Source organism: Paramisgurnus dabryanus, chromosome 15 (assembly GCF_030506205.2).
Source record: "Paramisgurnus dabryanus chromosome 15, PD_genome_1.1, whole genome shotgun sequence".
Lineage (NCBI taxonomy): Eukaryota > Metazoa > Chordata > Actinopteri > Cypriniformes > Cobitidae > Paramisgurnus > Paramisgurnus dabryanus.
In genome coordinates, this window is record NC_133351.1 from 20,320,442 (window position 1) to 20,444,011 (window position 123,570).

Genomic DNA, 123,570 nt, shown 5'->3' on the forward strand with positions numbered 1-123,570 from the left:
CTTTACTAAAAACATTACTTGTGTGCATTTTACGGCAAAAGAAAGGGTACTGGTGTATTTTAAGTAGGGCTGGGCCAATACCACTTTTTCATGTCTGATACCAATGTCGATACAACAACATTTAGTATCTGTCGTTACCGATCCAAAACAATCTCTATCTCCCCTTTAATCAATTAAGCTGAAAATAACACAGTAAATATGTGAAGTAAACCATAACTTAAGTATGATAAACATAAAAAAGTACCTCCGGAAAGGTCTCATTTATTGCTTATGCTTAGCTACGGTTTCTTGCCGCGTTTTACAGCACGTTGCTTATGTCACGTTTTTACGGGGTGTTGCTCAGTAAGTCGCCTTTACGCCAAGTTGCCATGACAGTTAAGGTCCGTGTTGGTATTGGATCGGATTGTACTCCCCGACTTTAACAATATTCGATCCAGCCATTTTCGCCAATATCAGACTAATATCGATACAGAATATCGAATCGGCCCACCCCTAATTTTAAGATGTCAGTGCAAGTTGTTTTGGACAGCTCTTACATTAATATTAGTCTAGCACTAGTCTAATCCCTGTCCGGGAAACCGCCTCATAATTCAAGGAAAAAACAAGAACAAAGTTCTCCCCTCTAAGAATTTTTAGATATTTGTACTAATAAGAAAGTCTTTTTTCTTTGCAGTCTTTATAACATTAGACTCATTTTGAATACTTTTTATACCAGGTCTGAACAGAGCAATTCAATTGGGTTCTATTTTTCGCCTCTTATAATTCCCAACAAATCTGTCGTTGAGGTGTGGTGCACGCTGCAAACCCGTCTGTTCACTTGTTAAATCAGCTCTTCAGTAATGGACTAAATGTCTCGGATATGCAATTAAAAACAAAAGCTGTGAATTGGAAAAGGTGTGACTTTGATGAATGTAGAATATACAGGTTTACAGCCCAGAGATAAATAGGCATTCTTTAAGGGAACCTGTTCTACCCATTCAGCACTTAACAGTGCCTGTATGAATGGTTTCATATTTTGTGAATAAAGACAAGCATGATATTTTATGTAACTTAAATGGAATATAATTCACCACAACCATATGACCATTCACTCAGAGCTAAATGTGTGTGTAAGTGGAAAATAAAGTTGAGTCTTATTTTAGTGTGTAGATTTCTCTGGCAGTGTATGTGTTGGGAGGGGGTAAAGCCCGGCACAAAAATGCCACTTACTAAGGGGTTGAAGGGCAAGCAGCACTATTTGCTTGATTGAGCCTTTTTGCAAAATCTGTCAGAGGTCAAAGGTTAAAGTTCTACGAGTCTGTGCATGGTTTAGTAAACAAATGAGCTTTGGGTGCAGCAGTTAAACTAATAGATCACTCAAAAACAGAACCACAACATCCTGAGGAAACCTCATCCTTCATTATATTCAACAATCCTTCAAAGAAACACAACAAAAGACATCTCATATATACAACAAACATTCAATTAGGATTTTCATCATACAACAAGCTTGTATAATGAGTGATTAAACAGGGTAAATAAGGCCAGTGAAGTGGAATTTTATTTAAGGTACAATTATATACATTATAATTGCATACTGAACTCCAAATAAGTCTGTTGTATGTTTAGGAATAGGAACTTTTTAAACTGAAATCCAATCCTAAATGGGAGAGAGATTTTTATTATTGATTTATTATGATCGTTTTGAATCCCAAATTGTGAGTGTCACGTCTCTACAAATGCATGATTAATGTGCAGGATCGCATTGTCTCATTACGACCCAAAATATCCCTTGAGTGAAAAGCAGTGCATAAATCCTTTAAAAAAAAACAGAATCCTTTGATTTTCCAGAGGGGAGGAGAGCTGGTTAGTAATAAACATGATCCAGGATTTCTTAATCCCGGCATCAAATATTTTAAAGCTTCTATTCTTCAACATGCCACCTAAAAAGAAATAATCATCTTATTTCTGCCGCAATAAGATTCTCAACATGAAGGTGTGAAATCAGGTCTTATTAAGCAGGGTAAGCTGCTCACAAATCACTTTTCCTTCTTTCTAAAAAACTGTCAAAAAGAAGTACCAAATATACATAAATACCTAAATGGTAAATATGGTAACAGCTTGGGACCATTTTTTTCTAACAGTGTACACATCAACAGCACAAAACATTGTTTGCAAGTTCCTAATAAATTATTTCTGTATACTAATGACTTCTAATAAATCTTTGCTGCCTTAATTATTCAATCAACTCAGATTTACAAGTCATCTTAACTTACTACTATTTATCTTTAAGAGATGAGCTGCTACAACTTAATGATGTTGATATATTTCAATTATTTTATAAATTATAACAACTCATCTCTAGTGGAATTGACTCTCCAAGTTGATTAAACCCAAAAAAGTAAGGCAGCAAACAATATTTAAATGTACAGAACAAAAAAATACATAAGAACCCTTAGCGGCTCATTTATAGCATTATTTTATATTGACACCAACCGTCCAAACATCACACCTAACCATTCTCATCAGCCGAAATGTGAGAGTGAGACAGAAGGATCTATTAATGACATACAGCTTTGTTTATGATCACCCCACTTTCACAAGAGTGAGAGGGAATCAAGAGGTTGACATGGCAACCAGTCCATCTGGTCACACTCCAGCTGTCTTGAGAGAATCGTAGGATTTCAGAAGGGGAAACTATTCACAAGAACGTCTTGAATGTGAAACTCTGTACTTCCAACCTCAGATAACTCGGTGTTCATGTTTAACAGAAAAAAACAAGTGTCTGCACCAATTATAATTATCTTCCAAAAAAAAAAGATATTATAATGTCTATTCGTCAGGTTTAAAACAGCCTAGAATATCAAAAGTACATTTTGAGAGACGATAAAGAAGTTCTCACTTTGTAAGACATACTAAAACTGTTCACTGTCAAAAAATTTCCCAAGCCAACATTTGGTACTAATATGCACCCTGGTACCAATATAGGTACTAGTATGAACTTTGTAGGTGCAAAGGTGTACTTTTTTAAAGCTATACCCCAGTGACAGCAATTTCTTTACTATTTTTTGTTGGTGGCTTTGCTCTTTGTGGGCAGAGAATCCAGCATTACCTCCTCTTTGTATTCTCTATGTATAATCTTTTGTTCTTGAAAGAGCCTGTCATTGTTATAACTTACCTGTTTTTGCACAATATGTTTATTTCCTTCCGCTCTCTCTTTTTATTTACGAGAGAGCTCTTTATATAGTGACAATAAAGAATTGTATGTGATTTAAACTGGATTGATGGTAAATCTTTTGCCACGGTCTTCTGTGGTCATCATCTGTTATACCATTTTGCCTCCACAAGTGGTGATTATATCTTTAGTGGAATCTTGTGGTTTCCCTGCTTTGGTGTGTCATGGTCTGCAGTCGTTTCTTTTTTGCTCGTAGATGGAAAGATTTAAAGGAAAATCTACAATGTCATCATTCTGTATCAAATATTATGGGTTAGCCACTGTTTATGTTGCATCACATCCATATGGCAGAAGGAGGGCTTACAGTGTCCTAATACATGATAATTAAACCTTTTTATGCGTAGGTAGAAATGTAATCAATTTTTTTATACTCTAATCCCATAATAAACCCCAAAACATTTTTTATCCAAATTATTATCACTTGAAAGGATGTATTAAATTCTTCCTTTGTCAGAACAAGAACAATAATCTATTTGTCTATGGTTTTAAAATAAATGAGTTTATAAGGCATGCTTTTGTACAGATTGATTTATTTATCTTAGCTATTCAAACGTGATTCATTTTCCATGATAACATAATCGTACATAAGGGTCATGTGACCCTTAATCCAGAGCCTTTGCTGACTCTGAATTTATTTAGCAAAGTTTGTGGAAAAAAATAAGAGTGGCTGCTATAGCATTGCCAAATCAATAGCATGACTCACTGACCCATTAACAATGTACTAACGTATTGTGACTAATTTGACCTTTTGATTTGGCAACTGATTCAAAAAAGTATTAAAGGGGACATTTCACAAGACTTTTTTAAGATGTCAGTTAAATCCCCAGTTAAATTTGGTGTCCCCAGGGTACGTATGTGAAGTTTTAGCTCAAAATACCACATAGATAATTGCTGCTACCCAGTCTCACAAAGTTTCGTGATATAGTCACGTATTTTTTTGATTCTTTTTTCGTGCTATTATCACGAAATTTCGTGTTTTTTCGTGATCGTATAACGAATTCCTGTTTTCGTGTGATTATCACGTATTGGTTACTCAACTGCTTTTTCCTATTTTTAAACCATTGTCGCTTCGGTTTAGGGTTAGATTTGGTACTTGCATTAGAAAGTCACTTTATATATTGGTTTATACTATTTTTCCTGATTTATTTTTTTATGTGTCGCCTGGCGTTGGGGTTAGAGTTGGGTTTGGTTAAGGATGTCATTTTATGTAAATCTAACCCTAAACCGAAGCGACAATGGTAAGAAAATAGGACAAAACAGTTGAGTAACCAATACGTGATAATCACACGAAAACAGGAATTCGTTATACGATCACGAAAAAAACACGAAATTTCGTGATAATAGCACGAAAAAAGAATCAAAAAAATACATAACGAAATTTCGTATAGCATGTTAAAATTGCCACTTTGTAGGTTTGAGCAAAAATGTGGCGTTTTGGGTGTGTCCTCATGCAAATAAACTGATCTCTGAACTAAATGGCAGTGCCGTGGTTGGATAGTGCCGAATAAGGGGCAGTATTATCTCCTTCTGACATCACAAGGGGAGCCAAATTTCAATTACCTATTTTTTCACATGCTTGCAGAGAAGGGTTTACCAAAATTAAGTTACTGGTTTGATCTTTTTCACATTTTCTAGGTTAATAAAAGCACTGGGGACCCAATTATAGCACTTAAACATGGAAAAAGTCAGATTGATATGTCCCCTTTAAGAACAATATACAGTACCATACACAACTTCAAATCCATTCCACTATGGACATGTAACCAGATTAATTTTTCATCATTGTCAAATAAAAAAATATTAACATTATAAAATTGTTGTATTCATGTTGGGTTATTTTCAGCCCAGCATTGATTTAAAAAGGGATGAGCACAGAAGTTGGGTTAAATTAACCCAGAAAATTTTTATATTTGACCCAACAATGGGTTAAAATAACCCAGCATTTTTTTAATAGAAAGTAATAAGAATGTTTAGGAATATTCAAATTTCACCCAGTATATTGTTGTATATACATTGAATATATTGTAATATAGGCAAGCCAACTGATCTTAAAGCTAGATCTAAATTAAGTGCATGAAAACATGATCTTAAAGTTAAAAAAGAGGAAAAAATCAGCATACAGATCTAAAAGTACTGACTAATATAAAGCTTTAAATGGATTAAATATTAAATCCCTAAATTCAGTCTACCTTTGCAACCCCTCCTGGGAAAACATTTCACATGGAGAAAGGGATTGAGTCACTCATTGTTCTTTATAAATCAGGTAAATGACCTTAGAGAGAGAGAGAGCGAGCAAGACAGAAATGAATGCTTGTACAAAGACTGATTCATGACTGAGACACCATTAGTCAGTAACAGAAGAACAACTCAACCCTGATGGAGGCTGGTAGGGGCGGAGTTATCAGCACTAAAGAACAAGGTAGGAGATTTTACAGGTAAGGCCATAGGAACCCAAGTCTCTTTTAATGTTTCTCAAGCTATAGTTAAATGTGGTACAAGCACCTGCGGCATAACATGTTTGTCTTTATTACAGTAATAAAGAGTTATTGCATAAAATCTACACTATCATCCCTGAAGAAAAACAGTCAGACATTGCTGAAACTGTATCTTGGTACTTCAGATTAGATAATAGGTGGTTTTGGGAATTACAACAAAGAGTTCTTTGTTCTTTTCTTTGTTCGTCTCTTTTATAACCATTCCCTCTCAGGAAGCAATTCCCACACATGAGCGGCCCTCACTGAGCTAAGACTACAGCCTTGCTCTTTGTGGTACTGAAGGTCAGAGGTTGTTGTGCGGGGTCTCCAGCTGGAGAACGTAAATTCAGACAAGCTTTGACTGACTGCCCTGGCTTTTGGATAACTTTGTTAATTAGATTTTCAATGCGTGGTTATAAGGTTACATTTTCTTGCATAAATGCCACTAAATCTGCCTTATGGACATATTTCATCCAAAAATGTATTTCTCACCTCAATGTTATTTCAAATTGTGACTTTCTCATGGAACAAAAATATTGTTTAAGCATACGCACTTTATAGTCATCTTTAAACGTTTTTTCTCAAGTTTTTTTATTTTATTTTATTTGATAAATTATTTGTAACATTATTTATAAAATATCTTCCCCTTAGGTAACATTTTAAGTCACCCTTTTGACCACAGAGGATGTGAGACCCTAATAAAGGAAGTCAACCGAGTTATTAAATTTCAGCATTCAGCTGACACGAGTATTTATTTGTGTGTACAGAGATTGTAAGACGTGCCTTAACTTGTTCATGCATTTCTAGCAGTGTTTGTATTCTGAGTCAAACATTATCCAGCTTGAATAAGGACTCTGGGTGTTTCTCAATAACAGGGTGTAACAATCTAAGAGCTCAACTTTCATAATCACATGTGTCCTATTTACATCAAACAAACACATCTGAAGGGCAAACACAGGCAACATAACAGACATACAGTACATTCTTATGAAAATCATGTCTTCCGGTAAAAAATTATGTGTTTGAGAAAATGTGAATGGTGATTATTTTTAGAAAAGTTAGTTATGATAATATTGCAGCAGGTTCAGAATCACATCCACCAGCACCCGCTTTACAGTCCTATACAAAAGACTGAAATAACACTGTGTGATTGACCACAACCTGCTGATTGTCCAAAAATAGCAGCTCTATTTACAGTAAAGCCCAAAATGACATGTTTAAACCAAAACACTGTTTAAAGCAGATGGAAAGATTATATACCACTAGTATGCAAGTTAGCACTTGCTAGCTCTTGTTATGCTTTACTAATATTGTAAAGCATAACTTATTATATAAGCTAGTGAACTATCAAGTTTAATATCTCCCAATAAATAGCTTCAGTTAGATGTTTTGGTCATGACTCTTAAAGGATTACGCAATATGAATCAGTTCAGTCAAGTATTTCCTCTATTTGTTCACAGTTGCGTTACTGCAGTTATTTTAACAGCATGTTGAAACCTTTAGAGGCGTGTCTGAGAGCAAATTACGTACAATCTGCGCAGAGATCCAGGTAACCACACCTGCTCTCAGTGTTCCTACTTGTTCATTATTCCAGAGGAAAATTTGTCGGTTATGGAGTGCCGCAGGGATGTCATATTTTTGTATGCAAAACAAGCAAGTTAGCATTTTAGCACTTTTGGTTGCCCATGGGTTTAAGTTAAACATCTTAAATAAAATCTCAGTTTAACATAAGCCGCTCAAACTGATTTTGCCAAGTGGTTGATGTCCTCAGGGCAACATATTGTGTTGACCCAAGGACAACATTTTTCTAAATAAAACCTAAACCCACCCTAAACCCCAACCCTGACCATAACCAAACCCTAAAATCACAGGGACATTATAAGTAAAAAAACAATGGTCTAGAAACAGCTAATCCTGGTTGTAAGCTTAAACTTAAAACAAACTGTAAACTTATTTCTGAAATCTGATTGGTTAATTAAAAAGTTTTCCCAGGGTCAACATAATGTTTCCCGGAGGACATAAACAGCTTGGCAAAATCAGGAAAGCCAACATGGGCACAAGATATTTTTTAATTGTTTTTGATATTATTTTACGACCTCAAACACAGCAGTAATACCTCCACCTTGAACGTCATTACGCATGAAAATCTCAAAAACAATGCAACCTGGGCACAATTTTCAACAAACATTGAGTATTTTCTATGGAACATGTTTTGAAATGTATTCCAAAAAATTTGAAAGAGCTGTTGGATGCTTGGTGATGACATTGATATCGAGAGACCATGGTGTAGTTCCCTTGTAGCTTAAGGTTAGCTTTATATTACTATAGTATTTTGACTTTAAAATTCATAAAAGTTATGTTCATGTAAAGATCCTGTTATCTTGGCATACAAAAATACATCATCCCTGCGTCACTCTGTTGACTTGAATCTTTAGGGGGCTATCATAAACTTAATTGCTTGAATGCCATTGCCCTCCCCCATTTGCTTTTGTTTGTAAACACTGCATTGGAAACCAGATGCTACATACTAACTTTGGCTTTGAAGGACATTGGTGGAACATTTACTCATAAGATATGCCCGGTCGCACAAACAAAGGTTGCACATTAACATTCCCAGGGGTGAGTAACTTAGGTTACAATCCTATTCACTTACAACAGCTGTTTTACTGGCAGCATCCATCATATGTTTATTCCCGAGGCGGATGCATCACGAGAAGCTCTGGATCGTTTGCTAACTCAGTAAATTTAATAAGCCGCAAGTTGTTGATGCTGGAATTTCGACTCATGCCTGATGATGGAAGATGGAAATTTTTGCTGCAATATGAGATCTATTTTTGTCCTTTAATAAGAAATACATTTATATTGCTGATATTCAACACATGAACTGAGATCCCCAAAGGAATGATTTTGCAGAGAACCCCTATTGCAAGTCTGTCTATTTGCACGGTTGTGCCCTTGAGTCCATCTGCCAACACGTTGCAGACGTCTCCATCCACCACTGATTGGCATTTATTAGATGCCTGTTTTCACCCTCCCCCTCCATATGGTAGCTTATGGCTGTTGTCATAGCAACAGCTGCACCCCTTTGGTCCCCATCATACATTCCACGAGCAGCAATGATGTCTCAATCAGTGTTGTTGTTAATAGGATCCTATCCCACTGTAAACTTAAGCATCTAGATATTTTGCCTTTACAACCTTAAACTAGTTTCCAGCAGCGTGGTCGTCTGTGCTTTTAAATCAATACAATTCTAAAATCCAGTCTTTTGTCTGGTGTCTCATGAACACGGTGAAGAGGATTTGAGGCTTCAAAACAAGAAGACCAAAACTAATCTTGTGATTATGTGATGGATGGACAACATGGCCTACATTTAATACAGAACACTTCAAAAGCAGACTGATCAAAGCATGAGCTGATCTCAGTTAATATGTGCTTAATAGAAAAAAAGAGTTTGGAAAAAAGCGTTAGATCTGTAAATTAACTTATTGAGCCATTAAAAAAAAATCTGATCTGATAAAAGGAGGTTCAGAACTACATCTGTCAGAAAAAGTTACCAAACATCTGCACCCATGTGCTTTTTCTGTCAATAAAACATCTGCAATAATCATGTCATCAAAATGCATAAACCACATCAATAAAACATTGATTAAGAAGTCGATACACAGTAGCTTCCTGGATCGGAGCGTGGAGGATAAGCCATGCCAAAGGAGATAAAGTGTCAGATCTGCAGCTGTGAGCCGTAGCTCATGATCTTGGGTTGTGGTATGCTTCACATCATCGCTGGAATGCTGCTCCATTCACCGAACAAAGCTTTAACTCTGCATTTAGTTCATCTGTCTTAGTAGGGTGGAGAAAATTGAACAGGTTCTGAGTTACTGTATAGCCTGACCGGCCGGGGAACAAAGTGGAATGAGAAATGTGAACCATGGGAACATTTAACCATCAGCTCCTCGCAGGCATGTACAGTATAGCATGTGAAGAGATGCACCACACCTCAACTGTGTTATTAACAACACAGACCTCTTTGATTTCAAGTTTGTTTTTGAGTCTCAAATGTCACTCATTTAGAGCTTTTAAATAGATTTAAGATTTTAAATGACACATTTAGTTCAAAGAATGTCCTATTCTGGGAAAACAGCAAGATTGTATCTAAACTAAGCCTCTTTGACATGTGAGAGTTGTGGAATCTGAATAAGTCAAAGTCCAGTTTGCATTTATAGACCCAGAGTCCAAAAACAACACTGAACAGCTGTAACAGTCATTTCAAATACGTCAGTCAGGGATTTACACTTGAGACAGGGGAGGAATGGCTCGAGAGATTCCTGTCATTCCCTATAACTTTGGGGGAGCGTTTAAAAGCTAGACTCCCATCTGAACCTCACTTTCATTCGCCCAAGAGATTTTGGCTTCTGTGGTCTGTCTGTCACCATGGCTCCAAGCTTTAGTTTGACTGTACGCCTGTTTCCAGTGTGAAATCTGTTCATTCAGCAGTCTGACACCAAAAGCTCACGCTGAGCTTCTTGCAGAAGTCCTCTGAAATCCAAGTGTCGGAAACCGGAAAGGCAGATGGTAGTTTCAACAAGTGGTGTTTATTAGATTAAACTGAATTGAAGCTTACTGTATGTATGTTACTGAATTACAATACAGATTTAACTGAGGGACAGTGCTAAAATATGAAATTGCAAGCATGTTACATTTTTCCTATACTACCTATATATAACACAATGCACAGATCTCTTGGACACTGGTTCTGATTGGTCAGTCCCAGTCCCTTTTCTAATAACAACCATTAAAACTGATAACACACCGCTCTTTCAGGTACTGCGAGTTATCTTGATTGGTACTACTTACATTTAAAATCTTTTTTACAAACAAGCTTATAAAATATTTAAAATCAATATTTTATGTTCATTTATTTAATCATGTTGTAAGTAGCAATACAATAAATCCGATAATGTACATCATGCTTGTTAAACCCCTGAGTCTTTTATCACTATGCTTGAAGGGGAAAATTTTGCAATAATATCCAGCTGCATGTATATTCTCTTTTATTTATCGTAGGTTTCCCCGCAAGGTGTAGGTGAACATCACTTTATTTCCTTTTTTTTGGCACTGCAGATCTTAATAAACTTTGTTTTGGACATTTATTATGACATCCTTAATTTTAACTGCCATTGTCCCACAGGTGGGACGTTTGGTGTTACACATTTAACACAATATTTCTTAGTCTTAACCAGAACTAAGCTTGACAAACTTTGTTGGCAAGCTCTCAGATTAAGTTTTTCATATCTCAAGGCCATTTGATGATACACTGAAAAAAAATAATACGCTGGATTTACTAAAAAAAAATTGTATATAGTGCATTACTTTGTTTGCACCCACTTTTTTAAGTAAGTTTAACATGGAATCTTAAGCAGTTTAAGCTTAAAAATAATTTAAGCAATTGCTTAAAATTCCATGTGAAACTTGCTTAAAAAGAGTGACACAAATATCATGCACTATATTTTTAGTAAATTCAGCGTATTCTTTTTTTACAGTGTAGAAATTAAGTAGTAAAATGTATTTTGTTAAATGTCGCTTACCCCGTAAGAAAACATATTAATTATTATAATAATAATAATTAATCATTATAATATACTATTATAAATCCTTCAAAAATCTTGAGAAAGTATATATCATTGGAAAGCTCTAAAAATGTAGTTTTCATATTTTAAAACCTTTATTTTTCATTAATAATGATGCAGTGACAGTAGTTTATTAATTTCTGATTTGTTACTATGCAGCAAACCATTGACACCTAGTGGCCTTAAACCAATAAAAGTGTAACAAAAACCTCATTGTTGATAATATTTAAATGAGACTCATTGCCTTATTTTTATGGCATTTTGGGAGTAAAATATTTTCATTTTTATGGGTTTTTAATATGAAATATATACTTAATTGCTTTATTTTAAATTTAAACTGCTATATCTATTTTTTTATTTAATATTCACAACTTCAAACTTTAAAAAGAGACCAAGATTTTGCTTCAAGACAAAAGTATGTCAAAGTTAAATTAATTCGAAGGTGCACATCACGTTTTCAGTAAAAGGGTTAAGGGTCAAAGTACTTTGGTATCCAATAATACTGTCAACAAGTTTTACCCTTACTCTGTGCAGAGATTCCACACAATAGTGCAGTGCATACTTTGTAATTTGTGAATTTATCTGTGTGAGTGAAACAATCATTTGTGTTGTCTGCAAAGATCACGGGTGACACACAGATCTGTCATCTTTCTTTCGGTGCCTCCTGCTGGCTGTATGAAGTATGACACATGCATTACACAAATAAATCATTTAATTTTTATATAAACTGTGTTTTCTTTAGCAAAAATCAAAGTGAAACAAAGTTCTTAATGACAAACCTGAAATAGTATAGTGACTTTATTTAATACAATAAAAATTATAATAAATGAGTGCGATTTGTTTAAGTATGCAAGCCACGCAAAGTTTTTTTCCAACTATTTGATGTTTTTAACACGTGTGTTTATCTAGTTTCTGATTCAGACATCTCTATATTTGAGGGTGGTTGTGGAGTTCATTTCATTGTCAGTAATGAACTACGGTCAGTGTAACTGCTTGTTAATATTCCGCCATCTAGTGTTCAGAAATGATAAGTGCACAACACCTGTTTAAACAGATGAACAGCAGTCACACAGATATCAAATTTTGATTCATTATTGATATCCAACAGATGTAATTATGGTCATTAAAGGATACATACAAAATATTTAACACTGACAGAAAGAAACAACTTTAAAATGGGTCTTGTGTTATTTTAGCTCAGTTGCCAAATGCAAATTTTAAGGTTTTACTTTTGCCTTCAGAGCGAATTTAACCCTATGATATTTCTATAAAACTCTGACATAATATGTGTTTACTTGTTAGGGTTACTGTTAAAGTGTGCTTATTTGTCATGAAACATGTATTCGTAAAATACACAATATAACAGGTAAGAAAAAAACAAAAATGATTAGAAATGTTTTTTTTTTAAAGATTTTATTATTTTGTACAACTTTTACAGTTAAGCTATTCATCTTTCACATGTTCTACATAAATATAGATATCAGTAGTATTACTAATGAAGTAAATGTACATTCAAAACCTTTCGTCTATGTGCCAGACATGATTTTACATTGGAAATGTTGTGTCTGCATTTGCTTGTGTATGCATGTGCTCATGTGTCAGTACATGTTTGTGCAGCATTTAGTGGGTAAATGGTTTGTCTACATGCAAAGCACAGCAGTGAATATTGCTTACGTAAATGCTAAGACTACACTACAGCATTACAACAGACATGTCTTAATGTCTAGGCTAACTAAAACAGGGCCTAACTAGTAGTTTTATCTTTGGAATCGAGACAGATTTTTGATTTGTACAATCTTTATAAGTTTACCCGCAGGCCAATATAGGAGTCATACTCATTGTGTGATCCCGCTATTCTTAATAGTAATCCACAAGCAACAATAGCCACTAAAATCTATGACCATACAACACCATTCTCCAACACTGGTTGATGATACATTAGGATCTACTGTACACATGTGTAGAGATTTACAAACCAGCACAATACGACTAATGAGTTTTCCTGTAGCTCAGTGGTAGATCATTGCATTAACAGTGCAAAAGGTTGTGGATTTGAAGCCAGAGAACATACATAATGTGTAATGCACTGTAAGGTGCTTCGGATAAAAATGCATAAATGTAAATATAGTGACAAATGAGAACAGAACAATGCAAATAAACAATAAAAAGTGACCTGACATTTGAATATTTTTAGTGTAAACAAAATATAGCATTCGGCACACTAAAATAATAGTTACCATTGGCAGTCTATACAGTTTTAATATGAAACACTGAATTTGAAAAACATTCAAGTTAACAAAAGATGTCAATTGATCCAGAAATGAAATGAACATAACACCATTGTAATACATCATGTGCCAATAGCTTCACCTGTATGACAAAATCAATAATAAATAAATTAAAACTAACCATTTTGTCCTGATGATTTAAACAGCACAAATATGTAAAGGTTCCCTCTTGAGATGAAATCACATTCAGCAGTACACAAAAGATTATTTCTAGGTTTGTGATTGTCTGATAATATTGTTGTACTTCATACATCAGTGTGCAATACAGTCAATAAAAATCCTTGGTTGTTTCAACATAGTTGGGTCAAATATGGACAACTGTTGGGTTATAATTAACATTATTCTGGGTTGTTGGTACTCAACTAAGGGTTAAAACAATCTAGCACATGGGTTGAAATTGGGTTTGTCAATATTTGACCATGAAACAACCCAGTGTAGGTCAGCTGCGAATTCATCACAGTCATATACATTCAGATACATTTCTGTCCCAAATGTAAAGAGACAGACAACAAAAGACATTTAAAACGATCAAGTGCTGCGTGTACACTATATTCTTTATAATAATACATACTATATATATATGTAATGAATAAATATGTGTGTATGATAATCTGTAAAGAAATGGTTCCCACAACTGCTAAATTGCTTTCATCACTAGTAAAAAAGAACAGAAATGAATTTACTGTGCTTGTCAGGGGGTTTATCCTGCAGATATATGGGATTATTATGGATAAACAAATCAAAGATAACAACTCATATTTCACATTAGTATTGTTAAACAGTGTGCTACTTAAATGTGCTTCATATTCACAATGAATTGTTTACCAATCATGTCCGCTAAAGCCAGAATCAATTATTTGTGCATCAGACAATATTTCAACCTGTTCTAGCCATCATCTAACCTGGCACTAAAGAATAGCTTAAAAAAAAAAAATTATATTAATTGCTGCTTGTAAGATTGCTACATATATAATAAGACTAACCGGTTTTACAGACAAAGCTTAAGGCTAGTAGTTTAAAACATATGTTTGAGCTGTCTCAACTAAAAATAACTTGCACTGACAGATCTTAAAATATGCCATTAATTTGTCTCAATAAACATACCAGTAATGTCTTTTTCTAAGGTATGTTTATAAAATATTCTTAAATTTAACTTAGGCCTAGCCCTGGCTTTACAGCAGCTACACCTTATCTGTGAAACCAGGCTTAAATGTGTCAATAAGACACTGTATAAGTGTAAATGGATGCCAGATATGTTTCCAAATTAAGCCATTTTTGCTGTATTGGAGATGTTTGGATAGGAGTCAAGCTATTTATAACTACAACTCATATTGAGGGGTTTGTGCTGGTTGAACATTTCCATTATCAACACATACAGGCTCAGTGTAATCGTAATCTGTATTGTTTTTCCCCATCACAGATACCTGTGGACCCTGAACTGTGGATGAGAGAAACCTTTAATATGCACTTGTCGCCCCAGTGCATGTTTAATGTGCTTTCATTATTGAAATGAGTGCTATACTGGAAGTGCTCTGAAAGATTATATACAATATTTTACAGTCAAATATAAACATACCATACATCGTGTATAATATAATCATTTTGGGAGGGAAGAAACGATGAATGCTGGCTATCTATAGAGATATCACTAATGCTTAGTGCATTAAAAGCTGCAAATGGTTTTAAATACACATTGATATGAAATGTAATTACACCGAGATCAAAATTTACTCCAAAATATGAAAGCGAAACAGTATTTAAAAATGTGGCAAGAAGACTATATGGACACTATAAATGCACATCTCTCTTTAAAATCAGAATCTCCTGTCAAAGAAAGTGCCTGGACTTATTGTTTCCCCCTTTAGCTCTGCATTTATGTTAATTCCCCCTCATTCACCCACAAGATTTTATGCTGCGTATAAGAGGATATCATGAGATGAAAAGTGTGATGAGAACTGAGCATGATGCTGAATTGGCTGCCAGCAGACTTTATTCTTGGATGTATTTGGGTGTGATGAGAGAGAGGCAGGGGAGGAGCAGAGGGTGGTGGCGGGGTATCTCAGCATGGATGGATCCATACCGTTGCCTTTCTTCTCTGATCCAGCATTACTCAAAGCGCTCATAGTTTCGAGTTTGTCTTACTCGTGGTACCATGTCAATCAGCAGCCTGCAGGAGAGAAGTAATATGAGAACCTCCATGAGAACCGCATTGCGGGGACCAATGCTTTAAAAACCACATTTTCTCTCTAAAAGTTTTAGGGGACATTAAAGGGGACATATCATGGGGACTTTTTCCAAGTTTAAGTGCTGTAATTGAGTCCCCAGTGCTACTATCAACCTAGAAAATGTGAACCATCTAGTAACTTAGTTTTGGTAAACCATTCTCTGCAAGCATGTGAAATAATAGGCCATTGGGCCCTATCTTGCACCCAGCGCAATTGACTTTGTCAGTGACGCATGTATCATTCGTATTTTGCACCGGCGCGCAGCGAGTTTTTCCCTCCACAGACGCACGTCAGCAAACTAGGGAATGAACTTGCGCTCCCTGGGCGGTTCAGCGCAAAAAAAGAGGCGTGTTCCGGCGCAAACCATCCCTGATGCTATTTTGCAGTTTCAAAAAACAATTGCGCCACTGACCAGAAAAAAACTAGTCTAAAGTCAGTGGCGTGTTGCGCGTTGTTCATTATGCTATTTTAAGGGCGCATGCTTGACCATAATGTATAGCGTGCACAACGCGCACACACTTTGCTTATCTAATCTACACAGATGCAACAGTTATTTTTGCAAATCATACATTGTTACAATAACAAATATTAACACATGAGATAAGGGAAATCATTGTGGTGAGCATTGTGGTGATAGTTTTTATTTATTGTGTGGCTGCGTTAAAAAATTCTCATGCAAATAACGATTAAAATATTTTCATAAGTTTGTTGTGTGGCTGTATTACGTTTATTTTATGTAAATAATAATTCAAATGTTTTCATAAGAAACATTAATGTATGTGAACTTGATTTGTTAGAGTACTTTGGGGTTGGACCTTGCTTGCGTTTCTTGGGTCCGATTTCAAAGCCCCCAAACCCTTTCAGCGGTGAGGGTGGACGCAGCGATGTCCTCTGCAAGCGTCAGGTCCTGTGTAGAGGCAGATCCACCTCCCGTTACACGGCGTGCCCGATTTATGCTGGCAAGCTTGGGATTCCCCCGTCTCCTGACATCATTGTAGCGCTTTTTTGGACGCAACGATGGGGATGCCAGCTGATGAGACTGTGGCTATTTCCTCTCACGCCTGTTTAACCTACGCTGATTTGGGCGGGTTTCTCCTATCCCCATACAAAACAACTTCTCTGTCTTTGACTGCTCTTACAAGAACGTCGGTCTCCTCGGCTGTGAACCCCTCCTGGCGTGCGCCTGGTAAATCCGTCATAATAATAGCAACCTGCCATGGAACTTGCGCCCTTGCGTTTAAAGGGAATGTTGGATGACGTTCTGATTGGTTTATTTGACGTTACGCCCAAACCACACCTATGAATAATGAACCTACTTCAGACCAACCCCTTATTGATTTGCGCCCGGCGCAAGAGTTATTTCTCCCGCCGGGAAAATAGCAACAGCGCCCAAGATCCGCCCACAAACTCACTTGCGCGTTGCGCTTCGCACTTGCGTTTCAGATCATTAAAATAGGGCCCATTGAAATTTGACTCCCCTTGTGATGTCAGAAAGGGATAATATCACCCCTTAATCTGCACTGTCCAACCATGCCACTTTTACATTGCATAGTACCTGATACTTTTTTAGTACCACCTCAGTTGGAGTTCCAAGCAACCCGAGCTGATACCAAATGATATCATAATTACTCCCGCTCGCGTTTGAATGACAGCAGAGAGACTCGCCCACCGTCTCACAGATCGTCCCCTCACAGTATTTCAAGAAAGAAGTGGTCGAAAGTGGACAAAAGAGACGGATTTAAATACCAGGTGTAAACGTAATGTAGAGCCCTGCACGGGCCAAAAATCTAGGCCCTGACCCGGCCCTGGCCCGAGAAGCTTAGGCCCCAGCCCGGCCCTTGTCCGACAGCTTATCAGAATTCTCAGCCCGAGTCCGACCCGAGTCCGAACTTTTTAATTCTCCCCATTAGGAATCTGTGTCCGCAGATATAGTCACTGCATCGTGTGTGTTTGTGAGTAGAAGTCTGTGCTGTCTGCTGTGAGGTTTTTATGAGAGAAGCACAAACTTTTTAATAGTCTATTTAATATGTAAAACTTGAATTTGAAATAAAACTTTCTGCGGAGAAGTTAATGAGATCTCTATCGTCTCTCTTGCTACATGATGCGACAATTATTTATTATTTCAAATCTGTTTACAAGATAAATATATATATATACATTGTGTTGTTAAACTGATGAAATTATCTTGCTATATACGCTACATTCATTATGAGAATCCTTTTCTTTTTACTCTTACACTGTAGACAGTAATATGTATATTATTATAAAACTATGGTTGTGACAGCACATTATCCATTATCTGTTGGTTCATGTTGGTCCAGTTTAATTCATGGTAATCCTTTAATAAAATGTATAATATAGTTATAAAATATTTTATTGTTTTGTAATATTCACAGCGCACATTCTCTCGGATCATTTTAAAACATTTTAAATCATTCTGCAAAATTCCGCATAGATTTTGCAAAAGAAATCCAAAGAAATAGCAAAAAATAACTCCTTACACAGCTTGTACAGCTGTACTCTTGCAGCAATTAAAGCAGTTCAGTTTTGTTTTAATTGGCAAAATAGTTATATTTCTTTTTTATTAACATTTTAGAGCAGTTTTTGTTTGTTAAAGTTTTTTATGATAACCAAGTGGTTAGCGGCCGACAGCAAGTTGACGACATGTTTGATGAATTGATCCTCTCAAATCAACACTTCACTTGCCTTTAATATCAACTACATAAAATAAATATTTTCAGCATATCACAATGTTAGTTTAAACGTTTATTATCAACACACACTATTTTTAAAAAGCGATGGCAGGTTGCTCTGCTGCTCGCAGTTGCAACGGGTGCAGAAATAAAAAAATAAAAAGGGCTATACAAAACGAAACGAAATAAACATGAAACAGAATAAACATGCATGCTACCTTATCTTACAACTTCGCTTTTGCATATACATTTTTTTTTAAATGTAAGGATTTACCACAGAACATGGCTATTCATGTATCCATCCAACAGTTAAGTCGATCCATACACAAACAAGAAATAAAGACACAGCCTTCTTACACGAAATTAATACAGGGAGAAGTCTTTAATAGATTATGTCTTGGATGCTGTCTGCATAGATTATTTACAGTATCCAAGGTTTTAATCTAGTACTCCATTTATAATTTTTCCTGGTGCGCTGAAGATCCTGCTGTTTAAATACGCTGTTAAAACAGCTGCATTGTAAATGTGTGGCTGTGCGTAGCGGACTCATGCGATAGGTTAAACCTCTTCCAATGTTTGTTTTGCAATCATAAATGTCTGTTAAAAGATTCTTTTAATTAAATTGAAAACTATAAAAAGATGGAGAAGCCTAAATAAGCCCGAGGTCCGGCCCGCGTATCTGCTGTGACGTTAAAATTGGCCCGAAACCCGACCCGAAGGGCGTAAACAGGTCGGGCCCCGTCGGGCTCGGGCTGAAATGCAGGGCTCTAACGTAATGTGTCTCTCTCGTCCACTTGTGATCCGATCGATGAAAACACATCTTAATACCAAGTGTAAACAGCCCCTTAAATGAGGCTCGGCGAAGCACGTCGACCGTCGCCACGGGTGTTTGTACAGAAAATGTCATGTGAGATAGAGGTAGTGATAAATGCGATATATAAACATCTATGTGTTGTGGCCAATTTTAATTTTGTGGCGGACTGAGAAATAACGTTAAAAGAATGTATGGGGGTGTATTCCAACAATGCTCTCACTTGTATGATGTCACAGCAGTAGGCAGCGCAAATATAATGACACGCCTATAATCCCTCCCACTTTGAAGTCTTACTAAACTCGATGGAAAAGCTAAAACCAAACCGTGGGGTACTATGGAATGGAAAAGCACCATTAGTGCAGAGATCAGCTCATTTGCACACCCCAAAACGGCACATTTTTGCTCATACCTACATAGTGGCAATTTTAACATGCTATAATAAATGATCTATGTGGTTCACATATACGTACTCTGGGGACACCGAAGATTTATTTGACATCTTAATAAAGTCTTGTAAAACGTCCCCTTTAAAACATTATTATGCTCTGCAGGTAATAGATTGAATATTCTTACTTGATCCCATAAGCTAGAATGATGAGTCCAATCAGGACCCCGGCGGTTCCATCCAGATACCAAACATTTTGGTGATGTTTAAACACCTCAGCGCTAATAAGGATTGAAAAGCCCATGATGCCTCCAACCAAAGAATTAAAACCTAATAAAAAATCAAATGCGACATAATTAGATTTTCTGTTAGCTCATCAATCTTCCAAATTATAAAGCTGAGAGTATAAGCAGCAATCTGCTGAATTAAAGAGGAGAATGATGTTGGGAACATTTTATTGCACTCAAAAAAAGCCATTTTTAACCAACAATATAGGAAAAACACGATAATGTCTTTTTACAACAATTTCACAGTTGGTCTTTCTCCTAGATTAAATCCGATCACAAGTGGTCACAGGAGACACTTTTGAAATGCACATGAATAGCAGGTGTAAACAGAAATCTCACTCCTCTCACCACTTGTGATTGAACCCACCAGAGACAAATGTGAGAATAATAGCAAGTGTTAACGTGCCGAACAGACACGTGCAGACGTTTTTTCAGAGGTGTCCTATAGGAAATATTCATGTTTCCTTAGATTCCAGCTAACAGAAACAGTTTGTTTGAAGGAATAAATACAGATATATGATTCAACAGTTCAAAGTGGTTGGTAATAGACCTACACAGTCTCATTGGAATTACGTACCTCTGCATAACTTGAAACATGTTTCTCCTGGTGCATATCTTGCTGCATCTTTCAGATGAAGTGTCCACTAGAGACACTTTAGCTTTTTCTCAGTTTTGATGTGAGTTCATTCAAGGTTACGAAGAAGACAATACTTCACATTATTCCCGTTTATTCTTTAGTTCATGCTTGTCATATTGATTGTGTTTGGATAAGGCATGGATAAGGAAGCATATTAATTGGCTGAGTTTTATTCAAATTAAACCACAAGGACACCGTAAGTCACTAGGCATGCCGTGCATTTCTTGCCTACCAAATGACACAAATCTACTTAAACATGAGCAGGTTTTAATTTGTGTGTGTCTGCTTCATAACCAAACACCTCTAATGGACATTCCATTAAAAGATGCAGAAATATGTATACGTGGAGGAACGTATTTAGGCTATACAGAAATATAGGCAGAGGTACGTATGGCGAATGAGCCTGGGTTGTTATAGACACATTGCCTCTAAAAGTTTATAAAGAGTTGCAGTGTAAAAAGTAAAAGTTGGAAAAAATACTTCAATTGGTAGTGCTTAAATGCAGGGTCCATGATCTCTCTCAATGTTGACATTTAAAATAATCTAAACAAACACGCCCCTACCCCAATAGAATCTGGACCTTCATTTGATAGACCCACCCCACATACTGTATACGCAACCCAGGCAATGGCCCTGTCCCAAATGGCACACTCCCGACTTGTGGTCCTCATCAGAGTCCACACTTTGATGACATCATGTAGTGCAGACTTTAGGGACCCTTAATGCGAGTCCACGTGGGTGACCGAAAGTCGTATTTTGGGACAGACTCGAGCGTCACGCCGGAAATACGAAGAAAGAAAGTGTGTCAGTGTGAACTCCTGCCATCCATCGTCTGATTGGTCTGATAACTTTTTCGCAAGGACTTCTGGGTTGGTAAACTGTGCGAAGCCTGCTGCAGTGCGGGCTTCACCAAAGACCGCATCAAGGGGCAAAGGGGGCGCTGATGAGCACATTTCGAAGCGCAAAAATGACAGATGGGACACCCAACGGACACGTAGACTATAAGCGAGCACGCGCAATTTAAGGCCACAAGACCGAAAGTCCACATGACGTGCGCCATTTGGTACAGGGCCATAGATGTCGGTAGTAGACACCCCCCTTATTGCTGATTGGCTAAAAGTGTGTTTTGGTAGTCAGCCCAACTCCCTTTTCCAAATTGTTTTTCAGAAATCATGCACTCTGCCATTAAAGTGAAAATAACTGAAACTTTTAATTTGAAAATGTTCACTTAAAATAAAAAGTTTACAAACATATTTTTTAAGGTGTTACCAATTGAAGATTTTTTTTTTTAATAGAGCAGCTTTTATTCTTTACAGTGTAGTACAGGATGCTAATAGGTGTGTTAATGAGTGTGTGTGCCATACCATCAGTTATGAGGGCTCTGCTGGTCAAAATCCTGCCCAGCATAAACTTGGCAACAGCAAGAATGATACATATGATGCCACTGACAATGGAAACACTAAACAGAAAGTCATCCTGATGAGAGAAGACAAATAAAGCCATTTTCACAGCAGAAATGTAGAGATTAACATACTGTGTATATATACACATATGTTGAAAGATATAAGGTGTATATATACGAAAGGTGTATATATAAGGTATATATACACACACATATATATATACAACGTTACTAAACATCTTTAAAACCAAGAATGTGGATGAAAAACCAATTACTCAATTGGTGCATAATTTTTTGTAATGTATAAATCTAGAAAACGTGTAATAAGGATAACACTTAAATGTTAAAGGTTAGTTTAAGTACAAAAAGAAAATATATAGTCAAGCATTATATTTCAGTGGTGGTGCATTATGAAATAAACATTAATGAATATCCTGTTTATACTACTCAGAACAAATACATCAAAGATGGACTAAAGCTGGCTTGTCTCTCCTGCTTCTCTTTATTTCTTTTCTGCCTTGCTCACCCACACATATCCAGAACAACTTCTCCTACATTTCTATTCAGCCGGTCTGTTCAGAGACCTTTGTCTGTAAGTAACAGCTGAGAGACAAGGGACGTGTTGAAGTTCAGACTTTCATCTCTTAAGCTGCAGACCAGCCAGCTGAGACTGCCAATTTAGATGAATTGGATCACACAGCTAAAGACACCAGAGGCTCAGTGAGTTTGTCAGTGAAGTGTACTGACATGAAGGGCCAGGTGATTCAATTAAGAGAGTAATGAATGTGAGAGGAAAAAATTCCAAACGAATGCCAAAAAGAGAGTTTAAAAAATGATGGAAGCTCATTTGCAAATGGAAATTTATCAAAGTCTAAAAGAACAAAACGGTTGAAATAGAGGGCTTACAGCCAGCACACATTCATCAGTAAATCAGCTCCAGTGGAGTTTCATTATGGTGCTTGAACCAAAACATGACAAGAATCCATTCAAAACAAGACAATGTCGGAGTCATCTTTTCATTCATCAAACAGGCCACATATTTAACAGGAAGTCATTTATCCAGAAGAGCAGTTAATGTTTAACTCGCCTTAGCTTTTCTACAAAGAGCTGAAATTCATGAATGAGTGGAATTACAGCATGAAGTACAAGGACATGCAGAGGAATGTATATTTTGCCACAGACATAAAAGTAACTAAATGGAGGAATTTAAATTGCACTAGTTTGTTTACATGCGCTGTCAGTGTTGTTTTGTGAGAAGCAACAATGCAACAATATGATTGGAAACATACAATATGTTCTTGACAAAAGTGTAGTGTAACTATCAGTGGCGGCCAGTGACAGCATGAATTTAGCCCGTCATGTGTGTGGTTCGTCATTTCAAAATTATGCGTTCGAGGCATCATGTGAACCATGTGCATCATGCAGATTGTCAAAATAAGTGCCTGCTGCAGATGCGTCTAAAGTGTTTATGATAAAAGTAACACAGTCTCACCCCATTTCGTCAATATTTGACGACACTTGACCATTCGTCATATGTTGACGTGAAGGGTATACCTTTCGCGTCATTTTTTGACGAACTGGGGACTTCAATACTATTACGTCCGTTGCATTCTCTTTCCTATTTTATTACCATTTGCGCGTCGGTTTAGGGTTAGATTACGCAAAATTAAACAGTGTACGCGAAATTAAACAGTGTACGCGAAATTAAACAGTTGTCACCTGGCGTTGGGGTTAGAAACAGTTGTCACCTGGCGTTGGGGTTAGAGTTAGGTTTGGGTAGGGATGTCATTATGTAAATCTAACCCTAAACCGACGCGCAAATGGTAATAAAATAGGAAAGAGAATGCAACGGACGTAATAGTATTGAAGTCCCCAGTTCGTCAAAAAATGACGCAAAAGGTATACCCTTCACTTCAACATATGAGGAATGGTCAAGTGTCGTCAAATATTGACGAAATGGGGTGAGACTGGGTTGATAAAAGTGACGCTCGAGTTTGCCAGATACTCGCTTAATCTCTTGTGTAATCTGAGTTTAGTGTTAAATTAGAGTATTTTGTGAACGCGAGCGTCTCTTTTATCATAAACCCTTCCAACGCCTATTTTGACTAGACGCATGATGCACATGGTTCACATGATTCAAGGAACACATATTTTAAATTTGCGCCCCTTGGAAGAGCAGTCACCAGCCGCCAATGGTAACTATTTTGTTAATGTACATCTATTAAATCATCTTCTTGGACACGGTTGCCTTCTTTTTCATGTCTCTCAGCACGAGTTCTACACTTTCAGAAAAATTGTCAAAAATTGGTCCCTATAGCTGTCACAAGGGGTGGCACTCTTTCAAAAAGTACACATTTGCACCTTAAGTGTGCATACATATTGGTACCAAATGCATACCTTATTTGGACTTTTTTAAAGGTAATGTTCACTAGCTTGGACCTATTTTTCTGAAAGTGTAATGTATTTCAACAGAAAGTATCTTTTGTGTCTGCACCAAGTTACAGCACAGACCTGGCATTGTTTTTTCTTCTCTATTTTTTTCTTCTCATTGTTTATTCTTTTTTATTCATAAACCAGTGTCACTTTTACATATAGATATATAGGTTTGAGTTAGGGTCTCTCAAATTTAAGAGTAAACAGTACCGATGAACCTTGTCAACCTTATGGTGAATGCGCCAGCTCAAACTATTGTGCTGAGTCACATGAAAAATACGAGAAATTTGTATATTTACTGATACGAACGTCTGTGAGAGTTGCACTGATGGTTATGTAGCTTAGAGCAATACATCCATGTACTCCAGTACGTGTAGAGAGCAGTGGTTCCCAACCTTTTTACTTAAAGTTTTCATTAAAATTAATAGTGGAACGTTTTATGCATCTTTATTTGAGCTCAAAGTATATCAGATCTCTGATTGGGAACCAGTGGTCCAGAGTATGTATGTGTGAACTCAATATAAGCACATAAACATAGATGATATATTGTGATGCAGAGATAACTGCTCTGGATCTGAACATCAATAAACCTTTGGTTGATTGGGGATTGTAAGAATACATGTTCTGTAATTTTGTAGGGTTTTAATAAGAGATTTATCAGAAGTGTAAAACAGATTAAATCAAAGGAGATTAAATTGCAAAACCATCACAACCTCTGAAATAATTATCCAGCAGCTCACTGGAATGAAGCCAGTCCCAGAATCATTAATGGATGATGACTGAACAGACTGCTGTTAGCTATATAGTGAAAAATCCACATCTGACTAGTGGGTTTAAAATACTATATAAACTACATCTGTTTCTGTTACTGGCTAAATTACATTCACTGTAAAAAAAAAAATGAAAGGATTAGTTTAGCAAGATTCACCTTAATAGTTCAACCAAAATTAAAATTTATTTTTGCTTTATTTTTGTCATTATTGAATCACTCTAATGATGTTCCTAAAAGGAAAAGTCACATTTGACTTTAAAAAAACATATTAATATGATTTTGGACTGACCTGTGTATGAGTAAATGATGCCAGAATTTTATTTTTTGGGTGAACTATTAATTTATTATTACATATTACCATTATATTGACCCACTCACCACTTCAGGAAGAAGCTTGACAGCCAGATCATGGATGGCCTTCCCCAAAATACACAAAGAGGATAAGATGAAAATAACTCCAAGTATCACACAGGCTCTGTAAATAGAGAACAGAGGAAGCTCATGTTGATAAGGCCCTTGACTTAAAATTTCTGTTAAGATTTATCCAGATTCAGAGAGGACGACTAAACATTTAAATATACATATAACTTCCAGCCGAAAGGGAACATATTATGCAAAATCCACTATTACAAGGTGTTTGGACATACATGTGTGTGTATGAACTAGGATGCAACAATACAGTTAGTTCACGGTTAAATACGTACCTCAGTTTTTAAACCATGGGTTACGGTTCAGTTCTAGCTCATTACATTGTTTTAACATATTATATATACGCGACAGGAACAGTGAAATGTTAAGAAGAAAAAATAGTTTTAATTGCAATTCTCTTTATCTGACGTAAATCCAAAAATCTACTTTTGATAAATAAACATACAAGGAAACATAAAGTGGCCATTTTTAATAAACTTACCAGTACTGCAGTACAGTAGCTTTCATTTAGAATGTAAAGTGCAACATCATGTATGCTGTGTTACACAGTACCATATATTAATTTATCGTTCCTCGCTTTGCATCATGCAAATTTTACGTTTGAGTTGAAATGTTTCAACTTGCGGGAATAATGTGTTATTTGCATCTTTGTATTGACTTTGTATGTAATCTACTTGAGCAAATAGTTAACCCACACTACAGATTTGAAAGATGGCTAAGCAGCCTCGCATTGCTTTCTCTCTTCTCTGCTCACCATGTTAGAGTGTGTGTGAAATCTGACACCAGCATTGCAAGCTGCCTGTAGCCCATAGCGACTTGATATTTACTAACGCAATTCATATGCGTGTATTGAACCCTACAATGAAATAATCCACCTTCTCCTTTTTTTCCCCATTAAACCAAAGCAGTATCATTAGACATGGTTTTTTAATTCTCTTGTTAATGTGACATCACACAAACAAAGCCCACTGACTGACTGGTTAATTTTACCCAAAAGCCTTTGCTGAATGTGTTTGTTAGCACATTGTTTGTAACACTATTGTCTCAGACTGCCTCTATCTATTTTTAACCACTGGTAATGCTATAATAAATGATCTGTGGGGTATTTTGAGCTAAACTTACTGCCTGCTTTGTAGGGAATAGTGAACTAAATCAATTTACAAATACGTTGTTTATATTTTCCGTCCAAGATGAGCGGCCCCTGGTAGACCTACAGAGACCTTCGCTTCTTATTCATCATTGCTCTATAAATCTTCCTTTCTGACACACTGACCGAAGAAATGAGATTCACAAACTGAGAATGAAACCAGCAGCAGAGGCCTTTCTGTATGCCTTTTGAATTGAGACAGTCAAGGTGAAAGCCAGAATCAAGGCAGATATTTGATCTCTCAATAAACTTGATAAATGACACAACCATCTTCAGACTGATAAATGCTTTACAGAATTTCTGGCTAAATTTAGTCGAACTTTATATCCTAAGATGTTCTAGGTTTAGTAGTAATCAGACTAAAATAAAACATTTATAGACGTTTTATAAATGAATATCTTTAACCTCAGAGCTGCGGTGGAGTCATTTCTTAATGATTAAATATTGAATAATTCATATTACATTATTCCTATTAACTACAGTCATTTACAATGTTACCAAAAAGAGCATTGACAATTCTAAGAATAGGTGATTTTTAAAATAGTGTGCAAGAACGATTATTTTATATTCTTTGTATGTAATTAACTATAGGTTTTCTGTTATATTCAATGCGCTACATATAACGGTTTGTCAGTTTGTTTACTTACATGTATTCTCTATGGGCAGAGTGCACTGCTGCAGCATTGCTATAACGCCACAGCACTATAACAGATGAGAGAACATCTAACATGGCATCAAACTGAAAAACAACAGTGATTCATTAGTACCGTAGAAATGATCAGATCATCTCACCATTTCATATGCAGTCCAGTGAAATATTAGTCTGTTGTCTTATAAAATCAATCCAACATACTGTAGGTTAGAAGATTGGTGTCCAAAAAATGGTTTTAAGTCATAACGTTAAAAAAATGTAAGCAATACTCCAGCCAAATATCAGTGTACTCACCTTTAAGCAATCTGGAATACATATGTCCATCATCTTTCAGACATACACATTTGGAGTTATTTTAGTAAATGTCTTTGCTTTTCCAAGCTTATAATGGGAGAAAACAGGGATCAGGGATGAATGCACATTTTTTGTTGTTTCAAGTGAGAAGTTGTTACCTAATTCCTGTGTTCTACCATCTTGGAAGAGCAAGGCCATACTAAGTTAGGCTACTTAATTAACTCCAAATGTGCTTGTCTGAAAGATGATGGACGTGTATCTCAGATTGCTTGGGGGTAAGGAAATGGGGTGATTTTGATGTCTGGCTAGAGTATCTCTGTAATGCTCTCTTATGCAGCTTGTTTTATTTGTTTTACTTACAGCAAATCCAAAAGCTGATGCACTGTGCCTCATGAACGATACAGCTGTGGGAAACAAAACAACAGAGAAGAAGTGTAAGAAAAAAATGCAGCTATATTTATACAATAAACCAGTAGGCTCTGAGACTGCATGGTGCAGCACTTTATAGAGTTGACTAATGTACGACACCACCTTTCACTGTGCAGAGACCCTTTATACGGTGAAAAATATAGTAACAAGCGATTGTTACTGTATTCACAGATTTCTACAAAACACAGTTTACAGAACACTGAAAAGTATACTTATGGTACAACAACAGTTGGGTACCAATGTGTCCCTGAGACAACATTAAACAGGAAATGTTTAAAAACACATTTTGCTCAGGAGCTGAACTAAAGCTGGAAAACATATCATTTGAATATAACAATAATAATAATACTCTCTTAAAAATTACTTCACAGCAATGCCATAGAAAAACCATTTTTGGTTCCTCAAAGAACCATTCAGTCAAATATCCTTGGAGGAACCATATCTTTCATATCTTTGTATAATCTAAAGCAGTGGTGCTCAAACTGGGGTCCGCAAGGTGGTGCCAGGGGGCCCCAGTTTTATGACGTTTTATCAAATATATTTATTTATCAAATGAAAAAAGCCCAAATCTCAAATGAAAACAATATTTAAATGTCCTGTTTACTGTTCTTTTTGCATCTCATAAAAAGTGAATTGTAAAAGACTGCCCACTGAGTTCTGACAGAACGCTTTCTTTGACTGAATAGATGTGAAGCTCTCCACTTTACAAACCGTGATCCTGCATTTGATGGGCTTTATTTGCTGCCCCCCTTCTTGGGTCGAGAACACTCACTGTTCTATTGATCTCTAACTTTAAAGACAGACTCAACCAGCATGTGTCATAGCAACAGAAGAGCTAAACACTGCTTGATGTCTTACACTGACCATAAAGCCAAACAACAAGTCTGTTCTGGATGTGTTCTTGTTTTCTTTAATTTTTAGGAAGCAATACGTTGGAAAAGTAATTGGGATTTGTTACATAACAGCATGGTGAATTTATTTAAAGCTTGACGCAAATGCAGCTGTATGTATTGCAGTCACATGTGTAAAGTAGCAAAGCAGTCCAGACAAACAGTGCCCACACAGAGTTGCGCCATTGGTTAAGCCAGTGTTGCTGAGCTGATGTGGACGTTCAAACAGAGCAATGTGTTAATAGCACCACTGTGTTTAATAAAGCTTCTTGACTTGAATTACGGTCGTCTCAGGACCTTGGATCAGAAAAAAATAATAATAATACAATACTACATTATATAAAAATAAATAAATAAACACTGCTGTCAATAATTAACGTTCTGCATAACATTGTGTGTTTCATGTTTTTGAACAATGAAAAAAGAGAATAAAAGTACTGCAACCTAATTCTTAACCTTCTATTCCTGTTTTGTCATTGTGTGTTGATGCATTGGTTGTGCATCGGCATGGTTGGCACATCTTTCTGATTCACACTTTGCATATATACCACATTAATTTTATAATAGTCTCAGGTGAACGGTTTGTCTGCTTTAGTCCATGTGCGTGACTGAGTTTTAAAAGGTAACATCTGTCGTTTTAAGCATTTCTACATTTCATTAGGAAGCTGTTAAAGTAGCTTGTAATAACACTGTAGACTCCTGTTTGCAACTGAATGTAACTCACCATTTTAAAACATCTTCACGCATAGAAAGCCTCTTTGTAATGAATGAGAAATGATGTGAATATCCTTTCTCTCTTTGCTGTGGGCTGATAATGGCCAATGGCTTTTCATCTTTCTAATCCTCATCTCAGAGGAGCTGAACTAACCGAGGCTGTCATTTTCTAGTAAGACTGTGTGTGCTATGAATTTCAATGGTGGCCAGAGACGACAGTAAAACCACCTGTTTACTATTAATTAGATTTCAAGGAGAGGTCAGAATTGTTTTCTTGCTTTAAATATTCATATCAAATCCTCACTTCTGTTTCCTTGGATTTAGCTCCGTTAATGCTTTGTTTTGAATGATAATAATCCACCATCCAATTAACAATAGCTGCACAGAAAGTGATTCTTGAGAAAGGTTTATGGCAATATCTAAAGCACTCGTAGAATGAGAACAGTAACAGAGCCACCAAAATGTAATACACCACACGGTCACACATTGTAAGAGGAAATCAATTCAAGTGTTTGTGTGTGTGTGCAAAGCAACTGAATGCAAATGTATCAATCCGCCATACCAGCAATGATCGTTCTCAGCCCTGCTGTAATCCATTGTCTTTAATAATTCACAATCATAGCACTGGGCCATTTGCCACATGCAGAGTAGAGTTTGCTGCACTCATACCAGTGCGGATAACAAATGCTGACATCAAATTTGAAAGAATTGAGAAATTGCAGAGTCTCAGGTTTCATAAGAAATATGAGCATCATATGCAGCCCCTTACAATAGAACTGATGTCATTTGTTATGTGGCTGAGATGTCACATTTATAACCATGCGTGACTTGATTTGGGTTTGATATAATTTGATTTTCAGAAACTGCTTCCAACTAAATCAAAATCATTCTGTTATTGAACAACTACAAAGACCTTCACTTGCAATAAAAAGAACTATGAATTACATTACTAATTGAATCCCAATGGAAACTAGCATTTCCAATCAGCATCCAAATAGTATCCGCTAGTTTATCCAGAAGCACTGAGGTGCTGCTCACAACATCCATACAAAAGGAAGTAAAATCCAATTATGGGTTTCAGTATTTGTCCTGGTAAGATCTTTTGTCAGCACAGACAATAAAGGCTGTTTGACCTGGCTCCTGTCCACTAAAGAGAAACAAAGGAGGTATTTAATTGTCAAAAAGCATAAATAAACAGACAGAATGTAGTGAAGCAGAGATGTATTGACTGTGTGTGTAATCAAATTAGAGTTCAGTTGTGTGCTGGAGAAAGAGAGTATTTATGTTCTGATCCACACAAGAATTTACACATTGGAGGCTTAACCGCTTTACACATGTACACACAAAAGTTTTCCCTATGTGTATTTAATGCTGTTAACCAAGATTTATTTGTTTATGGCAATTAAAAAGTGTAATTTAGACAAACATAATGCCAGTAATAAACGTAATAGTAGTACAAGTAATGTGTGTTATCTCTGTGGCACAAGGGGTAAATTATGTTGACTAATGTGGGGAAGTTATCGAATAGACATACAGTATGAAACACAAAACAGAGTGTTTGTATAATGATGTATAATTATATGTTCATACAGTCCCACCTTATATAAGGTTTCTTAAACTACCGTGTACTAATACATTGCACTTATTGTGTACATGTGTTGCTCTGGAAGGGTTTAGGGTTGGGTATGGAGCAAAAGTGTAATTACATGTATATACACTATGTATATTGTACATTATCATTACATAAAACTGCTGGGTTATTTTCAACCAAGCGTTTGGTCAAAAAAGAGACAAACCCAGCTGTTGGGTTTAATTGATCCAGAAAACGTTTACAGTATATTTGACTGAACAATAGACTAAAACAGCACAAGATTTTGAGTTGAAACAACCCAGCATAAGTGAAATTATTTTTTGACCCAGCATTTTAAGAGTATATATATTTTTTTTTCGTATGTAACAGCATAGTTGTTACGCTCTAACAATAATGAGTTATTTTCATGGTTGGGTAAAAAAACCAGAAACTGGTTTAAATTAACCAACACAAAATTCTGGATTGTTTTCAACCCAGCACTGGGTCAAAAAGGGACAAGCCCAGCCGTTGGGTTAAATTAACACAGAAAACGTTTATTTTTGAGACTTAAATTACTGTACAACCAGCCTGATTTCACGAATTTCCGTGAGATAGTCACAGAATTTTTTGCTAATTTTTTAGTAGCATTCTCACGGATCTCCGCATTTTTCCGTGGCCCGGCTACGGACTGTCATTTTCCGTGGCATTCTCACGGATTGGTTACTCAACTGTATTGTCCTATTTTCTTACAATTTTCGCTTAGGTTTAGATTTACATAAAATGACATCCCTACCCAAACCGAACTCTAACCCCAACGCCAGGCGACAATTGTTTGAAGTTTAGAATATATAATAGAATACATCAGAAAAAATAGTATAAACCAATAGTTAAAGTGACATACTAACGCAAACACCAAATCTAACCCTAAACCGAAGCGAAAATGGTTTGAAAATAGGAAAAAGCAGTTAACCAATCCGTGAGAATGCCACGGAAAAAGACAGTCCGTAGCAGGGGCACGGAAAAATGCGGAGATCCGTGAGACTGCCACGGAAAAATGAGCAAAAAATTCTGGGACACTCTTACGGAACTTTGTGAGATCAGGTTGGTACAACCCCATCCCTTTTTGACCCAACCCTGGGTGGGAAATAACGTCCAAATATATATAATGTCCAAATTTGGCCCAATCACGGTTTCAAACAACCCATCATGGGTTAACTTAAAGTTGGGTTTATTCGTGAATTTTTTGAGTGTAAAGACACTGTTTAAATTTTCACAAGGAAAAAAACTCTGGATGTCAGAAACAAGATTTTTTACCTATCCTTATAAAAACATGAATTTAAATGGACATACATTGTTAAATGTGTTTTATCTTTTTTTACAGTATACATTAGCAGCCCATAAATAGCACATAAATCTAAATTTGGCCCAACCATGGTTTCAAACACCCATTCATGGGTTATCATCCTTATAACCCAAAAGGTTAACAACACAACATTTTTGAACAGAGTGTTTAGGGGCAGTTTCCTGGACAGGGTTTATCCTAGTCCCAGACCAAAAAGCATGTTTGCTTTCGTTTTAAAACACCTTGTCCTGGCTTATTTACATATATTGTTGACATTGTTTTGTCTCAAGATGCACACGAGTAATGTTTCTTTTTTTGTATAAGGTTTGTTTGTAAAAACTACTTAAATTTCCTAATATAGCTAAGGCTTAGTCCTGGATTAATCTAAACCAGTCTGGGAAACCACCCCAAAGACACCTAATATTAAGTGTGACTGTTTATACTTAAATTTTCACAAGGAAAAAGTCATAAGTAAAGTTAATTATTTTGCCATTACTGACTGCAGGCATATCAGGTCAGAGCTAAATATTTCGAAAAAACGAATAAAAAGAAAGTGCAGCACCATTATTCACATAATCCATATATTCCTTCAAGGGGACATGCTCAAACCACACGACCCACCCACCTCTACACCTTCAGCATCCCTGTGGGATCCAGATTTCAAAGCCCTAATCTAGGTTGATTTATTGAGGTCACAATCACAGAGCATGCAGCTCACGTCTGAGCTCAGCTTCCAGGAGCCACTTGAGATTAGAGACTCCCAGCCAACACGGCCAGTCGAGCACATTTGGTTGCTGTTGTTCGTTTAACACAATGTGCATTGCACCTGCTTTCTGCTGCAGAATATTACCACATTTACAGTGATATGGCTTTCAGTATGTGACAGAATGAAAGTGTTTTTTTATTCCAGTCAAATGGCTTGTGTGTGCGCGTTTTTGGGGCATTTAAATTTGATGCTGTGAGTGTGCAGCGTGTGACAAGTACCTAGGAAACGTGATCAGTGCTCCCTCACAAGTAAACACCCCAATGGTTCTTTTCCTCGAAATGTATAACTCGATGAATTCTGCAGAATTGAAAATAGTAATCAAGGCCATGCTGTATGCACAGTAAATACACTTATTAAGGAATAAATGAAGATGTCAAATCTTTTTATATTTCCATCAGCAGAACTGGAGCTTATTAACTTGAATGCAAAATTAACAAATAACTAATTTCTATTACAGCTAATCACTTAGCTGTTTTTCAGTGGCGGCTTGTGACTGCTCTTCCAAGGGGCGTGAATTCAAAATATGTGTGTGGAGTGTCGTGTGTTTCTCGTGTTTTCAAAATATGTGTTTGTTGCGTCATGTGAACCATGTGCATCACGTGTTTTGTCAAAATAAATGCCTTTTGCACATGCATCAAAACCGTTTATGTTAAAAAGAGACGCCGTTCACAAAATACACGCAAGACACTCCCTTAGCAGTAAACTGTGATTACGCATGAGATTATGCGAGTATCTGGCAAACGCGAGTGTCTCTTTTATCATAAACCCTTTAGACGCGTCTGCAGCAGGCACTTATTTTGACAAGACACGTGATGCACATAGGTTCAGTCGACACACAGAACACATATTTTGAAATGACAAACCACACACACGACGGGCTACATACATATTGTGACAAACTTTGCATCGTGTGCCCTCGAAAAAAGAAGTCACCGGCGGTCACTGCTGTTTTCTTCATTTTTGTAAGTCACTTTGGAGAAAAGTGTCTGCTAAAAATAATTGTAAATGACATGTAACTCAATAAAACCAATAATGGTTAAAACATTTAACTTTATCTTTCCTACTGTGAAATTCCCCTGACTTGTTTTCTCGTCCTCTGAATTTTGAAAGGGGAAACAGACATGAATGATTGGCAGGCAATTCTTTGTGATTTACTCCTTGATATCAAAGGTTTCTGTTTATAGCTTCAGCTCTTAAAAGGACAGCCTTTGTTATTTTTTTTATATTTTACAGTATATATTAGGCAGCAGTCTATTTGTAACAACTACTTTATTAAAACATTGACCCTCACACACAAATATGCTTATGTCTGTGGTAATATTTAGATGCAATTTCCTCTGAAATACTGTTAGATACAGAGAGCTGACCTTATCATCTGACATGTTTAAGGAACACCTACCTGCTTAGCGTGTGTCTGTGTGCAGGTCATATATAAATGCCTGATGTCATGGCAATAGGCTATCAGAGGAGCAGCTGTTCATGATCTACATTAGCAGTCTGGGAGTTAAAGTCAGGTTATCTGATTGATCCAGAAACATTGTTAGTCATGCTGGTTAAAAGTCTCCTCACATCCTGATAGCAATCACTATGTTAAGTTGTCTAAATGTCTTTTTATAAATATATGTATATGTATATATCTCTTAAAGACGTAAGACCAAAAAATGTTCAAGAAATCATTGAACTCGGACCAAATGCCATAATTGGACACATGAAAATTTTTGCTCCTCTTCTGTGAACGCATTTTGCATCCCCTGTTCACGCAGACATCATACGTCACCAGTGCGTTCACGTGCACTCACTTCCTGTCTTTAAACAGAGGCAAACAAACTTTCCTGCTGAATTGACAACCTGCACAGGGGCCACAAATGAAAGACATCTTTTAAAACAACAACAATGGCAAAAGCCGTATGGATCAGCAAAGAGAAAAAAATGAATTGGTAACTTTGCTGCTGTTCCACGAGATTTGGATGGCGACTTGAACGGAGGGTGGGATCATGATTTCAGTGCTAGTAGGCTAAAGCTTTTAGCATTTTTCATAATCAGATACCCTGCCTTTAAGGTGAAATAGACTGTAATGTCCTGCTCTTATTCTTGAAAAAACTAAACATAATTCAACATCAATCCATGCGTTCTAAACGAAGTCAGCTGATGGGAATTTAGAACCATGGACAGCAGCGTTGTGGATTTGTTTGATAGATTTTTGTAACAAAACTCTACTTTGAGAGTTAAACTAACCCAGTCTTTACTATGCTATTTTACAAATTTTATAATAGGGAAAGTCTCCCCACTCAGAATGTAAAACATTCTGTGAAAATATAACCTTAATATTAAGTGAGAAAGGTCATGTCAAATATTGAAATTAAAATCAATGATTGAAATCCAACTTTGATGGTCCAAATTTGATGCTCCAAATTTTTCTAAACAAGGCAAATTAGCATCAGAGCGCAAATCTAAAAATGCGCAGATGGGAGGGGTAGTATCTGCGGGTTATTTACTAAAAAAAGCGCAAATTAAATACCACAGGCGCAACAGCTGATTTCCATAAAGGCCAACACAATCTACTAAGAGCAGCGCAAATTATCTTAGGGTCGCAGATAAGCAGAGCTGATCTTGAGTTTAGCAACACAGACATCGAATCAGAAAATTCAGGGTGTGTAATCGTATAGCTAACAAAGCCAAAGTACACTGAAAAGAATATTTTTGAATAATGTTCCTCTGGCATTCCAATAAATGTTAAAAATATATGTTAAAACAATCCTCTGCATTGTATCACGCGTTCTCTGCTCTCTGTGATGCATCTTTTTTAGCAATAATTGCAGCCATTTCAAGCACAAAATGATTTAAGACATGCTTTTTTCGGCGTTAAATAATGGTGCAAATAACAATCATAACACACGCGCAAACATTAGTAAATCGCATTGCGTAATACATTTAAATAATCACCTCCCGAAAATGTTGCGTCTGAAAGGGAAACTCCTAAAAATGCGTATGCAAGAAGTTCAGTCGCAAAAATAACTAGATCACACCTTTTCATCGCTAATGATCCATTGCACGTCTTTAGTAAATCCTGACATTTGTTATTTACGCCAAAATTATGGTTTGTGCTGGCGCAAGCTGTTAGTAAATCTGGCCCTAACAGTCTTAAGGGTCACATATTTACAATGCCAGGCTGTTTTTTCAACCCATTCTCATGAAATGAGTATTTAGCACGCAGTGTAAAAAGAACCAAGTTCAAACACCAAACCCAAGCGACAAAAAATCACTTGCTAAGTAGCAATGAAACAACAAATAACCAACATATAATCAATTGCACCATACATTTGGTGTCCCAAGCTGTAATTTTGATAAAAACATACCACTGCAGCATCCTGTTAATATATATGGTCTTTGAAATTACTACAAATATACTCTTAATAGTATATCTTTGAAAGTTGGCGATACCACTGAATCCCAACAATGCCATGCAGATGAAGGATTTCAGAACAAAATAGTATAGAACGAAATAGAACTGCACGCACACACACAGATGCGCTGTTTTTAAACACTCTCAGTGTGTCTCAATAGTTCACTAGCTCGTAAATCAGTGTGTGAATCCCAATCAGAACTGATTATTCCGTCAAAGATCAGCGCTCTTGGATGTTAAGTTAAACTTAATGGGATTAATGTTTTGTCACATCGTGTGGACGATTAACACTTGGAAAGAGGAATGTAAACAATCACTTTTTCTGGAGCAATCTCTCTCCTCAGAAAGCGAAAACACCGTGGAACTGCAGGTAAGCACCACAGCTGTTAAATATGGACATTGATCATTTATTTTATCGTGACGTGACTATTAAAACATGTTATGAGATATCGCCATTGATATATTTATAAGCAGCATGCAAAAACATCTCTCTGACACTTATAAAAAACAGTTTTATATAGTACTGACAAGAACAAAGTCTAATAGTAACCGAGTGCTCGTATCGCGTTAAGATTAAATGGGTAAGTATAGTTTTATTAACTTTTACCTCACGCCAAAAAAATAACAACAAAAAAGACACTAAATATGAATAAGAAACCAAGTAATAGTTTCATCATGACACCAAATACTGCGGTTTGATCTAATTTTTGACCATCAAACACAGACAGGGCCAACATGAGAGCCAGGGAATCCCTGTCAGAGATGTAGCCCAGAGAGGGCGGTGGTCAGCGGGGCGAGTGAACACTGACGTCCGCTCATGCTCTGGTTCTCATACATACCGAATCTTACTAAGCAAACATTCAAACAGGCGCTATCTTTACTAATCGACTGCAGATTTAAATATAATACATATATATTCTCGACTGAACTAATCTTAAAACTACACTTTGTGACCAAGAAATGGTAATATAAAGAAATGGCTACTCCATCCATTGAGTTATTATGAGATTCAAAGCAGCCGAAAGTGTTACCTGTCATTCTGGCCGCCCTCAAATCCGTGGCGGAAGAAAGTAGTTCCCAAACAAAGAGGGTTTTAAAATAACTCTGTTGTTGTTTTCTAGTTTTCTTTTTTCAAACGTGTGCCGTCGAACTGTTGTATAAAAGCAATATCGCTCTCGGAGTCGTGTGATATAGCTCTATATCATCACGGATGTGATGGCCTCGTGCCTCTGGCTTAATCACAGCCGTGATGATATAGAGCTATATCACACTCCTACTCGAGCGATATTGCTTAAGTATCTCATGAACACCAGGAACATGGCTACTGCTGAACACTGTTTTGTTTTACAGTACAGTATTTTTGTGGTGCCAGTCTTGCTAGGTCCTACCTAAATGGTCTAGAAGGATCACTCAACACAAAGACATAATGTGTTTAGACAGTTTACTAATGGAGCAAAACGGCAGACGTCTCAAGTGCTCTACTCAGGTTACAGGCCTGACAAATATACATGCAACTCATTTAGCAAACCCTGCGTTGATGCTTCAAAGAAACAGTAAGGTGTAATGCCCAGTGCGAACTGTGATAACAAAACTAGGACAAAACAACAAATGATATTCATTATTTTGACAGCATGGTGAAAAAGGCTTTAGGAAGTTAAACAATGTGTGCATGAGAAAAGAACATTCTGTGTGTGCAGAACATAAAGCGAGGATACTGTACAAACGACACCCATGTGCATAGACCTAAATCTATAATAACTTCCCTGAAAAAGCCTACATTGTAAAAAATTATATGCTGCTAAAAATGTTTTGTTGAACCAACTCAGATTTACAAGTCATTTCAACGTATATTTTTTATCTTGACAAGAGATTAGCTGTTATAACTACAGATGAGTTGTTATAACTTTTAAAATGAAGTTGACTTTATAACTATATTTTATAAGCGACTCATCTCTTGTCAAGATAAATAAGAGTTAAGTTGACATAACTTGTAAATCTGAGTTGATTCAACAACAAAACATTTAAGGTAGCAAAGATTTTTTTACAGTGCACAAAATTTAAGGAGAAAAACTAAAAAGTTACCAATTGAGTTTACTTTTTACAGTGAATCATGCTGATCTGTATGTTTCTATGAATGAAGAATACAACTCATATATATCTGGGATGAGATGAGGGTGAAATTTTCATTTTTGGTTCCTTAAACTTTTAACAAACCTTAGCACCTTATTTGGCAAATATATGCTTGGCAATAATACTGAGAAGCACCATGTATGATGACAATAAGTCATCCAGTATGATGGGTTTATATCATAAGAAACTTTATAAATCAATGCATTTTAACTCTTTAATTTGCAAACCCACGTCAGTATCAAAATGAATGCCATGAATTGGGCAGCTAATATCCTGGCTATCAAACGGGATGGAAAAACACATCAGAACTTAACATCAGAATGCTTTGTATTTTTTGTATTGCTTTGCACTTCTATTTCATGACATAATACTTTAAAACAAGGAGTAAAAAGCAGTACTGTATCGGTATTGGTAGATTTCATTTTAAGCAATTGAATATCAGTATCGCACAAAAATGTTGTATCTGTTACAAGATGAAAATGTTTTCTTGACACCAGAATGCTTGGTTGAACTTGATTTATATTTCTATCAGCAAAAAAAAGAAAGGGTAAAAAGCAGTGAATTTATCTTCTCTGTCTTATGAAACCATGTGAGTATATATAATCCATTTTATTATGAAACTAATAGCTTGTAGTACGGGTCAGGATGACATTGATAAAGACAGTGCTCAGCACTCAAGCAAGACCCAACAGGCTCTTAGTGAAGCCACCCTAATAGGCAATATAAGATTTCATGTGTACTATTTTCATAACCCTTAATTAACAGTGAGCAGCACTGCAACTATCTGGAGAACGTCCACGCCTCAGTCGGCTAAATGTCAGTTTAATTCATCAGCACTACATTAGGATCTGTTGTTGTCTAGAATCCCATTCGTAATGTAGAGATTAGTATCATAAGACATTATCACATCTACATAACTGACATGACATTCAATAGAGATATTCATAAGAATTGTGAATGCACAACAGCACAATAACAAAAAAGAACAACTTGAATCATTTGAAATTTTTGTGATTTACCGTTTTCGAAATAACTTATTTTTACATAAACAATGTAAAAAACATTTTAAGTAAGGCCATATCAACGATTGAAATAAAAGAGAAATTAATGATAGAAATCAAAATTACATCATGAGAAGTTAGCCTGGATCGTAACAAAATCAAAGCAAAGAATTCTCAAACCCGACGGTATAGAGGCATTAGCTGTTGCATTAGTTTTCACTATAAATTATTGCACAATAAACACTATTGCTCAAACAGGAAAGCATACCTTCAAGTGACTGGTAAAAAATAAAAAACTATGAACATGCCACTTTTTATTTTCATGTATCCTGCATCTGTCTTTATACATATAGATGTATTTATTGCTGTTTCATCCTTATTCTGTGTCCTAAAAATTAGCGGATGAAGCTAGGGTAAAATGTGCAAAGGTGACATTGAAGAAACAAAACAGAAAATTATCATTTTTATTCCCAATGCACAAACTCTAAAAGATTCAAATGTCTAGTAATTGCAAAGTGATGAAGATTCAAATTATTTTCAAAATAAAAAAATGCTTGGAAAATATAAAATATAGTATTTTAAGCTGGTCTTAAAAATCTTGTTTATTAGCTAAAACAATCTGTGTCTAATTCTCACATAACTGAAAAGTTGTATATTCATAATCACATACAACAAATGACTTTAAAAACTAATACATTCAGTATAAGGCAGAAGAGTTACAGCCAGTACAGGAAAACCACATCTGCCAGCAGCTATATTTAATCAAAGGCCTTTATTGTGAAATAACTGCTTGGTAGGGGCACCAAACCATCTCTCATGACAATGACTAATGAATCCAGAGATAAAATCTGCTTATATGTATATAACTGATGCTAAAAAGATAATGCTTGTAAAATTGAATTGGGTGGAACTAATAGGACACAGGATTATGGGAAAATCTTATTTAACGCTCACAAACATTTATCTTATGGAGGTAAAGTGAGCTAGCCCATTTTAAAGGGATAGTTCGGCCAAAAATGATATTAAACCCATGATTTACTCACCCCCAAGCTGTCCGAGTTGCAAATGTCCATCGTTTTTCCGACAAACACATTTTCGGATATTTTAAAGTCTATAGCGTTTCCTTGACAACCTAAACTTTTTACATGACATTTAATTGGTCATTATCTCACCAAAGCAACTGGGCGAATAATAAACCTGCAGCCTGCACAATTCTTCTGAACATCATAACACTGTACAGCTCCAATAGTCAAGTCACATAAAATGCAGCAATATTACAATCTAAAGCCCTATCCTAAAAAATAACACTTGATGTGGGTGTGCAGTTATCACTCATACACATTGGTAAAGGAAAGTCCAAGAGCCCATTTTTCCCCATTTGTTGTTTAGGGATGGTGCTCATTATTTTAACCCAATGACTGAGCTTGGCCCTTTTTGGCCTAACAGTGGGATTAAAATAACCCAGCATTTTGGAGTCGATGTAGTTCTTAAAGTGCATTTAAATGGTATATTTGGTAACATGTACCATAGGAAATGAACCTGTGACCTTGGTCTTGTTAGTGTCATGCTCTGGTTGAGCTACTATGAACACTATGGGGAAAAGCAAAGTGCAAGAGCAGACAGTTGTCAGAGAAATAAAAAAGTGTACTGAAATATATCATAGGACAATATTCACAATGGTGTTATGTAAATGTATAAACAAGCTGTTGACTGTTCATACTCTCAATAAATATCTAAGCACCTCAATAAGTCTTACTGACAAAACACAGATTTAATATTTTCTCTAATTAACGTGTTGTCAGTATATCATATGATTTATTTCGTAGCTTTGCTTGCATAAACTAAAAAATAAATGGATTCAGTCCTACCAACAGGAAAAACAAAGCTGGGTTTTATTCTAAGAATCCAAAGACAGTCACAAGGCATCATATCTTGCATTATGTTACGTGCTGGAATTGTGATACTGCAGCACTCAGTCACACTCATCATTAAGTGTGACACAACATAGTGCAGAAATGCCAAACATGCTGGTTTAGCATGAGACAGTCAGGCTTCCTGTGGACGGAGCCACAGGCTTTGGGTTAAAGAAGGATACAGAGATGAGAAAATCAAATAGTACAAATTCAGGTCACAGTCATTAGTAAATTTTGGTTTTGTTGCTTCTGGTTAGTTTACAGCCTCTGACAAAACAGGAATAATTGTTTTTTATTTTAGTTTATAAACATTATCAATAAAGACAACTCACGGTGGCTCACTGTCTGTTTTTCATGGGCAGACTGCTAGCTTTCTCTTCTTTATAAGCATCACATTGTAAAAAATAGACTGAACAAATAGACAGAAGACATAATGAAACCATATGGGCCTGTAAGACATACTGTGTGCGCTATAGTTTGTGGCATATACTAGGTTATAGCGTGTAATGTGCATGTTTAGGATGTAGTGGTGGAGTTTACCTTATAATCTTATAGGGTGTAATGGATGTGTTTCGGGTGTAAATTATTTTGACCCATGACATTTCCCAGTTAGCTAAATCTCTCTAGGATGGTCTGGTCTGGTTTATGGTATAATCGGTGTGTTTAGTGAGTAGTAGTAGGATGTCTATTATGTGTCTTAGCATGTGGACAAGTAGGGTTTATGGTGGAATGCATGGGTATTTAGGGTTCAGTAGTAGGGTGTAGCGTATGGTATATTAGGGTTTGGGTGTAATGTGTGTGTGTTTAGGTTGTAGTAGTGGGGTGTAGATTGTGGTCCATTAGGTATAATGGTGTAATGTGTGTGATTAGTGTGGTGTGAGGTCATGGCAAATGGGGCTGTAATAAAATGTTTATATTACAAAAGCATAACAGTCCTCGCGAAAGAAGAACGGCTCTTCTGTTTTATTCAAGGGCTACAGCATAAATCATAATTTCCCCAACCACATACACACGTGCGCGCGCACACACACACACATGTGTGTATATAATTCATTCTTCTTCGTTTTATTGAATTCACTTTTATCTGAACTTAGTTCACATACCCAGTACATATAAATGCGGCTTTACAAAGAATTCTGCCATAAAACCCTCACTGTGCAAGCTACAGACAAAATGACAAGAAAAAGCTCTTGAGATGGTTAGGCAGAAACAGGAAGAAACCTGCTGTAGTCCATATTTCTCTCCATGGCAACCTTTTCACATTCTCTATCCCATTCTCTTTAACGAGTACGGTATATCTCAATTCATGCATTCTGAAAGCATGAGGTAAATGAGATCTGCAGCAAGCACATTCATTCTAAAAGAGAAATGCATCAGCATATTTCTGTCCTAGATACCTTTAAATTATCAGCGCGAAGGCTGCAAAAAACATGAAAGAATCAGGTGGCTTTAAAATTCTCAGATCAGTTGTACAGCTGTCAGAAAACTTTGACATTTTAAACATACGTATTTCACCAATGTTACACACCGGATGAAGACAAAAACATGCCTGTAGCTAAACTGGAAGAGAATGCTGGCGGCAACACCAAAATCATAGATTTTGTTTGATTGATTGTGTTTGGGTTCACTTGTGTAATTTCACTTTAATGGCAATTAAAATGTTATTAGTCCGTAATTGAAATGCCTTATTTTCACAAATGTCACTTTAGTTATTTCATTGGACTTTGTCTGCAAAGCATGCAAGCTTTTTGGCAAAAACTTCCATTCTAAACAGTCGGAAAATCACTAAAGATGCAACCACAAACACTGCAAATGATTAAAGTCAGAATTCAAAAGATAAATATGAATAAACTGAACCACACATTAGGGGGGCACTGTGATGCATTTGGGTGCCACATTTGTGTTGTATTCAGGCCCAAGTACTCACAAAGGACCCAAGATTGAATGCAATCCACGGTCGTTTCACAATCATCTGCCAGACCTGCCAAACCTCAACACTAGCAGGCAAAACAAGGATTATTTTTGTTTTCTTTTTTTCAAAAAAAAAAACTACAACTAACTTATAGTAATCATTTTATGCAAATAAGGAGTTTCAGGTCATTACCAGAATGCATCCCAAATGCATGTAGTGCCAGATGAGTGCCCACTGGCCACACTGGCAAATCCTAGCTTCAACTTGCTTTATTTCCAATCATTTTCTAAAGGCCAGCACTGGCAGTGACAGTTCTAGCTTTAAATGTATGTGCCAAGAACTTCCTGATGACAGTTACTGCCAATAAACTAGCTAGTCATAGCCAGACCTGTCTTTAAATGGCAAGGTCTGGTCCATAGCTTATTAATGGCCAAATCCCCCACTCACAGGAGTAGACCAATGCAAGAAGTCAGATAATTAAATTGTAGCTTGCCATATCTAAAAATTTGGTAAGCAAACAGATTGTCTGCAAGACTATTTCAACTCCAAATATCTATTTGGCTTTCAAAGCCAGCATAAGGATCATGAACTTACTGAAAGCTGCCACAGCCAGGATGAGCGTCACTACTATGGAGATCCAGGACACCCACAGAGCTTTCTTCCTGTAACTCTGAGCTTCATGAGGCTTCAGGCGCATACTGCTCTCCAAGAGACCTGTCAAATAAGTAAATAAAACACTGTTTAAAGGCAATTACACAATTAAATCAACTGAACTAAAGGAGAACAAACAACGTGGGCTCATTATTTACTCACTGGGCCATGACAAGTGTTGAGCCAGAGGCATTAATAAGCGTTATGTCAAAAGCAAAGAGGAACAGAAATGAATCTGCACTGTTAAAAGAATAACTCTGTGTTTAACTAGCTGAGCAAAAAGCTTTAGATGTCAATAATTAAGTCAGGTTATGAGCCAGGTGTACATTTCATTGTAGTGCAGTACATTTCGGCTTCATCTTTCAGTGTCGGGTTGGAGAACAATCAATCTTAATGTCAGCCATAGTTAGGCTTGCAATTTTATAAATGTGCACAGTATTTAGATTCAGCACCATGCAGTTTTCAATTAAGATGGTGTCATTGCAAAACAATATATCTGTATCCCTCAACATACCGTCTTATAGTGTCTTACAGATAAATGCTATACCACGGGTCAAAAATTGTATTAGTGAAACTAATAGTAAACTATTTGCTCATAGAAGCAACATAACCTGTTGATTGTCTGTATTAAGTTGTATACAAGCAATGCTCTGTTGTGTTGTGTTACCCATAGAGGTAAAAACTCAATCTGTTCATAAAGAATTCAAGATAGGTCATAGTGACAGTGGGTGATTTTGAATCATACCCCCCCCCCTCCACACACATTCCCTATAGTCCAGACTGATCTGTCAGCCTGTGGCAGTCACATGCTAAGGGTTATAAGCACAAAGTCAATGCTTGGTCAGTGTGATTACACAATTTAAAAAACTGTGCTAGGGAATGTGCCTCCTTTCCACTCACATGATCTATTTCCTCAGTCAGAATAGAGAGCATGCATTGCATTCAAATGTAACCCTACCGTTCTAACTCAAGATCCATTGCCACATAAACCTGTGAGATTGCTTAATTTCCACCTTCACATACAAATGTATGCCTTCACACTGTCTGCCTGCTAATCATGTGATAGGCAGCATCCACATGACCCAGCATTTCTTCAATTCAAACAATTCAAATTGTTTCTTAATAAATATTAGCATTATCTCTTATATTTATCATTTGTATTTCGGTTACTCATTTATATTTCTGCAAAGTAGAAAGTGGAAGGCAAAAAAATCTAATCTTTAACTGTAGATTGTAAAAAAAAAATATCACTAGGACAACTATTACACCTGTTTCTGCAATATTCTCCGTTTTGTGTTATTCTAATTTTTTTTTTCATAAGATCAGTGGTGAATTGAAGGGTCCTATGAATTATTCATTGCTTCGCAGTGATTGCACAGAAGGTGCTGAAGCACACAGCAACACTCATATCCTGCAGGTGTGGTATGATGCTGATCTGAGATCAGTTACACGTTTGAACAGTGCTACTTATTTACATAGTTCAGGTGCAAAATATTTTCGTTAAAACTTACAGTTGATGGGTGGTAATGATATTTTTTCCTTATTCATATTTGCAGTGACTTAGAAAATCACACTGTGATGTAACACACAAATGCTGGGTCACAGCAGACAGCAATTTTTGTTTAAAAATTCGTATAGGGCCTACCATATTTTGATATGTGATTTGTTTACTGATTATATGACAGGTAATAAAAAGTCACAGCAAACACCAAGCTGTCAAAAGTTGTCAAAAGTGTCAAAAGGAATCAGTGCCACATACAGGGGACCTGATGAAACTGAATGAAACAGAGTGCTCCAAGCAGACATACATTTGTCAGCATGCAGGAAAAAATATTTTACAAAACATAGCCTACAGAATTCCTTAATTTGGCTTCAATCTCTACATTTGAACGAAACTCTTAAACGATTTGTAAACCCAGAATGGATATTGTCTCAGATTTCTTCTTAAACTTAAGATGTGTTTTGTGCTCACCTGAATTATTTATAGCTCTCAGGGCGCCTGCGTGCTCCGTTGGACCGCAACCTTCGCAAGCACTGTATCATTCACATCCCATCCCAAATAAATGACTTCTTAATAAATGTAATTACTTTAATATTATTTCTTAAACAACTCCACAAAAGTAAAGAATTAATATGATAGTCTTACCTTCGCCCTCAACGGTCTCTGTGATTTTCATCTCCTGGTCCCGGTCCATGTCCATATTAAAGGGATCGCCCTGGCTCCCTCTCTTGGGTTGGTTCGTATCCTGGGCAGCGGCGCATTGTCCGTTCCGCACAGCCGTCGGGTCCACGATAGTCGCATTGGGAACCGGGCATGAATCTGAAGTCGTTATGTCTGTCATGTTTGTTTGTTTGTTTTCTTGTTTGTTTTAGAAATCGGATGAAGCCCTCAATAAATGATCTCACGTCGACGCGCAGCCATCCAGTGGCAGCATTAAGAGGAGCGAAGCAGAGATGCGGAGATAAACGCAATCTGCCCAGCATCAGCAACGGACCCCAACCCCACCCTCCCACCAAAAACAACTCCAATCCGAGCGCAAGAATTTCAGTAGCAACACATCTTGAATAAGCATGAGGGATATATAGCCTAGTTAATTCAGACGTGTTGTGTCGACACATCTTGACTTTTGCCTGCAATCTCTGCCAAATGCTACACATTTTACCTCCTTCAGATCGAATTTGAGAAACAATGTCGTGATGGCATGTAACGACAAATTCTCACTATTTTATTGAAGACAATTACAAACTCTTTTGTTATATTTTGCTATAAAAATATTTCGGTTTTTTTAAATGATTAAAATGTAATTTACAAGATATGTAGTCAACTTGCACATGCTCGTAGGCTATTGTGCATCCGCGCTAACAGTCAAAATTGGTCACCCTCAGCCTATTAGGCTGATTAATGTTAACGAAACCTGCTAGAATGTGAAAATTATGATATCCTGTGCTATATTGATTTTATATTTTGGTAAATAAATACATTGTTCTTTAGTATCGACGTTGATAAACATATATACATAAATAAGATTTCAAGAAAGTTGAATGAATTAACTGTAAACACCGAGAAAGGCGTCACAGTAGCGAGTATTGATATAAATGAGCGGGTGACGTAGTACCTGCGTTAACCGCTGGAGGACAGTGTTTAACAGATGTGATAAAATTGTGATTGTAACATTTATTCATGTGTCAAACACTTTAATCCAAAGCTACTTTTAACAATCTTATTTTATCAGTATGACTCTTTGGCTTGCTAACGCAATCCTCTACCAAGTTATGAATAGGAACCCACAGCCTAGTTCCTAGGGAATTACATTAGCAACCCATTTGTTATTGCATTGATGCATTTTATTGAATGGATTGAATGCTTTAAGTTACTTTAAAAAAATTTTTTTTCAGTTTTAGTGTATGTTATTGAGAATATGTTGCAACTGACCAATCAGAATCAGGTATTCTATAGAATAAGAAATTATTTTAATATTCTGCTTAAATATTATTGCTTTTTAAATACACTTGTGCAATTTATAGTCCAAGACAAACATGCTAAGGAGATTAATTTAAATAATTCATAAACTGTGTAAAGGAATGAAGCCATTTAAATTATTTAAACCAGTCATCGAAATCTAATGTTTGTTGGCGTTTATTTTCTCAGTGGTTTTCATTGGACCATTTGAACAGATTCAGGGGTGGGAATGTTTGGAGTGCTTCACACACTGATTAACATTCCCAACTAAACGTTGCGACCATTCAGTCTGTCATACAATCGGGTCTGTATGATTTAAAACCTTAATGCAACAGAATGAAGATTGATATTCATAATCATATTTTACCAAAGGAATGGCCCGACCTCAAAGAGGTAGGTTGCTTTACGGGAGAACAAAAGTGATCTTCAATTGTGTTGTAATGGGTTAACCATGATTTACTGTAGTCATATTTCTAAATTGTATCACTTGTCAGGTTTATATGAAAAATTGTCTTCATAATCTTTGGCTATGAAGTTATTTATTTTTGCTCCAAACCATCCCAAAGCTTTACTCTTAACATGCACGGATCTGTTAAACATTAAACGAATGGTTTGTTCACTAACCCTGACCTTTATTGCTTGTTTATCTGAAGTCGATGAAGATTCTACTAAGCATTACTTATGTCTAAATACAATGACTTCAAATCCACTTTTTTTCTTTTAAACTACATTCTTTTTGTCTAAGATGTCTGGTTTATTTACTTTTACATCTTTTAAATCACAAATATTGTATACTTTGGTTTTTAAAGTGTATTTTAAATTACTGCAGAAACTGAACAGAATCAAGAATTTGGCATGGCATACATAACTTTCTCACTTTTGTGTTATACAGAGATATGGATATGATGGGTTTGTTCAACTCCAACATCACTGCCAAGTAAGTTTTCTGCCAAGTAAAAATCAGCTAAGATTAATAAATGCTTTGTCATACGTATTTACTCATGAAGAAAATCAGCTTGATCTGCAGTTTGGTCTAATGATGGTAGAAGAACACCAGCTGGTAGGAAAAGATTTTGCTTGGCCATAGATCCTGCTGGCATGATCCTTCCTGTGTGTGTGTGTGTGTGTGTGTGTGTGTGTGTGTGTGTGTGTGTGTGTGTGTGTGTGTGTGTGTGTGTGTGTGTGTGTGTGTGTGTGTGTGTGTGTGTGTGCGTGTGCGTTTCTGGTAATTATCACACACACCATGCAGAAATTGACAGTAAAAAGTATTGGTCAGGTTGCTACTCTGCTATTTTAAATAAGCCATTCCTAAACAAGACTTATTCTAAATAAGTATGGATAAACAGGACAGCAGGCCTTCCCTGGGCTCCCTGTCTGAGCAGCTGCAAAGCTCTGCATGGGGCTTTACCTTTAATATCAGACAAAAAGTAAACAACCTTAAGCTCATAACAGCACTGCTGCACGCATCGATCAACCCTTAGATTTAATCATATTCTGTATAACATACTGCATAAGAAACAGCAAAATAGAGTAAAAGTATGCGAAAAATAAACTTTACTTTGAAATGTTTCTATAAACTTTACTTGCTATATGTCAAATTCCCTATTTCTGCTGGAATCATATTCTTATCCAAATATCACATTTTACCATTCTGAAGGTAAATTCATATTCTCTGTCATGTAGATGAACCTTGACTGCTCATTTAAATGAGCTCATGTCGAAAAAATGTTGTGCACCTCCTCTCATTCTAAAGTTCACTGCACTAAAATGTATTTTACTTTGCTCTTGACTGCCATCAAGTGGCTAAAAATACTACAGGTGTCAGAATGTTGGTATCTTTGCATGATTATAGAAGTGATTCCCATCATTCAAGTTCATGGTTTACCTGTGACCTGTTTAGATTTATCATTGGGTTTGTGTGCACCAGGGAGAAGCAAAAATGCTGAAGGATGGAAAAGTGTTCCGTGTGATCCAGGAGAATTGCTGGGATGCTGATGCCCGACTCCGGGATATGGATAGGCATGGTAAAGATAGTGAAGCAGTGTTTATATTCTGCACAATCATGTTGCATTTGTGAATTTTGTTATGGTTATTTGTCAATAAATGTTTAAATGTTTTTTGGGGAATATATGTTATTTTCTCCATCTCAAATGGTTAGTTCATTTAAAAATAAATTTTTACTCACTGTCGTGTTGGTCCAAATGTAAATGACTTTATTAATGTCAAAATCCTTAAACTTCACCTGCTTGTGTTTGTGCCACGGTGCTTTCTCCTATAATAAAATATATAATAACTCTTTCTGTAATCTTTGTACCATGTTTAGATGGTCTACAGATTAGTTCAAATTTAGTTAAACGTTATAGATTTATTGCAGCGATTTATGTTCATTTTCTTCAGGAGTGACCATACAGGCCCTCTCCACTGTGCCTGTAATGTTCAGCTATTGGGTAAGAAGCAATAAAAATATAAACACTTTCAATTATGAAATCTTTTCTAATTATTAAGTATACAAATAAATTCCATTTGATGCTTGTCAATTATTCTCTTCTAATAACTTCCCATGTCTAAAGGCAAAACCCCATGACACACTAGATCTGTGTAACATTCTGAATGATGATCTGGCTGCTACAGTGAAGCGATATCCGAAGCGTTTTGTTGGGCTAGGTACTTTGCCTATGCAGGCCCCTGATCTGGCAGTACAAGAGATGAGACGATGTGTCAAAGATCTGGGCTTCCCCGGTGTGCAAATTGGCTCTCATATAAACACATGGGACCTTAATGCCCCAGAGCTGTTTCCTGTCTATGCTGTAAGTCTATTTGCTATTTGTGAAACATGCCTGTCTTTCTAACTAATCATATAAACTAATCAAATAAAATGTCATACATGACTAATAGCCCAGCTGGCACTTGTTTGGCAGCTAATGGCATACTTGAATTAAAAAGGTATAATTGTTCAACATAATAACAATATAAAAACTAAAAGATTACATTTCTGTTTGTAAAGTATTAAAATTAAACAGACAGTGATTTATGCACTTACCTCAGGCAGCTGAAGAACTCAACTGCTCGATATTTGTACATCCATGGGACATGCAGACAGATGGGAGAATGGCTAAATACTGGCTGCCTTGGTTAGTTGGTGAGTTCATTTGAATGCCTTCACCTAAAAACACAGGACAGAATATAATGTAATAAAATCTGCAGGATTTAATTATGTACAATGGATTTAATCATTAAAAACCTTTACACTGTTCCTGAATAATCCCCCTCTTGATAAAGGTCTTGCCTATTCCATTGTTAACACAGATTTGTCATTAAATTTGATTTCAAATAATGTCTTAATAATAAAAAAGTCCTAATCAGTCCTGTGAAGTCTACTACCACTTACTTTTCATTCTAACAGGTATGCCATCAGAAACTACAATGGCAATGTGTTCTATGATTTTTGGGGGCGTTTTTGAAAGATTTCCCAAACTTAAGGTCTGCTTTGCTCATGGAGGTAAGATATAGGCCCACTTATATTACTGGAGGACAAAAAATCGTTAATCTGCTAACCTTGAATTATTAAAACAGGCAAACATTTTGCATGCTTTGCTTTTAGGCGGTGCTTTTCCATACACCATTGGTCGAATCGAGCATGGGTTTAAAGTGCGGCCTGATCTTTGTGCAGTAGATAACAAGATCAACCCACGCAAATACTTAGGATCTTTCTATACTGATTCCCTTGTGCATGACCAACTCTCTCTGAAGTTACTTATAGACGTTATTGGAAAGGTATTTATATTTCTCATACAAACTTAACTAATACTTTTAGTAAAGATGCACCAATATATCGGTATCAGTGGAAAAATGTATATTGTGGCATCTGTAGTTTTTAGCAATAGTCTCGCCAACTCTTATTTGCATGATGGGTAAAATAATTGCAAGACATTTCTATTTTGTAAATATGTATAGTTTAATGTCTATTTTAGTTTTAATAAAGGGCTCTTTCTTTTAGAATAAAGTGATGTTAGGCACGGATTATCCATTTCCACTTGGGGAACTGGAGTCAGGAGCCTTGATTGAATCTATGGATGAGTTTGATTGTTCTCTTAAGGTAAACATCTCCATAAATACACAATAAACACTCTGGGATTTGGGGGGTTTGGGCTGGCTTTTGCAAAAACATTGAACTTATAGATGTGTTGTCATTAGTTGTTGTTAAATTTTTAATGAAAAATAACTATTTTCATCAGTGTTTTTCTTTTAACAACTTGTTTGCGTTTTATAATTTTCTATAGGATAAACTGCTAGCTGGGAATGCATTGGAATTTTTAGGACTATCAAGAAAACAGTTTGAGTGAATCTGAGTGTATTGATGTTTATGAGAAATTATTATGTTACAAGAGAGATGGATTATTATGTGTTTTCTTTTGTTTATTGATTTATCTTTATTTTTGCAACATTCTGTAAATTGTTTCAAATTTGTTTACAGATTTTAGCCTTGAAAATACTTTTGATTGATTATTCTTTTGTGATACTGTTAAATATTTTCCTGTTAAATGTTTAAGTGGTTTTCAATAGACACACTTTATGTGCTGAACAAGTTTCCAACTTTAAAAAAGTAGCCTACTTTTTCGACTTTTAATTTACTTACAAGAAAGACATTTAGTAATTCTCCAAAATTGCTTGGATTTATGCTGACATGTTAGATCAGCTTTGTCAAATTTTATGCTCATTAGCTACACAGTTACAGTCACAGAAATATAGGCATAATTTATTGCATATTTGCATAGTTTGTGTTGGTGTCAAAATAAAATTGTAAATGATAACAATAGCATTTTAATAAAGTTATATTCTCACAGTTGTGTGTGCTTTTGTTGTTTTATATAGTAAAAGTCCGCTTAGGGCACCACTTTGGCCAGCAGCGGCCCTTTCAATAGGTTTTTTGTGGTCTTTTTTCAGTTTATCCTCCATAGCAAAAATGTTTGGAACAGACCACTTCTATTCAGTTTATATTGTGATATACTGTATAGATGTTGTATGATGGAAATGAATGTGCAAAAGAACTGCTAATACCTAAAAAATGTAAATAAATATTTTACCAAGTTCTTTTCTTTTTAATTTTGCTGTATTTCGATTCCAAGTTCCCACCAAAGCCGTTCTCGATCATGGCAGCATTTTCGTGTAAACGAGTAGCACACAAACTACATTTCCCAGCAGCGCTACCAATGTCAGGGATTTGCGCCTGCGCGTGTGTGACGTAAGTGCGTGACTGGTCGTACGTGACGTTTGCTTTCTGTTCGTTTGCTGGACGGTAATGGCGGCGTGCCGGGGATCATCTTCCAAATGGTTCTTCACCCGGGAGCAGCTCGAAAGCACCCCGTCCCGCCGCTGCGGAGTGGAACCGGACAGAGAGCTGTCGTATCGACAGCAGGCCGCAAATCTTATTCAGGATATGGGTCAGAGACTAAATGTGTATCCTTCAAACGCGCGGATCAATAGCAGGCCCGTTTTTGTCTCTTACTCGTGACTGTTTGGCCTTCTGTAACATCAGTAATCTCTAGTAATTTCGGTTATATGTTTTGCTAACTATGAATATTTGTAAGATTGACGAAATTCCTCGAGATTCTCAAATAAAGCCGTTAAATCTAGAAAGGGCGCGCTCGTCTCGTGCGCAGGCGCCCTTTTAGTTAATGATTTATAGACATAAGAAACACTTCGTGTAACTCCTGCTGTGTTATTTTGTCTGTGTGATCGTAATGTAATAAAATAGTTAGGATCCATTTTTGTGTATGTTTACGCTTAGGTTCACGCGCAGTTCAAGCATGCATTATGTGCGATGTGAACGGCAGGCGAACAGACCGGTTACTAATATTAAGCACTTCCGGTTCCACGCTAAACTCGTTTGGGTGTCTGTTATGTAATTTGTTTTTTCTCAGAATGTGTTTAGCATTGCGGAAAACGGGCATTATGTTGAAATATGTGTTTAGGTCAGTAGATGGTTGAAATTCTCGAGTTTTCCTTGACTGTAAACATCAGTTCTCAACTCACAATAAATACTGCCATTGTTTACATGCACAGATTTTATATGTACCACTCTTTCACCAAATTCCACAGAAATGTAAGTGATTCCATCTATCCTTTGCATGTGTTTTTCTTTTAATAATTTAAAAATGCCATATACATTTGATCAAATAGGCTTGCTCTAGGTTACATTTTAAATGTAAGTTTTGTTGCAAAGTGTTTCTAGTGGAACTGTTAATGCAGTTACCAAAGTGCACTATTAATCCAAGAGTGAGTAAACTAAATCATCTAGGCTAAATTCTGACATAGTACTTTCCTACATAATGTCAGGGAACTACACTAAAACCTATTCCACTGGTGGCACTTGCTCTACTAACTTTTTCAATTACTGGCGCAATATTAGTCATGTTAAGCCGCTCTGGATAATAATGAACAATAATGAAACTGTATAGCATACAGATACAGACTTTTAATTTTACTTTCCATCTTGTAAACCACATACCGCCTTGTTTTCTTTAACATTGGAGTGTTTCCCACAGATCTGAAATTTACTTGTGTTAGTCGGTGAAAAGCGCAATCATTACCCACCAACAAAAAATAGTCTACTATACATGTGACAAAGAACTAATAATGTGTGACACAACACAATACTTTGATGTATTGAACTTTAATATTAATTTTACAATATAGTTCATTAATCCAACCACCCCAAACTTTCTTTGCCATGAAAAAAGCTGACACTGTTTGTCAAAGCACTGATATATGAAGCAATTAGATGACCCCTTTTATCAAACTCAATATAATACAATACTATGTATAGTATATTAATAGACAGTGCAGGTCTATAGATTATAAATGTGAATGATGTTATAGTGGTTATAATCTCTTTTAGATAGAGCAGAAGCAGGAAAAGCATCTTTCCATTTCTCTCTTGCCGATTAAAAAAAAGCTTAACCCTTATGGGTTGTTGAGGCCATTTTAGATTTTGTATGTCTTAATTTGGCCTCAACTTTCTCTGTGTTTCAGCAAATGGAATGATTTTTGATGGCAAATCTTATTTACACATACGTTGAGAAAATGCTTTGGAATTTTTCAAATACTCAACAATATACCGTGGGCAAATGTACTACCCTTTTGGGTTGTTTGTGTACAAAAAAGTCACTAAATTAAACTGCTGTAAAAATGTATCAGATAAATATTTTTCCAAAATGTTTTCATAAATCTGTTAATCACTCTCAGCACTGATCAAAACTACCAAATGCTTACAAAATTTCCATGATTTTAACTTGTTTGACTCTGTGGACCCTGTACCGGGTCCAGAATTATCTTATTTTGACTTAATATAAAATATTCCCTTAATTTTTAATGGTCTGTCATGACTCATGGACCCAGTACCACATATGAGATACTGTTTGAAAGCTTAGACTCTCTACTTTCTGCAGATATGCATCACTTTGAGATATGTTTTACTGTAAGAAAGTTATTAACACTTAATGTACACTATCACCCCCCCCCCCCCCCCCCCCCCGACAATTTATTATATGATTTAATATTCACATATTTCATATTTTTCAATTATGACAAACATGGGCAAGTCTTATATCAAATGAAAGCTCTCATTCTCAGGAATAAGGCTACAGCGTTATTTTTGCTCTATTATTAACACATATCCAACAATCGTTGAATGAATAATAAGGTAAAAAATGGTCTTTTGTAAACATACTGGAAACTTGAGTGTGTACTGCCTCAGATAGCACAGATAGCCACAAATGATACACCATCTTTTATTTTAGGTCCTACTCTAAACAATGAGTCCATTCACAGCATTTTATTTGGTTGTATGCATAATGAATCCCTTGCTATTTATTATATGTGCAAAACAAAAAATTAATATTTATATGAAAAATGTATTTTCGCACCCTTCAGTAAAATAAGAATAACTTTTGAATGCGACATGTTAAAGATACAATTTGTATTTATGTGCCGAAAGATGGCGCCAGATCAAACAAAAACAATGATGTTGTTTACGGACGCTCTGAAGCAGCACGGAATTATGGGATTTGTAGTCTTTAACTTTAGCCATCAATCAGACGAGAACGAGAAATCACGTTGATGGATAAGGTAATCAAGTCTTATAAATGTTGCGTTTGATGACATCGTTTATTTCATTATGTAAGTTTATATGTGATGTTCAAAACGAAATTGTAAGTCATATTGATATTACAGTATTAGTCCAAATTCGATGGTAAACACAGCTCAGAATTAAGTTTTCAACTTACAATGATTTTTCACATAATGTATTGACAGTACAAATCTTATTGTGAAGTGTCTTAAAATGACCATTTATATTGCTGTACAATACCTTTTGATGTGCATATCGTCCGCGGGAAGACGCGCTGATTACAGTCTACACACTAATGTTGTGATCAATATAATAGCATACGTTTTTTGAAGGGTTACGAATCAAAACAACTCACCCATCGCGTAAAACACAAGCAGGATCAGAATCTCACAATACCTTTGATGTGCATATCGTCCGCGGGAAGACGCGCTGATTACAGTAATGTTGTCATCAATATAATAGCATACCTTTTTTGAAGGGTTACGAATCAAAACAACTCACCCATCGCGTAAAACACAAGCAGGATCAGAATCTCGGTCTAGTTAAATGTTGTCGTGAAGCTCTCTCTATCCAGATAATGCAACACCAAATTCATCCTCCCTCGTTTTGTTCCAAACTCTTCTTGGGTCGTTTGGTTGGCCCGTACGCTTGCAGGAGCTGACACAACCAGCGGCAGACGGTACAGAGATATCCATAAGTCCATAAGCAAGCGCATAGTTCCGCATTTGTCCACAACACTGGCTGCGTCCGAAAACTCAAGGCAGTGAGGACTGTGAGGACTTGTAGCCTCGCTGCCTGATGAGGACATGACTTCGGACTCGGAGGCCTGAAGGCCGCTCAGAGAAAGGCTTTCCGACGCACTTCAAAGGCAGCGTGTTTGAAATAAAAACAGAGAGCGCCTTTGTGATAACTAATCACATATTTGAAAACTACAATACTAATTTCTCTCTAGAAATGAAATTAAAATGCTTAAAAAGTGAAAATATACGTTTATTTTCACTAAATTTGTGCTCCAGCCGCTTCCTTGGCCGCCATTTTATTTTTTCGAGCTCGACCAGTGTTCTCATGTGGGTTACGTCAGTAAAGGCGGTGACAAAGGGTCCCATGGATATTAACGTCATTGACAGGAGACTGCACTGCCCCGTGTCAATGTTTTGAATGGAAATTTTCTCACGATTTACAAGTAGTAGAAAACATTACAGATATTGATAGTAATCAGCTGGACAAAATATATAACACTGGCCTAGTGGTTTTTGGAGATTTTACTGCAAATATCTTACAAATTGCACCTTTAAAGAGTTCATTCTTTTTTTTGGGTGTTTACTGTCTGCTGCTGGTAACAACCAGAACTGTCTGCAGTCTGCTAGAGCACCCAGAACCAGAGTTATACACTATCAAAGTCAGTATTTACAACATAAAAAAAGGAACATTTTATGTTTTATCATATGAAAAACAACATAAATAACAATATTTGTCACAAACAGCAGCTTTTTATGTAACTTCAAAGGGTTTTCTGCAAAATGATATAAAGATATTGCATTTATTCCACTGTATGTGGTTATGGGAGCACTTCAAATGTTTTTAGGCAGAAATTTTATACAAAAAGGGTATTATTCCTCCCTTCAGTTGGAGTAAAATTACTTTTGCATTTATTATGATAGAGAAAAAATTCATTTTTCCTCTGTAAGCTGGCATGAATCAAACAAAACTGTCTGCAGGTTTCGTTACCACTCAGGGCCAGAGTTATACACTTTTAAATACAGACTTCAGAAAAAAAAACATCAAAAAGCGCCTATTTATTTTTGTGTTTATTAGAGGACTGACAACACATACAACCATGTTGAGCACTTTTAACAGTGTTTTATGTAATTTCCAAGGGTTTCCTGTAAAATGATACCAAACTTTTGTATGTGCACCTCTGCATGTGGGTATGAGAAGCTTTTGAAATTGGGTAGGCCAAATCCAGGTGGAAATCCCCAAAATAGCCTCAGAGTGTAAGAGGTTAAAATATAAACCTGTAACCGTAAGGGTCTCGGATCTTCCGTGAAGACCTCTAATTGTAAAACTCTGCTCAAGTTCAGAAACACGGAAGGATACAATGTGACACTTACTTCGCATCACACCGACCTAATTCATTGAGAAACAGAGAGCATGTGATGGCATGCCAGGAGAGTTACGACGTGCTTGCACGCAAAATAAAGTCTATTTGATGTGTTTAAGGCTCAGAGCAAGTTATAAAATATATTCTTAATATACACATTTCTGTTTTAATAAATGCTCATTGTAAATCATAGCATATTGCCTAAAACATAAGGTAGGTACAAAAATAATCAGTGATACATTTGCGACCCATTAAAAATTAGGGTCGCAGTGGCATTTCAAAAGGTCGCATATGTGACCATTTTGGTCGCCGTGTAGTTCCCTGACATGTTGAGCTAGTTCAAAGTGAAAACATTGCAGGACCCAATGTAGGTCACAGTGAACCTTTCTTGTTACACTGTAAGAAATGTGTAAAACTGCATAAAACTTGATAACAGCATATATTTGAAATATCATGGCCACTTTTTCCATCCACAGACCATTTCCCCGACAACATTATTTCTGGCTGCAAAAGTTGAAGAGCAACCACGAAAACTTGAGCATGTCATTAAAGTAGCACATGCATGTTTAAATCCCCAGGAACCTCCTCTGGATACAAAGAGTAATGTAAGTCTGAGGAGTTCTGTGACTTGTTGTTTTGTATTTTCACTTTCCTCTTACTTTTCACCAAACTGGAAAATTATTGCTCCACAGCTGTTGTGTCTCTACAGAATCAGTTTTTGACATCTAGTGTGTCAATGCTGGGATATCAATCCTGAACAGTGTGGTCGGATTGGTATCTCATTTGAATAAAGAAAAACAAAATTCTTGAAGGCACCAACTTTTAAAGAAAGCATTATTTATGCTGCAAAGTGTTGCCTGTAGTTAGTATTGAGAGACTACATAATTTCAGCCATAATGGCTGATTAGATTTCTGTCTATTGGTAACAGAAAGACACATTACAAGCATCATGTAATGATTGTCTATTGAACTTCAGGCATACCTCCAGCAAGCTCAAGAGCTGGTGATACTTGAAACCATAGTGCTGCAGACTTTAGGTAAGTGTACTGTATGGAAGAAGGTTCCTTTTACCTGAATGTAAGAGTGAACAAGGAAGGCTTGCTGACTGTGGTTCACCTTTAAAACCAATGAGGATTTGAATGGTAAAGTTTGGCTTTGAAAAGTGGAACATTTCCACTTAAATGTGAGTTTTCACCTGGAAAACTGGATCATTTAATTTACTAGACTGTTGGGTTTAACGTTTGATGCAAAAAGTTGATCTTGAATGTTTGTTTTTACAACTAGATGTATTTGTATTAATGTTTTACTAAGGTTAATTTGTATTAAGACATTGTTTTGAAGGCTTTTTGCCAATTAAAGCATGGTAATCTTGTGCGACAGGTGTTGGAGTGTATTGTGAAGCAGTTATGAATAAAAGTCATGTCCTTTATATTGCAGGCTTTGAAATAACAATTGAACATCCACACACTGATGTGGTGAAATGTTCCCAGCTAGTGCGAGGTATAGACTTCATACACCCCCTCTATGACACCCTAATCACTGTGAGATATATAACAATGCTGACTTAGTCTTTTAGTCATACTATTGGCTTTTGAGCTAAAGCTAAGCAAGTACTTCATTGTGAGGTAACCTCACTGTGTCAAGCATAGTAGATCAGTTAAACTCACACTTATCCATCTTTTTGTCTCTTTTGTTTCACAGCAAGCAAGGATCTGGCACAGACTTCCTATTTCATGGCTACCAACAGGTTGTTATCCAGAACCTCATTTGTTGCACTGTAACTGCACACTATAGCTTCCTTTACTGCAGGTTACCCTACCAGTGTCCAACACCCTCCTTGCACCGGTGGTTATCGGGAGGCCCCCCTCCCAAACATGTCCTCAAAGTGGGGCGGGGAGGGGGTTTGGCGAAACCGGCCCCGGTTGCAGTGCGGTGTATTGTACGGGGGATTATTGTTGGCACAGAGGGGTTGAATGCACAATGTGAAGTGTAGTGGTGCTCTTGAACCTCACGTTTGCTCGGTTACAGAAGTGCATTTGTCTAAAAAAAGACACTTTGGTAGCCTGAATAGCCGCTAAAGATTACACAGATGTAAACATTACATAGAAGTCCTCACGGTAAGTACCCCGACCCCTTTGTTTTTTCCTACTTTGTTATTCTCAAAGTGAAAAATAAACCTTTGTTTCGGTCACATTTTTTGTATTCTGACTATTTAGACATACTTTTTGTTTGTCATTCAATGCTTGGCTTGATTTTAGGATTAAGACATCTGTTGTGCTTGGGTTGTGATGTAGCCGTTTTATTGTAGATAAACCCATTAAGGACCTGTTCAAAATTAACCGTGTAAATAATTGTTTCATTGGCAGTGCATTTTTGTAAAGTACATATTATGATCTTAAAAATATTTGTTGTGTCAGGGCAGCTGCAACACAGTATTTCGAGTGAAAGGGTCCTTAAGGGGTGTAGTTTCCATTGTAGTGTACTTGGAGATATTTTCTTTGGTGTGCATTTTCCCCTCATTTTTATGTGACTTTATTTTAAAACCAGTTTAGCTGTCATTAGTATTTGTACCCTTGTTTACATAGGAATGCCGCAGCAATGTCTAAACATGGGACTGGAGCTGCATTTGTTCACATTACTTGCATGTAATGCAGTCTGTTGAATTTCTAACTCTTTCAAAATATATCATTTTTGGAGCCATAAACTGCGACTGTTGTAAAAATTCCATTCTTATTTTGTAAAGCTGATGTTTAAATGTAATATTTGAATATTAGTAACTGCTGGGTCTGCACAATATATTGAAATACAGCAGATGTGCATATGGCAATATGTTCAAGCCCATGTTCAAACATTGGTTCTGTTCAATGGCACACGGTTACCATCCAGCTTTTGACAAAGGCAAAGGTTTTTATTGTTTATTTGAAATTTAAGTAAAACTACCTAAAAGTTAGGATAAGGAAAGCTATATTTCTGCTATGTTGTGGTAAGGAAAGCTATATTTCTGGTAGCTTTTTCCAAGTATTCTTGTTGCAGTGTAGATGGGTGTTGTCTGGTAATATATTGCCTTTGTAGAGCAGAGCAAGTGCATTTTTATGTCAAACCTTAAAGTAGTGTATAGGGCTGTCACTTTTTATGCGATATTCGAATATGCATTCGAACATGACGGGAAATATCCGTATTCGAACTATAAATAAACCATCCGGTTTTTTTAAATGCCATGTGTGGCGCATTTTTTACAGTAACACCTCGTAATAGGAAGGAGGCTGAGAGTGAGACCGACGACAGCAACTGTGCGCACGAGAGGGAATCAAATGGGACCAAAATGAACCTCATGTGCATGTCAAGATAGAATTATAGTTTGTATATAAAATGGCATATTGTTTATAGTGTTAAATATTATAGCAGAATAAAAATACGTGTTAATACGTTCGCATTATGAAATTAGCATGTATGAAGATAATTTCATCATTTTTACAATGCAATGTAAACTTTATATTAAACAACAACAGCATTCGTCTTGTAAACGGATTTGAAATGATGATGTGTTGACTGTCCCGCGTCACATAGACGACAGAGTCAAGTGAGATCTGCTTAACTCGTCTATAAGTTTAATTTAATCTCAAGTATCAAAGGGTTTGTGCATGCTCTCTATCATTAAAAACGGTCAAGCAAACAGCACGCGCGGAGATAATGCACTTGTCAATGACGGCTTACAAACGCGCGGGTTATAGGCTGTATGTGTGCTTGTTGTCAATGAGATTACTTCTCACAAACACGCTCAAGCGCGGGATATGTGTGCTTGTCAATGACAGGCATTAAATCCGTCGAATTCCGCTGAGTTTTCTGCCAAAATCTGCGGGCGCGAATTCCGTTTGGGTCTGCCTATATACTCCTGCTGCTATTTAAGTTGTCACGTTATTGTTTGTAACTGTTCTGAATCATTTTATATATATATATATATATATATATATATATATAAGTTTGTTATTCATAAGTTGATAACCTGCTGTTTCAAACATTAAGTAAAAAGTAATCCAGACAACCCAATAATTTTGTGATTGAATCTCCATTACGGTGGGGTTTATGCGCAGGGGGGGGGGGGGGTGCTAGATATTCGAATATATTCGGATACATTGCATGATATTCGAAATCCGTTCGAATTTAATTTTTCTCAAAAGTGACAGCCCTAGTAGTGTAACATTGTTTTTTTTAGATGTTGGCAGAAGTTCACCGAAATATCATAGAATGCATATGAGACGAAAAGAATCCTCTTTATGTTTTCCATAACCTGTGCTTGTAGACATGGATGGTAACCATATGCTTTTATCAAGTTTGCACTTGATTATGAGTAACAAATCTATTATATTTTGTGTGCACAGATTTGAACTGTTTACACTCTCTATTCAAATATGTGTGCTACTCCAAATCTCAAATCACTAATTATTGGAAAAGTTATATGTCATTCAATTCATACCCCTGTAACCAACATTATATCTTCTAATCTTCTAATGCTAGTTGTTTTTCAACCCTGTACAACCTATGTGACATAGGGATGCATTAAAGTTTCAGTCATTCAAAAAATTGTCTGAAAAGAATTTTCTGTGCATCATAATAGACAACAATTATTTCTTTAAATTTTCATTTATTCTCATTCTTACATTAAAACATTTGCAGATGCATCATTGATTTGGTTTTGAATTTATGCACTTATATATCTTTGTTTTCTGTTTTGGTCTGGTTCAGTACATCACTAGTGAACTAAAAGTAAAATTGAACTGCATGGTACTGTAAATTGTGCCAGCAAATTTTGGAAGCATGTTACTCATAATTGAGGAGATTAGTTTACCTTTTTAATGTTATTCTTTATGATATAATACCTTAAAATTCAGTAGGTGTTCAAGATTGCCTTGCATCTCCTCTGCGACTAATAGTTTTTATTCTTTTTGTTGTCTTTTTTTCTCCTATTATATGATGCTCTTGCAGTCTGCATCTCACCACCTTCTGCCTACAGCACAAGCCCACAGTCATCGCCTGTGTCTGCATTCACCTAGCATGCAAGTGGTCCAATTGGGAGATCCCAGTTTCTACTGATGGAAAGCACTGGTGGGAGTATGTTGACAGCTCGGTTACACTTGAGCTTCTTGATGGTATGTAAAGCATTTTCTCTAAAATCAGGTTGCACTTGCTGTGTATTGAACTTTGGGAATTGTGTTACCCAGTTACCCCAAAAAGCTCAATGTGCATCTATGTTTTAGAACTGACCGACGAGTTTCTGCAGATTCTGGAGAAGACACCCCACAGGTTGAAGAGGATTCGTAACTGGAGGGTACGCACTGTATGATACAATCTCATGCATTTGATTACTTTTAAATAAATTTAAATACAATTCTGTTTTCCTTTCAAATTATTACTGTATTTATTTCTAGGCTACACAAGCTGCTAAGAAACCTAAAACTGATGGTCAGTCCTCAGACAGCAGCTCTTTAGCGGGACCCTCACTATCCCAGGACCTGCCCTTGATGGATGCCTTACCTGGAGTCTCCACAAATACAGCCTTCTCCAAAGCATCCACATCTTTTCCAGTGTCCCTGCCTGGCAACCCAAGCACCACTCTTTCCCTGGATTCCATTGCCAACATGCAGGGAACTTCGTACACATACACCGCCCCAAGTGACTGGCCTCAGGACCAAACGTTTTCTGTCAAGCAACTTCCCTCACACACTATGCATCCTCACAAAAGCGCAGAGTTCAACCCTGTGAAACACGAACATAAGGCCAGCGGTGGGGTAAAGCATCAGGCAGTGACCTTTCCCCCACCTCCTGCACCTACTCAGAAAATGTCTTTGGACAAGTACAGGGAGAAACATGCTGCTGATCTGGCAGGGCAAAAGCGCAAACAAGAGCCGCAGAATGTGGAGACTGAGGTTAGGGATGTCTGCGGTGCTCCAGCACAGACAGAACACCGTAAGCACCTGCCCCAGCATTTGCACGGGCAGCAAGGATTTAGCAGCAGTGCTGGAGTCACCACCTCCTCGCCCATAAAGATGAAGCTTCCCATCCCTGGGCAAGACAAGGTGGACAAACGTGAAAAAGGAAGCTCCCTAAAACTCCGTCTTCCTGTCCCCTCCCAGAGTGAGAAGGGGGGGTCGAGTAAGGAGGAGCTTAAAATGAAAATTAAAGTGTCCTCTGAGCGGCACAGCTCATCAGATGAAGGCGCTGCAAAGAGCAAACATTCCAGTCCACACGTGAGCAAGGAGAAACACAGAGACCACTCAGCCCATCGTCATCACCCCAAACACATCCACTCCCATACACATAGCGGCAATGGCAGGGGTGGCCTCGAGGTGCCAGCGACAAGTTCGTCCCTTCGGAGCCCGGTAGGTCCCGGCGGTGAGGGGGCAAGCTCAGCTTCCGGCTCCTCACGGAAGAGGGGGAACCTCGACGCCAGCCACAATCACCACTCCAAAAAGAGCAAAAGCTCTAAGGGTGGCGCAGGTAGTTCCTCTCATTGTTCCTCTGTTCAGCAGTGTGTGTCATCTCACAACTCTGTTCTTAACCTTCCCTTCCCCCCTCCCCCTGTCACATACCAGGTGGGCTACGGACATCTCAGCACCCTAGTGAAACTGGACAGGAAGCCAGTGGAGATCCACGGCCCTGAGGGCGACGGCCTAGCTAATGGCCAACACACAGACTACAAAAATACTTTTGATGTGCTTGATTCGCTGTTAAGTGCCCAAGAAATGAACTCTTGAACCTATAGGAAAGGAAGATAAAAAATTTAAAAGAAAAAATCAAGCATAGTTATCATTATGAAGAAAAAAAATCAGGAATGTGAATGAAATGGAGTAAGAGAAAAAATAAAAATGCTTCCCGGTCTTCTGGCAGTTCGGTTTAGTCTGGGCATCTCTCTGTGTAACTGCTTTGTCCTCACTGTTTCTTCATAAGCAGTTTGCGTGTACGCGTGAGCCAGAGAATGAGTGTTAATACAACAACATTTATCTTTACATGAGATATAATGGTGTAATGAGTGATAGTGTTTTTTCCCGCAATAATTATTTATAAAAAATTTAAAAGACTGAAAGCAGCCTCTTAAATGACTGACACTCGCATTTGTTTAAAATTAAGTTTGAAGAGGAAATGCAAAATTAAGCAATTTAAGTTGTATAGTTCTTTGAATGTTTCTTCATTTCATTTTCTTCCTGTCTGGTAAGTTTATTATGAAAGGGATGATGCAGAGTTGTTTACAGAGCGTTGACAAAAACATACATTCTTGTATGTTTAAAGCTGTACCTTAACTTCTCAGGGTGGAGCTGCTTGTAAAATTATATACATGCACGCACACATGTATATTTGGGGGGCGCGTTATGACTCAGTGTTAGAATCTATCGTTGGCATTTCTAGCAGCAGCTTTCTAGCAATGTTTGGTTGAACAGTTGTTACATATTGCTGCCAAGATCGTGTGAAATAACAGGCAGTCAACACTTTGTCAGTTCATGGTATGTTGTCAGAGGCCATGCAATTTGTACCTTTTGTGATCTTTAAGCTGGATGCCAAAGGCTGTGCCTCAAAAAGTGCAAGCAGAGTTCTTCGAAGTTTACATAATCTTCGCTGTGAAGTGCATTTGATATATTTCTTAGCCTGAAGCAGTAGTCCATTTGTGCAACCAATAGCAAATAACAGGAAACATTGTTCGGTAAGAGAAAAACTACTTTATTATTAAAGTGTTGACCTTAAGAAATGGGCACTTGTAGACCCTCAGTTTAACATTATTTCTGAACACAGAAAATTTTGATCTTGTTTGATTTTGATTATAAGTGAAGTTTTGGGTAAATGAGGCCTGCATTGTAAAAATCATTTATTTAAGACAGGTAAAAATCCTGGCACTTTATTTTTGTCTTTTGCCCCATTTTATTTGGATTTAATAAAAAATCCCATGGTTTCCAATACCTTAACCTCAGACTTTGTGTTTGTGATCATTTATTAAAAAAATTTAATGGCACATTTATCAGTTGAACCTTCGCTATCTGTGTGCAATTTCATAGACCACATTCATTATCCATGTCAAATTGTCCATGTTAGAGTAGCTTTACAATTCATCAGTTTGTCATTTTTCTAGTAACTTTTTGCTTTGGTGAATGGAGAAGTTTGTAGTTTGGTGGCTTTTGCAGATTTGGCTGTCATGCGAGACAAATTGATGCCTTAACAATTCCTCAGCAGATGGCCGTTGACTTGGATCTCTGTTAAAAAAAAGAACATTTTAGAAAGTCATCTTTTCAAGCACAAAATAAAAATTTCAAACGTTGTCCTCAGCTTTGAAATGAATTGATGTAATTTTCATTGGAAAACGGAATTGTTCTTAAAGGCGTACCTCGTTAAGCAAGCCTGTACAAAGCCTTTTGCGTTTGTAGAGAAGTCTTCAGACAGACAAGGCATCAAGCCTTTTCGAGCCCCAATGTAGAAAAGTGCTGCCATCTTGGCCATGTGTGCAAGAGGTGGCTTTCCTGTGGCCATTTCAAAAACTGTACAGCCAATGCTCCAAATGTCTGATTTTCGTCCATGGCCTGTCTCATTGATCACTTCTGGTGCCATCCAATATGGGGTCCCATGCACAGACTTCAAAAGGTCAGTCTTACTCAAAGTTAAGCAATTGATCCGGCGAGCGCATCCAAAGTCAATTAGCTTGACTACTCCAGTGGGCATAAGCATGATGTTGTTCCCTTTCAGGTCCCTGTGAATGACTTTATTAGCGTGAAGATAGGCAACCCCCTCTAGAATCTGTCGGGTGTATAATGCAAATACTTTTTCTGGCAATGGTCCAAACTGGCTCAGTATACTAGAGATGGAACCGCCTGGAACATACTCCATGAAGATGCTTACAATGTTCTCACACAGATCTGTGCCCAGGAAACCAACAATGTTACTGTGCCGAAGGTTCTTAAGAAGGTCAACCTCTCTGTCCAGACGCTCATACTCTTTCTCTGCAATTTCTGAAGTTGAAGCGTCCAGTACTATCTGTTTGACTTCAATCAGCTGACCTTGACTGGTTAATCCACAATACACCTGCAGATACAGATGAAGACCACAATGAGAAACCTACGATCTTTCAATTTGATATGATTGAGCTTGTTTAGTCAAAAAGGACAAACCCAGCCATTGGGTTAAATTAACTTTCAAAATATTTATACGTGACCCAATGGGCTAGGTTTGGGACCAATCCCATTTGTTTTTAAAGTCTAAAGCAAGGGGTGGGCATTCCTGGTCCTGGAGGGCCACTGTCCTGCAAAGTTAAGCTCCAACCCTAGTCTCAAACACCTGAATGCCGGTTCCCCCATGCAGCCTTTGCTTGGATGTGTTTGATTAGGGTTGGAGCTAAAGTTTGCAGTACAGTGGCCCTCCAGGACTAGAAATGCTCATCCCTGGTCTACAGTGATGAAAATTTAATTCTAAGGTTCTTCAAAGATCGATTTCTTTCTTAGTTTGTAGAAACTTTAAATAAAAGGAATCTCTAGTGCAGGGGTGCCCAAGCTCGGTACTGGAGGGCCTGTGTCTTGCAGAGTTTAGCTCCAACCCTAGTCAAACATACCTGAAACAGCTATTTAAGGTGCAGGGCAAGACACTGGCCCTGCAGAATTTTGGGCAGTTTGGGCACCCCTGCTCCAGTGTAACAGAAAGGTCCTGAGAATTTTGAAGGTTCTTTGTTGGACCATATAGTCTGACAACCTTTTAGGAACCGTTATTTGAGAGAGTGTAGAACTACTGAAAGAATAGTGCTTTGGAGTTACACCTACTGTTCCATAGGCTCCTTTTCCCAGAACTTCTCCTTTCGTCCATGTGATAGCGGCATCATCCAAACAGGATCTCTTAGTATAATGCAGTTCACCAGAGGAAATGCCCTGATGGAGAACAGACACTTAATGCAAGTGGTTATTTGATATGTAGGCTGGTTGTATGTAAAAGTGAAATCACTGTTAGTAGCCTACCTCATTTAGCAGTTTCTTAAATTTTGATGGTAAGTTATTACTAAACTCCTTGCCGTCATCAAATTCAGTCTCGGGTGTTTCATCATCATCTCTTTTCTCCAGTGATATTAACCCCTCTGCCAAAGACCGCAGCAAGTCTTCTGTAAGTGGTTCATCACCCACCTCATCAAGGAAACTCTGGGATATAGGTGATACCGTCCTGTCACTTGTCCATGTATTGATCAGAAGGTGTGCTGGGAGTTTGGTCACGCTTGATAATTCAGGATTACCTGTCGAACATGAATCTGCCGGAGTCTGTGCCTCTTGATGTATTTTATGTTTAATGAGATGCGATTCAGATGTTGAGGCTGAGGTATGTTGTTGAAGAATATCTGTTTTTGACACCGTGTTTGAAAGTACTTCTTCAATTATGGACAGCATGGAACCGTTTTGTTTTTTAATAACTGAGCTAGAAATTTCTTTCCCATCATCCCCAGTAAAGGGCATTTTGGAATTCTGCGTTTCCTCTTCCTCACAATCAGAAGTTACAGCATGACATTTATTCTCGGAAGAAGGAATATGCTTTTTTGACAGTTTTGGAACATTGTCTCTTCGCTTGTGTTGCTTACATTTAGTCCTGATGTTTCTTTCTGATTGAGCTTGTTTCTTTCTGTTAACTTCCATTGTTTGTTGATCTCTTTGTTTTCTATTGATTTGTCTTTCAACTTGAAGTGCTGTATTGACCGGTTTGGTTTTCTCAGCAGAATTGTCTGCTCTAAGATTTTCATACATTGGAGTTGCGAACATTTCATAAATTACTGGACCTTCATCTCCTTGACTGATCTTCAGAAACATGTCATTGTAAGTGACCTGCTCCACAGCAGATTTTGCCCGCAGTGGCACTCCTAAAGCTGGCTTTTTGGGTGGTCCTGCGCTTCTCAGATCTCTGGAAAATTGGTTTGGAATATTTTTACTCCCTTTCTTGTCATCGCCACTCAACATCATGTGTTGATAGGGTTCAGAGACCCTCTTTGTGATTAAGATGTCATCTGAAGTTATTTTGCAAGATATTGTAGGTGTCATTGTTGGCAAATGTGATTGATAAGGGGTCTCTTCTACAATAACCCGGCTTGTGGACTTTCTTTCTCTGAGTTTCACCTTTGAGTGAATTTGTGAATTTTTTCCATTCTTGGTGGTAGTAGGAGTATTCTGATTTCTGCGTGCCAGAATATTGAATGAATGATTTGTGTGAAAAGACGTTTTGCCTTTTCTGTCATTTCTTTTGATAATCTTAATTGGTTTGCTCTTTTTATGAAGAATTTGATCTATACTGATATTCACAGTAGTGAGGTCATTCTCACATGCAATAAAACTGAACCCATCAGAGTTTGCACTTTTGGAGTCATGTCTCATTTCATTCTTGGAATCCCTAACAATGGGTGATCTGATAGGCGTATCTTCTTTCCTATCATCTGAAATTGTAATGATTGTGTGTTCTGTGTTATTAATAATTACAGATCTGTTTAACTGCTGAAAATCCAAATTGGATATTAGTTCCAAATTCAATGACTTTTCTAAGACACCAAATATTGTGTCTGTCTCTTGAGGAACATTCTCTTCCTCTTCTTGGCTACTACTGCTGTAGGAATTACTCTCCTCACTGCCTGCTCTTGTGCTTCTGGATCTTCTGAAAGACTGCATGGAAATCCTTTCCACTTTATGTCTGGACTCGGATGAGAAAGGCAATGTGCTTGATGGTTTTGAGGGCAGAGGGTGCTCAAGACTGGCAAGACAAGTGACATCCCTGTATCTTCTGTCCAGAGGAGCTAGATGTTTAGGTGTCCTTAATGAGGTTGGTAGTGACATCTGGTAAAGCATAACAATATAATATTACATTTAAAAAGACTTGAATGACTGCTTTATGCAGATTTTTGAAAAAAAAATACATAGAGAAAATAGTTCCTTACCTTTTGTGTAATAACATCATCATCTGTATCACCACCTCTAAGCCCTGCAGTTCATTGAAAAAGTGTTTATACTTCATCTGAAAATCTTAAATTATTCCAATATCGTTAAAATTGTACTCTCTCCAATACTTCTAGAGCTGGGAAACATCGTCTACCCCTCACCTGTACTTATTAACCTCGCTAACAACACAGTACTTAAAGGTTTCTTAACTTTTCCAGGACCTGGAAAGCTCTTTGGCATCTACCCGATAGTCTCAAAGGCATTCAGCATTGTTCCAATCCCAACGGACTACAGACCAGTTCCTCACACATCAATATTTTGAGGAGACTGAACCCAAGGCATTTCTGTCAGGTTTATGTTTAAGATTTTGACTTTATCTGTCTTATTCAATTGGAATCTATTTTGTCTCTTTGACCTTAGATGAAACTCTTCTTGATCTAGCTGGATGTACTCACAGACTACTCAGCTGACTGACAATAGGACTGTTGTTCAAACATGGCAATAACACAGACACCATAATAAACTGTCCTTTCCTTCTACTTTCACTGGATTATAAAATGTTCTGACATCACTAGTTTGTACCCTGTGTCATCAATGGCAAGAGCATTGTCTTGTGCTGCTGATGTTTATTAACAGGACAAAATAATGAATGGAAGGTTTTTATTGCCCCAGGAATCCACTTAGGCTAGTTTACATGCATTCATGCCATCAATTGACCTATGGCTAAGCCATGCCCCCAAACACGAAAAGCCAATCACAGTGTGTGCATAGATAACCCAATACACTAAGACATACTCTGCTTTCACGTCTATTGAAAAGCATAGCAGTTAGTCAGTTTTCATTAGTTTTTATGTTTTTTCTTGTCATTTTAAAGGGCGTGTTGCAGGTTAACCACCACTGTCGATTAATGGGTACATAAATCACTCAAGATATGTGTATAATTTTTAAAATGTCTCAAAAATGGTCTTAAAGAACACTTTTTTTACGTTTTTGGTATTAACGGTTTTTTTTATGCAATTCTGCGATGATGTCACGTTGGGGAGAAGTGGAGAAAGCCTCAGCCAGAGCCATAGAAATAGATGAGACATTTATTGCTGTTTAATACTTACGTATACAATTTGGAAATCATATATACATCGTAGGAAATATATAATGTGTTATACTGCAAAGTTACCATGCTAATTATTATTTATGATATCTGTGGAGATAAATAAAACTTCGCAAATCTGCTGATTTGATCCATTCATGTCCAGACCACCAGGCAAGAGATTTTTAAACATCCTTAATCCACACTTACTAGTCTATCAAATAATATCTCAAATATATTGTTTTGTGAAATAAAAGGATGCTTTGTTATATTGTTTATGCGATTATAACGAATCACACAATCATTTTATACGCAGCAGTCAGCAGCTGCAGCACACTCGGATCCGACCGCATACATACTGTAATAAACAGGCGTTCGGCGGCTTTTTACATCACGCCAGACTATGCCATTTGAGGAGGAACCGCTCATTGATCACCGTATTTTTATAAATCCTGTACATGTTTGGACCTGCCGAACAGGTTGAGCACTTTCATATACTTTGTTGAGCAGAGAGGCTGCACTTTGACCAGCGGGCTGCGGGAACCGGCGCAGATCACGCCGCCAGACGGTGTTGTTAACTCGAAACGTATAACTATTATCAGATCGACCCACCGGGAAAGTCCCGACTCTCTCGATTGCCATTCCGCTACTGGCTGTAAGAAAGTGAGTGCGTTTGGGTTGCTGGTCCCCGCGAACATATGTGACGTGCCTCACTCACCTTCCAGGATTAGAGACATGCTGCCAAAACCGTTTGTGCTGAAGATCGCATAAAGTTACACCCATTTCAGGCAGGATCATGGACCCCCTCAAGCCAGCATGCACGAGTATGTTAATTGTTTGTTTACTTTCTACACGAAGATATGCTAACGTTCTGCTATCTGGCTGTCTGCCTATCTCTCTATACTAGCCTATCCGTCTGTCTGTCTGTCTGTCTGTCTATCTATAATCTGCGCTATCAGAACTGTACTTTACTCGTCTTTCTATAGTCATTCTCAATGCTCTCAATGCGGCTTTGGTAAATTCTCTCCCCAGCGTGACGTCATACAGTGCGTTGTGGGGGAAAGGAGAGTCATTGCAAACCGCTGTACTTTTTCATACTTTTTCGGGTTTTGTGATACCCAACAACATAAAATACAATGGATAACACTTTAAATGGTTATTACACACAAGCAAGTTGCACAAATTCGTAAAAAAAAAACCTGCAACACGCACTTTAAGTTTAAAATGGTCAAACAGTGTGCAATGGGGTACATGCAACATCGACATTAGGTATCCTGAGAGGCTGGGCGACGTTGTGTATTTTTTTACCCTTTCCCAAGCCACATCTCAACCTGGGATAACCTTAAGTGTCTGCTCTGGATTAAGTTATGCGGTAGACCACAACACCAACTAAACGTGGATAAATTAAACAACGATGTCTACATATGTTTTAAGCTAAGTCAACAACGTATTTGAACGTTATCTTTAACATCTCTAACGCAACGTTAACTAGACTAATGCGCTTTTCCTTAGTACCCCACGGTTTAGTTTAGTTTGGGTCGGGTCAGCTTACTTTTGGGAGCTTTTCCATTGGGTGCAGTACGTAGTACCCGATACTTTTTTTTCGTACCACCTCGGTTGGGGTTCCAAGCGACCCGAGCTGATACCAAACGTGACGCGAAAACACTGTAGATCACTGATTGGTCTGAGAGAATCGTCACGTCATCGCTATAATGTAAATATTAGCTTTAGCTTACTGCTAGCTTGCGCTGTCTCAAGCAAACATGTTGTTATCTGTGTTCTGCTATAAAGTTCCAAACACCCTTTTAGCGATTAAAAACATCCGCAGGTTGAGAATCCGGGACACCATAACAGTTTTTTCCAGACTTGCAGTTTGTGGCGGCACATTCGCGACGTGCACGTCCGCATTATATATGCTTAAATGCAACTTGAATGAGGCTCAGCGGAGCGCCGTCGACTGACGCCACGGGTCGGGTGTTTGAACAGAAACTGTCATGTGAGACAGAGGTAGTTATAAACGCGATGTGCAAACATCTATTTGTGGTGGCCAATTTTAATTTTGTGGCAGACTGAGAAATAAATGAATGTATGGGAATGTACAACAACGCTCTCACGTGTATGATGTCACAGCAGTAGGCAGCGTAAATATAACGACACGCCTATAATCCCTCCCACTCCGAAGTGATACTAAACTCGATGGAAAAGCTAACCACGCCAAAAGTGAGGTGAGCTGACCCGACCCAAACTAAACTAAACAGTGGGGTACTATGCAATGGAAAAGCGCCATAACATTAAAAAACGTTAATGTTAGTTTCTAGCTGCGTTGTACATCATGTCACTTAGCTTCATTAACGTATCTGTAAATAACTGAGATAACAAATGTTATTTGTAATAGCAATGTTGCAACTTAGTACTTCGACTCGGCGCAGTAACACTATCCCTCTCCCATTATGAGAGGGAGAAGGGGAGTGGATTTTTCAGGCGAGTCGAAGTACTCCCAAAAGTACTATTCCGCCATAAAATATAGTTCCTCTTTAAATCCGCGTAGAAAAGCGCTACGTTTTATTTTGTACCACCATACTTGCTTGAATAACTACTCGTCTTAAATAGGAAAACCGTTGATGTGTTTGGTCACTTCTAACTTTCTCTCTGTTTGGTACCATTGAATGAATGGGGCTAAGCTAAATGCTATCGAAGTGTCGCAGCGCGCCCCAGCGCTTACATGCACGCACTAAGATGATAGAGGTATGTATCAACTCTTCTTAGTTAAGGTAATAACATATTCTATTCATTTTCTATATTAAACTATTCCTTTAGTGCCCTTTGATGACTTTGAGATGATATCTAGTCTTTCTGTCTCCAAAAATCATCAATTGTCTCCTGTGAAATGTCTCCTACTGTGACAGCTGCCATAGCGCCTGTCACCAGATGTCGATTGTCTGTCTGAGTGAGTGGAGGGGGTGTGGATTAGCCATAGGTCAACTGAAGAAAAGGTGTCCTCTCCATGATTGTGACTCTTTTTCTGCCCACTGGCCTCAGTGCCAACTTTTTCCTGTAATAGTATTGGATTTCACCCCGGTTTGTATAATGGCATTGTACAGTTTAAATGTCTCATGATGAATGCTTAAAGGAATATTCCATTTTCTTAAAAGAAAAATCCAGTTAATTTACTCACCACCTTGTCATCCAAAATGTTGATGTCTTTCTTTGTCCAGTCGAGAAGAAATTATGTTTTTTGAAGAAAACATTGCAGGATTTTTTAGCCCGACATTTAATACTTAACTCAACACTTAGTTTGTTTCAAAGGACTATAAACGATCCCAAACGAGGCATAAGGGTCTTATCTAGCAAAACGATTGCCATTTTTCACAAGAAAAAGAAAAAATATGGACTTTTAAACCACAACTTCTTGTCTAGGTCCTTTCCTGCGTGACCTCCCAGCTGAAAAAACCAGCATGGACCAGCATGGGAATTATGCTGGTCTATGCTGGTTTAGCTGGTGGTCACAGCATACCAGCACCAAAACACAACATATGCTGGTATGACCAGCATGGGATGCTGGTGCTAATGCTGGTTTAGCTGGTGCTAATGCTGGTACGTTGCTGGTTTAGCTGGTGCTAATGCTGGTGCTGATGCTGGTTTGATGCTGGTTTAGCTGGTGTTCACCAACAAACCAGCACCAAAACACAACATATGCTGGTCTTGCTGGTATGCTGTTTTTTTCAGCAGGGCTAACGTAAATGCGTAGTGACGTAGAGAGGTCACGTGTTACATATATGAAACGCACATTTGCGGACCATTGTAAACAATAAACTGACACAAATACATTAATTAGCAGTGCTGGGCAAGCTACTTGGAAAATGTAGTGAGCTAAGCTACCAGTTACTTCACATTAAATGAAGCTTCACTACACTGAAGCTACCCCCCTGGGAAATGTAGCAAGCTAAGCTACATCAATAGTAGCTTTTTATTTTTAACCAGTTTTATTATGTAATTATTTATTCAGTTTCAATTTATCATTTTGGTAATTATAGGCAATACAAGCATAATGTAGGCCTACGTACTTCACATTTTGGGGCTGTTTGCTGGACTTATCCTACTCCCAGAATTAAATGCATGTTTGAGCTGCCTTTATTCAAAAACACCTGGCCCTGACATATCTTAACACAAGGGTCTCCAACGTGGTGCCCGCGGGCAGCAGGTAGCCTGCACAGAGTCTGTGAGGTGCCCGCCAAAGCACATTCTATTAATAGTTTCAATTGTAATATTTATTAAATGTTTTTATATTAGCTTGGCTTGGTGACATAACCCAGTCAGAGGTAGAGCACGAATCTTCACAGAATGCGAGTGGTAATGTTTTGTATGAATGAAGGGTGGCTGCAACTTGAAAATACAGAACAAACGACGTCCTGTGTCGATTCAAATGACGCGCTTATTCTCAAATTCAGGACGACTTCAGAAATGTTTGGAAAATTGTAGCTTGTGTGGAAGCTACCTCACTACTTGATCAAAAAAAGAGCTTAGCTACTGAAAAGTTATTTGATTTAGAAAGCAGCTAAGCTACCGCCAAGCTACTGAAAAATGTAGTTAAACTACTAGCTTCGCAACTTGTAGTGAAGCTACTGCCCAGCACTGTTAATTAGTATTATTCGACATACAACAACGTCGGAACGGTCCTCTTTCAACACACTTGTAAACTCTGGGGTGTAGTTTCGGGTTCGTCCTCTGTGACCTCTTGACGTCATGACGTATTGCGTGGGGTCACGCTGGCGCATCACGACCTGATCTAGACGAGAAGTTGTGGTTTAAAAGTGCATATTTTTAATTTTTCTTGTCAAAAATGACAATCGTTTCACTAGATAAGACCCTTATGCCTCGTTTGGGATCGTTTATAGCACTTTAAAAGCTCCATTGAAAAAAACTGTTAAGTGTTGAGTTAAGTATAAAATGTTGGGCTCTATTAAAGTCCATTAAAATGAGAAAAATCCTGCAATGTTTTCCTCAAAAAAGAACAAATTTCTTCTCGATTGAACAAAGACAGACATCAACATTTTGGATGACATGGTGGTGAGTAAATTATCTGGATTTTTCTTTTAAGAAAATGGAATATTCCTTTAAGTGTGATTTCGGTCTAATCCATTTCTGTAATTTTAAAACAAGAGCCATTTCACAGTAAACAACTATCTATACTTACTGTTATATATGTTAGCCCGTGCTTGCAGCAACATACTGGCATGAAGAAGAGGTTCCATCAGCGCTGGTGTCGACTTACTAAGCTGAGTGAATTGAGGAGCAGGACAAACGGGTATTGAGAAAGTTTCTTTGAGGGATGGATGCAAGGGCCTTGTTTTGTCCCAGGTTTTTCTGCTGTACCATAGGCTGGGCAAGGATGAAGTCAGACTGGGTGAAAAATGATTTGCATAATTAGATGAATTTTTTGTTTGTTTGTTTACAAAATTCAATAAGTAGTAGGGCTGGGTATCGATTCAGATGTTCCAGATTGATTCGATTTCGATTCACAAACTAACAAATCAATTAAATTCTCGATTCAATTTTCGATTTTGGTTCTCGGGTCTGTTTTTATACTCGATTTTTTGATTTAACTCAATTAATATAGATTTAATACAAATACTATATTAATAAAAAAGAACAGTGAACAGCAGTTTACAAGTGGGTAATTAATAAAAAGAAATTAAAAGCCACAACACTATCGTCGTCGTCCTGCTTGCGAAATCTAAAATGCTTCCATACCTCTGACCTTTTATGTGAAGGTGATATCAACTTCGATGAAGCACCTTAAACTGAAAGAATGAATAAATGACAGGCTCGCTCCTTGGTAACATCGCACAAGGCAAAAAAGAGGGTGACATCTAGTGAAGAAGACTAGTAATTAGATTAACGTTAATCTTATGTTCAATGTTTGCGGAAATAAATATGAAAGAAAAAATTGAATCTGCTCTTTGAGAATCGATTTTGAATTGACCACGTAAAAAAACCTGATTAATCGAAAAATATTTTTTTTGCCCAGCCCTAATAAGTAGTACACTCTAAAAAGGATGTTCATTTTTTTACAAATTTATTGTGTTATCCTATTTAACAGATTAGGTGTCATTTTGTGTTTATATTGTGTAAAAATAAATAGAAGTTGTCTGAGCTATTATCTTTGGTTGGATAATTGCGCATACTGAAACTGCACTGTTATGCTGACGAATGCTTGATCCTGTAACCAAACTCCTGTGTACAGTCTTTGTGTAAAAATGAATGAATGTGGGTTTTACAGATCTGGTTGGTTTGTAATTTATATTTGTATGGGTGCTGTTGTTGGTGTTTTTGTGTGATTTTATCATTAGCAATGGGCTCTCTTTGTTTATTTTAATGCTAATGTGGCTTGATGAGAAAGTAATGAATGAATGGATGTGTGTAGATTCAGCTGGCTAACCTGCTTCGTTTCCCCTCATCTTTGCTGTCTTGTCCGATGTTTATCTTTGGCTCCATGGAACCATCAATGCCAATCCTGTTATCTGCAGACACACACACACAAATTCACTTTTAGGTGAAAGGGGCAATGTGAAACCACCCCCACGGTCAATACAGTACTACAGAGCTAAATAAATTCAACAACTGTATTATTAATTATAATAAAGATTCATTATACACGGAAAATATATATATACATTTCCATAATATATCAAGACTTATATATAATATAATATATAAATATGTTGGTCAGTCCTGGTCTTAGATTTATATTTTGAGTTTGGATTTCCCCCTTTCCCTAACACATCTGCCTGTAATGTTCAGGTAATGCTGAGCATCTTGCAGGTGCGTACAAGTAGGAAATTTGGTTTATTTGATCTAGCAGATACACACACAAACTAAATGGATAAACATACACAAATATATATAAAAACAATTGCTCTACCTTTTTCAAATTTAGGCCTTTAAGAAACCTAAGCTTCACTGAAAGCAAATGCTTTGCGATTCTGCTTCGTCCCGGTTTAATCCTTATCTGCGTGTGTCAGTACGTGACCGTTCTCTGTTGCCAACTGTGTAGTCTGATTAAGTCACTTGGGACGAAGAGCCCAAAAAGTCAGACACACCCCTTACATTGTCATGGGTCGCTTGAGGGATGGGCTAAGAGTGTAAGATGTTTTCCAGTATGGTGAACGCAGCAACCAATAGGGGTGTTTGAAAGCCCAAAGGACACAAAGAGCCACTATACTTCAGAAAGAAACCTGCAGGTGTTTCTCTGGCCTTCTGTAATCTCTCCCTTTGGATGAACATAACGATGATTTGTCATGATAGTTGTTGACTCACCTTGGTAGATGTCTGTCAGGTTATTTTGGGCAATGACAGCCTTTGTTGATTCTCCCTGCAAAACATACATTTAAAAATAAATTTTATACAGATATACATTTAAAGAAAGAAAGCAATTAAGATAAGGATTAAATAACAAGTATCTGAAAAGAATGCAAAGGAAATAAATTAGCTCCGCAAAAGCAAAATGCTTGACTGTACCTTAAATATAATAACCTCTCACAGCATCACACCTGGCTTATTCACCTTTTGACTACTGACCATCTGGAGATCCATTCAGTCAGCTAATATCATCATTAACCAGCTGTAATGCCTGACAGCAGTGACCAAGGCTCAACCAAATGGAACGCAATGAAATACTTAATCATTCAGACAAATAAACTACATGTACTTGCCTTAAATTTATAGTCTCACATTTCTGTTTTTGCTCAATTAGGCAAAATTAACTTCACTAAATACTGAGTTAGACATGTAAGAAGACCTGACCTTTATCCCAGGTGTGCAACAGTCAAGTGTAGGAGAGGAGCTGGGGGATACGGCTGGACTCCCTGGCCAACAACACTCTAGACACGTGAACGTTGTTTCTCAAGAATACCAAACAAATACTAAAATGAGTCTGCATATTAGGAACTTGAGTACTTAATTATATTACAAATACTTCATCGATACAGTTTTTTTTACAGATTTAACATACTGATCAACATACCACCTGCAGTAACTCCTACTGTCCATAGTTTTCTCATCTAGTTCTCAAACCGTTTTATTGTTAACATTATATGCAATGAAACAATGATTTGAGAATTGGATGAGAACTGTGGATAGTTTAGGAGTTATACAGCAGGTGCTAGCAATATTACTTTGCTTTTATTTAAATTAAATGTTAACTGGACAATATTATATAATGATTAGATTTAACTTTGATTTAAAATAAATAAATAAATCAAATAAAAAAGTTGCGTTTTACCATCTTGCATTGCAGAATTCAATATTCTGAAAAGTTCCTCCTTTTTGGAGCTTGTGATCTGAGAGACATACCACAGTGCAGTGTGACTTCTTTTGTCTAGAATCTTTGTGTCACTACAAAGCAAAATAGGTAAACTGGTGAAGATTTTTTTTATTTCTCAGGTCTTATACACTGTTCTTAATATCCATTTCAATATGACCATTCGAAAACCTTTGATGTGACCAACCCTGCGTTTCATTTGTAAGGGCCTTTCTCTATGTCCTAAGCCCTTCGAAGGGTTTACCCACTGAAGTGAGAGCTTCTGAGGGATGATGTTAAAAACGTGTTGTTGATGAAAATTCGTTTTTTCTATAAGTCAATTAAGGAATATCTTTGTTGCACATTTGTACGTTGGTTCACAAAAAAAATACTTGATCTGATAAGTGAATGTTAGGTTCACTTATCACTTAAGTTTAGTGTTAGTTTGTTTTGGTTTGTGCTCACTTTGGTGGCACCACAACCAATGGATATGACTTTTGTTTTTTAACAACATAACTTTATAAGCAATTGATTTGTAATGGATACATTTTGATTATGGGTGATTCCTGCTCATGCAAAAGGATTTATTTGTTGTCATGCATGTTTAATAAACTTTGTTCATTTTATGGGGCTACTGTATTCATAAGAGTACAGTATATTTGTCCAAATAATTGTGGGGGAGCAAAGTGGCCAGTTTTGGGCACTTTAGTTTGAAATGACCCTTCAATATGGCGACCATGATTGTTTCCACTCTGACGTGCCCTTCGGAGGGGAAAATATCCCATTTTGAACACACCCCAAATCCAGTCAAACCGGTTTCCTTACACTGAAAGAGACAACAGTTCCTTCACCACCTCTACAGGCTGATATTTCCATGGCAACAGCAGTCTTTCAAACAAATCCACATCTCTTACAGCCAGCATCAGAGGGGTCAGTCCATCCCTGTTTTGTTTATTCAAGTCCACCATGTTTGCTTGGGCCTGTGGCATGGAACCAAAGTAAGTTTTTTAACACTGCAGAGACTTTTACTTTTAAAGTAAAATATCTTCATGACAGATGGCCAGCACATATCCACAGAACTCCCTATGGAGTCTGAACATTGTGTTGGTTTCAGATTTCAGATGGTCAAATGGCAAGTGGAAGTTGAAGTCTGAGCTGCTTACCATCAGGTCCTGTAGACTGCTGAGGTCTCCCCTCCAGACTGCATCCGAGAGCTGCATCTGTTGGGGTAAATCTCTGTTCAAAGCCAATAACAGCTCATCCTGAAGCTTTGGCTGACTAACATGAAGAGCTGTCTGGTTGCTATGGTTACAGAGTGTAGCATCTGCTCCACTTTCCAGAAGAAAATGCATCACCTGTGTTCACAGGTGAAGAAAGGAAATTAAATGAAATTGTTGAGAATTTAAAATAAATTATTTTCTGCTACATATAGCACTCATAAAAAAGTACATAATGATTAGTTAAATATGATATAATGTTGTATACATCAATTATTGCACTTGTGTTCTAGCTTTACTATTGAAGCCACCTACGATGACAGCTGTTTAGTTTTGATTATATTACTCCATTTTACCGTAGTAAGGCCCATCCTGCATGCGATAATAAGAGGAGTACAGCCGTTTGAATCAGGCAGGTCAATTTCTTCCCAGCAGTAGATGCCCTGCTCCAAACCTTCAGCAATGGCCACAAGCTCTTCCTTCAACAGCAACTCCACATATCTGCTGCTTTCATGAGTCCCCATGCTGATTGTTCTCCGGCAGATCTCACAGTTCACATCTCCAGTTCTAGCTTCTGTAAGCTATACCTACATTTACAGTTATTTATTTTAGCAGATGCTTTCATCCAAAGCAACTCACAAATGAGACAGCATTTAACATTTCTTTCAATATTTTGCTTAAATGAACAAAGCCATGTTTACAGCTGTAGCTAGGAAATGTGAACAACAAAGAAGTGTTTAGGGATTACTCAGGTGAATGCGGAAAATGTGTGTTTTTAGTTTGCTTCAGTTATGCGAAAGAAGCTTTCTGCTTTGTTGCCCTCATGTGGTTGTGTTTATGACAGCCTTATTTTTGTAATCACAGTACAGTTTGAGGAGACTTTGGATATTCTTTTCATCCTGAATAATAAATAAACAATTAAAGTTATTTATTTACTATTTCTACTTTATTACCCAATTGATAATTCATTACTAATTATAAATTAGGTAATTAGCATGGAGAAGGTGTTACAAGAATAACAGGTTTTACTTGAAGATCAAAAATAATTTCACAATAGATGCCTGTAAAATACATAATTAATAAATCTTATAACTTCGAGACAAATTAGGATAGGTTGTGATTTAGTGAATCAGATAAAGCTGTCAGTTAAAAGAAGCCAGTAAGACTTACCTGTGCCAGCAATTTGTTGTCCATTTTCTGGATTTAAATGTTTTAGTTAGAAGAGCAAACAGTTGTATTTACTTCCTTGTGTTTTTAAGGGTCAGTTCTTTGACTTCATTGCGTCTTTATGCCTTAAGCAGCCTTGAGTTTACAGCCTGTTGCCGAGGTGACAGCAGCTTTGGCATGAAAACAATGAGCTGACTGTGAGACCTTTGTTTTGCTTTTAAAAGGAGAAGTGTGCAGAATTGTCCATATAGCACGATTTGGTTGTTATGATTATGTACAACATATCTTTTTATAGAAAGTTTTATCTGTGTCCCTGACAAGGAAATGTAATGTATTGTAGAAATGCAAATAAATCTGCTATATGGAAAAGGAGTGGAGTCCAAAGTTGCACTTGAGTGTTGCTTATCAGAGAGGACATCGTACTATAAACAAACTTTCATATAGAAACATGGCTTAATGGTAAAATCATATCTAACTTTTCTGGTCAGTGTTTTAAAAATATATTTGACATTTTTTAGGCAAATACCTACACTACTGTTCTCAGATACAAGTCTGCATAGAAGTTGTCTTTTGTAAACTCTTTTCATGTGTTGTGCAGAAGGTGTGTGGCAGTCACTGTGTTTAAACTCATTTTCAGCATTATGCATTTGTTTTTGTTACAATCCAGGATATCTACTTAAACTTTCCCATAAGTTATTGAAACACCATAACATGCAAGATGTTGCTTTGCATTTAAGGAAACTTCTGCAAGAAAAAGGTCTTTTGATAATTAGTAACCTTCAATGAAAAATCTCTGTGCTGCCCAAGGTGAAGGTCACGGCATGTGTAATTGCTACTGTCTATCCAAAAGGCTTCACATGAAAGATTCAAAAGATCTATTAGACATGCAATATTAGGGCAATGCAGAACAACACAGAACGCCACGACCTCTTGTGGCCGCTGTGGAAAGTACACATGAATACAGTCTGCAAGCTCAAAAACAGCCTGTTTCATATTGGGGGAGGCTGCAGCATAGATATGTATAAAGGCTAGATGGCTCGCCCGCCCTGCTGGCCAATTGAGTGGAACGTCTGCATTTTGGCGGCCATCTTAGGACAGGGCGCTCGCTCACTCCTAGCATTGAGTTTTAATGATGCAGGTACTTTTAAATGACCATAACTTGCTTAATTTTTTACCGATTTTCAAACGGTTTGGTTTATTATAAACGTCAAAGATGTAACTATGACACTGCATACCTATACTAAAAATATATAAAAAAAATCATGAAACATGTCAAAGCATCCAGTATTATAGCCACGTTAATAACGTTTGTAAAAAACCAAACCGTTTGAAAATCGGTAGAAAATTGAGCAAGTTATGGTCATTTAAAAGTACCTTCACCATTAAACTCAATGCTACGAGTGAGCGAGCGTCCTGTCCTAAGATGGCCGCCAGGTGATGCCATTAGGGACTCAGCGGTAAGCCATCTAGCCTTTATACATATCTATGGGCTGCAGACCTGGAGCAAGGCAGATATACTGCCCAGACAGTTTTACGACAATGTTGTTCCTAATGCGTCCAGTAGGGTGTACAGTTAGTTCGCATAATCAGATCAGACCAGACTTGGCAGAGCAAGTTTTAGATCGACACGATATAAGATTAACAAACTGCTTTTGTTGAACATATGTAGCTTACGGTAAACTCTGCAAAGAATCAATAACATCAAAGTCATTTCAGAGTAGTTTATTTATGATTGCTGAACAAACACAATAAATATCAAATAATTACCTTAGTTCAATTTATAGCTAAATCATATCAAAAACTACACTGAGCTAACGTTACTGTGTTAAAACGTGTAACTACTATATAATGTATACAATGTTAACTACATATCGGCTGCCAAACCTCTCTTCACATAGCTCCATGATCACCGCCTTCCCTCGTCTTTAGGAAGCCAAAACATTTGTTATTTTCGACGAGGTATTGGTTCCAGAGTTCAGTTAAGCCACTAACTTGTCAGAACATTAAACAAACAAAGAACGATGTCAAGTTCTGTTCTGCCCAGACAAAAAAAGTTCTGCCCAGACGCATAACTGTGACAACGCACGTGCGTCCAATGAAATCAGACGCTTTTTTTGTCACGTGACACAGACGCATTTTCTTCCTTTATTAAATCTGTATGATACAAACATTAAGAACACACAAAGTCATTAATACAGAAACAACAAATAATAGACAAGAACAGAGCGTGACAATTCGTGGAATTTCCCATGTATGACGTCATATAGAACGTTCGCTCACTGAACTGGATTCCATCATTATGTGGTAAGTTTCAAAACGGTAAGGTGCAGAAAACAGGCGTTGCGAGACACCCGTGTAACTTACGTTATGTGCTTTAATTATTTTAACTAGACATTTCATCTGAATTATTTCACTTAATTGCTTTAACGTAATTTAACTCCTCAACAAAAAATGTTTTGCCGTGAAGTGGGCTGGGACAAAACGCGCCAATGGCAGCATACAGTAACGGAAACCGTAACGGAAACCATAACAGAATCAAGCTGGGTTGTAAAACTGTGTAAAACGTACTTATGATCTTTAGGTTAGCTGTTTTTGTGAAAACATAAGGGGTGCTGCTAGTCGAAATCCAGACAGCAATTATTTAGATGTTGTTAAATGTTAAGTGAATAGTATATTCAAAAATCATGTATTTTCATGGACCCGAGTCGGTTGGAGAGGTCCATGTTCGAATTGTGTCAACTCTTGTCTTGAGGTTTTCCACCTCATCCCATTCTATCACACGAAAAGAAACACAAAGACGTAAGTTTAATTATGTTTATGTTGTCATTACTGTGAATATTTTTAAAATAACACATAACCTGCGGATACAACATTCGCAGGGTTGCCAGATCCAATTATTACAAACCCTTTTTAGACGTTATGTTTAATGGTTTAGCAATTAATGCGACACTTTTGGAAATGTGTAAAGTGACGAGTTGTTGCAGGTTAGTGATGTTGCTGAATTATTTCTAAAGGACGAAGCTTGAACTTATTTTGTACAAATTGTTTTACGTTCAAATATCTGGCAACGCTGGGTAAACCAACATTAAGCTCATCATAGTGGGTGCAGGTTATTGCTGTTATTGGTCCTCTAATGTTAATTGGCAGGCTTTACAGTCGAAATTAGAGAACAATTTATAAACACGTGTTATTTTAACCACCCAGCCAAATTTATAACAATGTTTCTGTGGTGTGACAAACTTAAGACACATATTTAATATCATAAATCATAAATCAGTTTCCCTACTGAAAAGTCCATCTAAGACCAGCATAACCTTAAAGGTTCTCTAAGTGAATTCACGCGTTTTAGACCCTAAAACATTTTTTGTTACATACAGCACACATCTCCTCACTATCTGCTTGCTACCTGACTGCTGATCAAACTGTAAAAAAACGCGATCTCTGTAGACAGCCCAGGCTCTACAAACTTCAATATACACACAGTGGCCAAACCTTCACCACGAAACAAAACAAAGTTTTACAGCCAATAAACGCCAAGAAGGATTTGGGGGTGGGGGTTGGTCGCGTTCACGAAAGCACGGAAGGGAGGGGGAGGAGTTAGCTACGCTCCGTTTGTTTGAAAACAGTTCAAATATCAACAACAAGTGACGTCGAACATATTCGCTTAGAGAGCCTTTAAGCTTGGTTTTAGCTGGTATTGCTAGTGTAGCAAGCTGGTCTAGCTGTGTTTTGGTCGCTCTATAAGCTGGTCTAGCTGGACTTAGCTGGTCAGTCTGAAAGACCAGCTGACCCACCAGCTTTGTCAGGCTGGGAGGACTAGCTAAAACCAGCTAAAACCAGCTACCAGCTTATGCTGGTCTTTGCTGGATTTTCCAGTAGGGTTGCACAAACAGAAAAGTTGCTAAAACATGAAATACATGCGCTTTTTGCCATACAGAATAGACATTGGCGGCAATTGAATTCAGAGGAGGATGACAATGGGAGGGGGAGGGACTTTTATACACATTTCTTTCTCTTCAGTAATGACTTTTCAGTTTGTTTATTATACTTTGTACCTTACATAATTATTATAAATATTTTAATGTTTTAATTGATACATTTAAAGCAAAAGTAGAAAAGTTGCTGAACAATTAAGTTTTTTCCATACAGATTTATTGCTAGCCAGAACTTCAAAAACTGTGCCGAACGAGCTGTGGGAAAAGATGTTGTCTGTTGTGAGGAAAAACGTGTGCTTGTGCTGTGCTATTGAAGCAAAAGAAACTTATTGGCCTGTGACAAATTTTGTGTGATCTGTTCTTCTTTACAAATAAATAAAAAAACACATTTTAACTTTATGCTCGTCTTGTAAGTTCATGATTAGATGAATGGATAATAATTTATAGAATTTTTGCAGTGCTCTCCATCAAAAATATGACCGAGATTTAAAAAGTCTAACGCAACCTTGTGTGTGTGTGTGTGTGTGTGTGTGTGTGTGCGTGCGTGCGTGCGTGCGTGCGTGCGTGCGTGCGTGCGTGTGTGTATGTGCGAGTGTGTGTGTGATTGCCTTGATTGTTAGACTAATATTATGTTTAGCTGATGTAATTTCTTCATTACATAAATGAGCGCCGGTTAATTTAAGAGATTTAAAACAGAAGTAATGGTGAGTGTTTTCATCCTATTCAGTGATGTGAAGCAAGCTGATGACAACAACTTTAGTACGAGTCGTCTTTACAGACACAACATGGACCGTAATGTCTCCTGTAGGCTGTGTAGGCCTATAATCAACAGTGAATATCTACATATATTTTCAACTTTGGTGTGGATCATTATACTGTTTATCTTATATGTCAATATAATTTGTTTATGTCTAAATTCACTTAAATGCTCAATAAGTTACTTCAATGGACAATAAGTAAAAAAAATATGTTTATTTAAAGGTGTTGTTTTGCAGTACGTACATATATTCTTCTCCCCCTACTGGACGCATCAGGAAAAACAGAAGCATATAGGGAATAGATCCAATTAAAAAACTACAACTGTCTCTGTCAATAAAATGTCAGAGGACCAATACAAATGGAAATATACATTGCTAAACAAGTGTTGTGAGTGATTCCAGGGCTTGTAAAATACCAAGAAATGTAAAATTGTTGGTACTGTATGTGAGATTGGTTGGTTGGCCAACCAATATCACATTCAGTACCAACAATTTTATATTTCTTTGTCTAGAAGCAACACATAGAAAAGATAAGTTTAAAGGCATCTGATTTGATCCAGAAACATTTTTAGTTATGCTGGTTAAAAGTCTCCTCACATCCTGATAGCAATCAGTATGTTAAGTTGTTTAAATGTATTTATAGAAATTTATGTCATTTGTGAAAAAATGTTCAACCAATCATAGATCTCGGTCCGAACGGATGTTGCCTTTTTTTGTCCCTCATCCGTAAGTGTAATTTGAATGCCACTGCGCAGCCTGTTCACGCAGTCACCACACGTCATCGGCACGTTCATGTGCGCTCACCTCCCAGCTTTAAACAGAGGGAGAATGGCAAACTTTCCTGCTGAATTGACAATCTGCACAGGAGAAACAAAATGAAAAAGACTTTTAAAACAACAACAGCAAAAACTGCCTGGATCGGCAAGGGGTAAAAACCCAAATTAACATCGGTAACTTTACTGCTTTACCACGAGATGCAAACAGCTGCAGGAGGCAAAGGGTCTGAAAGGGTCATTGCACTGTGTATTATGGTAAAGTAGGTACGTTACGTGATATGATTGTATTGAGATGGATTCAGATGTTCTACTTAGATGAAACATTGTGTTGCTTATGAAATTTGTGTTCGATTACGGATAAGCGTAACGATAATTCTGATGTAAAACAGTTGTTTATGTTGGTTATTTTGCTAATGTTATTCACTTTGTACTGCAAAATTTTCTGAATGAGACGTGAGATGTGAACGTCTGATCTGTGCGTGTTCATGTGTTTTGAAAGAGGCGTGACTTTGGATGGCCATTTAAATGAAGGATGGGATCATGATTTCATTGCTAGTTGGCTACGTTATCATTTTCCAAAATTAGATACCCTACTTTTAAAGGGATAGTTCGGCCAAAAATGATATTAAACCCATGATTTACTCACCCCCAAGCTGTCCGAGTTGCATATGTCCATCGTTTTTCAGACAAACACATTTTCGGGTATTTTAGATTTTTTTTTTTTGATCTTTCAGTTGATTAAATGTAATGTTACGGGGTCCACCCATAGTCCACGACCTTCAAGTCCAAAAAAAGTGCGTCCATTCTTCATAAATTAAATCCAAACGGCTCGGTGATGATAAAGAAAGGTCTTCTGAGGGTAATCCGTGCGGTGTTGTTAGATATCCATATTTAAAACTTTATTTTGGGTTAAAGGGGTCAAGTTTTATAGTTTTTTATTTGTGACAGCATTTTACTATGACCCACAAATGAACCCTGTCAACCAGTCGCTCTCCCACTCTGGTCTTAGTCAATTATTTTTATATCTATTCATGAACGTGTCGACTTTTTATATCTGATTAGCCTATTCACTTTTCATTATGCTTATTGAATAAAACGAAAGGGGGCACAAAGTGCAGGGCTATCAAATATCAGTTTCCCTATTTCGTGCCCCATGTCATGCTGTGACTCTTTTTCCTATTATTTTCTTTATAAATTATGTATCCATCTTATTCTTCTAGAAATTGACAGAATATGAATGAACTCCTGTAGTCTGTTTTGTAGTCACAGTCTGCTCTGTGTAGAGGCGCTGTTGGACAGTTAAAGCGGCTGAAAGGGATCAGCCCATCATCACACCGTGCGCAGTCAGTCAGCAGAAGGTGGAAGTGTCCGACGCGCTGATGCTGATACTGAAGGTGGACTCTCGGGTTTTGCTGCAGCAGCTTCCGACCTTAGCCTATAACCCATTCACGAAGTTAAGTGATTTTGAATCCAAGAGTTCAATATATAATGTAAGGTTGTTTTATTTTCCCAAGCTTTTTCGACGCACGCAATGGACATTACGGGCTGAAGAACCGGCAAACATTAAGATATCGATTGTTTGATTGATGCGTCTTTCTGCAAAGTGCTGGGTGGACGCCAGGCTCTGCTGAAAACAGATAAAGTTTCGTTAAATAAAGTCATATTTATCGTACAGGATGGTGGATGCAGCTGAATGTTGTGTAAAGGTGATGTGCCGATTCAGGCCACTTAACGAATCGGAAATCAACAGAGGTGACAAATACATACCGAAATTCAAAGGAGAGGACACCGTCGTTATTTCGGTAAGATTCGTCTCATGATACTCTGATATTTACTTATACTGTTGGACAGAAAGTTTGTAAAGCATTTCATTAGGATCTCAGTTTTTTTGCTTAGTAAGTTATATGAGATGTATTAGTAGGCTACATTTATTAATCATTTAATATTGCAGTTCTTATAATATCATTGGAAGATCCTTAGACTATGGTCTGGATTTAGAGATAACTGCCTCTGATGCTGAAAGTTGCCAATATCTGAATTGAAACATATCTTGTTTCAGTTTTAATACCGAACCAGTCTATTGAAAGGAATTTATAAGCATTTTTATTAAGAGACGCACATGACGTTAAAATGCTCTCTTTTGTCTTTTTTTTTTTTTTGACAACAAGTTGACTACCTGAAATTTTTGTTTGTAAAATTATAAATAAATGTTATATTTTTTTAGTTGGCCCTCAAAAATTCTGAGACAATACACGAAAATAACAAATAGTCATCTACTGAAGTTTATTGAAGATAGGCTATTTGTATTGTAAAATTGTCATAATGTCACCATTACCATTATACAAGCTCGAGACCTCGTTGAAAAATAAACAAAAGGACCAACATAATCAGTATAATAGAAAGGAAAATAATTTATTATTATTCCCTAAATAATTAAAATCTGCCCTGTGTCCTTTGTTTACTGTAAGGTTCCTAAATAACATTATGGTCACCATTGTTCCAGTTTATTTATTCGAATCTCTAACGCTAAGTTATTTTCATTTCATATAATTTCATTTATGACTGTAATTCAGTTTCACACCGGAAAACATCTTGGTAAATTAGCTTGTTGCATTCTACCATTTTGTATCTGAGCTCTTGCATACTAATACAGATAGGCTAGATATTGAATAAATTTTTAAATGGCTGAATGGTATGTAATTGCATGAAAACTATATTTTTTATGTATAGATGACGGTCAAGAAATGCTGATTTAAACTAGAGCCATGCTCTAATATGTGAAAAAATCTAATAGAAGTGTGCATGTCAGCAGTGTGCAATGCTTTCACTTTTAAGAATGGAGCTTTTTTCTTAATTCACAATATACTGTACACTGCTAAGCCTGATAGCTTTTAATTTGTTATTTGAATGACTGTCTATGTGGGTGTGGGTCTTGCTTTTAAGCTGAATAGTCTACACAGTAAGACACGGTTTTTATGTTTTACAGTAAACCTCTAGAAATCCCCTGTGCGAACACAATAGCCCATATTGTATGACCTATTGAAATGGTAATCGTCTTTACTGTGCCAAATCAGCACACAAAATCAAGTGTAGCACGTATTAGATGACTTCTTTTAATGTAAATTCTCATTAATAGTACCCTACGGTTTAAGCTTAGCCTGATGGGCCTAATGCCAGACATTTAGCTAGAGGATACAAGTTCAAAAACAATGGAGTTCTCGGTAATATATGTACATTTTTATTGCTAACTTTTAATATCTGAATCTCATTAGTGATCTTTTTTGTGATGTGTCACAGTACTAATCTTAGCTTTATCCCTTGAGAATTTTAACAGTCAATAAAATGTAATGTATGTATGGGGGGAAGGGTTTTCACACCTCCACCCCCAGCAGCACTGATGGATTGACAATGAAGAGGTCTTTCTATAAATCTAGCTTCTGTCAAATCTGTCTTAAACAGATAAAACATATTTGCGTTAATACAAAAAAACACATTCTAAATAGAAAAGTTAACATATGAAAATAAAAAGTGGTCTGTTATATAAAGTAAATATCAACAGGCAATCCTAAATTTTCAGCATTGTAAAATATAATTTACAGCTGAATTAATGCAAGATGAAAAAATCCAAAAATGTGTCATTTAATCATAATAGTTAAAGTTAGTACTTGTGTTAAATGCAGATTTACAGTATAATGATTTATTTTGTTATCATAAATAGCCAATTTGGGATAACAATTATTTTTCTTTTTTCCATAACTAAATCTTCAGAGAAAACCTAAATTTCTTCTTTAAAGGAATGTAAAATGATGTAGATCATATATAATACAGCAATATAACTGCTGTACAAAGTTGTGTACAAACCATTTTAATTATCTTTCATTTGCTAAATATTTGAAGGGAGATTTATATGGCATTTGTGGCTATTAGAAAATGTGTTTGCTAATCATTGCCTGTCGATATCAGGCTAGATTTAATATTTTGTTTTTTGGGGGGTTGTCTGGTCACAAGTGTTCAATGCAGGTGCTAATGTCCTAATATATGTGCAAGGCCACAGAGGGTCCCAGGGCTCCTCCATATAATTTATGTTGCCGTAGTGACAGAGGTGCCGGTTCAGGGGCCACACATGGCAGGGATGTTTTATTGGAATATTTATGCAAGTCCACAGAGGATTGTGAGCACTGTTGTTTGATGCACGCCTATAGTCACAACCATGCTGCTTATATGAACTTGTAGTGTTCTGTATATCTTATTAGTGAATGTATGTATAAAGGCTGAAGCATTGAAAGTCCTTAGGTAATAATATGCATTGGTGTTTGACTATCCTGTTCATTTTCCTGACCATGTGTGCTTCTGGAGAATTTCAACTCCGTAATTGGGTGACAAGAATGAATTCATTTTGGTATATAAGGATTTATTTGACTCATCACAGAATAGATTGCACTGACGACTGACGAGACAGTGATGAAAAGAAATGATGATCGTTTTCATTTCTTCCAGTCATTTCACTCTGCTCCACTATTGGCCAAGAGACAGGTGCTGCCTAACAGCCAATCAGTGCACGGTTTTCCGGCTGATATGTAGTTTCCGTGGTGACGGTGTGGGTTTGAGCAACAGCTCTCATTTTTGTCTCACCAGGGATTCTTGACCCCTACCTGCTGAATCAAATGCACCGTAAGGAAATTGTGTCGGTCTGTGAATCCATCAGTACAGCAACAAAATAAAAAACATCCAGACATAAGTCTGATCAGGATTAGAGATGCTGGTGTAATAGATGTTGGTAATTGGTATAAAACAGAATGGGATCTTTATGGATCTAGATCTGTGGTATCATGTTGCTCTATAGAAAACACAGATATAAATACATGGATGGCGCATTGAGCTGCTGTGGATGCATGAACAGATCCAGTTGCATGAATGTCCAGTGTATATAATAGTACAGTATATGAGATCCATCCTATATAGTTCATGCTTCAGATAATGCTGCGTGTTGCTGGATTTTGACCTTCCTTAATATGTTAGTGCTTTCCAATAGCATTAATAACCATTGCTAATACTACATAATTATTTATATAAAGTAACATACGACTGAATCTCATTTTCCTTTTGGCTGCTTAATCAGTTTACATTCTGGAAAAATCTTTTTCCCATAGTCCTGCTTTTGTTTGCATAATAACAAACTTTTTTGAGTCCTCATTGATTATGGATTTTAGCAGCAAGTTCAAAAGGGAAGCAAAACAAAAGAGATTTGTTGGAGCTCAATAACATTGACTGGCAAATGGGGGTGGGGGGTGTTCATCACAAGGTCCTTCTTATTTTCTCTTTAACAATGTATACTGAAGTCCTCTGGGGAACTTCATATCCATTAAAGAGAGTCTGTGCAGTGTCAGCGGATAAAAAGGGAGGTGGGTCTGTTCAAGAGTGACCTCTCAATGCAATTAGAGAATACTTCATGAATTCGTATTTTATATATAATGAAATTAAACTTAATTAGTTTTAGTCTATATTGGGGTCTGTTTACATTACTGTTGTGTCTTGGTGTAACCTTAATCCCCAGTTTTATAAACTATTGTTGTGTCTGTTCTACTTTATTTGTCTAGCCAAATGTCTATAGTCCTTACTGTTCTGTCATGCTTGTAAAATATGCAATGGGATTTTAGAGCTCTCTTCTCAGTTGGGGAATCTGCTGTTTTTATTAAATCCTCCATATAATGTGTTCTTATAAAACACTGGTGTGAAGGTTCTGGCCAAATGTGTGTTGACACGTCTATTATGTTTCAGCTGAACAAAGGAAAATATGAATGGGCTGGTATACTTCACTGACGCAGTAATGTTCATGTGGGGTTTTAAATCTTAAAAATGTCAGCAAATGAGCTGCACTTTACTTTTATTTTTTGTTTTACTTGTGTTCCATCTGATCTTGCTTTTCATTTCAGGGCAAGCCATACATCTTCGACCGAGTTCTTCCACCAAACACAACGCAGGAACAAGTATATGACAACTGTGCAAAACAAATTGTTAAAGGTTGTATATTCATTACTCACATATATACAGAATTAATGGAAAAGACAAACCAAATGTTTGAGACGACTTCTGGAAGTTACCATAACACCTGTATGTAATACGTATCTTGCATTTTAGATGTACTGGACGGCTATAACGGGACGGTCTTTGCATATGGCCAAACTTCATCAGGAAAAACTCACACTATGGAGGTAAAGAAGAAATGATAAGAACTGTTAGATAAAGTTTCATAGCTCAGTAACCTTTCAACGCAAGGGTCTTATGGGAAAGGAAAATGTCACTGCGCACAAAATACTGTAGATATCGCACATGAAATGACTAAAATGCCACACTGCTGCAATGGCTGCAAAATGCCAGTTGACTGCAGACGTTGCCCTGGAAACAACCGGTGCTTTCAGCATGTGAAGTGATGTGAATACAAAGTAAAATAATTAAGGCAGACAGATGTTGTCTCTGGCACTTAATTTAAAAAAATATTTATGTATAATATAGTCCTCCTGTTTACATTTGTACATTTGTGATGAAAACTACATCCCTCATTCATTTATTCATTAATTTCCTTTATTTATCAGTTGAAACAAAGATGTTGTTTTTTCAAAGATTGAATTACACTGTACACAGATTAATTAATTTACAGCGTACAGTTCTCACACGCAGACCTACCTGTAAAATAGCATCTTATCAAAATTTGCTTTGACAGTGTCACTCACATTCATATTAATGTCTGTCATACACACACAGGGAAAGCTGCACAACTCCCAGCAGATGGGCATCATCCCTCGTATTGCCCAGGACATCTTTGACCACATCTACTCTATGGATGAAAACTTGGAATTCCATATCAAGGTATTGTGGATATATTCCAACATTATTCCAATATTTCCAAACATTAAATCTGTAATGTTTTAATGCTATAAAAATGTTATATTGTTATATTGCTACAATATGCTTTTAGCAAATAGGATGAAACATTAATCTTTTGTCTAAAATATAATTGGATAGCAATCGTATCACTTATTTCCTGGTATAAAGAGTGTTACATTATGTAACATGATATATCAATGCATTGGTGGAAATTGAGAGGTTGTTTGTGATCATTACTTGGTAAAGCACATTTTTAATCAATATGTTATTGTGGGCTTACACACACCTCCGGATTTTTAAAACCCTGTATACATTGTATGCGTATGTCATGCATGCGTGTACAGGTATATGTAGTATGTAGGGTACGAGAGGTATTGCAATTTGTCACAATATGCTTGTGTCAAACGTCAGTGCATGTGTATGAGTCAAATGAACAATGCAATACAAGGCTGCGCATTCAACTCTACGCATGCATGCACTCGCATATATAAAAACAGATTGTACCCAGGGCTTTAAGGCCGAAGTATGGTCCATTTTTTTACGCTAAACTGTCCTAACTAAAGGTACAAAGCTGTCATTGGGGCAGTACCCTTTAAAAAAGGTCCTAATATGTACCATTTAGGTACAAATATGTATCTTTGAACTGCCAATATTTACCTCTGAAGTACTAATATGCACTCTTTGGGTACAAAGGTGAACCTTTTTGAAAGGGTACTGTCCCAGTGACAACTTTTGTACCTTTATTTCTAAGAGTGTGACATGAGGTAAAAATGTGTACGCGAACATACAAGCATGGTCGAATGCACAGCCTTGCAAAGTATCGTTTATTTAATGTGTACATGTACACAGACATTTGACACATATGCATTGCGACAAAATGCAATGCATCTCCTAGGCTACACACTACATTTTTCTGTATGCGCAAGCGAGATCTACATGTACAGTGTACACAGGGTTTTAAAAATTTGGTGGTGCGCGTACTCGATGACAAAAATTGCGCTATACGCACCATTCGGGTACGTATACAAATGTTTTTATGTGCACACAGCCTTTAGACAACATGCTCATTTTTTGTTTTGTTTTTCTTACCACAGGTCTCTTATTTTGAAATCTATATGGACAAAATCAGAGATTTACTTGATGGTGAGATTAAAAATAAACACATGGTTCCTCAATATCTTCTGATGCTATTTTGAATCTCTTTTATACTGAATTGATTGCTTTGTATCTGTAAAGTTTCCAAAACCAACCTTGCTGTACATGAGGATAAGAACCGAGTGCCCTTTGTCAAGGTAAGACTCATGCCCAGCGTAAAATGTATAGATTTACAAAATCCTTGTTGTTTTATTTATTTGTGTGTTTCTGTGCCAGGGCTGCACAGAGCGCTTTGTTTCCAATCCAGACGATGTCATGGATGTGATTGATGAGGGAAAAGCCAATCGTCATGTGGCTGTCACAAGTGAGTGACCTTCTTACCCCATTTTTGTCATATGAAACATTAATCCCTGAATTAAACATAATCAGTGTATTGCACTATAATTCATAGTCCTCCAATGGTAATATTTGTTTTTCCACAGATATGAATGAACACAGCTCCCGCAGTCACAGTATTTTCCTCATTAATATTAAGCAGGAAAATGTGGAGACAGAGAAGAAACTGTGTGGGAAGCTCTACCTAGTGGATCTGGCAGGAAGTGAAAAGGTTTTTTATTAGTTTGTTTTTTGTCTTTGTATTTGCTTGGCAGTGCTACATAGTCATGATCAGGTCTTAAACAGGTCCTGACACCTTCAAATAAAGATGAAAAGAAAATGTGTCAATGCATACAGCATAAAACTCTCTTTCTCTTTGGGACTTTCTCTTACAGGTCAGTAAAACTGGAGCAGAAGGATCGGTATTGGATGAGGCTAAAAATATCAATAAGTCTCTTTCTGCTCTGGGGAACGTCATCTCGGCTCTGGCTGAGGGAACTGTAAGTGCTCTGTCTAACGTGTTCTTCTTCATCCTGTCTTTTCACTGACATGAATCTTATCTGGGGTACACACAAACCGGGCCATATATGTATCTCTTACATTACAAAACAAAGGCTTTATCATTTATTAACGGCTAGCCTCATTATCTTTGTCATTACAGAAAACTCACGTACCATACAGAGACAGTAAAATGACCAGGATCCTCCAGGACTCTTTGGGTGGGAACTGCAGAACAACCATTGTCATCTGCTGCTCTCCCTCCATATTTAATGAGGCTGAGACCAAATCCACTCTCATGTTTGGCCAGAGGTGAAATATATCATATCATATATATTTGTGTGCGTGTGTGTGTGTGTACCTGGTAATTATCACGTTGTGGGGACCAATTGTCCCCACAAAGATAGGAATACCAGTGTTTTTGTGACCTTGTGGGGACATTTTGAGGTCCCCATGAGGAAACAAGCTTATAAATCAAACAAAATTATGTTTCTTGAAAATCTAAGGTAGCAGAAAGTTTTATGTGATGGTTGGGGTTAGGGAATGGGGTAGGTAAGGGGAATAGAATATACAGTTTGTATGGTATAAAATTCATTACGTCTATGGAATGTCCCCACAAAACATGGAAACCAGAATGTGTGTGTGTGTGTGTGTGTGTGTGCGTGCGTGCGTGCGTGCGTGTGTGTGTGTTATAATTGCACTAGTTTTAAAACTTATTTTTAACACAGAGCCAAAACAATCAAAAACACTGTTTCTGTGAACATGGAACTGACAGCAGAGGAATGGAAAAAGAAATATGAAAAGGAGAAAGAGAAGACCAGGAATCTTAAAGTCATCATCCAGCGGCTAGAAAATGAGCTCAAACGATGGAGAAAAGGTAAACAGAAAAGCGAGAAAACACATAAAAACAAAAACAAGCTTAAACATTAGATACAACATCAGCTTGCCTCTCTTTCCTGTTTATTATAGTTTTCAAACAAATTGGCAATTTTGGGGTGGTATTGAATTAGGTTACAGTAATGATTCGGATTGTTGTTTTGTGGTATGATGAGGTCAAGTTTGCAATGAGGCGGTTTTTTGAGGGAATTGTCTTAAAAAAAGCTTTGTTTTGAGATTTGAGACTTGAAATATGGACGATGAAACGGTTTCTAAGAAACAGAGCCAGTTATTTCTGCTGTTCTGCTTCACTGTTTATTACTTACTAAGGCCACAGCTAAATTGTGTTTTTAAGTACAATAATGTATCTATAATATAAGCTTTATATATTATCTACACATTTGCCAAATATCAATAGTAGGGGAGAGCGGGGCACAACCTAACGCTTTTTGGTTTTGGCTCAATCATTCAAAAAATATTAGAGTTTGATTTAATTATATTGTTACACAAGCAACACACACATCTCTGCTACAAATCAACATTTGAAGTTTGTTTCTAGTTCTTACCATTCTTGGACAATTACACCAAACGTGACAGAAGTGCAAAAATTACAACTTACCCCATAGATGGTTAATTGTAACAGGCAGGGCGTTAGTTGTAACACTTACTAAAAATTAAGTTTTATTAAGGACTATTTTGTTTATATACTTGAAGTGGATATTGTTTATTTATCTGTCTATAATAGACAGGTATCCACATTGTATTCATTCATCCAGCCCTATTCTAACAATAGTTCAATTATAAATGGATACAAATGTCTAAATATGTGAGAAAAAGCAGCACACATTTTTTATATGTGACCCAGTCTGTAATAACCATACTACAGATTCTGAGATTCTGAGATAATGAGCATCAAAGTCTGCAGCCATTCATTTCATTTTGATTTCAATCTTTGAAGTGACCTTGTTCAATCAATATTAAAGATATGAACAAAAATAAATTTGATATACGATTTTTGATAAGACAGGCACATTTATTTTGTTGGCAGCCAGCAATCATTTGTGTGTATGAATAAAACAATGTCAAGAATTACTCTTACGTTAACAGTTTGCATATTGTAAGTGCAGAGGGGTTAGTTGTAACACAGTGTTACAATTAACCCCGCTGGGTCAAAATATTTTCAAGCCCACCAAAAAAGTTGCTAAAAGCTGCAGACATATTTCAAAACGATGCTATGTTTTAGTCAACAAGACACTGATTAATATGACATAGCACAAAAACTGTAAACTATGTAGTACTGAATTGTAGAGTTAGATGGCAAGTTTTTCACAATTTCACGCACTTGTGCCACCGCGCATGTCCCCGGCCCTAACACAATCGCGAGCATCCGTTCTGGTTGTAGCGAATACTAGCGATATTTAAAAGTTGAGAGAGACGGCAGCTTTCTCCCAAGTGGGCGTGGTTTCAGCGTAGACAGTGGACATGCCCACACCGCTTGAGAGCAGAGAATGCTGCCTATTTTTCCATGACTTATTTTCTTGGCGTTTTTTCCATCATTCAAATTTGGTTGAGTGGTTAATAACACATTTTTCTCAACACATTTAATATCTGACTTTACAGAGACTTTAAGATTAAAGCTATCTTAACATTTCCAGAGAATCATTGAGGCTTTGGCTCTGTGTAGCTGTTGTGTTTGATATTTCCACACACTCTCATCTCAGGACTGCTGTTTCACATATCCTTTTGTAAATAAAAAAGTTGTCTGTCTTCATCCCCTTCAAATTAAAATATACACTGTACTCATTCATAAAATGCATCATAGATTCATCATGCAGTTAGTGAAAAATAACCTCATAATATAAAATATTTCACCACTTTATCTTTAGGTGAAGCTGTACCAGTAAATGAGCAACTCAACAGCAAAGAAGCGAAGAATTCTGAATCCACACCAATAATTGATACTTCAGCCCCACCCCCTGAGCCTCTTTCTGATTCAGAGAAAACCCAGTATGAGGAATTGATCAATGACCTGTATCAGCAGCTAGATGACAAGGTGATAAATGCCTCACACATGGTTTTAGAAATATCAAAGTGTTTCAGGAGTAAAGTGCACCTCACTTAATTCTTTCTCTTGCTCTGCAGGATGATGAGATCAACCAACACAGTCAGCTGGCAGAAAACATCAAGCAGCAGATGGTAGATCAGGATGAGGTGAGTCCAATTATAGACCACAGCGTTCATATCCGCTACATCTTTTCCCATATTGCTTTGCTTTTAACTTTGAGAAACAGAGAAAGCTTGTTTGAAAATGCATTACATGAAAGTAAAATATCAGCCTTAATCGTAAACAAAGGCTGTGTCCAAAAACTTAGGCAGCTGACTTGTTGCCTCGCAGCCACGAGGCAATGATTTCGGAGGCATGAAGGCAGGTAAAAGAAACGCTTTCGGACACACTTCAAAGGCAGCGTGTTTGAAATATAAACAGAGAGCACCTTTGTCATAACTAATTACATATTTGAAAACTACAATACTAATTTCTCTATAGAAATGCAATTAAAAGGTGTAAAAAGTAAAAATATAAATTTATTTGCACTAAATTTGTGCTCCAGCCGCTTTCTTGGCCGCCATTTTATTTTTTCGAACTCAACCAGGCTCAAAGTCAGGAAGTAAACCTAAGATTGGATTTGAACATGCCTTGATGCCTTCCTGCCTTGGAATGCTGCCGCAGAAGGCAGCAATTTAGAGTTTTCGGACACAGCCCTAAATAGAACAGCTTCACTTATGTACATATACAGTACAACCATCTACTTTAAAGGTCCCGTTCTTCCTTTGTTTTTGAAGCTTTTTGATTGTGTTTACAGTGCGCAGTATAACGTGTTCATGTTTCACGTGTATGTAAACGTATTTTCACACAATTTACTTATCTGTAATGCATGTTCTGTCCTAAAAACGGGCTGATGTCTTCCTTGTTCTATGAAGTGCCTCCTTCAGATATACCTAATGAGTTCTGATTGTGTAGTTTGTTTAGTGTGTTCTGATTCGACAGCAGCTTAGCCTGAGCCGTTTGAGCTTAGCTGGCGACTGACGTATTCCTGTGGGCGGAGTTTAGTCAAAAACTCTTATATTGACGTCATTCAATCGGGAAGTGGAGGGCTGTCATCCAAACCGGCCATTTGCTGTAGTCTTTGAAAGAAGAGTTCTGTTAAAGAAAAGATATCGCCTGGCAGTGAACTTTGAGCTTTATCATTTTCAGATATTATTTATGCTCTAACAGCAACATTACACACTAACTAAAGTTTGAAAAATGGGACCAGGGGGACCTTTAAAACATTAAAGTTGCAATGTGGGTTTTTTAGCGGCATCTAATGGTGAGATTGCAAATTGCAAACAATAGCTCAGTGCAGAGCTCACCCCTCAATTTTGAAATGCATGGAGACACTACAGTACCTGCCATTGGACAAACATGTCGTTGTCTGAGACAAAGTTAGGATGACAAGCTCTCTGTACAACAGTTGAACTGTAGAAACATGACAGCGACTTCCATGTAAGCAGACCTGTGGTGTATGTAGATAAAAACAGCTCATTCTAAGGTAATTAAAACAATACAGTTCATTATTTAAGATCTTTATATATATATATATATATATATATAAAATTCTAGCTAAAGCTGTGTGCTTATATAGACTGGTAGAATTTGTTTTGTGAAGGATCATGATTATAAAAACTAATTTAAATTTACATATATAAATTATTGAGATGTTTAATGATGGGAAATTATATATGATTGGAAATTACATAAAAATGTAAATGCCGAACTCCCACCTTAAATATTTCCCAAAAATTCTCAGCAGAACAAAGCCCTTAACTTGTACACAGTTCTCTCCTCTTAAAACACTTGGACAGTGGGACCTTTAAAATATCTGCTTTATTCTTATTGCTGTTCATCTTTTTCTTTATGAAACACATAATAACATTTAGTTTTATTGTAATATTATTTGGAAGCAAAAAGAAGGTTTTCCAAGTATTACTAAAGCTAACCATTTGACTGATTGACATAAATGTCTGATCCCACCCCACGTGCACACAGCTGCTGGCCTCCTCACGCCGTGACTATGAGAAGATCCAGGAAGAGCTGAACCGCTTGCAGCGTGCGAATGAGGCGGCTAAAGAGGAGGTGAAGGAGGTGCTTCAGGCCTTAGAGGAGCTAGCTGTAAACTATGACCAGAAGAGCCATGAGGTGGAGGATAAAGTCAAGACAAACCAACAGCTCTCTGAGGAGCTTCTACAGAAGAGTGTATGTAGAATGAGGAACGTGTCAATATCAGGCTCATAACTGGATCATTTTGTGAAGGATTCAAAGCCTGTTAAACAAATAATGTTTTAATGTGCATTGTGTCATCCCACTGTAAGCTAAATACATATAGTACTGTGCAAAAGTCTTACCATCAGATATTTGTCAGTAATTGTTATACTGTATAAAAGCTTTGTGCTTCAGGTTTGTGTAGTTATTTTGGGCTGTTGCATTATCATACAGACATGTCTGGCTGGTGTGGAGAGAGATTTGGCTGCCCTACAGGAAGTCAGTGGACATCACAAAAAACGATCAGCAGAGATCCTGAGTTTATTGCTCCGAGACCTCAATGAGATTGGCAGCGTTATTGCTTTGAATGACCACAAGGTATAATAACACATCTCATACACACAAACCAACACAACTTACAGCCTTGCCTGAACAACAGCATATCTTTAACTAGAGCTTTGACACCATATTAAGAGGGATGCATCCCCTTCCCAATAATTAAAAATAATGGTTGACCAGTATAGCCAGTTTGCCTAAATTTGTTGTTATTAAAATAAAATGTATTCATAATAAAATGTCTGAATTACTGTCATAATAATGATCTCTCTTCATCCAGATGGCAGAGGTTAATGGAGGACTAGAGGAGGAGTTTACCATGGCACGGCTCTTCATCAGTAAAATGAAGTCGGAGGTGAAGTCTTTGGTAAACCGTAGTAAACAGCTGGAGAGCGCACAGTCCGACACACTGCGCAAAATGCAGGTCAATGAGAAGGAGCTTGCGTCCTGCCAGCTGCTGATCTCTCAGGTACCCCAGATTAATTGAACAGCTCCCCCTTGTGGTGGTCTGGATTAGATTTTTTCCAGTTTTTTCTAGTAACATGCTTACAAACTCAGTATAAACTATAGGTAAAGCAAACAGAATTTACTATATTATTTCACTGAATAACTAATAAAGGTATGTTTATAAAACCAAATTGACAACAAGCAAAAAAGCACCCAACTTGGAGTGTTTAATCCATCAAAATCCCCAACCTTAAAACAAAGTTAGGCTGTAAACTTTAAGTCAGAATCAGACATTGTTATGTGCCTGTTATTTTTTTTCACTGTGATTTTGGTTTGTATGCACTTCAGCATCAGGCGAAGATCAAATCTCTCACAGACTACATGCAGAATATGGAGCAGAAGAAGAGACAGCTGGAGGAAAGCCATGATTCGGTGGTGGAGGAACTGGCTAAACTCCAAGCCAAGGGTATGAGGAACGCACAAATTTTGTGCACACTTAAAGATGAAGCTCCAAGAAAGGTTCTTCGCAGTGATAATCTCAAATTTTGTGTGATTTTTCTGGTTGGTCCATACAGAGACAATGCATGAGGTGTCTGTTCTGGATAAGGAGAAGGAACACATGACGAGGATGCAGGATGCTGAGGAGATGAAGGTGATCAGAGCAATAGCTTTTGCACATTTCTCCCCCCAAAATAAATGTTTCGCTTTGTATATGATATTGGGCAAATATTGATGCTTAGAGAAAAATATGATTGAATGTAAACATCATTTTCCTTTCATTTATATGTATAAATGTGCATCTGTGTTTAGAAAACGCTGGAGCAGCAGATGGAAAGCCACAGAGAGGCTCATCAAAAGCAACTCTCTCGTCTTAGAGATGAGCTTGAGGAGAAACGGAGGAGCTTGGATGAACTGAAAGAGTAAAATCTTGTGGTTTTACATAAATATACAAACATTTAATAAATAGTTTGAGCAAAAATGACTTATTTCCCACCATTTCCATGTTAGTGTGAATCAGGCACTTCAGCTAGAACAGAAGCAGCTCATCTGTGACTATAAGAAGCTCAAGCAGGAGGAACAGAAGAAAGACGAGAGACTACAAAAGCTTATGTGAGTATAAAATAAAGTCTTATTATCACTAATTTATGGCAGCAGGATTATCAATAGACTCTGTGCAGTTTTCATGCCACAGTAGCTAAATGCATCTTTGCTCAAGTGTTTGTTTGTCATTATTAGTCTGTTGAATGAGAAGAAAGATCAAGCCAAGGAGGACCTCAAGGGTCTAGAGGACACTGTGGTAGGTAACATTTCCAGAGTTCATCTGATTAATGTATCAATTAAATGCCACATTCAGGCATCATAGGAATGGGTATTATATTTAAAACTATGTATTTCTATCACCTGTTAGACCAAAGAGCTTGAGACTCTACTTAATCTGCGCAAGCTGTTCATCCAAGACATCAACGATCGCATGGGGCGAGTGAGTATTCAAACGCATTTGTTTTTGAATTTGCTGTCACCAAAAGTCAAAAGTTTGATCTGGATTATTTTCTGACTAATAGCTGCCAGTAACTTAAGCTGTAAATAGTAACTATTGCAGCAATAAGGTAACACACATACACTGTGTAATGAAATTGCTATTGTTTTGTGTAACTTTTTTTGCAATGTAGAGTGTGGAAATGGACACAGATGAATCAGGTGGGAGTCTGGCACAAAAGCAAAAAATCATATTCCTGGAGAACAACCTGGAGCAGCTCACTAAAGTCCACAAACAGGTTTTTAGCACATTAAAATGTTATGAAGCGCTAATGCATTAGCTATGCTGTGTCATTGGGCTCTATATACAATAATGTAGTAATAGGCTAAAGGCTCATAATCTAATTTTGAGATTAGGAGCATCAAAGTTTCATTGATTTCCCATTGACATGGTCTTACTCGGTCAGTATTAAAGATATCAAGGTTATGTTCTCATATAATGGTAGGATGCTTTTAAATAATAAGTAAATCACAAGAAAATGACTTTAGATGGGTTTTCACAGACTGCATCACATAAACTCTTTGTTTATCTATAGCTGGTACGTGATAATGCAGACCTGAGGTGCGAGCTGCCTAAACTGGAGAAACGTCTGCGTGCAACAGCTGAGCGTGTGAAGATTTTGGAGTCTGCTTTGAGAGAAGCCAAAGAAAGTGCCATGAGAGACCGTAAGCGCTACCAGCAGGAGGTGGACCGCATCAAGGAGGTCATCCAGGCCAAGAACCAGGCCAGGAGGAACCACATCGCACAGATCGGTCAGAAATTGCACAACTTTCTATTAAAAACATCATAACATAATTTGGGTGTATGTATGTGGGGAGGGTTAGTTTGCAGATCAATGCGTATTTTTGTCTTTTTAACCTAAGACCTGGTGTCCCATTTTTTTTGTTTGCATCATAATACTTAATTCTGTGTAACTGGAACCTGTTGTTCACAAATGTGGACAATTACACTGCTTCACGTTCAAAGAAAAATATTTGGTTTTTATATTTATTGGTTCTTCCTAACCCCAAATAGCTGGAAGAATTCTGGAAAAAAAAGACAAACCAAAGCTCGGGTCTTAGGATTTTAAGGTTACCATGCAACAAATATACTTATTCCATTTTCCTGAGAAGTTATTGTTCCCCTCTTTAGCTTTTCTCCATCATTTTGTCTGTAAATGCTAGCTGAAATTTTTTTGAAAGTTGCACTGTAGCCAGTAGGGAGCGCCACATACTCATAAACGTCAATAATGCATTGCCTGCAGTTAGTTGATGAACAAAAACTTTTATTTGTGTATATGTTATCATAATAAAATGTATTTTTAAAGGCAGTATTTTTTTTTTGTAGCTAAGCCTATTCGTGCTGGTCATCATCATCACCCTGTGGCTTCAGCCTCACCGGGTCACTCTATCCGAGGAGGCGGCGTCCAGAGCCCACGGCGACACCACCAGCACCAACAGCCTCAACAGCATCAGCAGTACCATCACAGGACCAAGTAAAACAGAGCATGTAAGTTTATTGTATAGCACTTTGTACTGAGGAATACATTGAGTTGTTTTCCTGCTGCCCATTTTTTATTTCACTGGGCAGTGAAATGTCTCAGCTACAGACTAATGTTGTTACACTTTGCTCTGGACATTTCATGTTTTCATGCAGCCTCTAAAAAACTAAAAAGTGATGTGTTTAAATTTACCAGAGGAAAACAAAAACGTAGAAAACAAATGCTACACTTTCTGAAGTCAATGACCCTGATGTTGAGGTGAATGATGTCATGCCGAAATCCTACCATTAGGTTTCACCAGCATGTGAAACCACAAGTGCCTTTAGCTGGAGAGTTGTGCTATAGCATTAGTTACAGTGCCAACTGTTTGACAAAGATGGAGCAACACTTTTATAATAGCTACAAAAGATCTGAGCCGGCGAATGGCTGGAATCCTTGGGAAAGTCAGTGAACGATGGATAGTTTCTAGTGCCATTTGGCATTCAATGAAATAATGTCAGAGTTTATTGATGTATTTCTGGTTAGGTCACCATTGTTTACCTACTCATGCAAATTTCAGTCATATTCTGTCCAGTGTGTTAAAAGCTGTTTTGCCATTAATAATGATGAATAATTACCAATGTTCAGGGTGGTGGAATTTTGTGCTATACTGTTTTGTTCTGACAGTTTGCTACCTTCCAACAGGGGACAAAACATTACACGGTCCAATCTCTACAGCATTTGGAGATTCTTTCCCTTACAACCATGTGTGGCAACAAGTAGGCGTCTTTTTCCACTGCAGTCCTTTCTATTCAAAGAAGAAAAGAGAACTGTTACCATCCTAAATTGGGACTAAGTTAACCTCCTGTCCTTACCATGAGCCCCACACAGTTATCCCGATTCTGATTCGGATCCTTCATTTAATTAATCTGGCCTGGATGAAGATCTGAGTTCTGTGGACTCATCATTGGATAAAAATGCATAAAATGGGATATTGTCTTAGACAGAAGTATTGTTATGAATTTTTTTTTCTCTCTGAGCTGCTGAATTCAAAAAAGGTTTTAGTGTTGATATCACATACTGACTACAGGAATTCAGTGTAATCAGTTATTATATAAACCTCCAGTAGGAACATTAGGGCCTTTCTGCGGTACTTCTATTGGCACCTGGTATTTTGCCGTAGCCAAAAAGAACATACAGTGACAATAATGTGTTTTAATGATTTATAAGCTTTTAATGAGTAATTATATTGTCACTGGATTTTCTTTTAGATATTTTTTATTTTTGTGCATTAAGCATTTGAATTAATTTATGTATATCTATTTTTTTTCAAATGTTTTTCTCTCTTTTGTATTTTTTTATTTAAATGTAAGTTAAGCTTCTCACCAGGGCATTGTGTTTACATGTTTTTTATACAGATATGGGTGCTGAAATTGTTTTTTACTGTAATTTATACTTTTGTCTACTCTGGATCAAACATCAGCAGTAAAATATCAGTAGGCCTAGTAATGCATCGATGATAAAATCATGTTACATAAAGTTGACTCTCTGAAATGGCATGAGATGCAATCATTTAAGCTTTACATGCAGTATAAACAGATCAAATAAATCAGAGATAGGCCTATTGTAACCAATGTTTCCGAGATGTTTTACTGCTGATTCTGTTTTTTTAATGTTTATGTGTTGAATTTAATGGTGCACGTCTTTATGTACTTTTGTATAATTATTTATTATTTGAGCATTTTTTATGTTGATATTGTAGTATATTGTAAATTATAAACAATTCTCTAAACCTCTACAGGTAGAGATATCACAGACATCAGGAAAACATCCCATAGTAATTTACAAACTTTTGATAATACAACCAAAATGGTTGTCAAAACCCTGATGGTTGTCTGGTATTGTCACAGATAAGCTACAGTACTGTATGAGTGTTCAGTGTTATTTCTTATCAGTTCTAACAATGTGACATCAGTACATGAAAATGTTACTGTGGTAAAAAATATACTGTAAAGACTGGCTAAATACATTATAAGCGCTTTATATTACAAATTGTCTTGCGATGTCCAAAATACATCCAATGGTAATTGTTTTAATGGATTAGTCTATTTTCTTTAAAAAAATCCAAATAATTTACTCACCATGTCATCGAAAATGTTGATGTCTTTCTTTGTTTAGTCGAGAAGAAACTATGTTTTTTGAGGAAAACCATCCAGGATTTTTCTAATTTTAATGGACTTTAATGGACCCCAATACTTAACAGTTTTAATGCAGTTTAAAATTGCTGTTTCAACGCAGGTTCAAAGGACTCTAAACGATCCCAAACAAGGCATAAGGGTCTTATCTAGCGAAACGATGTCATTTTTGGCAAGAAAAATAAAAATATGCACTTTTAATCCACAATTTCTCATCTTCCTCCGGATGTGTGACGAGCCAACGCGCCCTCACGTAATTGCGTAATGACGTTGAAAGGTCACGTGTTACATATATAAAACACACATTTGCGGACCATTTTAAACAATAAACTGACACAAAGACATTAATTAGTATCATTCCACATACAACAACGTCGGAACGATCCTCTTTCTCCACACTTGTAAACACTGGAGCGTAGTTTCGGTACATCTGTGACCTCTTGACATATTATGTGAGATTGCGAATGACAGGACCGGAGGAAGAAGTTGTGGATTAAAAGTGCATTTTTTTTCTTGCCAAAAATGAGTCCTTTGAAACTCAGTTGAAACTGCACTTTTAAACTGCATTACAACTGTTAAGTATTGGGGTCCATTAAAGTCCATTATAATGAGAAAAATCCTGAAATGTTTTTAAAAAAAAAACATAATTCTTCTCGACTGATTAAAGAAAGACATCAACATTTTGGATGACATGGTGGTGAGTAATTATCTGGATTTTTTTAAGAAAATGGCTTAATCCTTTAATAAGCACACAAATCAACTGACAAAAAAACACACATAGACCGAAAATCCATCTTAAACCTCCCATTAAACTTCACCAGTCAAATAAACTTTCCAAATCACTTTCGTTTATTCTCTTTGTAAGATCTTCTAGTATAAAGTGCACATGCTTAGTAACCTTGTGTCTGATACAGTCTCTTGTACTGTTTTCTTTGTGCAACTCTATGGTGGAGTTAGTGTACTACACACACAGACCTCTGTCATGTGTTTGTCCTCAGGTTGTTGCTCATCAGTGTTTCAGATTTGTGCTTTACAATTTACCTCAGAAGACATCTAAAAATGAGATATTAGACAATATGAAATGAAAGTTATTTAGCTGGTTTGTACGTAAGGGAAGTTTAAAAAAAGAGTATTTGCAATGCTTACTCCAGGATATTTTGTGAGGACACGTTCTGGATTACAGGGTTTCAGCCGCACACTCATTTCAGATGTTCATGTGAAAGGAAATAAAAGTTTACAAGGTGTATACTGCATTGCTCCTATTTGTCTTTATTTTCTGTGTACTGTACAGTATTTCCTCTTAATCTTGCTCTTCATTGTATTTAAATATGTTTATAAGATGCATCGAACACACATTGATCTTTTGTGACAGGCATTTTACGAGTTCGCATTAACATGTAATTGATATGGAATGAGATAAAGCATATTTGGCGTGCTGTCCAAGGAGAGGGCTCCGAGCTCGGAATTTTAGCCCGAACCCAGAGTACTCCCCTCTCTTTACCTGTGATAAATTAATCTAGATGAGAGTGAGGTGATGAGGTGGAGGAGGGATGCTGCAAAAAATCTGTCACGGGACAGAGGTGAGGGACTGCCATTTATAGGCACCTCTTTGCACTGATTGGTTGGATCATATGACCATGCTCCTCCCGAACTTAGTTAAATAAACTTCATGTAATATCACTCTAAATGGCTGGGTTATTTTTGACCCATAATGGGTAAATATTGGACAGAACACATCCTGGGTTAAAAATAACCCAGTGTTGGGTTGTTGTTGTTATGCAACCATGGATTATAATTACCCAACAATTGGGTAAAGACAACCCAATCTGTCCAATATTTACCCATTATGGGTCAAAAATAACCCAGCCATTTTTAGAGTAGTGATATGGGGTATGTTGTCACAGTTGTGTCCTACTACTGATTATTGACACTGGACTTTAATAGAAGGTTTAATGAGCAATTGTGTATTGCATAACATCTGTATTTAAAATTGTGTAATTAGTTGATGCATTTATGAGGTTGCAGAAATAGAAAAGGTTGCTACAAGAATATTGAATACTTGCTATGGTCGACTCATAATACTGAATTAAACCGTTGATATGTTAAACCATTATTAAACCATTTGTGGATGAAATGTGAAAAATAACAAGTGAACATACTGTACAATATAAAACAAATAACCGCTTTGTTATTTAAATGAACAAAATTCATTTATAAAATACATTTCCCTCAGTAAAACAGGCATTTATATATTTTATTTTGATTAAGTGATGCTATTGTCATTACTAGCCTATTATTACTCGGGATATTCTCCTGCAGATAAAGTGAAAAAATATTTTGTGTTTGAGCATTGTTTTAGCATTGCATTGTTCTGCCTGACTTTTTAAGACATGAGCAAGGGACGCTGTTCTCACAACATTTGGTGTTTGGCATATAATAATGCCCAGAGGTCATACAGCTGTTGTGCAGTGGTTGTGCTATTCACATGTTTTCTAAACTATGCAGTCATAACAGCACGATTGCAAGTGTAATATTGTTTATATACAACAGTTTTACAGATGATGGAACTATGTATAGGAAAACGAAGTGGTGAACCAAATACCTTATTTGTAAAACCGCTTGCAGCACAGATTGACAATCTCTGACAATTGAGTCTTTGCAATGATATATGAACACTGTGAACCACTAACAAATTTTTTTTCCTTTATGTGTATCTTCCCCATCATTTTTCAGGATGCTGGGGAGTGAAAGAGAGCCCCTCCTCTCCTCTTACCTCAGCTGTCACTCATCTCTTCTCTCATGTAGAACTGGAGGACACTAGCTGATCACAGGCGGGATTGTTGTCTTTGATGTAGTCAGAGAAGTCGTCTCAGTGGTACGAGAGAGCTTCCATTAGTCTGTCAGTGAAAGCTCGCTCTTACTCGAGGACGGCTGGGATCAGATTCTGCTGTCAGCTGGTTTGTATCTGTGCAATCGAGAGTCTGACTGTCATTAACAGAGATAGATGAACAGGTCGTGCCCAGTCAGTCATCGAAACCTTGGATTGCAGTACGCATCGCTAAACCCAATGACTGAACGATTCATTGTTTTAGTACCATTTTTTTAAACCTAGTTTATAAGGTATTTTTTTCGCAACATGATCTCACGAAGTTCCGTGGGATAGTCACGGAATTTTTTGCTCATTTTTCCGTGGCATTCTCACGGATCTCCTCATATTTCCGTGGCCCTGACACGGACTTTCTTTTCCGTGGCATTCTCACGGATTGGTTACTCAACTGTTTTTTCCTATTTTCAAACCATTGTCGCTTCGGTTTAGGGTTAGATTTGGTGTTTGCGTTAGTATTTCACTTTAAGTATTGGTTTATACTATTTTTTTAATGTATTCTTTTATATTTTCTAAACTTTAATCAATTGTCGCCTGGCGTTGGGGTTAGAGTTGGGTTTGGGTAGGGATGTCATTTTATGTAAATCTAACCCTAAACCGAAGCAACAATGGTAAGAAAATAGGACAAAACAGTTGAGTAACCAATCCGTGAGAATGCCACGGAAAAGAAAGTCCGTGGCAGGGCCACGGAAATATGAGGAGATCCGTGAGAATGCCACGGAAAAATGAGCAAAAAATTCCGTGACTATGCCACGGAAATTCGTGAGATCAGGTTGTTTTTTCTCATTGAACAAAGTTAGTTTTTCATTAGTTATCTAGTTCAGTGGTTCAATACGAATTATTCCAAGTACAACCAATGGCTGCATAATGCGATAGTTAAAATGACAGGAAGCATGTAAGTAATGCATGCAAGAAATGCCAATACTGTACTAGTGAATCCTTTTCTCTTAATGCTGTAGTCAACTACTTCGCTTATTATGTTCAGTAAAGCTGTTTGGATCAGAGCTACATGACTTACCTGTTTTGAATCTTTACCCCCATCAAATCATTAACTGACTCCATCTTGGTTGAGTCAAATTTTAGCAATTACTATGGAATTTTAAAAATGACCACATAACTCCAATTACGTTTTTATCACTTGGACAGAGAGTGGGAGCCTTGTTTGCATGTCCTCTTTGATTTTTCTGTAGAAAGGTAAAGAGAGTCAGATGATAAAAGCTTGATGATCTTGATTATGAAGCTGTTGTTGAGTGACCAAACCTGCTCTGTTTTTTTTTTCTTTTTCATTAAAACTTCTTTGCATGTTCCTTTTAAAGCTTGTAAATATAAAAAGTCCCAAATGCTTTATGATTAAAATCAGGGGGATTCCACTTTGCAATTTGGCAGCACATTTCTTCGAATTTTCTAAGGGTTCCTTTTTTATGGATGATGTGCAATGATTTTTGCTTCGTAAGTGTTTGGATGTTCTTTAAACACAGGTTTGGTTTACTTGAAGTGGGGCTTACACTACCTCGTTCAACTATTTGTGTAGTCTGTCATTAGTGAGTCATGCTATCATCTCTTTACAAGTGTGTCATCCTGTAAGCTAAGTTTACCTGTTGTTGGTAATATAGTTTACAGCATGTTCAAGTTAAGAAATAATGCATTCATCCGATTTGTGGAAAGGTTCTTCATTTTTCATATTTTTCATATTTTCAAATATTTTCATATTTTTTGGCCATTTTTGCCTTTATTTAGGTATGGGATTGGTAAATGACCACAAGCCCATAATGGAAAGGTCGAAAGCGCTGCTCGCTACAGCGGCTCAGACGAAAAGGTTTCCTCTGACTTAAGTATTAAACAAATGATCTGAAAGGCTTGCCTCACTGTGGGCATGTTTAGACCAATTCATGGTGAGGAGCCGGATTGCAGTAGTTAAAATATTTGCCATTCTAATCTGTGAAAAAAAAAATGTTTTTGCATCCTCTGCACCAGGTGTACAATGTCAAAAAAGCCAAAATATGTACCCCAGTTGTCACTGTGGCTATTTCCTTTCACAAATTGCAGCATTGCACTTATAGTGGCCCTATCATACACCCAGCGTAATTCAATGCAAGTTTTTGCTAGTTTCAGCCCAGCGCAGTTATTATTTTCACGCCATGTTGTTTAATAGCAAATTAATTCACGCCCATTTTGTGCCCATGATGGGCATTCTGATCTGAAAAGGAGGAATCTGCATGGCACGAGCGCAACTGACTTTTAAAGGGGATGGGAGGTGAGACTCTCATTGGTTTATTGCACGTTACGCCCAAAATACAGCCATTACTCATTACGAGAATAGGAACAACCCTTTTAGACTGTGCGGGAGGCATACAAACCATTATTCCCGTAGTTAAATTAGCAAAAGTTGATTCAGGCACACCCTTTTAGACCATGACCATGTGCTTAGATCTTTAAAATAGGGCTCATAAAGTGCAAAAAAATACCTCAAAGATACATGTTAGTATCTTGATGGTACCAAATGTATACATATCTTACTTAGTGGTACAAATAGGACCTTTATAAAGGGTACTGCTTCAGTAAAAATGCTGGTACATATTTTTGTATTTTTTCAAACAGTGTGTCAATCAGTGCAACATAAACTGTGATTTGACTCAGTAGTGTGGTAATTCGGTCAGGTGACATAATCCTCCAAAATGACTGGGGATGGTCAAGCGCGCAGATAAGCCTGACTTCAGGCCTTTGTCTGAACTATCACAATGTGACTTAGTTGAATGACTGGGGAGGGTCACCTGTTCTTGCCCTCAAGGTCACTAAAACAATGAAGGTCCCCAGGGTCATTGATGAGAATCACATACTCTTTTATCTCCATAAGAGGAAGCATTAATAGAGTACCTAGAATCAACTCTTTGTATATGTTGAAGAAAAGCCTTACCCACGTGAACAGTATTGTTTTGTTCTATCTTTAACTTCCTACAAATTTCCTAAACGTCTTAACAAAAGTCTGATTCTTTTTCGTTATAAAGCATAACTTAACCAAAAAGTAAATATCATCTTTTTATATGGCATGCCTACATTTGGTCAATCTAGTCATGTTTCACCTTACAGAAATTTTGTCATGCGGCCACCCTTAGGTTGCTTAAAACTCATATGATGCTTTACTTATGAAACACACCAACATTTACTTATATTTATTAGCTGAATAAAGTATATGCTGTACTGTACACTTTTAAATGATCAGTTCCTGAATAATTTTTGGGCTGGATGGTTCTAGAAAGAACCTTTAGCATTCTTCCTTATAGTGGATGAAGGTTGTGTGGACTATAAAAGCATAAGAAAGAAATGGTTTGTTGGTTAACCAAATGTTGTTCTTCTATCGCTTTGAAGAACCATTTAATAACCTTTTTTTTTAAAGTGAATCCCTTGGTATCCTTCTGGGAGTTTGTCACATGGGTCTGCTATAGCAAACAGTGGCTTACATTCAGGTTACATTGTGCTTCTGCATTTGAACTTTTAGTTCTCATTCCTCAACTGCCCGTGACCTCTGCCGTATCATACCACTTAATACAGACTGCTTTCCATCCCATTGGTTTCTTCAATAAGACCGCTGTAATCCTCAGCAAATCCTGAGAATGCGGGGAGATGACTGTTCCCTCGCACAGAATAAATGTCCAGGCATTGCTATTCAGATACCTTGGCCAAAGTCCCAGGTGAGACAGCTAAGGGGTTTTAATCTTGAATCGACTAGAGCACTTTGGAAAGAACTCAATCTCTCATCATCGCAGGAGATTAGATCCACACCCACGAATCAGCTGCGACGAAAGCACAGGCTGAAATAATGGCCACTTAGGTCTGGACGTTTGATCCCAGTGTGTTTAGATAAAGAACTCGGCCCAGTTAATTAAACATGAATAGAAAGGTTCTGGGTGAGTAATGCGTTCCTCTTGACTAAACGAAATGATTATGAGCCTATAATCACCCATTTATCGAATCAAATCAATAGCTTATGATAAATGTAAGTTAAAGGGGACATTTCACAAGACATTTTTAAGATGTTAAATAAATATTTGGTGTCTCCAGAGTATGTATGTGAAGTTTTAGCTCAAAATACCATATAGATCATTTATTATATATGTTAAAATGTGCCGTTTTGGGTGTGTCCTTTTAAATGCAAATGAGCTGATCTCTGCACTAAATAGCAGTGTCATGGTTGGATAGTGCAGATTAAGGGGCGGTATCATCCCCTTCTGACATCACAAGGGGAGCCAAATTTCAATGACCTATTTTTTCACATGCTTGTAGAGAACGGTTTATCAAAACTAAGTTACTAGGTTGATCTTTTTCACATTTTCTAGGTTGATAGAAGCACTGGGAACCCAATTATAGCACATAAACATGGAAAAAGCCTGATTTTCACGATATGTCCCCTTTAATGTATTACTGATACATTTTACATTGTTTGCAGAAGGGTGGTGTGGTTTTAATGGTTTTAGACTTGGAAACTTGCACTCAGTATTGCAAAATGCTATAATTCATATCTTACTGATAGAGGCTGTCATGTCCTCTGTCTGACGTTTCATGTTTGTGTGTTTTCTTGTTGTCTGCACGTGGGTTTTGTTTTGACAGCTCTCCACGCGCGCAGCTGTCAGTGCGCGCCCGCCTCCTCTCTCATTCATTATCCTGTTAGCTCCACACCTGTCAGCCCTTACTCTAATCCTTCTCTCTATTTAAGTCTCTCACTCCTTGTTGTCAGTCCGTTGTTGTAGCTTAACGCTCAATTCGCTGATCTCCATAGCTTTAGTATTTGAAAGACCAAGTTCACGACCAAGTTTCTGTGTTAGGACTGTTATTGCACTTTGATCACTCACCGTGTTTTGTCTCGTCCAGGCTCCAGGAGTTCTCTCACTATTTGTGCACTTCACTTCTCAGTCCGCAATCTTCGCCAGCCGCTTGAATCTCACCTGTTGGATTATTTCTGCCCGATTCGGACAGCTGCAGCATCGCACCCCTTGGTGCGCGGTTCTCATGACGTTTGCTGCCAACTAGAACTCTGCTTCCTTAGACCACTGGAATTATTACCAGGCTGCTGACTGTCCTCTTTTGGACCTACTGTGTGACTCTCTTTTGCCTTAAATAAATATTATTTTCTGCACCTGCAATTGAGTCCTCGTTCTGTGAGCCATGACAGAACGGACTGACCAAGCTGCGGACTCAGCAGGCGCAGCGGGACCAGAACCCCTTCGGTCAGCTCTAATCCAGCAAGGCATTATGCTTGGTCAACAGGCTACTCAACTTAATGTTACCACCCAAGAGATCGGGGCTTTAAACGCCCAGGTTGCGGCGCTTTTAGCGACAGTCGAGGAGTTACGGTTTGAAGCGGCTGGTCGGCGGCCGATCTACCCTAATGACCATGAGAGAAGTCGAGACCCTGAACCCCATGCCAACAGTCCACCTATTTATGATGGAGATCCTAATTCATGCCAGGCCTTCCTCTCACAATGTTCGCTGGTCTTCTCTCTCCAGCCGCGGCGCTACGCGTCAGAAGAGACCAAGGTTGCTTATGTAATAACTCTCCTCTCGGGCAAGGCTCGGGAATGGGGGGTGGCTGTCTGGAATGCCCGAGCTCCGTGTTGTCGGACATTTGAAGAGCTTCGCCATGAGATGTCCCGACTTTTTGATAGATCCGCGCAGGGCGATGAGGCTTCAGCCCGATTGTCGAGGTTGTCACAAGGCAGATCGTCCGTGACCGATTTTGCTATCCGCTTTCAAACCCTGGCGGCTGCTTGCCGATGGAATGAGGCCGCCCTCCGGGCTCGGTTCCTCGAGGGGCTCAGTTTTGCCATCGCTGATGAGCTCGCTGCTACCGAGATTCCAAGAGCTTTACAGGATATCATCAGTCTCGCGTTACGAGTTGAGGCTCGTCTCACGCTTCGTCGCCAACTCCGCTCCAGATCTAACTGGCGCTCCACTGAGACACGTCAAGAAGCTTCCGATGTTTCCCCTTCTGTTCCCGAGCCCGAACCTATGCAGCTGGGTTCAGTTCATCTCACAGCCGCCCAGAGACAGCATCGACTTAAGGAGAACCTTTGTTTTTACTGTGGGCAGCCTGGCCACCTTGTCTCCTCATGCCCAGTAAAAGGCCCCGCCCACCGGTAGAACGGGGAGTCCTGGTGGGCGTTTCTCTGACAACCTCTCCGTCTTCCCGCACTCTCTTGCCCTGTCAGCTGTCATATGAAGGCTCCTCCCATTCCTCGAAAGCTTTCCTAGACTCAGGAGCGGAAGGCAACTTTATTGACTCTGCCACCGCCAAACGATGGAATATCCCGTTTCTTCCCCTCCTTAAGCCACTCTCTGTTTGGACTATAGCTGGCCGGCAACTTTCTTCTGTCTCACACGTCACTCCTCGAGTAAGTCTTTTTCTTTCTGGTAACCACTGTGAGAGTATTGAGCTGTACATCCTCGAGTCCCCCAATACCCCCATAATATTAGGAACATCCTTGGTTGTCACAGCACAATCCTCACGTGGATTGGGTTAATCACATTGTGTTATCCTGGAGCTCGTCTTGTCATGTTTCTTGTCTGGGGCCCGCCCCCTCTCCTGTCTCTGTGTTTTCTGTGTTGCAGGATGAGGCTATCGACTTAACCGGAGTCCCGGAGGAGTATCATGATCTGCGCATTGTATTCAGCAAGTCACGAGCCACCTCTCTACCCCCGCATCGCCCCTACGACTGCGCCATAGATCTCCTGCCAGGCACTTCTCCGCCCAAGGGTCGTTTATATTCCCTTTCCGCTCCTGAACGAGAGGCTATGGACAAATATATCCAAGAGGCTTTACAAGCTGGGCTCATTCGCCACTCCTCCTCCCCAGCCGGCGCGGGGTTTTTCTTTGTTCAGAAGAAAGACGGCTCTCTGCGCCCCTGCATTGATTATAGAGGTTTGAATGACATTACTGTAAAAAATAGGTACCCCTTACCTTTAATGTCGTCTGCCTTTGAATTATTACAGGGTGCCAAGGTCTCTACCAAACTAGACCTCCGCAACGCGTACCATCTGGTTCGCATCCGGGAGGGCGATGAGTGGAAGACGGCTTTTAATACTCCCACCGGCCACTACGAATATTCCGTTTTGCCGTTCGGGATCGCCAACGCCCCCTCCGTCTTTCAAGGGCTTGTCAATGCTGTGTTGGGAGACATGCTAAATCGCTTTGTCTTTGTGTATCTGGATGACATTCTAATTTTTTCCCCCTCTCTCCAGGAACACACCCGACACGTCAGACAGGTTCTCCAGCGCTTATTGGAGAATAAACTTTTTGTTAAAGCGGAGAAGTGCGAATTCCATTCCGAGTCTGTTACGTTCCTTGGCTTTGTTATCTCTCCATCAGGCATTTCACCTGATCCGGCTAAGATTAAGGCCGTGACCCAGTGGCCCATTCCCGACTCTCGCAAAGCCCTGCAGCGCTTTCTGGGATTCGCCAACTTTTACCGGCGTTTCATCAGAGGGTTTGGTCAGATTGCTGCACCACTCACGGCGTTAACCTCCACTAAGGTACCTTTTAAATGGAATCCTTTAGCACAGGAATCCTTTGAGAAACTCAAGTCCCGTTTTGTCTCTGCTCCTGTGCTTTGTTTTCCAGATCCGGAGTGTCAATTTATTGTCGAGGTTGATGCGTCGGATGTCGGGGTAGGCGCGGTCTTATCTCAGCGTTCTCCTCATGACGGCAAAGTGCATCCTTGCGCTTTCTATTCTCATCGCCTCAGTCCTGCAGAACGTAACTACGACGTCGGTAACCGGGAGCTCTTGGCGGTTCGATTGGCTTTGGGGGAGTGGCGTCATTGGTTGGAGGGGTCAGCGCAGCCCTTCTTGGTCTGGACGGATCATAAAAACTTAGAATATGTTGCGCTCTGATGTCCTTCAGTGGGGTCATTCGTCCAAGTTTATCGCCCATCCTGGAGTTCGGGGAACGCTGGCTGCCATCCGTCAGCGCTTTTGGTGGCCCTCTCTCGCCACCGATGTCAGACAGTTTATTTTAGCCTGCACCACTTGTGCTCAGTGTAAGCCCGCCCACCGTCCACCGGCTGGTCTGCTTCGCCCTCTGCCCATTCCGTCACGACCCTGGTCACACATCGCCCTTGATTTTGTCACTGGGCTTCCCCCCTCTGACGGCTACACCGTAATCTTAACGGTGGTGGACCGATTTTCTAAGACGGTTCATTTTATTCCCCTCCCCAAACTTCCCTCTGCCCGAGAGACAGCTCAATTACTGGTTAACCACGTTTTTCGGCTCCATGGGTTGCCGACTGACGTAGTTTCTGATAGGGGTCCCCAGTTTTCCTCTCGGTTTTGGAAAGAGTTTTGTAGACAACTCGGCGCCACCGCGAGTTTGTCCTCTGGTTTTCACCCTCAGACCAACGGGCAATGCGAGCGGGCTAATCAGGATCTCGAAAGAATGCTCCGCTGTCTGACATCTAAAAACCCGAGCTCCTGGAGCCACCAGCTCCCGTGGATTGAATACGCGCATAATTCCCATCCTGCGTCAGCGTCAGGTTTATCTCCTTTCCAATGCTCTCTTGGTTATTCACCTCCCTTATTTCCCTCACAAGAACTCGATGCCGCTGTTCCCTCTGCTCTCGCTTTTATCCAGCGCTGCCGCCGCACCTGGAGAAGAGCTAGGGACGTCATGGTCCGCTCCTCTGCGAAGACCAAGAAAGCAGCCGATCGCCGCCGGACCGCTCCGCCTATCTATGTGTGTGGACAACGGGTATGGCTTTCCACCAAGGATCTGCCTCTCCGGGTTCCTTCTCGTAAGCTGGCACCCAGATTCATTGGTCCATACCGTATCACCAAGATAGTCAACCCGGTGGCTGTGCGGCTTAAGCTCCCCCCTACTCTTGCTCGAGTTCATCCGGTTTTCCATGTGTCCAAGGTTAAACCTGTGTTTTCTTCCCAGCTTAATCCTGCCACGAATCTCCCCGCCCCACCTCCCCCTCGTCTTGTGGATGGTTCTCCTGCTTACACTGTCAGGAGATTATTAGACGTCCGCCGTCGTGGCAGGGGTTTTCAATATCTTGTGGACTGGCAGGGCTATGGCGCAGAGGAGAGGTGTTGGGTGCCGTCTCGTGATATTCTGGATCGGGCTCTGATCGTGGACTTCCACCGGCGACGAGGTGAGCCCTCCCCGAGGACGCCCGGTGGCGTCCGTGGGGGGGGGGGGGGTCCTGTCATGTCCTCTGTCTGACGTTTCATGTTTGTGTGTTTTCTTGTTGTCTGCACGTGGGTTTTGTTTTGACAGCTCTCCACGCGCGCAGCTGTCAGTGCGCGCCCGCCTCCTCTCTCATTCATTATCCTGTTAGCTCCACACCTGTCAGCCCTTACTCTAATCCTTCTCTCTATTTAAGTCTCTCACTCTCACTCCTTGTTGTCAGTCCGTTGTTGTAGCTTAACGCTCAATTCGCTGATCTCCATAGCTTTAGTATTTGAAAGACCAAGTTCACGACCAAGTTTCTGTGTTAGGACTGTTATTGCACTTTGATCACTCACCGTGTTTTGTCTCGTCCAGGCTCCAGGAGTTCTCTCACTATTTGTGCACTTCACTTCTCAGTCCGCAATCTTCGCCAGCCGCTTGAATCTCACCTGTTGGATTATTTCTGCCCGATTCGGACAGCTGCAGCATCGCACCCCTTGGTGCGCGGTTCTCATGACGTTTGCTGCCAACTAGAACTCTGCTTCCTTAGACCACTGGAATTATTACCAGGCTGCTGACTGTCCTCTTTTGGACCTACTGTGTGACTCTCTTTTGCCTTAAATAAATATTATTTTCTGCACCTGCAATTGAGTCCTCGTTCTGTGAGCCATGACAGAGGCAATTGTTTTAGGTTAAATGTTACACCCTTTAGGGCCTGTCTGATTCTCTGTTTTGATTTATCTCTCTGCAGTTCTTATTTGCCCAAAATACTTTGCCTCTCAGCCAATAACTTACATTAACTGTTAACTATCCAATAACTGGCAACATACAAGTATGTTGTTACCCTTGAGTACTTTGGGTAAAAACTTAGTTTGTTGCTTTCATTGTTGCGTGTATTAGTTCTTGTATTGGGGAAGAAACAAATAATTATTGACTTTGTAAACAGACAGTATGCTGTAAAATATGGTTACATGCAAATCGGTGATCACATCAAAACACTGTGGACCTCTAAGTTTGATTTGTTGGGATGCATTCAATACTCATAAAAATTTACAGCTTATGTTTGCGCCTCTTTAACCTAGGGTAACTGGGGTGTAACATGAAGGAAGTATGGCAAGAGAAAAGGCAAAAAAAAAACGCTATAGCAAAAATAAATGGCTAGCTGTTGTTGTGAAGGAGTATCACATACTGTAATTTAAGGGAGAATCAATAGCTGGGAGCAATGTTATCTGCATTTGAGATACAATCGTTTAAGTGCACCTTACATTGGCCTTGCACCCATTCTTAGTTTAAGATTAATAATATCATGGGGAAAATCTAAATTATTTCATTTTTTTATTCCCACACACAGATGCAGAACTTTAACATCAACATCCAGTTAAACTTTAACAAAGTTCCTGGGATGAGTGTGAGCCAAATTAATTGAACTTGTTATTTTAAGTTTTTGACTAATATATAGTTGACATAACTTATAAACAAGTTAAAATGTTAAAACCTAATTTGTTACATGTAAGTTTAAGTAAAACAAAAACTTGTGTTGATGTGAATTACATTTTTTACAGTACTCTATCAGTTTGGCATTGTTGCATATAAGCTTTACAGTAAATGCACTTTGAGAAAAACAGCTTAGAAACACTGATTTAATATTTTACTAAGACATAAACAATGAGAACTATATTATATAGTGGGAGAGCACTTCGTTTGCAGCACTTCATACAATTAGTTCTCATTTTAGAAAATGTTTTAGATCTTTCAGTTAATTAAATGTGAAGTTACGTGGTCCACGACCTTCAGAGTAACCTCCATACGCTGCGTAAGCTCTCATTCTGAATGCGGATGCGACTAAGATGGCGGCACTACCAGATGCGAGTTATTTTCGTTTATAAAGTTTTAAATGTGGATATTTCTACAACGAAACTGCGCGGATTACCCTCAGAAGGACGTTGTTTATCTTCGTGGAGCCGTTTGGATTTATTTTGTGAAGGATGGATGCACACTTTTTGGACTTGAAGGTCGTGGACCCCGTAACTTCACATTTGATTAACTGAAAGATCTAAAACATTTTCTAAAATAACTGAAAATGTCATCGTCTGAAAAATTATGGACATATGCATCTCGGACGGCTTCGGGGTGAGTAAATCATGGGTTTAATATAATTTTTGGCCGAACTATCCCTTTAAGTACAGAAACAGTGCATAAAATACTAAATATGATATTAATGCAGATTTTTCAGCCTACTTAAGCACTGTAGCGTTATTAACTGTAAACATAATTGTCGGTATAGGATCATAATCGGATTTAAATTCATAAATCATGACGAACATAAATCATAAATTCGACAAATTCTGGATTTTTGTTTTTGGTTCATGGTCTATTCTACTCAGATGTCAACACAGAGCCATATGCTTCACCTGCCGGTAGTGATACCTGATCTCCCTTTTCTCTTAGGGTCTCATCTAGCCCTCACTGTGGCCTCAGAGGCAAATGGACAAACTCATCTCCATTTACCAGCCCAGTGAAGCACACAAAGGAAGTCGTTGTTCTGGGGCTCTGATCCCCCTGAACCCATAGGCCAGCGAACAGGAAGGCTTCAGAGAGTCTTCAGGAGAATGAGGGAGCAAAGGAGTGTATGTGCTGTAATCAGTTGGCCAATTAAACAGACCCTGGTCTCTCACCCCCATGTAATGAGAGAGGCTGACACTAAAGGGTTAGTTTCTCAACATAAGGTATGAACCCTGGGAAGGGCTACTTTTATGTCATAATGCATATTTTGTTAAAAGCTGCATTATCTATTTGTTATAGTCTTGTAAACATGAGATAAAATGGTTTTCACTGCACTATAATCTATAGAAATGAAAACCAATGTTGCCTCCTAATTTGCAAAGTACTTGTCCTAAACAGCACTCAGAATTAGATTTAGTGTGTCAATTTCATAGTGCATTAAAATTAAAATACCCAAAGTACCCAGATGGTCTACTTTTTCATTATACAATATTTGAAATGCATACTGAAGTGCCTACCCAGTCTCTCAAAAGTGCACACTGTAACATCTCATTGCAAGAAAGAGGAGTTTACAGTGATGCTTTAAAATTGGCCTTAAGAACCAATAAATAGAGAAAAGCTAAAATGCAAGAGTACATATTTTTAATGCACATTTTAAATTGGCGAATTGGGCTTCAGGACAAATGACTTCTCAGTTCAGATGATTTGAAAGCATGTTAATGATAGTTAGATGGGTCAGCTAGCATGGTTTTCTAAGTTGCCTAAAAGCTTCCTAAGCTGCTTTTAGGTGTCACATACCAGAAAAGTAATCAATACATGAGAAAAAACTTTTGTGAGAAATTTGAGACACAAGTAATTTTACCAGGGTAACTGCATTAAAACACTTATGATAAAATGTGGAATATCCATATGATTAGGCACTTCTTGTCTCTGTGTGTGTGTGTGTGTGTGTGTGTGTGTGTGTGTGCGTGCGCGCGCGTGTGTGTGCGTGTGCGTGTGCGTGTGCGTGTGTGTGTGTGTGTGTGTGTGTGTGTGTGTGTGTGTGTGTGTGTGTGTGTGTGTGTGTGTGTGTGTATGCCATCAGAGAAGTTGATCAAATAATCAAAGGCATTGCAGATATGTGGGAATTTATCTTTGTCTATAAGCAAATAAAAGTGAACAAACACTAAAGAGCTGAAATCAACTTGACCATTTAATCTGAACAGTCTTTCCATGGCTTGCCATCCACTTAACACAATGCAGGTGTTTTTAGTAATAAAATTAGAAAAATTGTCATTGGGAGAAACTTAAACAATGCCAACATGATATGCCAAACCTGCATAAAATTAATGATAAAAAATAAATTTGTGATGTGTCATCAGTTGTGGTCTTGACCGGTCTTGAAATAAAATTCCGAGTCCTCTTTGTCTGAGACCGAGACGAGAAATGTGGTCGAATCCAAGACGAGACCAATACTGTTAAAAAGTGGTCTTGAGACCGGTCTTGGTCTCAAGAACTACAACAAGTTCAAGTTTGGCATGCCCGAGTGATTAAATGTCTGTTTTAATAATTTACCTCTTATAGAAACTGAACATCAGATTTAATATCTAATTTATTTAGGGTAGAGGGATTAGTCGAAACATGTGGAAATTGCTAGAGCTACATCTCAGCAACTATAAGATTTTGAAAGTTTAAT

The 123,570-nt window shown here is 37.7% G+C and overlaps 5 protein-coding genes across 9 annotated transcripts; 3 read left to right on the top strand and 2 right to left on the bottom strand.

Moving 5' to 3' along the window:
* Positions 1-12,726: 12,726 nt before the first annotated feature.
* tmem163a (transmembrane protein 163a) lies at positions 12,727-47,000 on the bottom strand. The gene is made up of 8 exons (XM_065251509.2): positions 46,638-47,000; positions 44,435-44,554; positions 28,131-28,174; positions 27,472-27,563; positions 25,627-25,723; positions 22,006-22,117; positions 19,906-20,047; positions 12,727-15,767 (listed from the first exon to the last, which is right to left on the bottom strand). Exons 1-8 carry the CDS (start codon positions 46,831-46,833, stop codon positions 15,707-15,709), a joined length of 864 nt encoding a protein of 287 aa, XP_065107581.1. The 5' UTR covers positions 46,834-47,000; the 3' UTR covers positions 12,727-15,706.
* A 1,176-nt stretch (positions 47,001-48,176) lies between these two features.
* acmsd (aminocarboxymuconate semialdehyde decarboxylase) lies at positions 48,177-52,794 on the top strand. The gene is made up of 10 exons (XM_065292637.2): positions 48,177-48,344; positions 48,844-48,888; positions 49,879-49,975; positions 50,349-50,398; positions 50,522-50,758; positions 50,997-51,090; positions 51,355-51,450; positions 51,553-51,725; positions 51,949-52,047; positions 52,232-52,794. Exons 1-10 carry the CDS (start codon positions 48,288-48,290, stop codon positions 52,292-52,294), a joined length of 1,011 nt encoding a protein of 336 aa, XP_065148709.2. The 5' UTR covers positions 48,177-48,287; the 3' UTR covers positions 52,295-52,794.
* Positions 52,795-53,202: 408 nt separating this feature from the next.
* On the top strand, positions 53,203-66,137 carry ccnt2a (cyclin T2a). Of its 4 annotated transcripts, XM_065292641.2 has the most exons (10): positions 53,205-53,408; positions 53,973-54,054; positions 58,657-58,785; positions 59,157-59,217; positions 59,618-59,680; positions 59,882-59,927; positions 63,164-63,327; positions 63,436-63,506; positions 63,607-64,675; positions 64,771-66,137. In XM_065292641.2, the coding sequence occupies exons 1-10, from the start codon at positions 53,251-53,253 to the stop codon at positions 64,836-64,838; spliced, it is 1,911 nt and encodes a 636-aa protein (XP_065148713.2). In that variant the 5' UTR covers positions 53,205-53,250; the 3' UTR covers positions 64,839-66,137. The 4 variants fall into 4 exon arrangements, 3 of the variants coding, with proteins under 3 accessions (XP_065148712.2, XP_065148713.2, XP_073668065.1); XM_065292640.2 differs by having other exon boundaries at positions 53,204-53,408; positions 63,607-66,137; XR_010526907.1 differs by lacking the exons at positions 63,436-63,506; positions 63,607-64,675; positions 64,771-66,137 and having other exon boundaries at positions 53,203-53,408; positions 59,882-60,297; positions 63,164-63,303.
* Positions 66,138-66,140: 3 nt separating this feature from the next.
* On the bottom strand, positions 66,141-82,244 carry map3k19 (mitogen-activated protein kinase kinase kinase 19). 2 transcript variants are annotated; one of them, XM_065292638.2, is made up of 14 exons: positions 81,881-82,244; positions 81,067-81,297; positions 80,657-80,848; positions 80,319-80,473; positions 79,476-79,588; positions 78,998-79,095; positions 78,512-78,566; positions 77,634-77,715; positions 76,389-76,594; positions 70,107-70,150; positions 68,161-70,005; positions 67,969-68,073; positions 66,549-67,240; positions 66,141-66,417 (listed from the first exon to the last, which is right to left on the bottom strand). In XM_065292638.2, the coding sequence occupies exons 2-14, from the start codon at positions 81,232-81,234 to the stop codon at positions 66,285-66,287; spliced, it is 3,888 nt and encodes a 1,295-aa protein (XP_065148710.2). In that variant the 5' UTR covers positions 81,235-81,297; positions 81,881-82,244; the 3' UTR covers positions 66,141-66,284. The 2 variants fall into 2 exon arrangements, with proteins under 2 accessions (XP_065148710.2, XP_073668064.1); XM_073811963.1 differs by having other exon boundaries at positions 81,067-82,244.
* Positions 82,245-88,679: 6,435 nt separating this feature from the next.
* On the top strand, positions 88,680-107,861 carry kif5c (kinesin family member 5C). The gene is made up of 26 exons (XM_065251496.2): positions 88,680-89,148; positions 93,280-93,367; positions 93,485-93,558; positions 94,109-94,213; positions 95,326-95,374; positions 95,468-95,523; positions 95,603-95,690; positions 95,809-95,933; positions 96,097-96,201; positions 96,363-96,511; positions 96,928-97,076; positions 98,962-99,128; positions 99,218-99,286; positions 101,163-101,369; positions 101,610-101,753; positions 101,992-102,180; positions 102,507-102,624; positions 102,734-102,810; positions 102,969-103,078; positions 103,167-103,268; positions 103,395-103,455; positions 103,567-103,638; positions 103,829-103,933; positions 104,231-104,447; positions 105,022-105,183; positions 105,860-107,861. Exons 1-25 carry the CDS (start codon positions 89,023-89,025, stop codon positions 105,171-105,173), a joined length of 2,904 nt encoding a protein of 967 aa, XP_065107568.1. The 5' UTR covers positions 88,680-89,022; the 3' UTR covers positions 105,174-105,183; positions 105,860-107,861.
* Positions 107,862-123,570: the final 15,709 nt, after the last annotated feature.

Bases quoted from the DNA above. Each gene is read 5' to 3' on its own strand.
- tmem163a (XM_065251509.2), bottom strand. From the start codon at position 46,833: ATGACAGACATAACGACTTCAGATTCATGCCCGGTTCCCAATGCGACT. The intron at 27,564-28,130 runs GTAAGTAAAACA...GTTGTTTTTCAG, and splicing joins CATCAGCTTTTGGATTTGCT to TTTGATGCCATGTTAGATGT. The intron at 25,724-27,471 runs GTAAGTAAACAA...CTCTATTTACAG, and splicing joins TCTGCCCATAGAGAATACAT to AGCCTGTGTGATACTTGGAG.
- acmsd (XM_065292637.2), top strand. From the start codon at position 48,288: ATGAAGATTGATATTCATAATCATATTTTACCAAAGGAATGGCCCGAC. The intron at 48,345-48,843 runs GTAGGTTGCTTT...TGTGTTATACAG, and splicing joins AATGGCCCGACCTCAAAGAG to AGATATGGATATGATGGGTT. The intron at 50,759-50,996 runs GTAAGTCTATTT...CACTTACCTCAG, and splicing joins AGCTGTTTCCTGTCTATGCT to GCAGCTGAAGAACTCAACTG.
- ccnt2a (XM_065292640.2), top strand. From the start codon at position 53,251: ATGGCGGCGTGCCGGGGATCATCTTCCAAATGGTTCTTCACCCGGGAG. The intron at 58,786-59,156 runs GTAAGTCTGAGG...ATTGAACTTCAG, and splicing joins CTCTGGATACAAAGAGTAAT to GCATACCTCCAGCAAGCTCA. The intron at 63,507-63,606 runs GTACGCACTGTA...ATTTATTTCTAG, and splicing joins AGAGGATTCGTAACTGGAGG to GCTACACAAGCTGCTAAGAA.
- map3k19 (XM_065292638.2), bottom strand. From the start codon at position 81,234: ATGGGGACTCATGAAAGCAGCAGATATGTGGAGTTGCTGTTGAAGGAA. The intron at 79,096-79,475 runs GTAAAACGCAAC...GGTATTCTTGAG, and splicing joins GAATTCTGCAATGCAAGATG to AAACAACGTTCACGTGTCTA. The intron at 68,074-68,160 runs GTAGGCTACTAA...GTTCTCCATCAG, and splicing joins TTAAGAAACTGCTAAATGAG to GGCATTTCCTCTGGTGAACT.
- kif5c (XM_065251496.2), top strand. From the start codon at position 89,023: ATGGTGGATGCAGCTGAATGTTGTGTAAAGGTGATGTGCCGATTCAGG. The intron at 89,149-93,279 runs GTAAGATTCGTC...TTTTCATTTCAG, and splicing joins AGGACACCGTCGTTATTTCG to GGCAAGCCATACATCTTCGA. The intron at 93,559-94,108 runs GTAAAGAAGAAA...ATACACACACAG, and splicing joins GAAAAACTCACACTATGGAG to GGAAAGCTGCACAACTCCCA.